Source organism: Sorex araneus, chromosome 3 (assembly GCF_027595985.1).
Source record: "Sorex araneus isolate mSorAra2 chromosome 3, mSorAra2.pri, whole genome shotgun sequence".
Classification (NCBI taxonomy): domain Eukaryota; kingdom Metazoa; phylum Chordata; class Mammalia; order Eulipotyphla; family Soricidae; genus Sorex; species Sorex araneus.
In genome coordinates, this window is record NC_073304.1 from 230,819,528 (window position 1) to 230,963,706 (window position 144,179).

Below are 144,179 nucleotides of genomic sequence, written 5' to 3' on the forward strand. Positions count from 1 at the left end.
GAGACAGTTAAAGCCAGTCTGAATTGAAACTTAAAAGGTAGAAAAGTTAACCATTTTTATAAAGTTGATCATCTGGATAAGGAATTTGTTGAGCTTATACTAAAAGTTAATATTTTATTATAGAATTCAATCTAAGTGTTCAAGTGCTATTTCTTATCATTTATATGATCTCGAGGAGGACAGGTCAATACATTTTATTTTGCAGATTTATGTGGGTCCCCATGCAGAGTTATAGACACAGTCTGGATTGCAGACAAAATCTCTAGGTCTCTCTCTGAAATATCAATTCCCATAGTTAAGAGGGCACAGTCAATCAATTTTGAGTCAATAACAATGGAACATGGATTGATTTCTTAGCCCTTTAGTTTAAAGGGTGAGACCATATGATTAGAGGGGAAGAATGACAGAGGTTTGGGTACAGTTAGCTATTGAAGAGTCCAGCTTTGAAAATGAGGGCAGTAGATATCTTAAGATAGGATAATTCATAAACCATTATCTTTTTTTAAGGTAAATGCATGAACCATTATCATCATAAAGGACTAGACTTTGAAATAATTGTTAAGGGAAGTATGCAAAACAATTTCAATATTTTCTTTATCCATTTAACTACTATCATTGCTCACTTCCCACATATCAAAATATGGAATATGGAGTAGAGGTACGATAATCTGTACCTTAATGGTGTGTATTATAGTGGGAGGAGGTAAATTTTATGCAAAATCAAATCATTGAAATCATATTTCAACTAAAGACTAGGGTTCTGGACTACAATTGAAAAGTTGAATAAGAGGTAAAGCTTGATGGTTTGGAAATTTGAAGCAAGTATTTCAGGAAAAATCTCAATGAGAAGGATTCACTGAACAAAGATTTGTAGGTGAGGGAAAGAACCTAGCAAAACCTAGAAAAGCAATCCAGGGTAGAAAGAACAGCAATATAAGGTCTCTGAAGCAAGAATATGCCTGGCGCATTCAAGGGGCAGCAAAGAGGCCAACATTGCTTCAATATACAAGAATAAGAGAGAACAGGAAACCTATTCCTAGGGTTCACAGGGACTCCGTTTTTTTAATTCAGTGACACAGGAAGACAATAGAAGTTTTGTGGAGAGGTAACATGCTCGCACAAAATTTTCAAGATTGCCATATTTAGAAAAGACCATAAAAGGAATAGAGAGGTCATAATGATGGGCACTTTGAAATAAAAAAAAAAGAGGAGCATAATGATGGAAGGTCAAAGCAAGTACCCTGGATATTTTAGGGAGCAATATTAGTTGGTGTGCATTTTGTGGTTTTATGATCACTTAATCATTATTGGAAGATATGATACACATAAGGAAGAGAGGGATCAAGGGTTGTTCCAAGTATTAGGCAAAGAAATCAGCGAGGAAAGTGTTATCATTCATTGGGGTGGAGAGAGCTTTTAGAAAAGATTAGAAGTTCAGAAGTTCAAAAGCAGTCATTCTTAGCTTAAGATTTCTATTATATGTTCCAGAGGAGGCTCTGGAGAGCACCAGGAAGAATATATTAGTATTTACAGAAAGAAGTAGCGATTGGAATATAAAGGTATGCATCATCAATATTTCTGAGGAAGTTATTGTAGAGGGCAGGAAAAAGTTGTCCCCGCAATGAAATCCTTAGAGATGTCTGTGTCTATAGGTTAAAGAGTGTGGAGGAACGAGCTATAACATGGAAAAAGAAATCCCAGAAAAAAGCAAAGTTAGGTTAATATAATGTTCTTGAATTCCAGAGAAGACAATGTTCCACTGTGTGCAATGAATAAGTGACACAGGCTAATAAAAAAATGGAAGTCATTGATAACTATGGTAAAAGTGATTTTGGTAACATAGCAAAAGGCAACAACACTGATTGAAGCAGTTCCAAAGCAGAAAGAGAAAAGAGGACCGCAAGGCAGGGAGCATCCAGACAGCATTTTGAAACCAATCTTCAACCCGGGTGTAAATGCCACAGAGTCATTTTCTGAGCTGATCTTTCTCATTGACTTATGATAATTTGCTAGCAAACGGAAACAGGTTTGGCCTGAAAAGGTCTTCCAAAGTTCTCTCTAAAATGCCCTTTTGCTTTAACCTCAAGAGTTGCCAGATTCTCTTCTCTTTAATCTAACACATATGTCACACTCTGAAAGAAAAGAACACTCTGAAAGAGACTGGCTGAGTTGAACACTGAAACTCAGGGTATCAAACTAGAACAAGAAAATCATCTACTTATCCACAGGAAGAGTTGCATAAATAACACCTAAATGTTTTTCAGTGACAGCCATTCTTGATTGCCCAACACGTCTATTATTTCTATCAATTGATGCCATCCCTCCTCTGACTTTGATTTATGTGGTCACAAATTTGCTTTAAGAGACTCAAGTTGTCCAACGGTAGTTCTCATCTTTCTAGGTTCCAGAGCTTGAGTTCCATACCGTACTCACCTATAATTTGCTATTCATAAGCTCTAGAATTAAAGCAGTCCCCTGCATCCTGCTTCCTTGCTCAATGTGGATACTCAGGGAGATGATTAATAGAGACAGATTGGAAGATTTTCCTGGGAATCTCAGACACCCAGTTTGAGGTGAAGTGAAGGAGCATCCATCTGAGGAATGCATTTCAGACTTGGTAACATTTGCCTCCAAATGAAATAAAACGTGGCTTTGTCTCCAAAGTAAATACTGGTCAGTTCCTATCCCATTAAGTGTTCCCGAAGACAAAGACTCTGGCCTATCAATCATAATAATGCTACCATTAACTCTTCAGCAACTTGTTTGAATAGGAAGCTGCCTCTCCCTATCTCTTTCTTTTTCACGTTCTAAAATTTGGTCTGCTGATGAACTGGAGACAGTGAGAGCTCCAGGCTTATCTGCAAAATATTTACTCAGCTTCTTTCAACCATCATTTCAGAGCTTTGTCATTAAAGCTCGTATTTCTCTAGAACAAAGAAGGTCGGAGATGGGAAACACGGAGGCCCTCTGTCTGGCTCATGTTTTTTTGGTGGAAGGTGACAGAAGAGATTAGAAAACCAACGTGAAGACGTGTTTTTGATGGTCTAGGCCATTCAGTGAAACAAAATTTGCTTAGATCTCTATCTCGTTTTATCTCCTCTTCTCTTCAAGGGGGAAAACCATACTGTATTTTAGGTTTCTTCGTTTTCTTCTTACTTTTGTTTTGTGTTTTACTCGTGCTTGCCTTTGGAACTTTAAATGGACCATGTGTTTTACAAACATACAGATAAGGAACAACAAAAGCAAAAGTGTTAAAGTTATTTTTGATCTTTGCAATGGGATGTAACAAAGGAAGTGATGGTTTTTGATACAGGTGATTCTGAAGGACAGTTATAGGATTTATACTGGCAGGAAGATTATACTGGTCTTCATAAAAAAATATCACCTTTTATGAGTAAACTGCATTTTAATACATTATAGAAAGAATTCCCTTACATTATTTACATAATAAATTGAATATATATTATGTATTAAGACATTATTTGTCTGGGATGTACTATGAAGGGTCTAGATACTCAAGTCCAAGTGATCATCAGGGCAAACATTTATCTTGCTAATACTATCATTCTTGTCATTTAAGTAGATATTGAGCACTGAGAGCTCACCAAAAAATTGTTTTTATTGGGGGGGCACACCTTGTAGTGCTCAGAACTTGCCCCTGGCTCTTTGCCCAGGTATCCTCCCATAGGGCTCAAAGGACCATATGCAATGCTGGGCATAGAACCTGGGCTGGCCACGTGCAGGGGAAATGCCCTATCCACTGTGCTATCAGCCTGGCCCAGCAGATTTTTATAGACAACTTGTAACCTTTCACTGAATGTCAGGCATTTTATGTGCTGCTCTAGAGCATTCAAAAGTGACGTGAGCACCACTGGATAGGACTTCCAGACTGAACACTGTCCTTATGGTTTTTGTTATGGTTAGTCAATGACACAGAACCACAGTTTTCCTCAGCCTTGGACATGATTTTCTTGATAATGTGAAGTCATATACTTTACTACCTAAAGACAGTCAGTGGCATATCTTGCACCTGTTTTATGGTATAACATGAACATCAACTATTTATGCATGTAAGCTAATATTCCTAAAAATGTGTAGTAATTTTAATTTACATCCCAATATGATTTTAATGGGGCTGGAGCTATAGCGCAGCAGGTAGGGCTTTCGCCTTGCATGCAGCCAACCCGGTTTCATTCCTCCGCCTTTGTCAGAGAACCTGGAAAGCTACCCGTGGCATATTTGATATGCCAAAAACAGTAACAACAAGTCTCATGATGGAGATGTTACTGGTGCCCGCTTGAGCAAATAGATGAGCAACGGGATGACAGTGATACAGTGATGATTTTAATCTGCTTTTAACATACTATTCTATAAGTGACCTATATATAATTGAATTTTATTTCAACATCAGTGGCTTATTCAAGACTACTTGAAACTGTGACATTATTATCTCAGCTAAAACACAGATAATGTATCTCAGGTTATCAGTAACAATTCCTTGAAAAAAAAAAAGACTAATATTCCCATTTGCACATGGATCTGTTAAAAACACAGAGTTCATTAGTGAGGGTGACAATAATAAAACTCAAGTTTCCTGAGTCCACACCATTTTCTTGGTACAGCTATGACATTTCAAACCAAAGTAAATCAAGTAAAATAACTATAAAAACATATGTTTGTAAAACAGCACTCTCAGCCAATACATCATGTAACTCAAGTGCTTAGAATCTTTAACCAAAAAAAAAGATTATTTTTTTTCTTTTTGTATAAAAATATTTGCGAATTCAATATTTGGAAGAAAGAAGCTATGGGAGGGGGCAGAACAACAGTACCATGCGTAGGCATTTGCCTTACAGACAACCAACCTGGTTTATTCCCCAGCAACCTATATGGGTCCCCAAGTAGCACCAGGAGTAATTCCTGAGTACAGAACCAAGAGTAACCCTTGAGCATCATCAGATATGGTCCAAAAGACAACCATGACACAACAACAACAAAAAGAAGCTATGGGAAAGATTTTGAAAGAACATAACAGTAAGGAACTGGTCAATCATTTCAAGTATTACTTTTGTTGCTTGTCCAAAAATAATAATCTAGAACACTAGGCAAATCATTGGTAGAGACAGCTTATCTTATAGGTACACATTTCACAGTTTGACAATGGTCACAGATAACAAGAAGTACATATATTTGTATATATATACACACATACGTATACATATATATGAGTTATGAGTTTTGGGGCCGTGCTCAGCAGTGCTCAGGGCTTACTCCTGGCTCTGCACTCAGAGATCACTCCTGGTCGTGTCGGAACCATAAGGGCTGCCAAGGATTAAACCCCCATCAGCTGCATACACAGCAAGCCCCATCCCCACTGTACTATCACTCTGGCACACCCTTCTTCTTTTTAAGTTTTTTTTTTAAATTGAATAACCATGAGATACAGTTACAAAGCACTCATGTTTGAGTTTCAGTCATACAATGATCAAACACCCATCCCTCCACCAGTGCACACTTTCCATACCACCAATGTCCCCAGTATTTCCCCCACCCATCCCAACCCTCCCCTTGCCTCTGTGGCAGACAATTTCTCCCATTCTCTCTTCTTTGGGGCATTATAGTTTGCAGTATAGATACTGAGAGGCTATCATGTTTGGTCCTTTATCTATTTTCGACATGCATCTCTGACCCTGAGTGATCCCTCCAACCATCATTGACTTAGTGATTCCTTCTTTATTCCAACTGCCTTCTCCCCCATCTCATGATACAGGCTTCAAACTATGGAGCAATCTTCCTGAGGCACCTCCTTCTTTTTTTAAAAAAAATTATTCTTTTATTGAATCACCGTATGGAAAGTTACAAAGCTTTCAGGTTTAAGTCCCAGTTATACAATGCTCGAACACCCATCCCTTCACCAGTGCACATATTCCACCACCAAGAATCACAGTAAACCTCCTCCTCACCCCCCACCTCCCCAGCCCCCCACCCCACCTGTGTAACTGATCAATTTCACTTTTATTTCACTTTACTTTGATTACATTCAATATTTCAACAAAAAAACTCACTATTATTTGAAGTTTCTCCCCGCTAAAGTAGGACCTGCTGAAAAAGAAGCATTTGATAATTTGTTTTCCATTGCTGAGAATGAAGAGATATGAGGTCAAGAGGCCACACTAGCAACTGCATGGTTTTGGATTTCTGTATTTTAGTATTTTAGTAACTAAGTCCAGAGAAATATCTGCCAGAAATTGCATCATTGCAAGCTTGTACCTCTCAGCTACTTTATATTCCACATATGGGTGCAGTCTTTCTATGTCTGTCTCTTTCTTTCTGACTCATTTCACTCAACATGACACTCTGCATGTTGATCCACTTATATGCAAATTTCATGACTTCATGTTTTCTGACAGCTACATAGTATTCCATTGTGTAGATGTACCAGAGTTTCTTTAACCAGTCATGTTTTTGGGCACTCTTATTTTTTCCAGATTGTGGCTATTGTAAACAGTGCTGCAATGAACATAGAAATGCAGATGTCATTTCTACTATACCTTTTTGCCTCTTCGGGATATATTCCCAGGAGTAGTATTGCTGGGTCAAATGGAAGCTCAATTTCAAATTTTTTGAGAATCGTCTATATTGTTTTCCAAAAGGGCTGAACCAGTTGGCATTCCCACCAGCAGTGTAGAAGAGTCTCTTTCTCCCCACATCCATGCCAACACCGGTTGCTTTTGTTTTTTGGGATGTGGGCCAGTCTCTGTGGTGTGAGATGATATCTCATTGTTGTTTTGATCTGCATCTCCCTGATGATTAGTGATGTTGAACATTTTCTCATGTGAGGCACCCCCTGCTTAAGAGCTACTTTATTTCAGAAAATGAATGAGAAATATTTCACACAAGTGTTCAGCGTGTTGCCGAGATGATATTGTCAAACCATATTGCTCAGTAGGTAGCTGCTTTTTTTCTGATACAATTGGAATGGATTCAAAGAACTGGAATAACCAGGATAAAAGATGAATCAATTGATTTATGGATAGAGATTAAATGACAAAATGGAGGAAACTGATTAAATACGCTTTGTCTAACTTATATGTAAAACAAGAGTGTGACGGGAATAGAAGCAGACCTCACAGAAAAATTTAAACATTAATGAAAATGATACTATGGTACAATAAAGAAAATGTTCTACAAATATTATGAAGAACAAGGGGGAATTGCAAGAACAATGCTAAATTCATCAAGTAGCTTTCCTGTGTTCAAAAGTGATTATAAAATTAGATCTCTAGGGTAATAACGAAAACTCCTTATTTAGAGCTAGACTAATCTCAGACTAAGATGAAGTGATCTATCACTCAGTCAGAATGAAAAACAATGTTGCTTTTTTCTCATTAGAAGAGAAGATTACTGTCGATTAACCCCCATAAAATTAAAATTTTAATTAATTACTACCAGGAGGACTGGAGCGATAGCATAGTGGGTAGGCCGTTTGCCTTGCACACGGCTGACCCGGTTCGATTCCTCCATCCCTCTAGGAGAGCCAGACAAACTACCGAGAGTATCCCGCCCTCATGGTAGAGCCTGGCAAGCTCCCCGTGGCCTATTCAATATGCCAAACACAGTAACAACAAGTCTCACAATAGAGATGCTACTGGTGCCCGCTCGAGCAAATGGATGAACAGGATGACAGTGCAACAGTGCTACTACCAGAAAGGGGGGCTTTGTAAAATCATTGATTCAGTGGGTACAAGGGGGTGAAAAGAAAATAATGAGCTAATTATTGCTATGTAACAAATCACCTCAAATCTTGAATGTTAATAAGCTAGTTCTGGTGGGTGTGGAATTTAAGGGCTTCGGGTTGGGGGTCTGGGGGCATGACGCTGACCTAGGGTCTCTCTGGCTTTGGGTCACTGTCAGGATGTTACGACATCTGTGGGCTTGTTTGAGGCTAAGGTATCCACTGTGGGGATGGTTCACCCACGAGGTTGGCAGGTTTGGACTGGCTCTTGGCAGGATACTTCACTTCCTTGCCACAGAGATTTCTTCACAGGGCTGTTTGTGTATCCTCATGACATGGCAGCTGACATTCCCCAGAATAAGTGATCCAAGAAAAGTCAAGGTAGAAGACATGATGTTTTTTATGACCTAGATTTTTTTTTTGTCTACCTATCATTCCTGCAATGTCCCATTGATTTCACAAGCCAGTCCTAGTCACCCTGGGCAAGGCCTGAAAAAAATGCATGAGTGCTAGCAAGTGAGAACTCCAGGATAACACCTTGGAAGCGGACATCAAATGTTTGGTTTTATTTTCTTTGGGGCCCACACCCTAAGGTATTTAGGACTCACACATGGTTCTGTGCTCAGGAGTCACTCCTGGTTGGCTTAGAGCACCCTACGGGGTGCTGGGGATCAGATCAAGGTGAGGCAAATGCAAGGCGAGTGCTGTACCTGTTGTACTCTCTTTTCGGCCCTGGGCATTAATTTTTTTTTGAAATGATAAAACCCCTGTTTGGATTTTAATTTAAATATCTTATTCTATTATTTCTATTTTCCAATATTGTTCTTTCCTACTACCTAAATAACAATAAGTGGGAATTTAACATCTTCTACATTTTGATTATAGTTTAAATTAGATGGTGAGAACAGTATCAAAGTTTAAGGTATTGGTGTACAATATTTTATTTAATAAATATTTATTTCAATGCAAAACTTTATTTAACCTCTATTCTGGTTAACATTTGCAATCTTCCTTTCTTCTATTCTTGATAATTAGTTTCTTTAAACTAAGTCCAATGGTTTGTTCTTGTTTGATATCATCTATTCTCTTGTTTCGTTTCTTTATGTGGCTCAGATGAGTAAGATCACCAAGTATTTTCCCATTTACTGACATGATCCTTTTTAGTTCCATCTCTATTGCAGTGAACTGCATGACTTTATCTTTCCTTTGAAATATATAGCATCATTTTTATCCATTCATCTATCATAAGGCATTTGGGTTGCTCCCATATCTTATTTGTACTAAGTGGCTATGAACAAAAGTGTGTAAATACCTTTTAAAATTACTGTTATTGTGGCTGGGGTTAGGTGCAGGAAGTATAAAAATGATGTTTTAATAAAGGTGTATCATTAATGACTCGTCTTTCTATAGAATATTTAACCAAGAATTTTATGGTTATTAATCATCACGTATTGAATGCTGTGGTTTTCCATTTAAGAGAACTTGACTGATGAGGAGCGTGAAGTTGGCAAGGTCATTTCCATTGCCCAGGCTTACACCACTAGAGACAGTTTGAAACCAGATGGAAAGAGCAGAACCTACATTATCAGTTCAAGATCCAAACAAGGAGCAAGAGGCACAGCAAAAATGGGAAAATGTGAGTGAGTTTCATAAAGGGATCTTTATCAAAGAATAGGCAGTGTGAGAACTTTCAATAAGAGATGCATTCTTGTCCGGGTCTCTTGCAGAGGTTATTTCCTTCGGGATGTGCAGAAACAGAAGCAACTCAATCATAGGAAACAAGCTATACCAAGTTTACCTGTAATGGTACCTTGAATTTTGTTAAGACGAACTCAGTGTGATATTTGGAGGTATCTGTTGTCTAATATACCTTGTCTTCCTGTAACAGTATAAATTTCACCAGAAGTCTGAGACAAGGGTTCCCTATTGAGGCGGTGCTCAACTGAGACAACAAAAACTGCTTCCAAAAAGATTCAGAAATACTTAACCCATCTATGGTTCTTGATCACGTGCTTTGTTTTTCTGTTAGCTAGATAGCTTCCTTGTCTTGGATACAACGAAGAAACAGAAGATCAGAAAAGATAAGTATTATGCTAAAATTATAAATCTAGAAAGGGATCAAGTCAATGCCCAGAGGTAAGCATCTATTTCGAAGCACTTTAAACATCTTGAGTTTATAGCAGAATATGTCTCAAGAAAAGTTGGGTTCCTGAAGAGTGAGTAAAATTTAGAATAATTAACGTCTCAGATTTCACTAATATTTCTTATTGCCATATGTTGTTGCCATAGCTGACATATATTTCTGCCGTCCCTGCCAACAACTTCAGATCCAAATCAGCAGTCGCGGGAGAAAAAAAATGTATCAGTGCATTCAGTATTAATAGCCGGTGTTAATTACAGTTGTTAAATTGAGGTTTATTCTAGGGATGATCCAAGGTTAGTCATGGTGGCTGGCCATTTGTAGCATGTTCTTCTCTGTTCCACTCATGGGTCTGGAAAGCTCTGCATGAGGTTTTTATTTCTCCTTTAATTTGTTTACTTAGCATTATATAATTTCAGCTACTTAGCACATTATTAGGTACATGCTAAAGGGGTCTGGTGAATGATTAAAAAGCTGAGTGAACAAACACAGAAGCTTTTTCTGGCCCACATGTTTCGAAGTCAGTCTTTAGCTAAACTTTAAAGCCAAATCTAACCCCTATCTGCATCATACCATCATCATCATCATCATTAATTTTTAAAGCGCAAACTAGTCCTGGACATATGTCAACTATTTATAGTATGATTCCCTTTATTTCAATCACTTTATATAACTCTCTCATCTTAGAGAGGAAGGAACAGTGAAGCTAAATAAGTTGTGCACGATCATATAACTTGTAGGGTGCAGAGGAAGAATTGGAATCCAGTCGGATGGCTTCTAGAGTAACTATTACTCTCTGGTAACTTTATCCAACGTGCTCAGCTCTGGAATTCAGACATGAACACACAATTTCCTTAGACTGAATTATTGTTTGTTCTATGGAAAAAGGTCATTTGCAGCTTCTCCTGTCTCTTAGTATTTCTCCTTAGCTGAGAGGCAGTAACTTCTACATTTCTACCCTGTTTTGTTACCAAAGGCGGCTGGAATCTTTTTGGGTAAAACAAGTCTTTTGAGGAGAACAAAAGCAGTATTTTAGGAATGCCAAGCATTAATCTCTAGAGTCATTTCTACCTTTACAAATCGTTCGGCTTAGCCATTTAAGTTCAGTCAGTATGCTCTTCTGTTGTCTTTGGATTCCAGAGAATCCAGAGACTCTACATCCAAAATTGCCCAATTGACATTCAGTTCAGGGGAGGTAGAGGGACCTTTGCTACTGAAATATTATCTTATTTAATGTTTCTTAGAACAATTCATAGAATTACTGCATCTAAAGTACAGAGAGAGGAATGTATTATTTACTGAGCCTATTCATTGTCATGAAACAGAAATAAAGCACCAATAAGCAATTTGACACTCTGTTACAGACCTAGACATATTTGCAAATGCTCACAGCTGACACACCTGTAATTGAGTTTAGTAATCTGACATTAAATCTGCTCACCACCTTGGTTTTGAATCTTTTCCTAGGAGAGAGAGGGGGAAAAAAAATCAGTCTCCATGACACCACCTTTTTTTTTTCTTTTTATAGATTCAAACCCAATTTCCAACCCTCATGATGATTCAGGCTGTGTCTATACTACGCCAACACAACTGGTTAAAAAGGGAAAAAAATCAGTATAATAATGGTAGAGTTTAGTTAACAAAATTCTAAATAAAGTAAAATTCCATCTACTAAGGAGTCTTTTGCAACCGAGACCTTTCTGATTTTTTTTTAATTGTTAGTATTAAGCTTTACAAATATGTAACTATCCTGTTTAGAAAGCCTTCTAGAGGTTTAAAAGATTTAGCAATAGCACATATCCTTAATGTATCATTATAAATTTCTCGTTGCATGGCATCTAGGAGTGCTAAATAAAATAGGAGATATCCCGAGAAGTCAAGAAAAGGAAGACAAGACAACTGGAAATAGAGTAAGCTGCCACAAACTTTGTCTTGAGAGTTTGCGTATAATGAACAAAAAGGGGAAAAAGAGAAGGTGCTGGAACCATAATGTATAAGTTACATTGTCACATATAATTGGAATTCTGGAAGGATTACACCTCAAATCTTCCATTAGGAGAGACAGGAGGAAAACTATGCCTCTCTGAAAAAAATTGTGAACCAGTATCTTGGGTTTCTTGCTCGGATTTTGAGTTAGAGAAGAAAGAAGAAAAATACCCTTTCCTCTGATAATTCCTTAAAACAATCAAGCCCTAGCATACATAGATTTGACATTCACATTTATACCCCTTGAATGTTTCTGGAAATTGCAAGAAAAAAAAATCACCCCACACATACCTATATGTGATGGTTCCAGATTAATGCTGCTAGCAAAAGATAAAATAATTTTCAGAGGGATTTTAAATCCAGATGATAGAAAATTCCTCCACATTAATACCCTTCATGCATGAGTCAAGAGAGAACAGGGGAGTACTCCAGTACTTACTACTCATACTTGGACCAACAGTTTCAGAATCACCAGGAAGTTTGTTAGAAATAAAAACTCTCAGGCCTTATCACAATCCATAAAGTGATTGCGCCTAAATAGAAGTCTTTTCCGGATGGTGATTTGAGGGGGCAGTGTTGCAGAGATCAAAAATAGGACTTCACATATGTAAGGCATACACACTACTAGTGAGAAACATCCATGGCCTTCCGAAATGTTCAGACGCTTCTCAGAAAAACTGTTCTAGGAAACCACACCAATAGAGTTGTTATTAAACAATATGCTATTTGATATTTGAAAAACATTAAGTTTTAAATAAAGATTTAATTAAATCATTAAAATAAAATTTTAATCAAATTATTATATCAAATAATTTTATACAAATATATAACATATATTTCAAAATATTCAAAAATATTCTATAGGAAGCATAATTTGTGCTCATGGCATTGAATTATTGTAAATGTTTACCAGAAGATAAGTAAACAGAAGAGGAAATTTGTGAACTGGAGGGTCAACCTCAATAAATCATTCAGCATGCAATATTCCATGATGGGCTGTTTTCACTCGGGGCACCGCACAGGGGGTGGGTGAGAACCCTCCCTGCCCCTAGGAACCCAGCCCTGGCAGCCGACCTCCACTACCCAACCGCTACCACTGTTCAGGCCACTTTCCGGACTGCGCTACACACTATAAAGACACTTCCTACCAATTTTCCATAATTATTACACCATATTTAATGGAGTTCAGACAGTAGGCAACAAATCAGAAAGTAAAAAATATATATATATATAATGTGTGGATTATATATCTCTCTCGGAGAGCCTGGGTAGCTACCAAGAGTATCCCGCCTGCATGGGCAGAGCCTGGCAAGCTGCCCATGGGGTGTTTGATATGCTCAAAGCAGTAATGACAGGTCTCATTCCCCTGACCCTGAAAGAGCCTCCAATCGTTGGGAAAGACGAGTAAGGAGAGGCTGCTAAAATCTCAGGGCTAGGAGGAATAGAGACGTTATTGGTGCCCACTCAAGTAACTCGACAAACAACGGGATGACAGTGATATGGTGATACAATGATGCAATACTGAGACATAATGGCCTAACCTGTACATTTAAAGAAACCAAAAAGAGGTGTGTAGAGTTAAGAGCCATGGAGAAGATTCATGAAATGTTTAAAACACGTCGTTTTAAATGTAAATGTGGATTATAGGAGGTAGGCAAATTCACAGGGGAAATAAGTACAACATTTTGCAGTTTTTTTTAAGTCTCAAACCACTGAATTTTAGAATTATAAAGAGTTAAAGCAATATGAAAAATGTCACAATTAAACAATTTTGGAGAGGGGGTGAACAACACACAGCAATGCTCAAGGTCTATTCCTGACTTTTTGCTCAGGTGGTGTTTGGGGGAATTACTGCAGGATCAGTGATTGAACCAGGGTTGGCTGCATGCAAGGCAGGTGTCTTAACCCCAGTATTATCCTCTTGCTCCTTAAATAATGATTTATAAAATTATAGAATCTCAAAGAGCAGGCAAACAATTTTAAACATTAAGTGGATGGGGAAAGATTTTTTTTTTTTTGCTTTTTGGTCACACCCGGTGATGCACAGGGATTACTCCTGGCTCATGCACTCAGGAATTAACTCCTGGCGGTGCTCAGGGGACTATATGGGATTCTGGGAATCGAACCTGGGTTGTCCACATTCCAGGCAAATGCCCTACCCGCTGTGTATCGCTCCAGCCCAAGATCTTTTAAAAAAATTACAATGACAAAATAGAAATTGATAAGCAGAGCTCTTCTAAACATAAAATTCAAACAGAATGAAAGATAGGACAAATTTCAACTTCAAATTTTTAAAGCACATTAGACAAAAGTTTCATGGGAATTATAAAATAAGTATATAAATATGTTCTTACACAACAAATAAATAAATATTCATATAGGAACAGCATATATGTTCTTATGCAATCAATGAAATTATTTGTTAAAGACAGATGATGTTAAATAAGTCTTAAGCCCTATTAAAATCTTTGTTTCATGGACCAGATTCAACATACGAGGTTTTACCCGGAAGGAAGTATAAATATAATCTCTCGGGTCACATGTAGAATTTCTCTAGCTGGGATGTACCTAGATGTCATCAAGGACTCTGAGGAATACGCATATTAAGATGCATTAAGCATTGGTCTTGGAGTCTACTGTTTTACTCTGTTCCTAGCAGATGTCCAAGACATGAATTCTAAACTATAAGAGAACTCAGGAAGAAGATTCTATCACCTAGAAAATAATTAATTATCAAGAAGGTAGCACTGTAGTCCCATTGTTCATCAGTTTGCTCCAACAGGCACCAGTAATGTTTCCATTGTGAGACTTGTTGTTACTGTTTTTAGCATACCGAATACGCCACGGGTAGCTTGCCAGGCTCTGCCATTGGGGAAGGATACTCTCGGTAGCTTACCGGGCTCTCTGAGAGGGATAGAGGAATTGAATCCAGGTCGGCCGCATCCAAGGCAAATACCCTACCTGCTGTGCTCTTGCTCCAGTCCATCAAGAAGATATTAATACAAAAATAAATGTGTAAGCCTAGGGAATGGCTTAGTGATAGAGCACATATCTGCCAAGTCTACCATGTGGAGAACCTGAATTCTCTTTGCTTTAGTTTGGGGGTCATATGACTTGCAAGAGATTGAACCCTGGTCATCTGCATGCAAGGCAAGCACTGTATCTGCTATCAATTTGGCCCCAGTTTCTGATGCCTATTACTGTAGAAGCAATTATATATATGTATATATATAAAGTTTGATAATTATTATGTATATGTTATGTTGCTAAATGTTGATAAATCTCAATAAATTCACATTCAACAATAATAACAGCTAATTTAATGATAGCAATGTTGAATAAAATTAAGAAAAATAAGAATGCCAAGAAATATGATATTAATAGGCAAATATTTTGAGGTCTTCACAATAGAAAGGAGGTATTGATTTTTTACTTTGATAAGGAAAAAATCAAACTGATTTCACAGCTTCCTAATCAGGACAAGGGAAACATTGAATCTATTTTGCTTACATTTTATCAGCGACCATGACTTTATCTCAGACCACAATGTTTTTAGAATAAATAGTTTTCCCATCAGACTACTGCTTCCATGTAAATCTCTGTTCTCTTGCTTTTTCTTTATCTTCGGGACTCAAGAAAGTGCAGTCTGAAAGGAATGCCTCTGTGCCCTAAATACCATTCTTAACCCCAAGCCATCTGGCTTCCTCCTTTACCAGCTTAAAAAAAAAAAAAATTCTTCTAAAAAGTCACCACTCATTTTCCAGTTCTATTTATCATATCTCTGTGTTATTGAGGAGGCAGGAGAGTGGCAGGGTGAGGTGACTGTGACTGTGACTGTGGGGTGATGGTGAAGAGATCTTGAAACACTGGTGGAGGGAAGAGTGTAGCAACACTGCAACTCAGAAAACCACGTCAGTCCAACTGCAAACTTTAACACTGCGATTACATTTTTGATAAAAAAGAGCCATAATACATAATTATATTATTTTTTCTTGTGCCTCTATCGTACAAATTGTGCTCAGCTACTCCAAAGGATCAATTCCATCATAAAGTTCGTGGAGATGCTTTGTGACATAATATTATTTTGCACATGGCTGGGTTCTGTTTGTGACCATTGTTACTTCAGAATTTTGGGTGTGTTCATGAGAAAGAAGTTTGTAATTATCTTATAAATTTCTATAAAGTTTACACACTTTATTCTGGATTTAAAAAATAAATTTTATGAACAGAAATAAGGCATTCTCTTTTGAATGCCTTATCTTTCCAAATAATAAAATCATAGCATTTCTTTAAAAAGGAGAATGCACATTTATAGTTATCAAATGCATGCAAAAATTTTTAATATCATTATGATTATGGGCTGGATATCATAGCGGATAGGGCATTTGCCTTGCATGTGGCCAAGAGGGTTTGATTCCTCCATCCCTCTCAGAGAGCCTGGCAAGCTACCGAGAGTATCCTGCCCGCACATCAGAGCCTGGCAAGCTCCCCGTGGTGTATTCGATATAAAACAGTAACAAGTCTCACAATGGAGACGTTACTGGTGCCCACTCGAGCAAATCGATGAACAATGGGATGACAGTGATACAGTGATGAACAGAAACACAGCACACAGATTAAAAACAAAAACAAAAATAAATTGTAAGTCACCACTCATATCTTTTTTTTTAATTAATTTATTTATTTTTAATTCGTGAATCACCATGAGGGCACATTTACAGATTTATACACTTTTGTGCTTATGCTTCCCTCATACAAAGTTCGGGAACCCATCCCTTCACCAGTGCCCATTCTCCACCACCAGTAAACCCAGCATCCCTCCCACCCTCCCCGATCCCATCTCCCCCCACCCCGCCCTGCCACTGTGGCACGGCATTCCCTTCTGTTCTCTCTCTCTAATTAGCTGTTGTGGTTTGCAATAAAGGTGTTGAGTGGCCACTGTGCTCAGTCTCTAGCCCTCATTCAGCCCGCAACTCCCTTCCCCCACATGGCCTTCGACTACATTATAGTTGGTGATCCCTTCTCTGAGTTGCCCTTTCCCCAGAATGTGAGGCCAGCCTCCAAGCCATGGAGTCAACCTCCTAGTACTTATTTCTACAATTCTTGGGTGTTAGTCTCCCACTCTGTTATTCTATGTACCCTAGATGACCACTCATATCTTAGCAAATTCCTGGCTTGATTTTGTTTAGTTCTATCCATTCAACTAATGCCTTTCTATTCAAAATGGAGTCTGAGATCTCCATTATCTCCTGAGAGATGGGATAAATGTTGACTCCCTGATTTTATTTCATCTTTACTGAATTAGGTTAAACTGTAGTTTTACAGGATTTCCAAATGAAGCAATTCAATCAAATTTGGGGCAATATGGATTACCCATCAATGAATGCTTGAACATTGCTTTTCCCTTGTCTTCTACTAATTGCTTTTCTTAGTTTCTAAAATATCATCTTGCTTATTTTTCTCCATTCTTTGATCACATTAGTGTCGCTATCTTTCAAGTTCTTTATCTTTATCACTTAAGTAGGGTTCTGAATATTAGTGTGCATAGGTAAGACCTCTTAAAATAAAAGGCAGATTTCTTTCCTCTGGTCCCTTCTCTCTTTATTCACCTATCTCCTGAGGCCAGTCATCTATACTATCTCTGGTTCCTTCATTTTGTCAAATCTTTATTCTACAGAAGAGGTTTGGCATTGTATCTCATGACATAGGGAAAAAAAAAGGAACAATCTGATCCGTGTCTTGGGTTTTAAGCTCTTGTGGACAGAATTTAACCCCCTGTTTCCTTTCTTTCGACAACACTCTTGATAATCTACTCCCGTTGATGATTTCATTATGTCCCTACATAGTTGTTTTGTTAATTTCAGAAAAATCACTAGACTGTTCAAGTAAAATTTTCATTGCCCTCATTGGAACTTCAAAATCAGCAGGTCTAGTTTAGGGCAGGAAATAAATTTGAAAAAAATCTCCCCAGGTAAGTCAGAAGCAGCCAGCTTATCCCACCTCTGACCCCTCTTTTTTTTTTTTTTTTTTGCTTTTTGGGTCACACCCGGCAATGCACAGGGGTTATTCCTGGCTCATGCACTCAGGAATTACTCCTGGCGGTGCTCAGGGGACCATATGGGATGCTGGGATTCGAACCCGGGTCGGCCGCATGCAAGGCAAACGCCCTACCTGCTGTGCTATCACTCCAGCCCCTGCCCCCTCTTTTTTTTTATTTGAAAAAAAGAAGGAACATATGCAATTGATTAAAAAAAGGTTATTGAGGTCTCTGATCTTGACAATTTCATTAGTCACTGTAGACCAGTTAGAAATGTCTCTAAATATCGTTTGCTCAAAGCAACAAAAGCTTGTTTATTTGCACCTATCAGTGAAGCACTAAAGAAATTTCTCTGCCTGAATGTGTTTCAGATTTATGAGATAAAAAAAGAAGTTTCTTTCTACTCCCCTTTCTACTCCCCTTGCAGCTAAGCTGACTTATACAAAAGCGGTTATTTAAACCATGAACAAGGCTTACTTGCAATCAAATCAATAGAAGAATTGGCAGCTTAGAGCAATACCACACGCAGGGCCTCTAATTCTTGTCCTACGTAACTTTTAGAGGACCAACCTTCAGTTCTGCTGCAAAGGAAAGCAGTGGTAGATGGAAGGTGTGTAGGCCCAATCGAATGTGGCATCATGCCGGCATAAACCAGGTGCTCAATATCGCTTCAATAGGGTTCTGAATATTAGTGTAAGACCTCTTAAAAGGCAGATTTCTTTCCTCTGGTCCCTTCTCTCTTTATTCACCCATTTCCTGAGGCCAGTCATCTATACTATCTCTAGTTACTTCGTGTTGTCAAATTCTTTATTCTACATAAGTCAACTTCATATGTAAAGGAATAGAACTAATTCTGTGGATATCCGATCATTCTTCATTTACCAGAGGTCAGCGATAAGTGCATATCCAAAGATTGTATTTAAGACGAATTCTTTATGAACTGATTTATCCCTTATTATCCAATGAGCTGCTTTGTTAAAAGTGAAAGAAAAGATGGATTTGAAAGAAGCCTGTGCTGGGCAAAAAGGGTTTGGCAATGTATCTCATGACAGAGGAAAAATAAAAGGCACAATCTGATCTCTGTTCTGGGTTTTAAGCTCTTGTGGACAGAAGTTGAAGACATTCTTCCAATTAGGTGCCCTCCTTACCTGCAACCAAGAGATGTGGCACTTTGCTCTGGCAGTGCACATGTTTGCTGGACTACGCAGGTCTAGAGCTAGAATAAGAAAACTTGGTGGTGTGGGGTCGGAGCGATAGCATAGCGGGTAGGGCATTTGCCTTGCATGCAGCCAACCTGGGTTCGATCCCCGGCATCCCATATGGTCCCCCAAACACCGCTAGGAGTAATTCCTGAGTGCAAAGCCAGGAATAACCCCTGAGCATCGCTGGTTGTGATCCAAAAAGCAAAAAAAAAAAAAAAAAAAGAAAACTTGGTGAAGGGACTACATCATCTATAAAGACAGGTCTACTTATGTCAATTAGAACATGACACAGAAGCATAGTCATCCCAGCAGCATAGTATTTACAACCAAAATCCAAGTCTGGATATTCTTCAGTCTTTTTCACACAACACTGTAGCACTGTAGCACTGCCGTCCCGTTGTTCATCAATTTGCTTGAGGGGGCACCAGTAACATCTCCATTGTGAGATTTGTTGTTACTGTTTTTGGCATATCGAATACACCACAGGGAGCTTGCCAAGCTCTGCCGTGCGGGAGGGATACTCTCGGTAGCTTGCCTGGCTCTCTGAGAGGGACCGAGGAATCGAACCCGGGTCAGCCATGTGCAAGGCAAATGTCCTTCCCGCTGTGTTATCGCTCCAGTCACACTACACTGCATATAACTATTTTCTTTATTTTATAGGTTTTTGTTTGTTTGTTTGTTGGGCTTTTGGGTTACATCTGGCGATGCTCAGGGGTTACTCCTGGCTCTGCACTCAGGAACTCCTGGCAGTGCTCAGGGGACCATACAGGATGCCAGGGATCAAACCAGGGTAGACTGTGTGCCAGGCAAATGCCCTACCTGCTGTACTATCGCTCGAGCCCAATGCAACTATTTTCTAAGTCCTATTACATCTACCTTCAAAACAATTCTTCTCATCCGCCACTCTATCACAGTCTCAGTGGCATTGTTTGATTCTGGTCCATGCTCTCTGTTTCTTAAAGTTGTCCTCTATCCCACAAGGCAAAAACATTTGAGCCACCAGTTCTCTTTTATTTTCTGTTCCTTATTTGGATCTGTCTTTCTCATTGGCTAGTCGGCCCCTTCCTAATCTCCTCTGCATGGTATAAATACTACCTAACAATTACAGAGCGCTCAGTATGTGTCAAATGCTGGGCGAGGGTAAGTATTTTACACAGAGCCAGTGTTATTATCTTCCCTTTTCTTCATGAATAGATAAAGAAGGCTTAGCAGTAAAGTGATTTTAACTGGCTGCAAAGTGAAGAGTAGGTCTTAAACCATGTAATTTGTAGGATTTCCTAAATGTTAAAAGTCCTTGTTTCATTATAAACAAACCACTTCATAATATCTCTTTCTTTGCTCTCCGCACCATTCTCTTTTCGAACCTAATTGATGTTTGTGTTTCTCTGGGAGACTCCCCTTATTTAGGAGTTCCATTTGGTGCTCAGTTGTTTGGTTACACAGCAGGTGATACCGCCGTGGCCTAAAGTGCGGGTCGTATCTTTGTCTTCTTCCTTGCCTCACAACTTTTAGCCTATTTAAAATATTCTTGCAAACAAGGAAAAAAAAAACCTCTTTTCTTTTATTGCTCTGATTAATTATTTCTACTTATCTTAATCCCTCTTTATATTAATATTTGAAAATTTCCTCACTGAAGAATCCTTCACTTTCCCCCACTAGAGATTTAGAGTTGAGGAATAGTTCCATCCAGGATGTTCAGAATAGATCTCGTCAGGACATGTACTTTGTGAATGATTTTAAACTGAGGTCAGGGGCCAGGGAGAACACAGCTGCTAGGGCATCTGTGTCGTATGCGGTGACCCCATGTTCAGTACTCATTACCTCATATCGTTCCTCCCAAATCCTAATAGTGATCCCTGAGCACAGAACCCTGAGGTCAGCTAGTGGACTCTCAAGTTCAAAATATATAAATAAATAAACAAGTCAGTAACCATGCTGTAGGTTTACTAAAACATAAATTATCTTAATGGCGAGACAAATATCTAGTTCTAGAGTTTTTCACCTTTGAAAAAGGTGAGTTAGGCTCTTCATTATTTATCCCTTTAAAGCCCCTAATCCCATTCCTTAAGTTTGGAGATATAGAGACCCTTGTTTTCCTACGTTAGCTCAAAATTTATACTTAGGTAGATATTTTTCCCAAACATATTAAGTTAAAATTATTCAGTTTTTTCCATGGATCTGTCCAATATTAATCTGATTGCTTTACCATGCCCCGTTTGGTCAGGGGAAGGGGTATTTTCTCTTTGACTCTATAGAACTGTTTCACAATTTTGACCAGAGTGTGTATATATATGTATGTATACATATATATATACGTATATATAGATCTTATCACATATCTCACCTCTATATTTCTTTAAATCTATAAGTTACTTTACCTTTACTCTTGATTTTTTCTTGCACCTAGAATCAACATCTGGATTTGTCACATTCAGGCCCTAATCTCTATCAGTGAATATCAACTCTTCAACTTTGCCTTCTCTGTATATCTGATCTTAAAATCAGTGTGTCTTTTGGTCTCGTGAATGCCTACACATTCTTTCTGTTTATCAATGCAAAGAAGCAATGCTTGTTTTTCTCTTCTATTTGAATGGTATTGGGTTGTTTAATAAGAAAACAAACCCATCAAACTGACTGTTACAATTTTTCAGCATCACTAATATCTTTCATGATTCCTTTTTGTTATACACCACCACTCCTACTTCCTTAAATTTCAATGTTTTAAGTTCACCCAAGGCTTGTACCCTATTATATTGCTCTAAATGTCTACAGCTCCATTTCTCTCTCCTTTATCTCTTTAAATCTTCACGATCACAAGGTCAGAGACAAAGTTTAGCAGGTAAAGCATTTGTTTTGGATGTTGCAGACCTGAGTTTGATTTCTGGTACTAAATGTGTTCTCCCTGAGTGCAGAGCCAGGAGTAAGCCCTGAGCACCAATGTGTGTGGCCCCCAAACTGTAGCACTGTAGCACTGTATCACTGTCATCCCATTGTTCATCGATTTGCTCCAGTGGGCACCAGTAATGTCTCCATTGTGAGACTTGTTGTTACTGTTTTTGGCATACTGAATACGCCACAGATAACTTACCAGGCTCTGCCATGTGGGTGGGCTACTCTTGGTAGCTTGCCGGGCTCTCCGAGAAGAGTGGAGGAATCCACCCCGGGTAGGCCGAGTGCAAGGCAAATGCCCTACCCACTATGCTATTGCTCCAGCCTTGCTCCTCAAACAATACAAAATAAAACAAAGCAAAGAATCAAACATCTTCACTTACTCTATGAAGGTAATTAATAAATGGCACTCAGTTTTTCAAGAAATACATTTATTCTTTCACTTTAAGAATAATCTTCAAGCTGTATTGTTATTTCCTATAGCCTCTTTCTTCATTCGCTTATTTCCTGGTGCCAGTAATCCGTACTATCTCTAGTTCCTTAACGATATCATAAATCCTTTATTCTACAGAAAACTAAAAGTCAGCTTCATAGATAAAGAACTGAGCAACTGAGCTTGTTCCGTAGACGTCCGATCATTATTTATCAGAGGTCAAAGATAAGTGCACGTCAAAGATTGTATTTAACATTAACTGTTTAGGAACTAATTTATCCACTATTAACTAATATGTCTTACATTTGGGAATAATATATGAGCAACTTAAGCTCAGAAAAACATGCACATCACCATACATACTAAATAATTTATACTGGCCAAATAACTTACAGCTGTTTGGAAAATATCACAAGGCCTCTTTATCGCTGGACTTAGAGAAAGTTTCTCTCCTTTATTTTCTGTTTTGGGGCTAGAAAACCAAGCTGAAGAAGGCTTCCACCAATTTTTACTCTCAGTACTTATGGAATTCAGTGAATTTCTCTCCTTGAAGTCCCAAAGTTCTTGTAAAATCTCTGACCTCTCAGGAAAAGATTTCTTTACCACCTAGGACCCAGTCTCAGCCTCATGTTCTTGAGAGAATTTCTTTAGCATTGACTTAACATTTAAAGTCAATACTGGAAAAAAAATAAAGTCAATACTGTGTTGGTTAGAGCGGATTAAATGAGAATCCTTCTCAAATAGGACTCTTCTGTCTCTTCTGTGTGATTTCAGTTCCACAATTCATTTGCCTAGTTGTGTCCTGATACAAAGGAAAATATATTATTATTATTGTTATTATTATTATTATTATTATTATGGGCATAGTCAATGGGGCTCATAGCTGGATCACCCTGGGTGGTACATAGGGGAACACATGTAGTACTGGTGATTAGACTGGAACTTTCCACCTGCAAGGCTAGCATCTTAACTTTTGTATTATCTCTATGGCCCAGAAAATAGATTTTTATGAAGCTCAGTTAAAGTATTTTTTTCAAAATTTGTTTCTAAATTTTACTACACACTGAGAAGTAACATTTCTTAAAAATTTTTCCACAGTCATTTACAATTGTATAACCTACCAAGTTACCCTTGAGCGACCAATAAGGAAAATCTCTATATGAACATTAAAAAAGCCAGGATGGGACGAGTGAGATAGTACAGCTGGAAAGGCATTTACTTTGCATGGACTTGACCCCGTTTTGATCCTCAGTACCCTCTATGGTCCCCCCACTCCCAACCCAGACCAGGAGTGATCCCTGAGAGCAATAAACCCTGAGCACTGCTGGGTATGGCTCAAAAATGATCCTTACAAATTTATACTAAGATTATTCTGTTTAAACAAGTATAATTGCATGTGATTTTTTGATCTTGTGATTTACAAGAAAAATGTATGTTTGCCATTTTAATGACACACATATTACTATTATTATTAGATTTTTGTTCATATTAATTTGATCTTTGTCAGTGATTTGTCTCTTTGCTCCAAAAATTTCTAAGTGAAGAGATCAATGAAAGTCAATTTTTGTTGTGTTAATGAGTTAACTAGGAACCATACCTAAGGAGGTAGAGCTGGTTGCCTAGAGACTCAACTTTATGATTAAGCAGCAGAAATTTTTTTTTTTTTGGCTTTTTGGGTGACACCTGGCGATGCTCAGGGCTGACTCATTGACTCATGGCTCTGCACTCAAGAATCACTCCTAGCGGTGCTCAGAGGACCATATGGAATGCTGGGACTCAAACCTGGGTCGCCCGCTTGCAAGGCAAATGCCCTACCCGCTGTACTATTGCTCCAGCCCCATTAAGCAGTAGAATTTTCAGTCCCAACCTTTGACCTCTGCAGAGACTAAATAAATAGCCCATGGCCAATGTTAGCCAATCATGCCTATATAACGAGGCTGTCATAAAAAAAAAACAAACCTCTGGATTGTTGAGCGTTAAGACTTGGGACAGTGATTTGGCACTGAAGAGAGTAGGAGGATTTGGAAGGAGCCTTGAAGCAATGCTTCTTCCGGTATAACTCGCCCTACACATGCCTTCTTGTGCCTCTTCCTGAGTTATGTTTTTTTTACAGGAAGCTGGTCACTTAGTAAAATGTTCCTCTGAGTCGTGTGAAGAGTTCTAGGAATGAATGGCACTTGAGAAAAGATTGATGGGAGACTTTGATTTGTAGCCAGTGAGCTTTGGGCTGGTGTCTAAGTGGACCACTTGAGCCCTTATCTGTAGAATCTGATTCTCTTTGGGCAGCAAGAGTCAAAACTGAGTTGAATGTTTAGATACCCTGCTGGAGTTTGGGAATCGTTTTGGCTCTGAGGAAGCTTCCACATGCATTTGCCTTAGACTAAACCAAGGACTTCATTGATCATGGTATGGCTTTTCTTATAAACAGCTCAATGTATTCTTTATAATATATTCTTATCTCTTTATACTATATCTAGAGTCTCTTGTCCCCGCTCCTGGCTGCCTTCACCCTCGGAGCAGGGCAGGTTGGGTTTCCCTCCGCACCCCGAGCAGAGCCCGGCAGCCACAGCCATGCTCCAAGCCCACACGTTCTGACGAGCCCCATGCATGAAGGAACCGGCAGAGGAACCCAGGTGTGCGGGACCTAGGGCTGAGATCTCCAAGCCTGCTCGGATCAGAACTTGGTCTCCTCCACCCAGCGCCCCCATTTTCCAGTAGCTTGGCAGCCACACTCGGAAACTGCCCCCGGTGCTGTGTAATCCTATCAACGGCCAAGATCCAGAGACTATAAAACAAAGCTCCTGGAAGCACATGGCCGCATTTGCAGCTGCATAACCTCTTATTGCCTAGTTCTCCTACTCAGAGAACCTGGCAAGGTACTGAGAGGATCCTGCCCCCATGGCAGAACCTGGCAAGCTCCCTGTTGTGTATTTGATATGCCAAATACAGTAACAATGATGGGCCTCATTTCCCTGACCCTAAAAGAGCCTCCAATACAGCACCACTGGGAAGAACGAGTAAAGAGATGCTGCTAAAATCTCAGTGCTAGGACGGATGGAGATGTTATTGGCACCTGGTCCAGAAAATCAATGACCAACAGGATGACAGTGATACAGTAATATCCATGTCTATAAGATGTAGCCACAGTAGGTAACCTTTTTTAGACCTATGTGCACTCCTGAACTAAAGAGTCCTGAAAATCTAGCTCTGTCCACCAAAGCTGTCTGAATACTATCTAAGCAATGTTAGGGCAGAAACTGGCACCAAGTAACTATTTTTGGGTCTACCCAAGTTCAGATAATCTTTCCATGGATCTCTGAGTCACTGTTAAATACATGAATTTCTGTAGCTTTTAGTATATAGCCTTCACAAGTGTTATGGGTAAGCAGAGCTACTTGATAGGGAAAAATGAAAGATTGCAGTTAAATTGAAACCCAAAGTGAAAGTGTGTTGTGGTGGTGGGGGTAGCACTGTAGCATTGTCTTCCTATTGTTCATCGATTTGCTTGAGTGGGCACCAGTAACGTCTCCATTGTGAAACTTGTTGTTACTGTTTTTGACATATCAAATATGCCACAGGGAGCTTGCCAGGCTCTGTCGATCGGGTGGGATAATCTTGGTAGCTTGCCAGGCTCTCTGGGAGGGATGGAGTAATCAAACCCGGGTTGGCCACGTGCAAGGCAAATGTACTACCCATTGTGCTATTGCTCCAGTCCATTGATATCACATAATATTTATAAATTAAAAATTGTTTAAAAAATACAAAAAACAAAAACAAGAATGAAAAGCAGGGCACAATCAGGTACAGGTACACCTATGATTCACATCAGCCAAGAGACAGAAACAAGGGGCCAAAGAGGTGGTGGTGGGGTGCAGGGAGCAATAGAACAGAGGGTAGGGCTTTTGCCTTGCCCATGGTGGAACTGGGTTTGATTCTCAGCATCTCACATGAGTAATTCCTGAGTACAGAACCAAGAGTAACGCCTGACCATCTCTGGGTGTGGACCTATAAAAATGAAAATAAAATAAAATAAAATAAAATAAAATAAAATAAAATAAGAGTGAGAGTGAAATTCTATTGGTGTCTGCTGCAAATTATTTCATGGGGAATAGCTGTTATTCTCCTTTAGGATGAAAATACGTTATCAGTTTTAAAAATACAAAGAAATCTCTTAAGGTTTTCCATTAAGTGTGCCTTCTATGAAAAGAAAAGATAATAATCACATTGATTTATGTTGACTTACTCTAGGAAAGGCTGAACTTCCTCTCTGATCTGAGACTTCTTTCTATGAAGCTTTTATTATGGTGTTGAGCTCATTCAGAAGTCAGGAACATAACAAGCAGTCTTAATTGTGTTTGCAAGATCAAAGAACAAATAGCTCTGCTTTTCCAGGTTTTCTACGACATCTTAAAGAGAGTGTTAGGTGTAAGCCACGTCCCGATTTTATTATCTAATTTTAGGGTCTGAATTTGAAAGATAAAATTAAATGGAGTCTTGTCACTTGTTTGCAACAAACTCTCGGTTGTAAAGGAAACGATAATTAGTTACCTAATCAAAATAAATTGTTTAAAATTAACACATCAAGGAATATCAAGGGGAAGAACTTTAATGTATTCACAAATAAAATTGTTTGAAAAAAAATCAAAGACACAATGAGTACAAAACAGACCATTTTTATGGAGAGGTATGAAATTTCTACTATTTCAGAAGATCACAGAGACAATTAAAAAACTTATTAAGAGTTTAAATGAATAATTAATAATTTTTAACTAAGACTGATTTTTTAAAGTATAATGTTTGTCAGCAAAGGATTAACAAGCATTTTTCCTCCTTTAAGCCAATTAAATAGTCCATCTTGACAAACTGTCAAAGTATACTTTTAGATTTCTCAGCCCATATAAGCATTATAAACAAGTAGTAATTCCTTACTTGCGTACTTTTACAACTTCCCAAATTTTTCCATAGTTTTTGATTACCCATTCTGGAATAACCAGGGACTTAAAGAACATATTGCTCTCTTTCATGGTGATAAACTAAGAAACACTCAATTACTTTGCTTATCTTTTATTACTAATGTCAAGCTTTGTAACAAACTGTGACTTTGAACCAAGTGACTTTTCCTTCACAGAGGAAACAGAAATGAAAAGTATTTGTAGTTTATGGTAGTGTATAATAGTATGTGATGGTGAGACATTTTCAGCTATAGGGATACTACAAATAATGTGCTCAAGATACAACCAAGTTTGATGTTTCCAGGATATGGCAAAAAAAAAAAATGCTACATGGGATATGTAGGAGAGGTATTGGAAGAAGACATACAATTTAGGGGGTGGGTCGCTAATGCTGGGGAGTTCATTTGCCAATCAGATAGGGATCTTTGTGACCAAGAGAAGGAAATATTCCACTTCTAAGTAAAAATCTGTAATTGAAGATCAAAATAAATACCTGAATATCTGTATGCAGTAGACTGTGGGCTGCTACTACAACTTTTTCTTTTGTTAATAAAAAAGTGAAATGATTCATTATGTTATGGGTACATAATATAACAAAACTCAGCAAGTTGTTTTAGAATGGACAGGAAGAAGAACCAGATATGTTAGCAATGTGAAAAGAGCATTAAACAAGAAATAAAAGGATCTATTTTTAAAGCTCAACCACACACTTTATTGAAGGTGTGATCTTGGAAAAATATTTAAGACTTTTTGTAATATGGGATACAATCCATTCATTCAATTGGTTAGTTTTAAGCGTTTAAAAATGGAAAGAATAATATAGAACAGTGTCTGTATATGGCAAGGATAATTACTGTCTTCTAAAATTTGCTTTTAGATCTAGAGCGATAGCACAGAAAGGAATACCTCTCTTCCAATACCTCTCCTACATATCCCATGTAGCATTTTTTTTTTTGTCTTGCATACGGCTGACCAGGGTTTGATCCCCAGTGTCCCATATGGTCCCCTGGGCACCATCAGGAGTAATTCCTGAGTACAGAGCCAGGAGTAATCCCTGAGCTGTGACCCAAAACAAGCCAAAAAATTTTTGGTTTTAGTTATACTGCACAACATATAGGTATATATTTGTTTGCTAGGTTACAGAGCAAAGTGCATTTTTCCCTGGTTTGAAATTTAAAATATAACTTCTTTACTTTTTTTATCTTTCATTTTTATTAGTGAAATTAGAAAAGACCAATATCTACTAAGATGATTGCATAATATGGTATAATGAGGATGTAAGTAAAACTTATATACATGATGGCATTATAAAAACTATATAGCACTATACAAATGGATAGATAAATGGGTATAACTTAATTTCTTGTTTTCTTATGTCATCTCTAAATCCATTCCAGGGTTCTCTCATTTTGGGCTTCATAAAAGTAAAGATGATTCTTATATTAGAAGCACATGAATTATTTAAGAAGAAAATGTATTAAGGAAAATGACACTTTTAAATTAGTCCTTGTTATCTTAAATTATAATAATCTGATTACACATCGACATGGCCCACAACCCTTTGAAGGTCTCACTCACTCACTCACTCATCTTTGAACCTGACATTGAAGGGGCAGTCAATGAATTGTAATTCACTTAAAAATAAAGAGCAAGGAATCATTGTGGCCCATACAGCAGCAAAAGTGAGCTTTACAATAGCAGATCACACAAATACAGGTCTTTAACTATTGAAAATCTCAGAATTGGAGTACAATACAGCTTTAGGGAACCCTTGTTCAATCCCAGTCCTCATGTGGCTTTGGCAGCACTGCCGTGTGCAGCCCTGGAGACCTCGGACTCCCACAAGGTGGTCTTTGTAATCTTAGCATGGCACAGTCCAAGGAAAACCACATCCTTGGGCCCAACCAAGGGGCCTATTGAATCAACTGCCAGCTTGGTCAAGTAACTCTGAGAATGGCCCCGTGGCTCCCTGAGAACCAATTTGAGACCCCTCAGCAATATTTCAAATGTTTCCCAATGGAAATTGGAATAAAATTTTGAATGACAAGGTTGTACCTCACTTAGCTCCTGTCCCCATCTCTGATTCCACTTTAAGGGATTCTGACTCGACTGTGACCAGTCATGTGGGTCTTTCTTCCTCCCACACTTGTATACCCTCTCTCCTCTGGGCCTTAGTGCTGCTTCCACTCTCCCTGATGGGACCTCATCCTAACTCCTACAAGTATATTCATTCTTCTGGAACTCTCAGTTTACCTCCTGTCAAAAATTATATTTCTGTGCTCTGTCCTAGCCGACTTAATAAATGTCATCACTTTGGTGAATTTTTTCATTATTCAATTATTAGAATAAAATAAAAATAAAAATGATCTATAGACAGATTCTCTTGACTGAAGCTGGATCAATATATACTGTCACATGTTGTAAAGGATCTTTCTCCATAATCTCCTTAAATAAACCAAAGGTTATCTTCATAAGATTATATTAAAAACCTTGACATGTTTGATATCCTTTCATTCTCTCTTGCCTTCTTCTGATTTACACAGTCTTTTAAAAAATAAATGTACTTTTATCAATAATATACTTACCTAGTTCTTCTTGTTACTTTTGTTAAAATGATTTCTTTTTAGGGTTTAGATCAACTTACAAAATAAGAGTTTTGAGGAGATTAGTGATGTTGGGGGTGAAGCGATACCACAGTGGGTAGGGCTTTTGTCTTGCACGTGGCTGACCCGGGTTCGACTCCTCCATCCCTCTCGGAGAGCCTGGCAAGCGACCAAGAGTATCCCACCCACAAGGCAGAGCCTGGCAAGCTACCATGTGGCGTATTCAATATGCCAAAAACAGTAACATGTCTCACAATGGATACGTTACTGATGCCCGCTGGAGCAAATCGATGAGCAATGGGATGACAGTGACAGTGACAGTGGGTCCCCCGGCTCTGCTCAGTGTTTAGTCCTGACTCTGTGCTTAGGGAAATGGTAAGAATTTCCCCATTTTTCTGAGAATGTACCTAATAACTATTCCTAATGTATCAAAGACAGTATCACTAAATATTAACTTCAGTTGATATAAATACTCTCTTTTAAAAGTCTATTTAGATTAATGATGGTTTGTATGCCCTGAGTCAAGAATTTTCCTGAGCTGAAGTAGTGACTAAAGGAAGTTGATTTGGAAATTATTTTTTTGGAAACCTGAAAGGACAGAGATAGGAATCATATGGAAACCAATAAAAACAATGAAACAAGCATCTTGCAGACTGTTAACAGAATGAGCACCTGGAGTTCAGTCTTGCTGTACAATTCTACCAGATTGGTTTTAGAACATCTCAGAGACAGTTCTTTCAGAAAAGAGTTGTTCTACCTGATTCACTGACTGAAGGCTGGTTCAGGGCCATTCTGGGAGACTCAATCTGCCTTTGATTCAAGTCTAATTTAAACTCAGGGAGAGAATCTCATGTGCTTGTCATAACTGTTGGAAAATTATGTAGTTTGCCACGGGCCTGGGTCTTCTGCATGTTGCCTTCCTGTCATCATCACCAAAATTTATGAGATGAGTATGAATTAAGCCTCTTTGTGGACTTGACACAAGGTTAGTGGCAAATACAAAAGAGCTAAAAAGCCAGTTAAATCTCAGCTCAGTTCCTTCTTTCAGGTCAGGTGAAGTCAGAGTATTGGAGCTATACATCCTGAACTAATTGTACGGGACAACTGTCTGGAATGATATGTTCCCACAAGCAGGTACCTTGAAAGAGGTGGGGAAAGAATTCAATGTAGAACTGAATCTACAGAAAGTTTACAATTCTTTTCTTTCAACTTTCTATCCTGAATAACTGCAATACTAGATTAAAATCCAGAGTAGACATTGGAACCCAGAGAGCAAGAGATCTCTCCAGACCAGGTTCTAGAAAACAGGCGGAAAGCTATGAAAAAGAACAGAAATTACATTTTTTGTTTTAGTTTGTTTTTTCTTTTCATAGTTTAGTCTCAATACAATCTAAGCTGATGGTGGAGGATGACAAGAACCCAAATTCTGGGGTTGGGACTGTTTTCTGAATAGTAAACTGCTGATCCTAGAGAGAAGGGGAATTTCTCTTTCATCTTTTTTTCTCTCTCCAAGTCTTCCTTTCAGTCCCAGATGGGGAGTGAATTGTGGAAAGTGTATCAAAGATCGGAAGTTGATATGTAAACACACCCTTGCCTTATAACTCAAGAATTTTATTCCTAAGTATATATTGTAGACAAATACATATCCATATTTACAAACTTATGCACACACAGAATATGCAGAACAATTTACAATTTTATCAGAATTTTTAAATTTATAAGAAAACTTTAAAAGTCTTTCACTCAGGAGAATAATTTAAAACTTGTTATATGTAATGGGATTATAGTAATAAAAGTGAATCACCAATTATTACAAATAACACTTTGGATTAAGCTTAATAGATTCATGGCTGAATGAAAGATACTAGTCTCAGAAGATTATGTGTATCATACTTTCATTTGTTTACATTCTTGAACTGCTGTGACTATGAATAATTAAAGGGTTCTAGAGGTGCAGGATTCAAAATATGACTATAGAATAATAGCATTTTTATTGAATATTGAACTGAGCTCATATATATATATACTTACACATTAATCATGGAAGCTAATATTTTTATCTTAAAAGTCAAAGCACTCACATGTATGTATGCAAAGTCAAAATTTCTAGGCAATCACTTGGAATTGAAACTAATAAGGAAAATAAATTTTTAAGAACAAAGGAATTCTATATTTTTCACAAATCATGAAATCCCGTTAATCACCGATTTCTCGGGTGGGCTCAGTAACATCTCATTTCGTCCTTTCCCTGAGATCTTAGAAGTCTATCTTGACTCAGCCCTCCTAACGATGTTGCACTGGGGGCTCTTCAGGGTCAGGGGAATGAGATCCAGCTTGTTACTGGATTTTGCATATGAATACACCTGGGAAACTTGCAAGGCTGTCCCACGTGGGCAGGAAACTCTCAGAAGATTGCCAGTTTCTCCCAGAGGGAGAAGTAGGCCAAAGATATCTTCTTCTGAAAGCTTGCTTTTAAGTCTCTCTCTGGATGTTGGCCGTTGATGGGATTACATACACCTGGGTTCCTCTGCTGGTACCTTCATGCATGTGGCCTGTCCGAATGTGTGGAGAGGGGCCTCAAGCCTGGCTGTAGCTAGGTTCCAGTGGTCTCCGGCTGCCGGGAGCTCTGCTCGGGGTGGGGAGGGAAGCTGGAGCCCATCCCCTGTGAGGGGCACCGGGGAAGACAGCCAGGCGTGCGGGCAAGAGACTATATTTTTAATAAAGCAAAAATGCTTAGCATGTCTTCTCTCTCTTTCTCAGCTCACATATATAACAAAATGGTTTAAATTTCTCTCTCTCTCTTTCTTTCTTTCTCTCTCTCTCTCTCTCTCTCTCTCTCTCTCTTTATTTCTCTTTATCCCCCCTCTCAGACTATGCTAGTCTCAAGCAACAATGAAATCTCTCACCTTTTCATTTTGGGGATGTCTTGCCTTTTTAATGATCTCCCCAAATATTCCTTAGTAATTTGCCCTAAATTGTTGTCTTTGAGCATTACCAACTCTCCTACTTTCAAATTCTTTGCACTATATTCTCAGTGGTATAGTTGCCGACCATCTATCTTCACTCCCATTCCTTCCCATTCCCGTCCAGTTATCATTGGGCTACACTAGCATACGACAGGGACAAATGGACAGGGACATTACTGGCACCCCCGCAAGCAAATTGAAGATCAATGGGAAGACAAGTGATACAAGTGATTTTCTCAGTATTCAAAAGGACCAATGCAGAATGAATTTTGCTTAATGAAAGGGAATGGTGGGGATACCAGTAAGAAATTGAATTGAATGCTAAAATTGTTTTTAAAAAACTGCTTTAGGATCAAGGGACAAAGTGAGATTGGAGACAGAACCTCAGTTTAGGCCTTGACATGTCTTTCCACTCTCCAATGCATACCAATGCACATATAATATCAGATTCATCTCCATCAAAATTTAAATAAGATTTCTATTGCCTTGCCTGATACACTCACTGACACAATGCCACAAGATACCTTTATTCAGAAAACAAAGTCAGCTTTGTTTTAGAAGACATTAATTGATTTTCTACTAACACTGCGAGAATTTGCATTTCAAATCCATCTGGACTGATCCAAATCTCCATCCATCTTTTTTATTTGTGGAGGGAAAAATATCTTTACTTAGAAGGTTCTGATAGAATTTAGATTTGAATATGAGAACGTTGTTGGTTTCTTATGAGCTACCGGTGGTCCAACAGTCCCAACCTAATAAAATAGTGAGTGGTAATCATTAGCTCCTTCTGGGTGACTGGTTGATAACTATTATTTTTTCCCCCTGACAATTTCCCAACAACTTCTCATCACAACTTAGAAGCCTGATCACAGTCTTGGGGATTAATAATGAAGTACAGAGCATGGATCTGAAGCGTTCCTTCATCACAGGACAAGCTACATGCTATTACCCTTCCTATTTGCAGCACATTATAACATCAGCCAAAGAGTTATGGGATGTTTGGCGATTCAAAGCTCAATACTAACTAAAGCAAACAGCCCAAATCAATACTGTTTGTGAAGGCTGTGGCAAGATCAATAGCGTAATGTCTCAATTTGGAAATTAATTTCGGGTGCAGTCATTAAAAGTACATTTTGCAGGTCATAACTATTAAGAGCGTTTTTGTCTGATTGACTCTTTTGTTTAGGAACTGGGGTGAAAGCGAGAGGTTCTGGTTTGGATTAATTTGCAGACAGAGCAGGGAACGAGAAGAGTGAGGATGTGAAGCAAAGGAATATTCTATACTGTGTTTCTTTAGATAGTGGTTAGCTGTTGAAAGAGCAATGCAAACCGGGAAGTGAAGTCCATGAGGCAGCAGGCGCAGAGTTCAGGGCCAGGGTTATACCCAGTATCATTCTGCAGCCAGCACGATGTTGCTGAAAGAGAACTTCAGCTTTGAGAGCACCTAAGGATAGAAGTCCTAGCTTGAACTTTGCCATTCTTCTAGAGAATCCGATTACACATGCACTCCATGCGTCAGGGTTCTTCTGATTTACACTTACCACAGATGTGGACATTAGAATCATTCTTCATTTCTGAGAACTTTTCAGCAATGATGTCTTTAACTATTCCTATGGTTGGAAACTTGCCACAACTCTGGGTGGGGCAAAGGGCAGTTGGGATAGAGAAGGGACCACTATGACTATAAAAGTTGGAAATGATCATTTTGGACAAGACTGAGTGTTGAAGGTAGGTAAAAGGATATGCCTGATAACCTTTAAGTTTCTGTATTGCAAACCATTATGCCAAAAAGGGAATCTATACAAGTCTCACAATGGAGACATTGCTGGTGCCCACTTGAGCAAATCGATGAGTAACAGGATGACAGTGATACAGTATATATATACATATATATGAGAGATAGAAGGAAAGAAAGGAAGAAAGGAAGAAAGAAAGAAAGAAAGAAAGAAAGAAAGAAAGAAAGAAAGAAAGAAAGAAAGAAAGAAAGAAAGAAAGAAAGAAAGAAAGAAAGAAAGAAAGAAAGAAAGAAAGAAAGAAAGAAAGTGCCTCCTGCCGTAGAGAGGGCGGTGGGGGGTGGGGAGGGAAATTGGGGACATTGGTGATAAGGAAATGTGAACTGGTGAAGGGACAGGTGTTGAAACGTTATATGAACTGAAATCTAATTATGTACCATTTTGTAACTGTGTATTGCATGTAATGTGATTCAGAGACGACCTCTGGACTAGAGCTGTTGCCGACTGGATTCCATGGGACGTCAAAAGACCGCGTGGCTGCCCACCTAGGAGATGGTCAGACTTCTTCATCAAAACCCTGAATAAATGGTTTGAGGCTCTTCCTGTTCCTGGAGTGAGCAGATATCATTGGGCTACAACAGCACGGGACAGGGACCAATGGGGACATTACTGGCACCCGCTTGAGCAAATCAACTATCAATGGGATGACAAGTGATACAAGTGATACATGTATCACACTGTGATTCAATAAAAAAATGATAAACAACAGCAACAAAAGATGGCTCTTCATTTGTGTGGAAACTTGCCTTTCTCATCTTGGTAATACAATCTCCTGTGGTTCAGAAGAAAGGTATATATACAGTATAGTTAGCTTTATTCAAGCCACATAAACTTTTAGCAGATGTATGAGGCTGTCCCTAGGAGAATCAAGATCATGTGATAAGAATAGGCAAATACTGACTGACCTTTGTGTGAAAAAAATCTTCCATATCTATCATATAACTCCACTGTCAGCAACTAATTGTGTGACTTTGGTCAATTTGCTTCAAGTTTTCCTCAGGGGAAAAATGTGTGTATCAGCAGAATCTTCTCTGGATAGAAAGTTCAAATATGACTCCCATATGATATATGATACTGCATATCATATATGATATATGACTCCCATACGATATATTGATGCTGCATATCATATATGGTATATGATAAGCAGCATCAATGATCTCTTCACTCATTACTAAAGGAACCAGTGTAATATATATGTATACATACACACATACATATATATAGTGAGAATAGGAGAGATTCTGAGTTATAGTTAATGGAGGTAAAAGGGTTGAAGTATAAGTATGCGATAGCCTACAAAGCTGGTTAATATTCTACAGGGCAAGAAGCCTATAACATTTAGGACCATCTTTTCTATAGAAAGAAAATCAGTCTTCTATAAGTTAGCACTTGACATTGCAAAAATCTAACAGTGAAGAGTAGGTTCATATATATATATACATATATATATATATCACTGGGTAATCCTATGGCAGGTTGTTAGATGATGCTATTGTATAAGATAGGATATATATGATGATATTGTATAAGATGTGATATATATGATATATATGGCTGTGCTCAGGGTTTACTCCTGATTCTGTGCTCAGGGAGAACTGGAAATCTGGGTTTTCATAGTGGTGCGAAAGATTGAATCTGGGTTGGTCATGTGCAAGGCAAGTACTCTATCCTTAGTACTTTGGCCCTTATATAAAAATAATTTTTCATAACAACGTTGGGTCACTTCTGTACTTTATAATCAGTAAAATGTTGCTCTAATTATACTTATATAATTATACAAAATTATTCAACTCTTCACAATCAATCCTTTTTATCATTTCATTCCATGCATAGTTCTCACTGCTCTACATCCAGATTTCTCAAATACTATTTTTGCTATTGAGTTTTCTGTTGCCTGTCAGAGAACTACATGCATAATTTGTTCTCAACATACATCCTATAAATGAAAAAACAATATTTTCAATATATTTTTTACTACAAAGTGCCTATATAGTACTTTCTAATTTTTCTACCTCAAAGATTTTTTTTTGGGGGGGGTAGAATTCTAGGCCATAATAGGTTCAATACCTCTCATACTTTTATATCACAGTTTATCAAACTATGCAGATAAATAGGAATTATGTAAAGATTAACAGTATAACAAAAGCTATTCATGTTCCATGATAGTCATTAACAAAGCAGACACTCATTTTAATTTTTATCACTGTAAAATTGTTCCTGGCAATTGCTGAGTGAATGTTTTTATTGCGGTGATGTAGGTTTACAAAAGTGTGTATCTTAGGCCTGTAATTTTACACCTCTTCAAAATGGACTAAACTTACCACCCAAATACCAACATTGCTCCACTTCTGTCTACTGAACTCTCCGTCCCTTGCAGTGTTCCTCCCTGCCCTTGCTCGGGGACCATTTTGCTAAGGATCCAACTATAAGCAAGGCAAGCACCTTAATCCCTGAACTATCACTCTGGCCTCTCATTTACATCTCTTAAACTCTTTGGGGTTTTGTCTAAAAAGTAGCAATTAAAACTGTAGGCCCGGAGCTGGAGTGATAGCACAGCCGGTAGGACGTCTGCCTTGCACGCGGCCGACCCGGGTTCGATTCCCAGCATCCCATATGGTCCCCTGAGCACGGCCAGGGGTAATTCCTGAGTGCAGAGCCAGGAGTGACCCCTGAGCATCGCTAGGTGTGACCCAAAAAGAAAAAAAAATGAAAAAGAAAAAATAAATAAAACTGTAGGCCCATAGACCCTACTTACCTCCCAAAGTTCTTCTAAAGATTGTACTGCATTTATTTATAGTTGATTTTCTCTAAAGGAGTAATATTTGCTGTCCACTTCCAGTACATTACTTTTAAAAAATTATATCAACATAGTAATTTCATTCTCTTCATTTAAGAGAACCAACTCTGGGACTTAACCTAATCTGCATCTGTTCTAAAACAATGTACATTCCTTTTAACCCTGGGAGTATTGGGAGCTTCCTCTCCAATCTCCCCGCCTCCCCAAGAAAAAGATGATCTCTTCAAAGATGACCAGTTGCTTGATCTTTTGTGTACACTTTCTTATATCCATGGAGAAGTCACTTGTGCATCATAATACCAGGACGAAGGATAGAGAGCAAAGGGAAATCATATAGGTTGACATATGAGTCACTTGCAAAACAGCAATGACAAAACACACACTCTAGGAAAATGAGGCCACATTCCACATCCTTGCGAGGTCTTGCTGAATTTCAGCCACACAGACTAAGTTCACTAGAAGTCTTACTGCCTGTGTTGATTTGCTAGAAGTATCATAACGCTTTAATGCAGGCTGGGCCGCTTATGGAAACACGTTTTCTCACCATCCAGAGGCAGAAAGTCTGAGATCAAGGTATCAGTAGCACAAGGGTCTTCTGAGCCTGGCAGATGTCCCCCTGGGTTCCAGTCTGACATGGACATCACAGTCTGGGTTTTGTGGATGCTACTCTCTTCTTACACAAGCACCAATCTGTGGATTAGAACCTTCCCGGATGCTCTTATTTAAATAGCCTAGATCCAAATGGAGCTGCGTTCAGAGGTGCTGAGGGTTGGGATCACCATAGAGAATTGTGGGGTGGGAGGCACTAAATGGAGCCCCGAACGCTCTTTTATAAAACCTTTGCCTCTGTCATAGGCACTTTCATCTTCTTCCTCACCCACACGAGGAAGTTCCTGCTTTATTTCCATCCGTGCAGCTGGACCCGAGCTCCACACAGGATGACGAGCCCAATTCAGGCGTGTCCTGGTCCGGAAGCTGGTGTCTCTGCACAGTGACACGGCAGGCATACCTGGAATGCGTGAGAGATGCGTTTTTCAGAACGCGCCCATTGGACCCCAAGGGCAAAGGACGTTTGATGCAAATTGGCACTAATTTCTTCTGGGCTCCCAGAAGCCCCTTCTTGGCGGCGCCCAGAAAGGGAATCTGTCCTGGGGATTTGATTCAGCAAGCATTCATGCAAATTTTCTATCACAGGATGGAAATCACATCGGATGTATGTCTGCATAATATGAGGCATAGAAAACAGCTCAGGAGCAGTGTCCCTGGTCACGGTGATGTCCCTGTGAAAGCAGGCGGTCTTGGGACTAAAGCAAGTAGAGTGTCTAGGCTGTTTGCCTGCCTGTGGTCATCCCAGGTTCCATCCTCAGCATCCGGTATGGTCCCCCAAGCCTGCCAGGAGTCATCCCTGAGTGCAGAGCTGGGAGTAAGTTCTGAACATCGCCAGGTGTACCTCCTCCCCTACCCCCAACAAAACAAACGAACATAAAATCAGCACACCTGACCACAACTACCTTGGTTATTTAATGTTATCAAAAAAGAAACAGACTTATTTTCATAATTGTCTTGCTAGGTTCTCTTTCCTGTCTTACCAATAATGAATTGGGACAGAATCGAGGAATCAACCTTCCAGGACTTTTCTCAGACTACACAAAGGAACAATTTCTACCATATTGCAGTTTCCAGCCGGATACTGAATCCCTATTTTGCACCCAGAGGAATAGACTAGTCCTAGAGTCTCATTTAGATTTTGGCTTAAGATTTCAAAGAAGAAAATGGAAGCAAAGAGGAGAATCAGGATTTAGGTGATGCAAGCTTTATTCAGCACATGATATAAAGAAGCCAGAATCTAATGAGCCTGATTTTTTTTTGAAAGTGACAACTAAACAAATTTGCAAACTGATGGTCACACCCCTGAATTTGGTTAGAAATTGCATAATACATCAGGTAAGCCAAAAACGCACCAATAAATCAATCTTTACTAAACATAAAATGAGACTTGGCAAAGCTGAAGAAGAGAAGGAAGAAACCAAAATGTGTGCATGAAATTTCCACATTAAAAACCCATCGGTCTTGCCTGGACCCTGATGTAATTTGAAAGGAAACAGACAATTCTATAATTTTAGCAAAAATATTTATGGTACAGAATACAAGTTCGTCAAAACATTCTCCCCCAAGTTCTTTAAAAATCAGCATTCCTTACCCCTGCTAAGGGGTTGCTAAAGTAAATTTATTTTTAGTGCTTTTCAGAACATTCTGGATTCTAACTATAACAAAAAAAATTGTGTGTGCTTCTACCCTGCTCCTTCCCCACTTCCATCAAAAAAATCTTTGACCAGATGCCATGTAATAGTTCCCTCTTCTTTAAAAGAGAACATGTGGTTTGATATATATGCCCCTTTGAGGCAAGTCCAATGGGTCAATATTTCAAAGGCAAGGTAAAAAATTACATTGCAGGTCTAGAAGAAAAAAACAAAACATTTAAATGACTATGATGGCTTTAAATTATAACCCAGAGAAATCTCTTATGAGATTCTGAATGTAGGAATTCACAACATTGAAATAAGTATCTTGATTTAATGAATAATATACAAAGTTATTTTATGAATGGATTAGTCTTGCATCATGTTAGGTTGTTCTAAGTACCGGCTCAAAATGGAAATGTTCTGTGAATTGATTAAATCACCATCCACCTATTTACACATTCAGCAACCATTTACTGAGATCTATTTTGTGCTGGGCAGTGTTGTGATAATCAAATTGAATTTTGAAGAAAGCGAGTGACCCCTGTGTGACAGCTGGTGCTTATAAATCAACACGAGAACTAAAACCCAACATACATGCCGGAGTGGTGAGAGATTGAAGGATAACCAATTCGAATTAGGAGGCAAATTTTCACACCCTAAGAAAAGTATTTTATTGCTCAGCATCACTTATTATTAGACGAGTGAAAATCAAAAGCACATGATCTCACACCACTGAGAGTAGCTGATATTCAAAAGATTGAAAACTTATTAATGGCACTGTAAACCACAGAATCTCAACACAGTTTTTTTTTAAAAATCATATTAAAAAAAAGATTGAAACCAAGAACTGAAGAGGAAGGAGAGAATAAGAGACTAAGAATAATGCTGGTGTATTCTCTGTGAGAATGTAAATTGGTGCTGCCTCTGAGAAAAAAAGCATGGAAATCCCTCAAAAGAAGAAAGAAACATATCATCCAGCAATGCCATTTTTAGGCATTCACTGAAAGATATAAAATGCTAATGCAAAAGGATATCTATATTCATAATGTTGAATCACAATTTCCAAACATAAAATCAACTAAGTCCCATCGATAGATAACGGGATAATGGGATCATGATCTATATACTCAATGGAATACGGTTTTGCCTCTGTCATCTGCATGTATGTATGTCACCATGTCCCTGGCCAAAATATCAGTGCCAGCCAACTAAAAGTTGTCTTCATTCATTTCCTAGCACAATCACCTCAAGTTCAAAGCATCCCCTCCCCCAAAAAACACACACACACACACAATTTAAGAGCCAAGGAGTCAAATTGTGGAATTTAAGTAGAATTCCACTGGCTGTGTTATTGCAGAGATTCTTTGTTCTGTTATCTGTTGATGAGAATTTAAATGGATCCCATGTTCTGTGACACAAAAGATTTCTAAGACAAATTTCAGCTTTTCTCCAGAGACACTCGAGATTCCTGCAGTTGAAGCAAACGTCTTCAATTTTCATGAAATTGATTCTTTGCTAGTTTATTTCGAGAGCTTAAAAAAACATAGATGTTAAGTAAAGGTCAAAGTGTGTATGTATATGGTTGTCAAACCAGTAAAATGCAAGATGGTAAACGTTACAGGCTCTCTGGACAATATGGCTTCTTTAGCAATCCCTTAGCTCTGTTTTTATAGCAGAAATTTAGTCCTGGATCATCAATAAGAAAATAACTGAATATAACAGTGTTCTGATCAATTCTTGTATGTTGGAATTTGACTTTAGTATAATTTCCAGATGTTAAGAAATAGTATTTCCCCCCATGCTTTTTATTTTAAAGGTCATTGTAACAAGTAAAAAACATTCTTTACCCCAGCTCTCCCACCCCTGCCCCACAAACATACACAACAAGAATACCAGATTTGACCCAAGTTCTGCAGTTTTCTGTTCAAAACCATTTGTTCTCAGAGTACGTGACAATCACAGTGACTTCTAATAAACTTTACATTTTCAAAATTCACTTACATGTTTATATACAAATATATAAAAATATGTATATATACATATATATAGCTTGTATTTTTTTAATTAACATTGGAGTAAAAGGGGTGCCGGGAGATTCAAGAAAGAGGTCAGGAAACCAAGATAGGGAGAGATGGATCAATAGGTAGCATAACTATCAAATAACGTCTACAAAAACACTGCCCTTTACCCCCCCAAAAAAAGAAAAAGAAATAGACTTACCTTAGGTTTCATATAGAATGTCTGAGAGTCTATGTTGCAATTATTAAGTTCTCAGCGTAAGGCCCCACTGAGTTCCGTTTTGTATTATTTAGTCTCTGAGGTACAGACAATTCTCCGCTTCCCTTTAAGGACCAAAGTGGGGTTTGAGAAGGAAGGAATTAGTACCTCTGAACAGATCACAGCCCTGCAGTCCTCCTTGTACCCCAGCGTGTGGGTTTCCAGCCAGACTTTTCTCTGCATCCTGCTGGACTGAATGGCACCCAACTACAGGTTGGCTGGAGTGAGGACAGCATGAACAATCAGTGCCAGTCAAATACTTGAGAGCTTGGCTACTGCCTTGGAGAACAGTAAAACATGTTCTAATACGCATGAAAAGACCTGCGGAGCTTAGAAAAACATCTCTAACTACCGAGTAAACATTGCCCTTGGAACGCACATGCTTTCATATTTCTTTCTGTGTCTCCTATCAGCCCCATCACTCTGGGCTTTGTCTTATATAATAAAGAAGAAAAAAAAAGTGGACGGGGGCAGGGCATCCCAGAATGAGGTAGCTCTGAATAAATTAGCTTCGTAAATAATAATAATAATCCTCCTAATCTTAAATTTCCTTCCAGTTGTAGGAACAGAGCGGCTTTCCTTTTCCTTTAATATTTATTTATTTATTTATTTATTTTCGTGTGGGGCCACACCTGGCGATGCTCAGGTGTGTTTATCACCCCAAGGGTTCTGTTCCCCTTTCTGAATGTGCCTCAAGCTTGGGAATGCCCCTTGTTTCTGGTAGGAATTTTTGGTACAGTCATCTCCACTGGGTCCTCAGACCTCAGATGCAAGGCCAGAATCTTGAATTCCCCTAGCAAAGAGTAAAATAGTTGAAACATCATCAAACTCGGATCACAATGTTTCAAGGACTTGTCCCAGATCTACACTGTCCTCTTTTTTAGAGCAATCATGATTTAGTGAAACTGTAGTGATGCTCTGTTTTTTTTCTTGTTAGCAAAAACGTTTTCTTCTAGAAAAAGAAAAAAGTAGGAAGCAGTACTAGAAAAAAAATGCTCAACAGATGTGGAACAAATCTCATCTAATGATATGAAAATCGACTCTTTATTGGTGCCTCTGTGTAGACTTGTGTTCCAGCTAATCTTTACCAGAGAGTAGACAAGTCTCAAAGAACCCTGTCGCTCAGCCAGAGACCAAGAGAATGAGAGAGCCATTCCTAAGGTTTATCTTCAGTGCTGTCCAGTGGGATCCCTGACCATCACTGACCGTGGACGTAGAGTGAGGCATTAACAAATGACAGCTTCAAGTGGAAAGGACCCTGATACCTTCTGAAACGAGGGCTTCTTGTGACTCTGTTCTGAGGAAAGTACTTTTGTCTTCATCTATGAGCTAAAGTCCTAGCTGAGGAGCAGCATACCGGGTTAAAATTACAGATTCTTAAATAGACTTGGAAGAAATTTAAGAGCTCAACTAGAGGATCGCTAATCTTGGAAACAACCCTCTAGAATGCCTGAGGCATTGGATGCAGTTTTCCTTTGGTAGTTAGTGCCTGGACTTATTGGAACAGAAACTATCCACTTTCCTTTCTCAGATCTCAAAATGGGGATCAATTAGGTTTCCTTAATCTTATGCCAACGCAATGAGTCTCTTTTTTTGGGGGGGGGTCACACCCGGTGATGCTCATGGGTTACTCCTTGGCTTTGTACTCAGGAATCACTCCTGACAGTGCTCGGGGGACCATATGGGATGCTGGGAATCAAACCTGGGTCGGCCGCGTGCAAGGCAAACGCCCTACTCACTGTGCTATCACTCCAGCCCAAAATGAGTCTTTATACAAAGAAAACTTTTCACAAACCAAATAAAGAGTTAATGTTGCCTCCCTTTTCCATTCACCCCAGAATGAAGTAAGACTCGGCTATGGAAAAAGTGGGGTTTCATTTCTCCTCTCTTTAAGGCAGATGGTCTATACTGTAAGTGGGGAAGCTGGCTATATTTTTAGGTAATGCCACTGATTCCTTATAAGTTGGGTCTTTGTCTTAGCAACAGAGACATGGTAAACCCCAGGGCAGTTCTTATAAGGTCCAACATCAATGGGAGAAATGTGTCTGTTCTGTCATCTTTGGCTGATGCAAGGATAAAGGGCAGGAAGGTGATGTTTGATTCCTGTAGTCCTGGCTCGTCTAAGAGAGGCAGGAAAGCAGACTTGTTGGTGAGATCCAGTTAGCACTGCAGCACTGTCATCCCCTTGTTCATCAATTTGCTCGAGTGGGCACCAGTAACGTCTCCATGGTGAGACTTGTTGTTACTGTTTTTGGCATATTGAATATGCCATGGGTAGCTTGCCAGGCTCTGCCGTGCGGGCAGGATACTCTCGGTTGCTTTCTGGGCTCTCCGAAAGGGATGGAGGAATCGAACCTGGGTCGGCCTCATGCAAGGCAGATGCCCTACCCGCTGTGCTATCGCTCCACCCAGGTCCAGGTAAACCTCCTAAAACTGAAAAAAAAAAAAATACAATCACATTCCCTTTCGGGGCTGGAGTGATAGCACAGTGGGTAGGGCGTTTGCCTTGCACGCGGCCGACCCGGGTTCAAATCCCAGCATCCCATATGGTCCCCTGAGCACTGCCAGGAGTAATTTCTGAGTGCAGAGCCAGGAGTAACCCCTGTGCATCGCCAGGTGTGACCCAAAAAGCAAAAAAAAAAAAAATCACATTCCCTTTCAAACTCAGCGTATTTTCCCCATGTTTCATTATAATGTATTCACAGGTACCTCTGTCACGTTACATTACACTTATGTTATACTTGTGTTCTATAGACAATCACAAATTTTAAAATCATTTTGTTGAATGAAAGAAGTTCAGCAAAGGCATATGGAAAGGCAAACGACATCAAGTTTTTAAATCCCTAGCTCTTTCGAGCGGAGAGCTTAAAGGCTCCCAAGCAGTGCTCAAGGGACCGGAAATACTTGACTCGCTAGCTGAGTGGTTTGGTGCTAGGACTCTAGGAAGCAGAGCTGCTAGGACCCTGGAGGTTCATGAACCATTGCAGATTGCTTTTGCAGGCCTAGAGGACCGTACCCCACAGTGATACAGTCTTCCGGGATTATACCCAGGAGTGCTTGAGAGATGATGTGGTTCCGGGAATTGAACCATCTTGGGTATCTTGGCAGTTTGCTAATTCCTATATTATCTCATCCCCCTGCAAAAAAAAAAAATCTCTAACTTTGAATTCATGAAGGCAGCCTCTGATGCTGTGACTCCGGTAAGCATTGATGTCAGAACTCTGATAGTCAAAGGCAGTCTGGCTGATGGCAGCGAGGAGCATTTTATCTTCTATTTGATCTTGATTCATTCTGACTTATTGCACAGGAATTGAGCAGCTTACAAAATGACACGTATCAAAATTACTGTATCACTGTCATCCTGATGTTCATTGATTTGCTCAAGCGGGCACCAGTAATGTCTCCATTGTGAGACTTGTTGTTACTATTTTTGACATATCAAATATGCCACGGGTATCTTGCCAGGTTCTGCCGTGTGGGTGGGATACTCTCCGTAGTTTGCTGGGCTCTCCGAGAGGGATGGAGGAATCAATCCTGGGTCGGCCTCTTGCAAGGCAAACGCCCTACCCGCTGTGCTATCACTTTGACGCACATCAGAACTTATTAACCCCAGGATCACACATATAAAAAAAAAAAAGCTTAAGAACGAGGAAAAGCTACCCTCTGTTTACCTGCTCCTACTCCCCCCACCCCCAATCAGTATAAAGATAATAAGCCCAAGGATGAAAGTTATTCATAGGGAAATTGGCTACAAATCAGTTTTTATATTAACACTGGATAGGGATTATAGAATGGGTTCTAAGTGTTCCAGTAGTTTTTGGAGAAGTAACTTACAATGACTTGAGTAGGAATGTGTATGTGTGTGTGTGTGTGTGTGTGTGTGTATTCCTACTTGTGTGTGACTATGTATTTGAATACATGTGAGCATGCCTCTCGAGGAGAATGCATATGTGTAAGTACATGTAAGTATGTCTGTGTATGTATTCAAAATAAATATTTTATTATGCTATTGACAATTAAACTTAGGATAACTGTGATCTCTGCATACATGCAGGAAATATTTGAGACGCTTTTATTCATCTACAGATTTTTAGTGAGAAGAAAACCTTCTTGCGCTTCACAAAATAATTAAGAATTTGAAGACTTATGCTAAAAATAATTTTAAATTCATATTTAAAATCTTGATTTCTCTAATTGAGATATGGCTTGTTCTAGAAAAACTTGAAATGATTTTTTATTTATTTTTTAGTTCATACTGCCAGAATGGAGTGACTTTTAGTTGTGACCCAGATGTTTCACTGAGTGCCAAGGTTTTTCTATAAGAATGTAGCATATCAAACCATAATGCCCAAAAGGAGAGGGGGAGAGAGAGAGAAAGAAAGAGAGGTATAGAGAAAGACAGAGACAGAGAGACAAATACAGAGACAGAGACAGAGAGACAGAGAGCGAGTGTGTGTGTGTGTGTGTGTGTGAGAGAGAGACAGAGACAGAGACAGAGACAGAGACAGAGACAGAGAGTGAGAGAGAAGTGCCTGACATAGACACAGGCTGGGAAGGGGTGGCAGGAAGAAAACTGGGGACATTGGTGGTGGGAGATATATACTGGTGGGCGGATGAGGGTTGGAACTTTGTATGACTGAAACCCAATCATGAACAGCTTTATAACTGTGAATCTCATGGTGATTCAATAATAGTTTTTAAAGAGTATTATAAATTTTAAAAAGAATGTAGCATATCTTTTATGATGGTGAGAACTAAGTGCACCATTATGGTATGTGATAGTTGAATGACTACAGGAGTCCAGATCAGTTTTTGTTTCTGTCTATAATCTCAATTTTCTCGCCTCAGAAATCAAAGTGGCATTTCTACCTACGTTTCTGCTAGCTGTGACCATAGTGCTATGTTTATTTCATTTTAATAAACAAGTGTGATTTATGTAACTTGACATCTATAATCTGCATCCTTTTTGTTTCTCAGGAAAAAATTAAGTGATGAATGAAATAGCGCTCTTTGTTGTTTTGGTTGTGGTCGTCATTTACTGAACTTTAGGAACTAACAGTCGTGAGACCCTATTCCTAAACTAATTCTATTTGATTCTCATATTAACTCTGTAAAATAGTTATATCAGGTTATCACAAATGAATAGGTGAATTTTCTTGTCATGGTTACTCAATTTGTGCATATTTTATTTTTGTTTCTTTTGTTTGTTTGATCATGGGTCAGCAGTGCTCAGGGCTTAATCCTGGTTCTTAGCTCTGGGATGACTCCTGGCATGACTTGGAGTCATAGATAGCTTATGTTGGGGTGGAAACCGGGTCGGCTACATGCATGCTAGTACTTGCTGTACTCTTTAGGACCAATATGTGTATACTTTGGATTCAAGGTTAAAATCAAGAACTATAATAACAGGAAGTTTGTGAACCACATATTTATTTGAAACAATTCAACACCATGTCCTTGTCGTAAGTGGTTAGACTGTGACAAGGAATCCAATAGATCTGTATGGTGAGTGTAATAGAGAAATATGGATTACTCTTTTCATGTTAGAGTAAGAACAAATTGACAACTCAGTAAAGCAGAAATCACTTCAACACAGTAAATCCTATCATACTGGGCAAGGATCTAGAGAACCAAGCATTAAAACTGTGCAGTTCCACACTGGAAAAGAGAGGGGTAGCTATAGATTGTCCTGAAGAGAGGAAAGAAGTCACCCACATTTTGCAGTGCCATACACATCAGTCTTCCCTTCACTGTGATGAAGAAATGATTTCCTTCTACTTGCAAAAGGAATGGAAGGGGACCAGAGCTAGGATAGTGTCAGGGCACAGCCTAGCATGCAATGGATGGGAGTTCAATTCTGGGAACCACGTCATCTTGGCAGTAGTGGCTGTGGCCCTTTCACCCTGTTCTGTGAGCACAGTCAGGTGTGTCCTTGGAGCCCCCCAGGCCTGAGCAGCACAATATCCTTCAGTCCTTGCGCTGAACAGAGACCCTGTTGGCCAAGAATCACCAGAGTGGGACCTCTGTATTTCCTGAGCATCCCTTTAGGAAGCAATCACCCCCCCCCACCTCCCCGAGAAGGGATAAGTAGACATAGAATCCAATGAATAAGAGGAAACACTAAATTATCTATGTTGAATAGTGCTATAACATTCAATTACCAAATATAAATGTATCTATAAATTCTAAGCAAACTAGAATTCATAGCTAAAATGTGCTGTAGATGAATAGTCATGTGAATATAGGAATACACTTGAAATTTGTGAGTTTTTTTATGATAAAGTCAGCAGAAAGGGACCTAACATGTATTTCATAGGCACTTCTTTGTACTGATATTTTCCAATTGCAACAAGCATCTATGTATATGGAGTGTGCCATATACTTTGTGTGTTTGTAAGAACACACAAAGACAGCTATAGACTTTCTTGATTTCTCCAGATGTCCTAACTGCAAGGTTAAAATACTTGCTCTATTGCACCAACTTGGCTTTCTCCTCCTCAATCTCTTTGGGAATATTTATCTTCTACGAGTTACAAAAAAGATTCATGGCCTTAGAGGAAAGACAGATGAACAAATTAACCCCTGTGGGATTATACTGGCTGTTTCTGGTCATGTTGCCTACTTAGACTAATCTTTTCTTTTCTTTCTCATATCCTTTTATATGGGATGTGGTCTAATGAGGAAAACCATCATTAGGAGAACATTTATTGAAAAACCCAGAGGTCAATGCTACTCTTTCCGGTTCCTGTATTGTTTGATTAAAAGAAATAAAGATTAGGTGACCTCATTATGTGGCATTTGGAACTTACTGTGTTTTAAGATGATTATGATTTCTGACACGGTTTCTATTGATTGTGTATATCAAGTTGAATATTTATGATAACATTTTAAAATTGGAAATATTACAATTTTATTCAAGATTTAAATCAGAATGTCTTCTTTGTGCTTTCCTAGATCATTGATTCTACTATAAATTTAGTTTAGGATTTCCAAGATTAGGATCGGTATTCCAACGCTTCTATACTCATGTCAATAAAAAATGCAAAGGAGAACAAAACAATGAGGCAAAAGCCATTTTAGTTTTAAAGAAACAAATTCTCAGGGGCTGGAGCGATAGCAGAGTGGGTAGGGCATTTGCCTTACACATGGCCAACCCGGGTTCGATTCCCAGCATCCTATATGGTCTCCTGAGCACCGCCAGGAGTAATTCCTAAGTGCAAAGCAGGAGTAACCCCTGAGCATCACCAGGTGTGACCCAAAAAGAAAAAAAAAGAAGAAAGAAACAAGTTCACTGACTTGAATTAAGCTTCTGGTGGACATTCAGACATCTATCCTGCTTTTTTATGGAAATAGGCAGGATCTCAAGAGAGAATATAATCCACTTTATGTCTTAGCTTTTAAAGTCAGAAGATTATGCATAGGAATGGCATTTAAAATGATAACCATTGCAGTATATGTAACAGTTCCTCAGGATGGAAGTGTGCCAATCTGGTGAAGGATTCTAGAAGAACCATTTCCAATGCTACCATTTGTTGCTGGGAAGTAAAGAAGGGACTAATAGGTAAAACAGGGTAAAGGAAGCTGGAATAGGGCAAATTAGCTTGAGGATTCAGGATAATAGTTATGCAGTAAGCAATTTTAATTTATGTCAATATTTAACAAGGACCATGGGTCTCCTGCCGCAAAGCATACAGATATTGTCCTAGTTGCATATACTTTCTTCCGATGGAAAGTTTTTAGAATATTTTCCTTACATGAAGAACTCCAGTAAGATATTCATCCGAACTCTGTCTAAATTAACTACTCATTCTGTGAAACTCTTATATAAACTCTTCGTTTATTTCAAAAGAATGGTTGTTTCCATGTGTCTTCTTTCTAACCCTTCATGGTGATAAGAAGTACTTCAAATTTTGAGGAGGATAGATATGAGTTTCAATTGAAGTTACTGAATTAGCACATTAATAACTTAAATCATCTGCATTCTTAGTATGAAAATGACTGCATAAATTAAATGGGCTGACTCTTTGAATAGTGTTAGACACAAAGTAGGTGTCTCAAAAGTGTTTGATATTGTTCATTCATTTCATTATCTTCTCCCTATATTATGGTGTTTTTATTCTCCCCATCCGAGAGTTTTTATTCTTGGGTCATATCACTACTATTTCATCACTATATCACTGCCATCCCATTGCTCACTGATTTGCTGGAGTGGGCACCAGTAATGTCTCAGTTGTGAGACTTGTTACTGTTTTTGGCATATCGAATACACCACAGAGGAGCTTGCCAGACTCTGCTGTGCGGGTGGGATACTTGGTAGCTTGCCGGGCTCTCCGAGAGGGACAGAGGAATCGAACTTGGGTCAGCCTCGAGCAAGGCAAAAAGGCAAATGTAGTACTCGCTGTGCTATAAAGATAGCTGTGAGATTAATTAAGAAAATTTAAGATTGTGCTGTGTGTAGAAGAATACAAATATAAATTTTCGTGCAGAACTAGATTACTCACACTCTGTAATAATCACCTTAGTTTATACTGATTTATCAATTAGATTTTTTAATTGGCAGCACCAATCTTTATTTTTCAAACATGTTTATATCATTAAAATGTAAAGTAACTATCACTCAACACTTACAAGCTGAACAATTATTAAAAGTTATATTAGTACGCATACGTCATTTACTCACAATTTAAAAAAAGAACACGATTAAAAGTTCAGTACTGTTTTCCCTTGCCTAAAATGCAGTAAGAAAAGCATAGACATGCGTCACTTACTGATGCTAAAAAGTTTTGTGTGTGCAGGCATGTGTTCGTGTGTTTATATAAATATATAAATCACCGTGAAGTCTTATGCACAAGTGAGAAACCAAACACGCAGGACAAATATAGAAAGGAATAAAACACAGCATCGTTCAAAAAAAGAAAAAAGCTTCATAAAATCCCGAGAAAAACATTGCGATTACTAGCATCGTTAATTCACACCCTGTTCAAAGCAACAAGGAAAATGACAACATGAACAATCAAGAGAGTTTTGTGTTGTTTTTTTTTATATATAATTTCCCAAGGCTCCGGGCCCTCCCGACCCCAATTACTACGGTGGGTCACATACCGGTACACGGACCGCACAGCGCCCTGGAGTTTTGGTCCCACACCCGCCAGATCACTCAGAGCCCCGAGTCTCAAAAACACGGACCCTGGGATTTCTCGGATCCTGGGCTGGCGGGGTGCGGGGGAAGTCCTGCCAGTAGCTACAGGCTGCGACCCCCCGCAACAGCTCGGGGGTCTCACCGCTCGTCTCCAAGCGGAGCGTGAGCAGCAGAGTCCGGGGCGCTGCACCCTTGCTCCCCGCGTGTCCACCTCCGTCACGAGCACGTGGAAGTGAGGCGTCCGGGGCTCCGGGTTGTCACTGCTCAACCGGGCCCACGACAGCAGGGGGGACTTGGCGAGGGAAGCTGCCACCCAGCAAGCATTTATCTTCATTTCTATCTTCATCACTCTCTTTATATGTGGGCCATATATGCAAGAAAGGTCAATCAATAGCCAAGACAGTTCTGATTTCTATAGCCTTTCTGTATACCCTGGCTTACGTCCCTTTAACTGCTTTTCTTTTCTCTTGGATGCTTATCAGATTCACAATATTTTTTTTTCTTTTTTGGTCACACCTGGCGATGCTCAGGGATTACTCCTGGTGGTGCTCAGGGCACCATATGGGATGCTGGGAACCGAACCCCGGGTTGGCCGCATGCAAGGAAACGCCCTACCCGCTGTGCTATTGCTCCAGACCCAGATTCACAATATTCTTAATATTTATTATATTGGTAAAGAAACTCCAGGAGCACATGCATAAAGAATAAATACTGTCATGAAGTCATCTAAATATTTTATTTATTTTTATTATTTTATTTTATTATTATTATTTTTGGTTTTGGGGTCACACCCAGTGATGCACAAGGGTTCCTCCTTGCTCTGCACTCAGGAATTACCCTTGGCGGTGCTCAGGGGACCATATGGGATGCTGGGAATTGAACTCGGGTTGGTCACGTGCAAGGCAAACGCCCTAGCCGCTGTGCTATTGCTCCAACCCCTAAATATTTTAAAGAGTCTGATTTCCTTAGCTACTCTCTATGAATCTTCTTCATCTGGATAGGCTGATCCTTTAGCTCACTTTCTGATTCACACTTCCTATGCTTTCAAATAATACCATATGGGTCCCATACAACTTCTATTTCTCCAAAACTAGTAGGCACTGGAGTTACCCAGGAACTTTTGACTTTGCTAACTCCATGTGCAGTCATTCTGAGAAGCATAGAAATATAGAGAGGTTCAAATCTACATTCCTTCATTACCCAGTTTTATGACTTTTAGGAAATGCATTCTTGACTCAATTATGCACTAAATATAACAAGGCTAACAGTGTTAACTATATCATAAGGGGATTTAAAATATCAATTAGCTAATGCATGCAAAGATGAAAATTTAAGCAGCACCTAATAAATAATACTCTACATATGTTTGCTGAAATCATTACACATAGTCATTCTTCCATTCAGTTTAAATTAGCAATGCTTTAACTCATAGTCAAATTTAAATAGTTTATCTTTGGAGTTTGAATACAAAGAAACATCCACAAGGATATCCCTAGGATATTTATTGGAGAATTGTTAATACTGTTGTAAAAATTAGATGCAGCTTAAATGTGTACTAATTATCAGTGAAGTAGCAAAATAGAGTATACCTAACTGCAACCCATTAGACAACCATTCAAAATAAATATTTTACAGGGCAATAATAAAGGTATATATATCTTTATATTAAAAAATGCATCTTTATCTTTATTTCAATGTATAAGAATACATGTTTGAAATAACTTAAGATATTATTCACTTGAAAATAAGTTGCAGAATAATATTCTATGTCAAATATTCACATTGCAAACTATGCATGGTATTTTTAGCAAAAATATAGCAAGCTGTTTGAAAAAAATCTACACTAAAATAAAAACAGGAGAATTTATTAGAAATATATATTTTATGCTTTATTTTCATTATAATTTAAAAAATTATTTCCCGCACAATAAAAAGTCAAGATAAGAATGATGAACTTAAAATCAGTATGCTAATTTAAATAGATGGATCCACTGGCATTGGAAGTGATTGGCTTTTTTCTTCAATGCTGAATTCAGTTCCTCTTCATGACTAAAAGAAACATCAAGTAAGGAAGTGAGTGTATTGATCAATGAATCAACAGGGTTAATTAATGATTACTGGCTTGAATTAATGATCTCCTTTCTTTAGTTTGCACATGTAAACCAGTCAATTACACTTTTTCGGATCGATATTAGGAATAAGCATATAATGCTGTATTTCTTCGAGAGCATTTACAACCAAGCACCTGCACGATATGGCATGAAAGAATCCAGAATTGAGTGACTCTAAAGAAATGATCCCTAAAGTTCCTCTTTGTCTAATCCTCTGCGTGGTCAGTGGATGTTACTGTATTTAGAATCCATTTTTCCTTCATATCGAAGGCCTTATTTCTCAATGGGAAACCTTTCCAATTCCAGACAGAAATATCACCATGTTCTTGAGTTCAAGAAATTATTACATTGCTATTTTACTGCCTTTTTTTTTAATTCAATTTTATTTTTGGAAGGAGCTGTATAAACACACGCCACTGTCCCTCACCCACGCTTGAAGGCCAACAAAGTGTTTATGAACAAGGCCTGAGTTTGTGCTGCTCCAGATGTATTGTCCTTCTCACACTGATAGATTGTAATCTATTTTGCGGACAGGAACTCTGGCCTTTGTTGTATTGAAAATTCTCATAAACTCAGATGAGGAAATGCGAGCCACAGCAATATGCAAGCAACCTCCTATGAAAACACCGAGTTTCCTGGGATCTAGATGAGGTCGGAGTGAAGCCTTCAGCCACTACCTGAAGACATGAGGAAGACTATTATTCATACATCAGAATCCCTTTGAAAAATACCTGTCCTTGAGGCAGTGCTGTACTTTTCCATAACAGGGAGTCAGGTACGCGCATGTGGTACATACATGTGTTTGGCCACTGGTGGACCTGACAGCCATCACTTCCTCCTCGGGAGAAGGTGTTGATGTATACACACAGAGTCTTAAATTAAAACAACAAAGCAACAAATTGGGGGCTGGGGGGTAATCAAAGTTTTCCAACTTAAGCTATTAGGATGCTGTACAACAACAGAAACACTACACAACTAAGAAGGGGTACAATTGGCATCACCATCTCAGAAATTAATTTCACCATACATAAAGTTGAAATCTTGAACACCTCTTTTTAGTACATACCACATATTTTAAACACATGGAAATGTATTTGTTAATTTCTACACATCAATCCCCTACATATGTGAACATGAATACTAGATTACTTGTGCAGAATAAGAGACCTGATGCTAAAGTAAAAATAAATATCTGTGGCTTTAAGTTCTAACTTTATTATTTACCACATGTATAATTTTGAACTAGTCATAGATCTTTCTGAATCTTTGTTGTCCCATTTGTAAAACAAATGAGAAAAACTTCCTTATGGTTATCATAAGATGTTGTTTTTCAATGCCTCTTCAAAGAAAGACCTAAATTATAGATTTACTGTGCTTTATTTTACTTTTTAAAATCTCTACGGTAAGTAAAAGGGTGGTGAATTGAAGGAAGTGTGGTCAAAATGATAGAGTTTTAGTAAGGTAATGGTGCTATGTATATGAAATACACTTTGAGGATATTTAATATGGGCATTGTTATATCATCTACCCCATTAAAACCTAAGCAAGTTGCTCTCACTGGAACATTGCTTGCAACTTCTTTGCAGTCATTGCTTTTTTGCAAACATTAACATTGCTACATTAATATCTATTTCAGAAGTCTCTGGGAATCTTTAATCTACTTTCTAGGCCAAATATTGAATAATTACTGCATACCAATCATATTGCTACATACTGATGAGTTAGGGAGAATGATGCTGTACTATTTGATATCTGGCAGTATCTGGTAGCATAAAAGCAGGAAATAGAGCAAAAACTATTCAAAAAAATGGGATAGAATATATGCATTAGTAGCTCCATGAAGAGCGAGTTTTGAGAGTTGGGGAGAGAGTATAGTGGGTACAGCACTTGTGTGGCACACAGCTGACCAGGTGCCACATATGATGCCAGGACTAACGCCCAAATAGAGCCTGGAATGAGCCTTAAGAACTGCCGGATGTCGCCCCAAAATGGAAACAAAAATAAAATAAAGCAAACAAGGAAGTTTTGGAAAAAGAGTTAAAATCAAATAATTTATCATATAATTCCCTTATCTGACCAGATTTAAATCTGAAAAAAAAATGGTGGAAGGTGGAGGGTTGGAATGTTGCATGCATAAAACCCTAACATTAACAGTATTATAAATCATGGTGGCTAAAATGAAAACATAAATTAACTCAGGGCTTCCTCCTTACTCCTGGCTTTGTGTTCAGGGGTCATTCCTGGTAAGTTCAGGAACTCAATGTTGGTTGACCACAGTGCAAGCTAATCTCCCTACCTTCTCTACCATCTCCCCAGCCCTAAAATAATTTTTAAAAATAAATACAAATAAAATAAAATCCTTGGCTTAGAATACTGAATTCTTTTCTTGAATCTTGAATTCTCTTCTTGATCACATTTCTCTTTTCTTGCCAATAAACATTCTTCATTCTTTGGTCTCTACCAAATATGTTAAAGACACCTGGTCACATAATTATGGTAAGAAAGAAGGGCCCAAGAGATAGTATAGGAGCTAAGGCACTTGCCCTGCATATGGCTGACCCCGTTAGATACTGGCACTGATGAATACTTCTAGAAGTGACTCTGGTAGATGCTGGCACCGCTGAACACTTTCTAGAAGTGATCCTTGAGCACAGAGCCAGGACTAAGCTCTGAGTACCACAAGGTGTGGCACCACAACCGCCCCTGCCCAATCAAAGTATCAACAACAATAATAAATATGGCCAAGCCAGTGAATTATTTAACAAATTAACTTACTCTTGCATGAATTCAAAACTTACTCATCTTCCTAACAATCTCTTTCCTACACTCATCTTAACGTTCTATGATATCCAATGGCATGTAGGTCAAAACAACTTAGCCTATTTATTTTTTTAACTTGTAGAAACTGAAGTAAAATCACATTAAAAAATTTATAGGCTTTAGGTATACAACACTGAAAATCAAAATATGTATGAACTACATTAAATACATTAATAAGATTCCAATTCTACTTTTTTCTATATATTTCTATACACCCTTTAGTAACTTAGTACTTCTTTATAATTCCCCAAACATTCTTTTTTCTTTTCTTCTTTCTTTCTGGGTCATACCCAGCAATGCTCAGGGGTTACTCCTCTCCTGGCTCTGCACTCAGGAATTACTCCTAGCGGTCCTCAGGGGACCATATGGGATGCTGGGAATCGAACCCAGGTCGGCCACATGCAAGGCAAACACCCTACCCGCTGTGCTATCGCTCCAGCCTCTCTCTCTTTCTTCTTAATTGAATAATTTCCACTTTACACTTGTTGTGACTTTTACTGTAAGTTGCCTGTAGTTCGCTTTCTAAAATGCTTTTTCTTCAACATATAAAAACAGAGTAGCTTTCTTCACCCACCAAACCTTCCCCCGAATCCCACTTTTCAGGGTAGATTAAACATTGGAAAGTATGTGCTTAAATTTATTTTTCTCATTGCCATAGCTTGCTGAAAAAGACCAACTGAAATGCCTTTCTTATTTTTCTTCCTTAACAAGATGTAGAAGCAGGGAACATTTCTGTTAATACTGATATTTAAAATGGGCATTAACTTTTTATCTTTTTTATGGATTTAATTTATCTTGAGTAGGGCTGGAGCACAGTGGGTAGGACTTGGGTAGGACATTTGCCTCGCATGCAGCCCACCCGGGTTCGATTCCCAGCAGCACATATAGTCCCCCGAGCACAATTCCTGAGTGCATGAGCCAGGAGTAACCCCTGTGCATCGCCGGGTGTGACCCAAAGAACAAAATAATAATAATAATAATAATAATAATAATAATAATAATAATAATAATAATAATAATTTATCTTGAGTAGTAATACTTTGAATTGAAAAAGAAAAAGAAAAAATCTACAGTGATTATTCCAGATGAATTGCAATAATGTATACAATAGATTTAGAAAGGTTTCTTAGTGTCCTGCTTATTAATTTACTTTATCTATTTCAACAAATGTGTTGAAGTACTCTGGTCTTACTGCTTACTTGTGTGGGGAAAAATTTAACTGTACTGTGCATGAATCAGCTACTAAAATAAGTGGCAGGTTAACTGTATTATGTCATTTGACCTTCTAATTAATTTTCTTTTGTTCCCTTTTTCTCCCTTTTCCTTTTGTATTTTGCATTTGCTAGACAAACAGAAAACAGAACAATAAAAGTGACCCTGACAAATCCATCCTACTTGGATTTCTAGTATCATTAGTGAAAAGCATGATCATTTATTCATCTTTGTTGTCACTTAATCATCTTTGTTGTCACTTAAATGTGATTTTGCAACATCAACACACTTCCTATTTTTTCTTCTCCATTTTAGACTGTCAGTGTCTGTCACAGTTACAATCAGAATGTGGCTTTGATTTTAATTAACATGAAGCTTAGAAAGCAATATAATTTACTTAGACTTTTTGCAGTGAAATCAAATACGTATTTAATTACATAGGTTTCTTAAACCAGCTCTGGCAGGCAATACTTGTTTTGAGATATTAGTGTGGTCTTTATTGTAAGCCATATGGAATCCTTGCGGGAACAGGGAGTGCAAAAATACTCATAATCCTTTTCTCAAGACCTGCCAGGGCAGAGATGCTACTTAAGTAGAAACTGGCTTTAAAATCTGCTCACCGCTATTTGAAAGATTTGCTCATGTGGCTTTATAAGCTTTCTGTGCTATAATTTAATAATGAAACTTGGGAGCAAGGAGACCAATCTGAATGCAGGCTTTGGGATTTGCTAGTGCTGCTGTATCATTTAGAGGGAACTACAGCAGATGGAGCTTAGAATGACAGATATTACAGGATGCAATAATGAATGGGGAGTCATCCAAAACCAAAACCAGGAGCTACCCGTAGATCCAACGATTCTCAATTTGCAGGTTTAGCTTCCATCCTGCTAATGCTGCAGGAATAGACAGAGGGCAAAATAAAATGAAAGGGAGGAAAGGAAGAATCTCAGAAGGAAGTTAAAAAAAAAGAAGAAAAAGAAGAAATAGAGGCCTGTTGGAACTTTATTCCTAGAATTTTGGTACCCATTTGACAGCTAGGACACGTGGATATTTGTAGTTGAAGTTCTTCCTAATAGGATTGATCAAAAGACAAAGTACAGGGCCTGGAGAGATAGTACAATGGGTTAGGGTATCTGCCTTGCATACAGTCAACCTGGGCTCAATCCCTGGCATCGCATACAGTCCCCTGAGTGCCTCCAAGAGTGATCCCTGAGGGACTGAGCTGGGAGCAATTCCTGAGAGCAGCTGAGTGTGGCCCCAAAACAAAGAAAACAAAACAGAAAGACCGACATTTGCCAGGGAAAGGAACTTAACTGGAAACAGGAACTATTCGTTATGATTCATCTTTTATTTGCTATTGTAAACAAAGAGTTGGTAGAGGCTCTCATATAGAAGTAGAAAAACTGAGCGCATCTGAGAAAGCAGAATGGAGATGTGATGTTGGCTTTATCCTGCAAAGAGGATGCGGACGAAAACAAATCCCTGCAAAGTTAGCCCATTGATGTTACCAGGGCTCTCCTCTGGAAGCCGTCGTCATTTTTCAAATTACTATATAACCATCATATTTTTGGCCAGCATTGTCAGTTTGTCAAAGAATTGGTCAGGGGCTGTAATCCAGGATATGTTTTCTTTTCAATTGCCCATTAACAAATTAAACCACAGCTGCAACCCAGATCAACCTGATCTGTTCAGAGAGGCATGAGAAAAGTCAATTAGTTTTTCCACTCTCTGGGGCCAAATGGACAAGTAGAGTAAGAGGCATGAAAGAGGGGAAAGGGCCTGTGATTATTATGTGGTCAAAGTAGGACTAAAAACTGAAACATCAACTTCATCTGGATCAACCCAGCTGAAGTCTGTCCCTTGCCAAAAGCACCTTTTATTTCTAGGCAACTATCAAATTCTCGAGGGTGACAGTGACATGCGATCATCTTCTCTTCACCACGGTCTTATAAATCATGTTTTATTTAGAAAGCTCTCTAATATTTGTGGAAGGGATGTCTGAATCATTGATCAAAACAAAAAGCTCCATGTAAACAAGTATTCGGATAATCATCCCCGTTTATCACTTGCTCCTGAGATCCTCTCCCAGTTCTTTCTCATTTATAGTTGTCAGATCACCCTGTCCTATATTTGGAATAATAGAGAGCTGTCAGTGTAGCAGATGTCTGGGTTAGCAATCCGGTTGCCTTCTCCCTTTGTGAAGGCTGCCATCAAACAGTGGGTGAGTTCAAAATTAGATGAATCATCACCTCTTTTGTCATTTCGTTTGCCCACCTGCTGACAGGGAGAGATTCTCTATTAATGAGAATTATCCTTAGCTGGGATAATGCATCTCTATGTTAGTAGAAGCAATGGAGGGTGGACCCGGGGGCAAATTTTGTGGAATTAACTATTTCAATATTCTTTGCTGCAAAGGTAGGGCTTCATAAGGGTAGGAGGACAAGGACATCGAGCTGTGTCTTTGCAAACATTTCTATGAGTAAGTAACATAAAAGGAACAAATATCCTATGGCTTTTGTTTATGAGAAACCATTTCTTTAATATTTCCCAAAATTTTAGAATAAATGCTAAGCACAGGCTAATGTCCTAACTCAGTGTGCTCTCCAGAACGCTAAGTACAATTCATTGGCCTTATCTCAATAAAATTTCTATTTTAGTTACAATGGGGCACATCATGTTTCTTGCCTATGGCCTCTACTACTCACTACTAACGGTCTTCTTTCCCCCTGAGTCTGCTGCTTCTACTCATACTGAATAATTAGCTCTGATTGCCTAATTTGTATACATCGACCAGTTCTCTTCAACCATTTCTAAACTTTCCATCTCCTGAATGAAAAGACATTATGTAATTATTTTACTAATGCCTAAGTAATCATTCACTCTGTTACCGTCATTATAATGATTTATTTTGAGGTAACATATTTTACAGTCATTTTAATTTTTTGTGCTTTTGGTGTATAATGTTACTGCACCACACCCATCACCTGTGTTTGTATTCTTCCGCCACTGTCCCCGGGTCCCTTCTATTTTCTTATCTAACCCCTCTCAGCTCAACTCTGTTATCAGAGTCTAAGAGTTTGTTTCTACTGACCATTGTCTATTCCCTGGCCTTGATTCTTTATATACCACTTCTGAGATAGATCATCCCATATTTCTTTTGCCTCATGATAACTTTTGCTTTTTCTTTTAAATAAGAAGTAAGATGAAATCTTGATTTTATCTTTTCTTATAACTGAATAGTATTTCATTGTGTATATAGCCTCAAACTTTTTTATTCATCTATCTGCCTTTAGGCATTGGGGTTGTTTCCAGATCTTGACTATTGGCAAAGGCTACTGCAATGTGCATGCAAGGATGTGGAAAAGAAGGAGCCCTCATTCACTGTTGGTGGGATGGAAATTGGGGTTCAGCCTCTCTAGAAAATAGTCTGGAGACTTCTCCAAAAATTGAAAATCAGGGTAAGTGTGAAGAACCCAAGGAAGAGAGTGTGTTTACCTCCTGTTATTTTGCTAACCCTGTTACTTTTATCTTCCTCAGACCGAATTCTGAACTTCCTGAGAGCAGAGATCATGCAATTTTGCTTTTTCTCTCATCAGCGTTTTGAACTTCCCCTTTACAGAGCATGCATGCAAGGACTATTGGTTGAATTGAACTGTACTGAACTTTCCTTACAGGGTTTTAAAATCTGACTGAGCATAAAGACAACTGTTCATTAATTGCACAGTCATGCATTCAAAACCAAACCAAAGAGTAATGTGACCGGAAACTAATCATGGGGAATTTATAGAAAATCATAGGATTTTTTTCAACCAAATAGAGTTCATGAGGAGAGGTTTGAAAAAGTAGATTTGACTCTAGAAGTTTAATGCTTACTTTTGTTTCTTAATTCTAGTGACTAATATTTCAAAGACATTTTTTAAAAAATGTCAAAAACTTTTGGATAATAAAGGGAGAGAGGTGATTCCATTTACAGTTTACAGAAACACAAATTGGCATCCACATTCTGAAAGTTACCTTGTTATTATTAGGGAACTTGATCAAAGTCTGTAATTTTACTCAAAACATTTCACTTCGAGCAATCTACATGAAAGCAGATTAAAAATCTATTCTCTGTCTTTCCATTCTCCTCCTTCACTCTCTGATTTTACCCTGCATCTGAGTCTTTGTTTTATCCTTCTGTTTGAAGCACTTCTTTCAGTCTTTTGACTCCCAGAGAATGCCTCTATGTCCTTCACCTCTCACTGTGCTTACATATCACTTCTCCAGAGCTGTGCTTCTTTCACTCCCATTGAACAGAATTTTGGTACTATCCTCCCAAGTCTCCATCCACCTTCCCCAACAATCTGCCCAAAGAATTCCCCCAATCCCCTGACTTTCTACACACTCTTCTAGTTTGCACTGAGAACCTCTTCTCCTTGTTCTTCGTGGTCCTTGAGAAATGGTTCCATGACTGTCTGACTTATTGTCATACCTCAGGGCCAAACACATTCTTTGGGGAAGAACAGGCGGGTTCAGTTAATTAGACACAAAATGTCAATAATAAAACTAATCACGATAACAGATTAAAGTTAATCTGCACTGTAGTGCTGTCGTCCTGATGTTCAGCAATTTGCTTGAGCGGGCACCAGTAACATCTTCATTGTGAGACTTGTTGTTACTGTGTCTGGCATATCTAATACACCACAGGTAGCTTGCTAGGCTCTGCCTGGTGGGTCTAATACTCTCGGTAGCTTGCTGGGCTTTCCAAGAGGGACGGAGGAATTGAACCCAGGTTGGCCGCATGCAAGGCAAACTCCCTACCTGCTGTGCTAGCACTCCAGTCCAAAGTTAATCTAAGCAGCTAAAAAAGTGGGCACTATCGATCAATGATGAGACATTACAAGATGGTAGCTAATAGCTAGTTAGAAGATATCCACATTTCGGGCTGGAGCGATAGCACAGCGGATAGGGTGTTTGCCTTGCACGTGGCCAACCCGGGTTCAAATCCCAGCATCCATATGGTCCCCAGAGCACCACCAAGGGTAATTCCTGAGTGCAGAGCCAGGAGTAACCCCTGTGCATCGCTGGGTGTGACCCAAAAAGCAAAAACAAAAATAAAAAAAGAAGATATCCATATTTGATCGTCTCATGGAAAACTGCTAACACTTATCATTTCCTCCCTTCCTGAAAACCAAAATAAAGCCCTGTAAAATCCAAAAGCATAATGATCCTATGTCTATAAACAATGTATAGATTAAGGCTCTGCCAAAATGTTGGCACTGATTATTGGAGCCTGGAGGAGAATGGGTTCATGTACTCCAAACGCTGGCAGAATACAGTATGGCTCATGTATTCAAAATTAGTCTCTGGGAGTCAGCAATAAACCAGACAAACAAGTGCTTTGATGTCAAGGATTTACATGTTCAGTGTAGAGACAGATGATTAAGAAGTGAACAGCTAAACACACCGAGGGAAAATGAATCCAAGCTCTTATTGCTTCAGGGTGAAGTCACAGAGGATATATTTGCCAGGGGTCCCTTTGGCATGGGGCTGGCAAGAAAGGCTCTTCTGAGGATTCCTTATCAACCAGAGACCCTGTGGGCTGAGAATGAGATGGACTAGGAAACAATAAGTCCCCAATGAAGAGGTTGTGGTGGCGGGGGGAGGGGGGAGTGTCCGTCACTATGATTTAAATGTTCTTCTTGAACTTTTCTGTAATTTTTTTTTTTACTATAAGAATGGGAATGGGATAGCATCATAGTTTTTTAAAAAGGGGCTCAGTGAAACATTTACAATAATGATATTTTCACATTACAGCATGAGTCCCATAATAAATGCCCAATTAATGCTAGTTATTGCAGAAAAGCAGGAGGGGGGAAGAAGAAGTAGAAGGAAGGAGGGAAAGAAGGAAGGAGAGAATTAAGAAAGAGAGAAAGGGAAGAAGGAAAGAAGAAAGGAGGGGCTGCTGAAGGTAAGAGAGACAGAAGGAAGGAGAAAATGTAGTCGGGGTGAAAGGGAAGGAAGAAAGGAAAAAAGGTAAGAGGATTGAAAGTGAAGAAATAAGGTGGGGGAAGAAAAGAATGAAGGTTGATTCCCAATTTTCTTTTAATACTATTACTGATCGCACAGCAGGTAGGGTGTTTGCCTTGCACATGGCCAACCCGGGTTTGATTCCTCCATCTCTCTTGGAGAGCCTGGCAAGCTACCGAGAGTATCCCACCCACACAGCAGAGCCTGGCAAGCGACCCGAGTCTTATTGGTTATGCCAAAAACAGTCACAAGTTTCACAATGGAGATGTTACTGGTGCCCGCTCGAGCAAATCGATGAACAACTGAGTACAGTGCAGTGATTTTCAGTTGGACTGGAGTGATAGCACAACAGGTAGGGTGTTTGCCTTGCATGCAGCTGTCTTCTTTTTATTTATTCATTTTCTATAGGGGCCTCCCCAGAGGTGTTCGGCCCGGTCACACAGACCCTGTTTCTCTCTGGGCCTCTCTGGACAATGCTCAGGAGTTCCCTGATCTACTCCTGGAGGTGTTTGTGAGGGACATGCAGTTCCTGAGACAGAACTGAAGTCTTTATGCATAGAAAGCTTATGCTCCACTCCCTTGAACTACTGCCCAGTCCTCAGACCACTATTTTGACTTGGGACGGGGGGATAGGGAGGATTCTTAAGCTGTGTTTCATGAGTTACTCTCAGAGACACTCTTGGTCAACCAGGTTCGGCTTGAGGCAGTGATGTTGCTTAGACTTTGTAGTGCCAGAACCATCAGAACCAACTTCGTGGTATGGGAGGCCACAGTAATATACTCAGTGATGCTCTGCAGACTACATGATATCAGGGTTCTAACTTTCTAACACAGATGCTTCTAACCACACAGAGTATGGGATTTGGACCATACCTGAAAGTGCTCTGAGCTTACTCCAGACTCTGAGCTCAGGGATCACTCCTGATTGGGCGCAAGGGACAATTTGTGATTCTGGGTATCAAACCCAGGACCAGCTTCGTGGGAGGCATCCACCTTAGTTCTGGTGTTATTCTCCTGGCCTTCAGCAGAGATCCGGTTAGAAAGTGTGAGCACGTTAACGTCTTTGACATGTTTTGCATTTTACTGTTCAATGCCTATTGTAATTCCAAATAGCAAAAGTAGGTTGCAACATCTAAGAGATGAAAACGGCACCCATTTGATAGTTTGTCTTGATTGCATTTATAGTTAGGATTTGTATGCCACTTTCCGGTTGTCAGGCCTTTTCTAAGTATCAGTTCATTTTTTTCTCCACTTTAACATCAGTATAATGCTTTATACACAAACATTGATTTAAAAAAATATTTATTTTTAATTGAATCACAGTGAGACACAAAGTTACAAAGTTGCTCATGATTAGGTTTCAAACATCCAGTGTTCCAAAACTTGTCCATTCACCAGTGTACATTTCCCACCATCGATGGCCCCAGTTTCTCCCCCTCCCCACCCAAAGACCCCTGCCCCAGTCTCTAGGGCAGGTATTTTTCTTCTTTTCTCTCTCTTCCTCTCTTTCTCCTTCTCTCTCTGTTTCTTTCTCTGTCCCTGTCTCTCTGTCTCTGTCTCTGTCTCTCTCTCTTTCTTGGGGCATTATGGCTTGTAATACAGATATTGAAATATATAAGTTATATCCTTTACCTACATTCCAAAACTCAGTTCCTGTCCAAAGTGATCATTTCTAACTATTATTTTCATACTGGTCCCTTCTCTATCCTAATGACCCTCTGACCCCACACACACTTGTGACAGTCTCCCAACCATGAACCAGTCCTTCTGCCTGCCCCCCTCTTTCCCTGGCCTTGGATATTATTCTCATACTATTTTTTTCATTCCTTTCTCATTCTATTGTGTCAAACCATTTCCCCTTTCTGTTGTTTACCTTTGCACATTTTGTTATGCTTTGTCACACATAAAATTTAAATTTTCTGTAGCCATCTATGGCATATATATTTTGTTGTGAATTCATATACTCTTTAAAGATTTATTTTTGCTTTCAAGTCTTTGATAAATATTCACTTATACTTTCATGTAGTTTATCATACAAGCTATATTTTTATACATATCTAAATTTACTTTAGTTTGTGGAAATATTTGACAGGCTAAACATTTTTGTTTTTTAGTCTTCTAGCCATTTGTTCTAAGATGTACCTGGTTATGATCTCTTCATGACACTTTTTAAATAATAACAATTTTATAAATATAATTTGAAAATGTTTGGTTCACACACATGCAAAGTTTTGAAAATAAATAGCATTTATCTGTCCCCAAAAGTTGAAGGTTTTTGTGTGACAATCCTGTATTTTAATTTTTCCATCTCGTTTCATTGGCTTTCACGTATTAAAGATTACTAATCGATGAAGAGGAGATCTCCATTTTATAATATTTTGTTAATTTATTGTTAAGTACTAAGCAAAAAGTTTATATTGTTCTTTATAGGGAGAAGAAATATTAATGACAGATGAGACAATGTGTTTTTCTTCATTTTAATTGGATAAAAGACATAGGGATTTTTTTTATGGCATTTTGGCTTTGGAGGATCACACCTGATGGTGCTCAGGGACCATTAGGGATGCCAGAAATTCATCCCTGGTCGGCCTCATTCAAGGCTGGTGCCCTACCCACTGTACAATCGCTCAGCTTCAAGAGATTTCTTTTGGAAGCTGGTGCAATGGCACAGCAGGTAGGGTGTTTGCCTTGCACTTGGGCAGCCCAGATTCGATTCCCAGCATCCCATATGGTCCCCCAAGCACCACCAGGAGTAATTCCTGAGTGCATGAGCCAGGAGTAACCCCTGTGCATCGCTGGGTCTAACCCAAAGAGCAAAAAATTTTTTAAAAAAGAGATTTTTTTATGAACTTGAAACAGGGGACTGTGACATTGTAAAGCTTTTGCTAAGAAGTTATAATGGACGCGAGAGACAGTTGTTTCAACTAGCTATCACATGTAAAATATAGATTATAGCAGTGAAGATTCATATGATGACACAGAGACCCACTATATATGTTTCCCTTTTATTTCTCACAACGGTTTATGTTTATAAAAGAGGAAGTTGTGGTATGATACCACTCTACTATGTCCACGATAAGACTGACCACCAACGATAAACAAGCGAACTTATCAAAAAGTATGAAGTGAAGACTGTAAAACGCAATGACATCCCAATTCCCAGTGAAATTCTCATTTGTGTGATAAGTGGAAGACATTAAACACACACACACACACACACACGCACACACACGTCCTCATTTATGATAGTCATTTAAGTTTGGTTTTGTTCTGTGTAGAAAGTCCTTTCTCAACCCAACATTCAGTCCCCAAAATACCTAACGTGCCAACACAATAAACTGATTCCTACAGTCACGGTCTTTTAGGGATTCCATATTGTAATGTTATTTGCCACTCTCATATTGTGACAGACAGAAGTAAAATAATTAATCACAATGAAATGTCATGCTCATTCTTGTCTTTTCTTGCCAAGTCTGCTCAATGCAATTAGACAATTTCTTGGGAGCTATTTTGCTGGGAGGGACTCAGATTCTGGCTGGATTTCATATGGTGTGATCGCATTCTGCATGATTATTGTCATTTTCTCCGTTAGTGCCAATCCCTGAGGGAATGCCTTATGCCAGGCGTAGCCCCATACATTTTCAACGATGCTGATGATGTCCTGGAATGCATCATTACGATTTTTCTTCCCTACCCAATATTATTCACTGTTAGATCCCACCTATGATTCATAGTCATAGTTACAGTCTCATGTTAGAATGCAGAGCATGGAATCAATGCAGGAGGAATCAAACCTAAATTCATATTTTGACTCTTCGGCAAGTGAGAAAACTAATTTTAGATCAGTGACTGTCCCCTCCTTATTCAAAGTTTATTGTCTATAAATGAGACCAAGTTTCTCCTAAAAAGTTTCTCCTAAAAAGTATCCTAAAAAGTCAAAAGGAAGGTTTAGGATATGTATATTTAGGTCACATGATCTGTTCTTAATAACAAATTTCCCTCTTCCCCAAAGACAGTTTTTCCTTTCCCCAGAAATTAGCATCCCCCTCCTCTTCAAGATCTTGCTTTGTTATTCTATTATGATTGTGTTTCAATAGAAGCATGTATTTGATCATAATTCTTCTTTAGATATAATCAGATATTCTTGATGAGACCCTGCTGGCTTTGCAAAAATTAACAGTTAGTACTACTAACTCAAACCTGCTTTTGATTCTAAACAGGATGACTTTTCGTCTCTTCCTTTTCATGTTGCTTATCTTTTTATATTTTATATGCACTGAGACACTTCTGAAGGTCTTGGGTGTATATGGGTGAGGGCCTAGTTGGTCTTTAGTCTATGTTTTCACACATATCCCCTTACACACAGAGCAGAGTCAGAGACTCTGGCAGATTGATTTTTACAATGGCGAAGTTTGAGGGAAATGACTCTGGGTTCATCATTTAGAGACGCCATCTGTGCCAGAGTAACTGTCTTTAGAGGGAAAAAATAAATCATTTTCAAAAACCCCATTGCTCCAAAATCTGCTCCAACACCGTGTCGGGAGTGCCAAGTATTTCATCTGGCAAACCCAAGCCATGGAAAAGCACAAAGGCAATTTACCCAATTGGCCTGGGCAGAAAGTTTATTCTTCAATTATTTTTTTCGTGAGTCTTCCTTCAGAGTGTGGTTCCGACAATTCTACACTAGAATGGATGACTGGGCAAGGGTCAGCTAGGCAAAAACCCAGGTCGGGGTGAGTAGCAGTAGGATTTGGAACAGTTCATTCTTGCTCCTTTTTTTTTTTTTTATAGCTGCAGCTTAAAATTCTTCCTTCCTGACAGGTTACCCCTATTAAAAGACTGGTTTTCAAAAAGGAAATTCCTGATGCAATCACAAAACAAGACACAGAGTGAGCTGATGATCAAACTCACCACTACCAAAAATAGGTACCTTTGGACATTGTTAATCTAGCAGCCTCAACTTCTAAAAGGGCTGTTGTGTGGTGAACGCAATTAATTGGCAACTTCCTTGTCTCTATTATTTTCTATTTTTAGGCAAAGCTTTATTTTAAAAAAATTGCCCCGTCTGCTTGGAAACCAAAACCTAGCCCATGTTTTGCTGTGTTGCCGAGTTTATTTCTTGGGTGAGAGCCACTGAGAGGATTCATATTATAAGATCCTAGAGAAGAACTTTTTTTTTCAACAGAAAATCAATTGCATTACTTTTCAGCGAGTTTTCTAGAAATCATCTTTAAAAAAAGCTGAGAAAATATAATGTCATTTTAGGATTGGTACACTCAGCTCTGATAGATTCAAACCAGCATACTTTCTGAGCACTCACCAGCTGGTAATTTCCACGATGTGAAATGCATGTTCTGTACTTTAGAGATATGAATCACTTATTTAATTAAAAATAGTATTTCTCTAGCAATTATTTGATCAAGAATGGGTCTAAGTCGTGGGTGAGTTTGTGACTGTTTGCATTTTTATCTTGGTATCATGCCTGTAGTTTTATGACAGTATATATATATACACATCAGTCGACTTTGCTCAAATATCAGCCTTTAAATTAATAAGTAAAGATTCTTCTAGGATTATTTAGTATTGTAGACTTTTGCATTGTGGGAGCTAAATATATGCTTCTTCCTATGGTAGAATTTAAGAGAAAAATCAGATGCAAAGGAAAAAGCATGTTCATAACTTACAAGAAATCTTTAACAAATTGCAACTGGCTCATGTTTTGTTTACTTGAAGCAAATGAACATAATTACTCCATAGGATTTTAATGTGGAAATGATCTGATTCATTACAACCTCCAAATTTTGCAATTCAGCTTGAGGAGTCATTTTATTTGAATTATCAGATTCACCCATCTCATCAATTCTTAATAAGTGTCTTTTTTAAGAAGTCTTAATTAGACATCTCCAATATGCCAGTTATTCTAAAGATGCTAGGGATATAAATCTGTTATACAAAGCCTTAAGCTGTTCACTGTTGTTTAAGATAGAGGAATTATCATCAATATGTACAAGAGAAAACACATAAATAAGTGAAGAAAGAAGAAGGATAGAGCAGTTAATTTATCTTTACTGATTTTTATTTCTGCCTCAAGAGCTGCAGCAAGAGAAAAATAGAAGATGTGGGTAATTCTAGATAAAATAGTAATAAGCAAAAGACTGTGGGAGCTAGCAATATGTGAGAAATACATAAAGAATTCAACATACTTAAGCATGGGGATAAATAGATCCAAAGGAGGTCAACAGGGATCTTTTATGATTAAAAGCATTTTGGCTGAATTTCTCAGGTTATAGATATTTTATAGGAAGCACTGTAAATGAATCATGCCAGATCTTGAATGCATTATTTAGAAGGATGAAGTATAGTATAGCTGGGAGGACATTTGCCTTGCACATGGCCAACAAGGGTTCGATCCCCACATCCCATATGTTCCTCAGTCCTCCAATCACTGCCAAGAGTAATTCCTAAGTGTAGAGCTAGAAGGGTCCTCTGAGCATTTCTAGGTATTGCCCAAAGACAAGAAAAAAAAAAAAGAAAACCATATTCTTCAAAGAAGACATAAGAAGCAGATCCTCAAACTAGACAGAAGTCTCCATAATGAAGGATTACTATCAACATTAAAGTTTAGGAAGATGAAGCTACAAGAAGCAAATGTGTTAACTTAACTGTATCAGGAAGGAATGGAGTCAAAGATATTTTTACCTTTATTAGAAGAGAGAATGTGTGAAAATACTGGTATGTGATTTGCGGAGGATAGAAACAATAAGACAAGAGAGAATTGTTGTTTTTAAAATCTATACTTTGTACTTTGGCTTTCTTTAACAACTCAATTGTTTACTTATTCATATTTCTTATTTTACGTAGATGGAATTGTTCTAGAATGAAATTGGGAGGGAGGAGGAAAAATGAAAAAGCACAGTGTGGGTCGGGAGGACTGTACTGTCATTTTGGATCACTGTAGTATTTCCTGGATTTCTGTTTGGGAAATTTGACTTAAATTTATTTCTACCATCCTGTATCTGTTCAGTTACTATTTTTGAGTCAAAATGTGAGACTTCATATTTGTTCTCCTAAATGTCACTGCTTCAATCTGGTGAGATTATTTAGCATGGTGTTTTTGTTGTGTCTTATGTTGGCAGGATCTTCAAACTTTTTATCACTCAGAATTGTAGGGAAATATTTGCATGGGTATGATTTTATCTAAGTCATAGACATAATTTTTATAGAATAATGTTAGGGACACTGTGTTATTTCCCAAAACTACTTTATTTCAGCAAGAGAAAAAGAAACCAATCACTTATTTCAGTGAAGTTATTCACAAGTTGTTAATTTACTGCAAAGTGCTGTGATTGAGACAGAAAGGTGAGTCTATATTGAGTGCTCATTGCTTATAATTCCACATGCCAGATACATCTAAGTCAAAGGCTGAGCTACAAAAGCACTTCCACATAAATACCTCGCTTATACGTGCTTTCAATATTCATCTGGAACATTAGACTAACATTAGGAGACATTGGGTTTATTGGATTTTTTTAAATGATTAGGAATTAACAGAAACTTCTAAGCCTGTTCCCACTCTCATTTAGCAAAGTTATATTTTATCAGTTTAAAATTAACTCTGATCCTCATCATCACCAGTGTGTGCTTACTACATGTCAATCATTAATGATCTAAATCAGTGATTTTAGTTAATTCTCAACCACTATAGAATGATTTTATGACTAGAAGTAGTACTATCAGATAACTGATAAAGCTCATGCTCATAATGGTAGGGTAGTTTACCAAGAATTTTAGATATTTCAAATTGCATATGAACCTCAAATCACATGTCTTCAGAGTCTTAACATCTCACCAACAAATATAATAGTAAAAAAGTAAGCTATATTAAGAATGAAGACTTTTTTCTTAGTTTCCAAATATAAGGAATTTGGAAACATTCACAAAAGACAAATCATAAACATAAGATTAATTCAACAATAGCAACACAATCATGAAACTTAACCTCCAATTGTTTATTTCAGCCACCATTGGGCAAAGGATGTGGGGAAATTAAAAACCACTGTGTTCTAATTGAAAGAATGGATCAGATTTTCTGTAGGTATTTCTTTCTACTAGCATATTTATAGCAAATATGCTTTTATTAAGTTGACAACACCGGAAGTGGTGTGTCAAATCATACTCTTTTTTTTTTGCTTTTTTTTGGGGGGGGGTCACACCTGGCGATGCACAGGGGTTATTCCTGGCTCTGCACTCAGGAATTACTTCTGGCGGTGCTCAGGGGACCATATGGGATGCTGGGATTTGAACCCAGGTTGGCCGCGTGCAAGGCAAACACCCTACCCACTGTGCTATCGCTCCGGTCCCTCAAATCTACTCTTAAGAGCTTGCTCTTCAGGTGGTCTAAATTTAGATGAAGTATCAAACTCGGCAGGGATTGAAAATGCTAATACTTAGTTGATGACTGCTCCTGCTTCTAATCTTTAATTGCAGACTAAGATGTCAATCGATGTACTAGGGATCCTGAGGGCTATTTGGGTCCCTAGATAAGAGTGCACTCAGTGGTGCTAGCCCTGTGGTTTAGATGACTGGACTGGGAGGTTCTGGGTTATATATGATGCACCTCTACTATGGTCCCATCAAGCTGTTTCAAGGATCATGTGCTGCTGTGGATTGAAGTTGAGGTCTTAAGTATGCAAGGTTTATGCTTTAGGCCTTTGAACTATCTCTATAGCCATCAGTGGGTTCTTTTTTCCTTAGTTAGACTTTTTACATCCTATAATAGAGGGCATTGATGTGGATGACCAGATAGTTTTACAGCTACCTCTGTTTAGATTGTTCAGAAGTTGTCATGAATATTTGATTTGTAGCTATATACTCAAAGCTGTGGAATGTATACACAGTTAAGTATAAAAACAATTTTAAAGCCAAAAATTCTATGAATATTATGCTACCCATTTTCAATAACTCACTCATTTTTCATCTTTCCATTCCAACAAATAAATGAGAAATAATAGGCATACTTTATTTCAGCTGGTGTCTGTGAAATTAGAGCATGTATAAAGAAGACAACAAATCAATACTTCCTTTCCCGGGAGGAAATGTTCTTTCTTTCATTAAAAAAGTCACAGGATATTTGACTATTTACAGTTTTTCTTGTAAGGGGAGAATTTAAAAGAAACTGTTCTCTGTTGCTGTGAACCAAAGAGGAAATCATGTTGAGAAATTGCAGACTCGTGAGGTGTTAGGCAATGACCTCTCCAAAAAATAAATAGTGTCACAAGGAAAGGGATCGTTGGCCATTGAAATGTCTTAGATACTACAGAAAATGGGATAAATGAAGAAAGATCAACTTTGTAGTTTATTACGATGTTGAGAGAAAGTCCTGTGTGTCTCTTGCTTGTTATGAATAAAAAACAATGCAGTCACAGAGCTTGGTAAAAAAAAAAAATGAAAATAGAAAAAAAAAACAAACTACCCCAGACCCTAGTCTCATTTATTTTCTGTTCAATAGTAGCACTGTAGCACTGTCGTCCCATTGTTCATCAGTTTGCTCGAGTGGGCACCAGTAATGTCTCCACTGTGAGACTTGTTGTGACTGTTTTTGGCATATCGAATACTCCACAGGGAGCTTGCCAGGCTCTGCCATGTGGGCGGGATATCTTCGGTAGCTTGCTGGGCTCTCCAAGAGGGATGGAGGAATCGAACTTGGGTCAGCCGCATGGAAGGCAAATGCCTTGTTCAGTAGTAGCTACCATTTCTTAACAGAGCCACTCGAATGTCGGGCAAAGAATACCCATGCTCCTTTGGCTGAACCTGACACAGTGCTGTGACATATTGGGGAAGATTCAGCTTGTTCTCAGCTTTCCTGTACAACTTTGAAGGCGCACGTCTAACATGTAGGATAGACTTTCTCCAATAAGCTCTTGCTCACAGATTCAAATGTTTTCTCTCTTTTTTTTTTAATTTTGTGTCACATCTGGCAATGCATATGGGGTTATTCTTGGCTCTGCACTCAGGAATTACTTCTGGGGGTGCTCAGGTGACCATATGGTATGCTAGGAATCGAACCCAGGTTGGAAGCATGCAAGACAAATGCCCTACCCTCTGTGCTATCACTCCAGCCCCTGTTTTACTTTTACTTTTATTTTTATAGAGTTGTTCACACTAATTGATTACATTCAATATTTCAACACAAATCCCACCACCACTACATCTTCCCACCACCATTATTTCAAATTTTCCCACCACCACCCAAGCCTGCCAACAAAGGTAGATGCTAAATTATATATTTTGTATTACTTGTTATGCATACTTGACCAAAAATGATCCCAAAAGATTTCCTTAGAGGAAAGTGTGTGAAAATTGTTGTACCTCATCTTGGAGCCGTTAAGTCCCTGTGTTAGAGATCACAAACAGGTTGGATGGTGATTTCAGGATCCGGAGGCATCTCTGCAGCGTGTTTGCTCTTCCGAGATTCATTTGTGCGTCTCTGGATTATGGCCATTAATGCATTTATACGAAACCCAGTCGCAGTTCATGGGTGTGACCGCCGGGAAACCAGAAGCACAGGGAGATGGGAGGAGGAGCCCGTTCCCATCTCTGGACAAGCCCGGAGACTTCAGTCAAAAGTTCCACATATCTATGACATATAGAATAACAGAGTGGGAGACTAACACCCAAGAATTGTAGAAACAACTACCAGGAGGTTGACTCCATGGCTAGGAGGCTGACCTCACATTCTGGGGAAAGGGCAACTCAGAGAAGGGATCACCAACTATAATGTAGTCGAAGGCCATGTGGGAGAAGGGAGTTGCGGGCTGAATGAGGGCCTGAGACTGAGCACAGTGGCCACTCAACACCTTTATTGCAAACCACAATAGCTAATTAGAGGGAGAGAACAGAAGGGAATGCCCTGCCACAGTGACAGGGTGGGGTGGGGGGAGATGGGATTGGGGAGGATGGGAGGGATGCTGGGTTTACTGGTGGTGGAGAATGGGCACTGGTGAAGGGATGGGTTCCCGAACTTTGTATGGGGGAAGCATAAGCACAGATGTGTATAAATCCGTAACTGTACCCTCATGGTGATTCATTAATTAAAAATAAATAAATTTATTTAAAAAAAAAAGTTCCACATATCTGAGTTTTTCAGCAGATTTAATCTCATGCCTGCGGGGCTTGAGGTGAGCCTGTAAAGGCTGGCTCTGAGCATGGCTGCAATTGGGTTTTAGAGGTTTGGGACTGCCGCAGTTCTTCTGGGGCAGGTAGAGGGACACACCTGTCCCCCTCCAAGGTGTCTGGATGAAATCAGCCTGGCACAGGGTGGGGAAACATCTCTGCAGCCTGTTGCTGTCTTCCAAGATTCATTTGTGAGTCTCCTTCTTTTTTCTTTTGAAATGGGGACAGATCTTGGCAGTTCTTCATTTCTTGTTTTTTCAACACGTTCAGAAATTGTCTTGTCGGATTGGAATGGTAGCAGAGTGGGCACTTGCCTTGCACATGGCCACCCAGCTTCAATCCCCAGCACCCCATGTGGTCTTCAAGCATGGGCTGGCTAGGAGTGATCCCTGAGTGCAGAGCCTTGCAAGAATAAGCCCTGAGCAACACTGGGTGTGACCCCCCAAACAGAAACAAAACAAACAAACAAACAAACAAATTCACTTTGCTAAAAGTAACCTGGAAAGAACATCAACATCTATTGAAGGAAACCCAGATAATATTCCCCTAGGTAAGTATCAGGTCTCTAAGGATCTCAAAAATTAGGACGATGCAAGTATTCACAAAAAAAAAGAGGCCAGTTTGCAATTCAGAGACAGTAGAGAATAAATCACTCTCTGGCCAGGAGTCAGAAAGTTCAGAGTTTTATTCACAGAATTGTCTCAAAATGGGTGACCTGGATCAAACTACCTTCCCTTCCTTGCTTTAAGCGATTCACTCATAGGACAACGCATCAGTGCTTTGCCGTCCCAGTTTTCCCATCAGACTCAGATGCAGTCAGAGATGCAAACATTACGTAGCGACATGAAGATATACAGATAATGTTCTTTTTCTAAAATTTCAAACTTAATTGGACTGGAGGTGAGATCCAGACGTCAGATAAAGCAGTGTTTGGTGAAGCCAGGAGACAGTACAGCAGCAGGTAGGTTCCTGGGAGGGGCCTGACCTTGCTTGACTCCCAAAGTACGTGCTTCCTGACTACCGCTGGGGAATGATCCGGAGGGTCCAGAGTATTTCTGAGTGTGGGCCTGGCCGTAGCACTGCTGATATGACCCAGGTTCTCTCGAACTGCAGGGCCCTTGCGCTGAGCCAACCATCTCTTTTGGCTGAGAATTGTCAGTGAGCAACTCTGGAATCCTAAACATCACGTGGAGGCCTCTCCCCTACCAAAATTCAGTGTTCGTGGCAAGTTCTGACTAATGCTAAAATACAATCGTGGTGAAAGCCACTGCTTCAAACAATATCAAAATAACCTCCGTCTACCCGTGATAGTCTATTTAAAATTATTTTAGGGAGTTTTGTGTACAGGACAACATAGCGGTAAGATGAAATGGACAGAGGAGGATATGGGAGAAAAAAATAAAGAAATGAAAAAGAAGGGGATGGGAAAAGGAGAGCAGCAGGGGAGATATCAAGCATGAACCTGACCATTGCAGTCCTGTCATCTGATCTGAAACACGAAGCAACAGCCTGGACCACAAATGCACAGGAGAGACAGAACTCAAAATAGCTATGAACAAATCCCCCGAACAAGGTCAAGTAAGTTACTGCAAATATTTATGGGAAGTGAAGAAAAAGCAGTATGTTTTTGAGTAAGGATGTCTTGGGACCCCTGCAGAAGAGTCTGAGAAGGCAGGTAAATGAGGTGAGCCCTTTCTTGGGTAGGTACACGAGGACAGCCGTTCCTCTCAGTCTTGCACGTGCCACTTTTTCTCACATCATTTTTCATCATCTGCCTTCAGCTGCCATCTTTCTCTCTCTGTCTGTCTCTGTATCTCTGTCTGTCTCTGTCTCTCTCTCTGTCTCTGTCTCTGTCTCTCTCTCTCTCTCTCTCTCTCTCTCTGTCTATCTCTCTCTTTCTCTCTCTCTCTCCATCTGCCAATACTCAGGGATTACTCCTGACTCTGTGTTCAAAATCACTCTCGAAGGGCCTCAGGGAGCCATATGGGAAACCGAGGATTGATTCCAGGTCAGCCACCTGCAAGACAAGTGCTGGTGTATAATTGTTTCATCGCCAACTTGCCATCTCTTTTGTGTATCTTATATTACCTGCTGAAGGGGTTACTGGGACTCGCTTCTATTGCTAAAGGACTTATTCACATTATTTTTATGTCATCTGCTATATTCCATCACAATGTTTTGGTTTCCCTCTTTAAAACTTTTTAAGAGCTCTAAATTTCTCTTATGCAGCAAGGAATAAGATTGTGCCAACAAAATGCTGTTGAATATGTACAAAGTAGCAACAGGATAGGAAGAAGATATAAATAAGATTTGCATTTGGGAGAATTAGGAAATAAGTATCTTATAAGGAAATGAGACTTACCATGTGAGGCTAAAATAGGAAGTGTTTGTGTTTTGAGTGATGTCATGTTTGAGATGCAAAGCATAGGATAAGTAAACCAAAGCTATCGCAATTGGAAATCTCTTAACAAACAAACAAGTTGTAGGCTTGATTTAAAAGGAAAAATTAGAAAAAATAAAGGAGGACCAATAGGTCCTGCTGACTAATTTATTTCTTTATTTTTGAACTGGTGGGGATTATGGCCTTTTTAACCAAGATGTGTGTGTGGGGGGGGAAGAGAATAAGAGTAATATATATTGTTGTTTGGAGATACAGTACAGTAGATAAGGTGCTTGCCTTGAATGTGGTGGACCCAGATTAAATTCCTGGCACCCCAGATGGTCCCCCCAACCCTCCCAGGAATGATCCCTGAGTACAGAACCAGGAATAAGCTCTTAGCAAAGCCAGGTGTGGACTCCAAATCAATGAACAAAAAGAAAAGAGTAGTATATTTTGAGAGATAAATTCCAAGTGTGTAAGTTAAGATAAAAACTGGTAATCTTTGAAACACATACTCGGAACAATTAGAGAAGACTAAATTTCCATACAAAGATGTTTTATTGACAATTGAGGGGGGCAGTAATTTTGACTAAATCTGTCAAACACATTGTAGCTGGAGTCAAAAATTTGAGGGTCACTCTGGACTTAGTTACTAAAATACTAAAATACAGAAATCCAAAACTGTGCGGCTGCTAGTGCGGCCTCCTGACCTCATATCTCTTCATTCTCAGCAATGGAAAACAAATTATCAAATGCTTTCTTTTCAGCAGGTTGACTTTAGGGGGGAGAAACTCCAAATCAATAATAGTGAGTTTTTTGTTGAAATATTGAATATAATAAAAGTAAAGTGAAAGTAAAGTGAAATTTATCAGTTACACATGCGTGGTGGGGGGCTGGGGATGTGGGGGGTAGGGGGGAGGTTTACTGTGATTCTTGGTGATGGAATATGTGCACTGGTGAAGGGATGGGTGTTCGAGCATTGTATAATTGAGACTTAAACCTGAAAGCTTTGTAACTTTCCACATGGTGATTCAATAAAAGAATAAATTAATAATAAAAAAAATTGAGGGTCAGCACTAGGGTAATAGCTACCGATACAGAAATCTAATCATAATAATTCATAATAAAAAGGCCAGTAGAGGGCAAAGGATCTTGAGAAAGGACCAAAGTTGGGTGGGGCTTGAGAAGAGTTACAAATGAGATGAAAACAAAATTAAAAATTGAAGAGAAACAAAATATGTGGAGTCAGAGGTTGAAAAGAAGAGTTTCAAAATGGAATGGTGGAAAATTCTGTTTCCCCAGAGAAGTCAGGGAAAACAAATTTAAAGAAATGTCATGATTTGGGTTTTAAAAATTAAAAAAAAAGACTTCAAAAATAAACCTGAAAAAAATCAAGTTTCTGTGGCAGGGGAGAAATGCAACTCACCAGGAAGAAGGCAGACACGTGAATACACTGAGTAAAGGATTAAAAAAAAGAGTTGTGATAAATAGTCAAACCAGAGCAAATTATTTTTTATGGAAATGAATGTAAAATTTATCTAAAAAGAACTAACAGAATGGAGCAATAGCACAGCAGGTAGGGTGTTTGCTTGCCTTCCATGCGGTCGACCCAGGTTTGATTTCTCTATCCCTCTTGGAGAGCCCAACAAGCTACCGAGAGTATCCCGCCCACATGGCAGAACCTGGCAAGCTACCCATGGCATATTTGATATGCCAAAAACAGTAACAACAAGTCTCACAATGAAGATGTTACTGGTGCCTGCTCGAGCAAATCAACAAACAATGGGATGACAGTGACAGTGATACAGTGATTACTTGGTAGTACCAAAAATTATGGAAGTTTATGGTCAATCTTGAAATAAGTTCACAGTGTCTGTGTTGCAAGCTATAATGCCCAAAAGTAGAGAGAGAGTATGGGGAATATTGTCTGCCATGGAGGCAGGTGGATGGTAGGAAAGGGGAAGTATTCCGGGGATATTGGTGGTGGGGAATGTGCACTGGTGGAGGGATGGGTGCTTGATCATTGTGTGATTGTAACCCAAACATGAACTCTTGTAACTATCTCACAGTGATTCAAGAATTTTTTTTAAAAAAGAAATAGGTCCTTCAGCTTGGTTTTAACTTTTTCTCCAAAATGCCTTTGATTTGTTATTTTTGTTGTTGTTGTTGTTGTTGTTATTCCTGACATCATTTCACACCAGTGAGAATGATACATCACAAAGAAAAAAACAACCATCATTTGCATGGATGCAAGGGGGAAAGGAACTCCTTTCATTAGGTGGAAATATCAACTGTCGCAGACTTTTTTGAAAAGAGCATGAAGACGTCACAAAATACTAGGATTTGAGATTCCATATAATGTAGCAATTCCACTTCTTGGCAAGGGCTCAAAAACTCTACCTAGAAAAGACACCTGCACTCCTCGGTTCATTGCAGCACTACTCACAATAGCCGAGATCTGGAAACAAACCCGATTATCTGTGAACAGATGACTGGATAAGGGAACTATGATAGAGATGCACAGTGGAATACGACTCAGTTTCAAGAGAAGGTGAAACCATGCAAATGCTGCTATGTAGCTAGATCTGGAGAGTATCATGGTGAGTATGAAGTTTGTTAGAAGGAGAGAGACAGACACAATAATCTTTCTCATCTGCAGAGCATAAAAAATGGCCAAAGGCAACAGAAACGGAGAACTGGCCGTCCCTGTTTACCAAAGAGGTTAAAGGGCTGAGGGCAGGAGTGGGGAGTGGAGGGTTGGGACTTTTGTTGCACTGGAACCTTAATGAAGGGAAGCAGATACATTCTGGTGGAGGGTGCAATGCTAGAATGTTTTTATGTATGAAATCCTAACATTAGCAGTGCTATAAATCACATTGTGCCTAAAACTGGAAAAAATAAAGTCAAGGCATAAAATAATCTTGATTTTGCTAGGTCTTTAGTAACTCCATATCAATTTTTAAATTTTCTCATCAATTTCACCCAAAAAATCCTTAAAAGTTTACATTGGTACTGTTTATTGCATACATTGATTTGGAGAGAAATGATGCATTCATAATGCCGAGTCTTCCATCTGATTAATGATTGAATTTTCCCACTTATATAATTTATTTTTGACACCTAATATCTTATATAATTTTGCAGTTCTAACACACAAATCTTGCACATCTTTTGTCAAAATTAATTCTAAGTATTTGCATATGTTGTTCCATTGGAATGTTTGATGCTATTTTAATTTTTTTAATTATTCATTGCTATATGTAAAAATGCTATATTTTAACATTCATATTTGCTCAACTATTTTGATAATTTGGAGGTAAATATGTTGAGATTTCTACATAAAGAATTATGTATTCTGTGCATAAAGTATTTTTATACTTTATTTTCCAACCCATATAGGCTTGAAAAATACAATGTGTTTTTTTTGTTTATTTTTGCTTTTTGGGTCACACCCAGTGATGCACAGGGGTCACTCCTGGCTCTGCACTCAGGAACCACCCCTGGTGGTGCTCAGGGGATTATATGGGATGCTGGGAATCGAACCCAGGTCAGGTCAGCAGCGTGCAAAGCAAATGCCCTACCTGCTGTGCTATTGCTCCAGCCTGAAAAATACAATGTTTGTTTCTCAACAAAGATTTAAAGATTTGTTGAAGGTGAAGGAAGTTGAATGAACTCTAAAAATGGAAGAAGGTTGGAAATAATAGTAAAATGAGAATTTTCCAGAGAAATTCAATAGGAGTTAAAGAGACCAGTCTGCATTAGAAAAGATCCATGGAAGGTGGACAATAACCATTTTTAATGACATATAAAAGTTTGAGGGTGTAGTTATATTCAAATAGCTGTTAATAAGAATATATTTTAGAGCATGTTAAAGAAAAGCACCTTGAACCTTGCCTTCAATGAAAAGAAAGTGACATTGCTGATGTCATGTTTTCTATTTTTATATACTCTGTGTCATCAGGGTATCTGGATGCTGAATGCTACTGAGGAATATTTTCCAACAATTTAGGGAGAAATAATGTATATGAACCAATAACACAATCTATATACCACTTACAGTGCAATGTCAAAGAATTTTTCTAAATAGTATGACTATTAAGAGAATTTACCAAAACTCCATGATTAAGAGACAGGATAGAGCTGGGAAACAATTAAAAATTATTTAATAATATTAATGATTATTTAATAATAGATTATTAAATACTGGCTTCAGACTGCTATGGAACGTTTGAAAGTTTTGCATAAATTTTTTTAAAAAATTTTGAGATTCTGTCATTTATAGAGATATGAATAATGGTTTCTCAGGCACACAATTCCAACACCACTCTCATCACCCTTGTATTCTTTCTCTCTCCCAAGCTGGGTCTGGGCGAAGGATGACGGGCACGTGGAGAAACCCCCTCTGGGAGCAGCTGATGGCTCTTCACTGTATTGCCAAATACACACATATTTTATAGAGAGCCTCGGCTTACAGAAAGGTCCAATCACAGGAAGCCTCCAACTCTGCTTTTTCCCGGGTCCAATCCCAGTCGAGGCTAGATGCTGCAGCTAGGACGACCTGCTGAGCGTACGTGACAGTTTCTGTGTCTTGGGCTCATGTGACTAGGAGGTGGAGTGAGGCTCAAGGCCGGACACCTGGTGCTGGCTGACGCCCTGTTCTTGCCAACTTGGCCCAGATACACCCTCCTGCGAGGCTTTGCTTCTGGGCCGCTTTGCAAGGTCGGGTTTTACCTGCTCCAGTGCCCGTCACCCTGCTCCACAATCCTATATAATACAGCTCAGTTCGTTAAAGATGAGAAAAGGCTTTGTTTAAGTGATGTAGTGTCAGACTTTACCTTTTACGAACTCGATCCTTAAAATCACTGGGTCATAACAATTGAAGTCTTGACGTCAGAAGTGGGGGAGAGAATAGGGATGCTTCTTTAAGACTCCTTACCCCTATCCTTACCTGGCTGTCACCATGTCAGCCACAGTGAAATGACAACCTAACAAAGCTCTCTTTTACTTATTCGGGCACCAGAGTCGGAAATATGAAACCAGAACTTCCCACCTCAACCACAGTTACTACTTTCTAAACTCGAAGCACCTTTGCATCTATAAGAAAGCTTTGCTTGAGATTCTCCTTTGACAGTTAACATTGTCTCTCTGTTTCTCCACCTCATCCGAAATTAGGTCTCAGAGATCTTGTAAACATCCTGAAACTATTTACACATGTATGCTTAGGTTCATGCGCATTTTTCTAGGAAGATGACCAATAACTGAACACAGCCTGGTTCTGTGAGAATAACTCAGGCCTGTGGGTCCAGATTACAGCCTTGGGCCCCAGTTCCCACTTAGGCTAATTAAAATGCTGGCCTTTCCTACATCCCAAAGAGCTAATGAGAACGTCGCCAGCTCCTCCAAAACTCTGGACACAGGTATTAGCAGGTTTCCAGAGAAACTCCCCATCCATAGATGTCAGATTTTTGCCTTACAACAACTTTTGCCTTACAACAACCCTGTTCACTTGCACTCAGTCTATTCCTTTTCTTTCTTTCTTTCTTTCTTTCTTTCTTTCTTTCTTTCTTTCTTTCTTTCTTTCTTTCTTTCTTTCTTTCTTTCTTTCTTTCTTTCATTCTTTCTTTCTTTCATTCTTTCTTTCTTTCATTCTTTCTTTCTTTCTTTCTTTCTTTCTTTCTTTCTTTCTTTCTTTCTTTCTTTCTTTCTTTCTTTCTTTCTTTTTTTCTTCTTTTTGGGTCACACCCAGCGATGCACAGGGGTCACTCCTGGCTCTGCACTCAGGAATTACTCTTGGCGGTGCTCAGGGGGCCATATGAGGTGCTGGGAATCGAACCCTGGTCAGCCGAGTGCTATCACTCCAGCCTCTATTCCTTTTATTTCTTTTGAAAATAAGAACTACTTTGAATTGTATATGTTCTACTCTAGTTTTTAAAAATATTTATTTTTTTAAATTGAATTACAGTGAGATACAGTTCCAAGGATGTTCATGATTGGGGTTCAGTCATATAACACTCCAACACCCATCCCTTCACCAGTGTGCACATGACACCAACAATGGTTTCAGTTTCCCTCCCGCACCCACACCCGCACCCACACCCTGCCTCGATGGCAGGAACTTTTCTTCTTTCTTTCTCTGTCCCTGTCTTGCACACTCTCTCTCTTACCTTCTGGGCATTATGGTTTGCAGTACATAATACAGATACTGATACATGATTATACTGGGGTGTCTGTATGGCAAATCTATTATTTATTTATCAATTGCTTTGGGGGGTCACATCCAGTGATGCTCAGGGGTTACTACTTGATCTGCACTCAGGAATTACTTCTGATGCTTGGTGACCGTATGGGATGCCATAGATTAAACCCAGGTCGGCTGTGTGGAAGGCAAACGCCCTACCCCCTATACTATCACTCCGGCTCCCAAATCTATTATTTTTATTTTTTTATTTTATTTTATTTATTGAATCACCATGTGGGAAGTTACAAAGCTTTCAGGCTTAAGCCTCAGTTATACAATGCTCTAACACCCATCCCTTCACCAGTGCACATATTCCACCACCAAGAACCACAGTAAACCTCCCCCCGCCCCCCCAGCCCCCCACTCCACCTGTGTAGCTGATAAATTTCACTTTATTTTCTCTTTACTTTGATTAAATTTAATATTTCAACATGCAATACGTCTATTAGTTTTATTTATTTATTTTATTTCAACATTCAATATTTCTATTATTTTTAAACCCACCAATTACTCATATAGAGCATCAGGCCTGGTGTGAGCCATGGAGAAGTGCCTGAAATGCGGAATAGAAACGGAACCACACAGAAGGATGACAAGGCCAAGATGAGGGTTGGAGAATGTTCCTCTCTTTCTCCCTGACAGCTCTACTGTTAAATTAGGCATAAGTCCTCCTAGAAAATTTCCAGAGGCCGCTGTCAGACCTCTGGTGGCTGAACTTTGGCACCACCTTCACCCACAGACCAGCTGAAATTTTCTGGAGTCTGAGTGAGAGAGATGCTTGTCTTCTATGTATCGTTCTGATCTCTCAAAGCAGTCCTGGAAAAATGGGGAAGAATGATGGGCGGTGGGAAGAGACGGGGAGCCTCTCGGGACAGTGCTCTGAGGAGAACAGTGAAGGCATCACTCAGGAATTATGTCACATTTCCTGGCCTGTGATTGGATCCTGTTCATTTATTCCACCTAAAACGACATGACAGGAACAAAGACTTGTCATGGAAAAATTTTCTACCTGGGTCGTTTTGATGATTTCAGCAAAGATATAAACATCCTCATTTGGGGGCGAGTGTGGGGAAGGAGAATTGAAAAAAAAAACGCATTCATTTGTAAAAAACTAAGGCACGCCGACGACGGGCGTGAGCACTCGCAGGCTCTCCAGGCGGCTCTGTCTCATCACCCATGTTCGGTGCTCTGGAACCACTGTGTGTGGCTGTTGGCCAAGGGCAAGCAACGACGGAAGGAAGAAGGCCAAACTGGTTGCTCGATCAGTTTATTTCATTCTCTCTCTCTGCTTCTCTCCCGGTTCTGGATCTCTCTCTCTGGATCTCTGGATCTGGCCCCGCAACCCACTCTCACAGCCTAGTTAAATCCCCCCAGCATGAGGGGGTTGGGGCGTACACATAGGTGTGGTCACAATCAATAGGGGTAAGGTCCCTTTCCCTTAGGGGATGCTTCTCCTAGGACTGATTCTCTTTCAGCAGGAGGATCCACCCAAGGGTGGAGTCCCATGAGTGTGTTTCTCCTCTCCTCATCCAGCAAACATATAAGCATTCATAATATTAATCATTTAGTATGGACACAATAAGAAATGCATTAAAGCTTATAGAATTGCTCTCCTGGGGCCATCTCGATCTCAGACTACAGTGCTCAGGCCAGATCAGTCTTTCCTATCCCTAGCAGGGTCCTAGTCTCGTCATTACTTTTGGATCATGACAGCATTTGTCTATGATCAAGCTCTTAACTTATAGTTAAGCATTAGGCACTTTGGCCAGGCCCATCTCGATGCCAGGGTAGCACATAACTCACCGCTTGCCCTGGATCCATCCCGTTCCTCGTAGAGACCCTGCTTTTGGGGTGCTAGGAACTGAGGGCAACTGAGGCTAAAGTGGAGAAAGCAGATGCCCAGGAATGAATAATATTCGAAGCCAATTAAGTCCCAAGTTACAAAAGCATAATATTGTCTTCTTGTGTCTATACAAAAAGGACATTGCTTTAAAGTAAATTATTCAAAAAGCATAGGGAGAGGAGAAAGGCAATATTATATTATTCAGTGTCCTAGGAAGTTCTGAACTTACAAATTAGCAGAGTCAGATTAGGGGAAATCTGATTAACTCTTTTGGGGAAGAGAGCATAGAGAAGTGATTACAGCTAAACAAAGGGATGGGAGCACTGTGAGTTTATTGGAGTAACCCAATAAACCTAAACTACCTGAGGCTATGTTATCCTACGTTCATTCAGAGTTTGTTGCCTTTTAAGCTGAGGGACCTGGTGGGAGACTGATGGCTTTGGTGTCTCCACCTTTTGAAACTCAAGGCAGCTACTCAGAGGGCCTCTCTTTAACATGTTCTGCAAAGCAGGGCCGAAAGGAGAGAAAATTCAAATAGTGCCCACTGGGGCAGGAAGACAGATAAGTTCTGCTCTTTCAGCCAGATTGAGTATCTCGAGAAAGGCAGGCAGGGAAGCCAGAGAGAAAATGGAGAAGCATAAAGCCTGGGAGAGAAAGAAACTTTAGGGGTGAGCCTCATGGATTTGACTTTTCAGAAATCCGTGAAACCTAGACAAGAAAAGCAGTGCCACGAAAGGCAAATTTCCGATGAGACACTTCCATAATCAACTTCATCCAGTGATACCAATGGACACACTTGGACCAGACCTTGCCTTGATCAGGGCTTCCTCCTGGCTCTGTGCTCAGAAAGGATCCCAGGCAATGCTCAAGAGGCCATCTAAGGTCCTGGGGCTTGCCATAGGCACGGCAAACGCCTGCCCTCTCGAATGGTCTCTCTGGCCCACAAGATGTTCGCTTTCTACTTCTCAGAGGTCAGACAGCTTCTTGTGGACTGAGATCTATCCCATTGTCCCGCTTTGCCAGCCAGAGGATGTGAATCAGAAAGCAGAACTTGGTCCCTCATGCTCCTCTAAGAAAATAGCAACTCCATGGGGCCCAAGAGTTCACACGCATGCAGGGAGCTTGTCAGTCTTTTACCATCTGTGGGCTCCGATGACCACACACACAATTTCCTTCAAGTCAGGAACTACCACAGAGCAAAAATGATTTTCCCTCCAAGCTAGCACTTGGAGGTGCTAAGCACCACCGCTAAGCCTTCAAGGTCAGGTGGTAGCAGTGGCCAAGGGTTTTGTGTCATGAGTCAATAAACTTCACAGCCAGTCTTGACCTTCCAACCCCCTACACCAACCTCTCCCTCCCAACTCCCCCAAACTCCCCCACACACACTCCACCACCACCACACATGAAATGCTTCTGTCTCTGTGTCCGTTCCTTTTCTGCGACACTTAGTTCCATAAAGGATAGTGCCGAGTGAGTCCACATATTATTCTGGAACTTGGGATTCTACCTAAACTTCGAGAAAGAACTTGGAACTATTTGATCTAACTCCATCAAAGGAATTCCAGCTCGAAGAATGGCAAGGAGTCAGGGTTTGAGAGTTCTTCATACATTCAGTTCTCTTCTTTAACATGAATTTTGAGCACACATCCAATTCCTTTCCTCACCCCAAGCTACTTCCTTCTGGAGGGAGAGAAGCTGCTCTTCAGAAATGTAGACAAAATAGGGTACTGCACTGACAACAATCTCTCTATGGCAGCCCTACTCCTTCTCCAGGGCTAATCTTTCTTTTCCTCGCTTTAGACATCTGCCTTCTCAGAGAGTGAATTTAGAATACAAGACATGCCTTAAATACTTTCTATGTGAATAATGAACCTGAGGGGAAAAAAAGGGTAATTTCTATAGAGAGGATGGGTCAGGTGTCTGTTCTTTGGCAGTGGTCTCTATTACATGAACTGTTTTCTTTAACCTTCAGTTGGGTTCAACAGAATAGTTACTACTTCATCACCCCAAGTTTGTTTTACTTTATTTTATTATGGACTGGAGCGATAGCATAGGGGGTAGGGCCTTTGCCTTGCATGCGACTGACCTAGGTTCGATTCCTCCATCTGTCTAAGAGAGCCTGGCAAGCTATTGAATGTATCCCGCCTACATGGCAGAGCCTGGCAAGCTACCCATGGCGTATTTGATATGCCAAAAACAGTAACAACATGTCTCACAATGCAGACGTTACTGGTACCCGCTCGAGCAAATCGATGAACAACAGGACGATGGTGTGACAGTGCTGTTTTATTATTTCATATTAAATGTAGTTTAGGAAAAAAATGGTTAAAACTGTCCATTTTTATGGCTTTAGTGTGTAAGAATCCTACACTTTTATCACCACCAAAGCGTCCACGTCTTCCATCACTGCTCTTATCTCCTTTTCATCTGCCACTTCCTTTCCCCTTCTCTGTCCCCTCACTACTTGTTTGTCTCAATTTAGGAATCAAAAACGCAGCCACTGTCATCATCCAAGACTGTCTCCCCTCAATTTGTTTCTCTATAGACCAAAGGTGAGACCACCTGGAATTGTTTTTTCTTTTTTTGACTTATTTCACTTAACATCAATCCCATTTTATTGATTTATTTTTGAGGGCACACCCAGTGGTGCTCAGGGCTGACTCCTGGCTCTGTATTGAAGGATCACACCTGGCAGAGCTGAAAGGGACGGCACGGGGAGCCTGGGTCCACAGCTTGCAGAGCAAGCATCTTACCTGCTCTTTTATCTCTCCAGACCCAATATCATTCCCGTTTTATTTATTTATTTATTTATTTATTTTCATTTTTGGGTCACACCCAGCAAAGTACAAGGGTTACTCCTGGCTCTGCGCTCAGGAATTACTCCTGGCAGTGCTCAGGGGGACCATATAGGGATGCTGGGAATCGAATCCAGGTCAGCTGCGTGCAAAGCAAATGCCCTACCCCCCTGTGCTATCTCTCCAACCCCCTCATTCCCATTTTAAAGCATGGAAAAACAAGACCAGCAGATAGAAACCATTCAAATTACAGATTAACTTTTTCTCCTTGCGAGATGCCAGGGGCGGCGGGGATGGGTGGACTTCTAAGCAGTGCTCAGGGATGCTGGGAGGTACACTCCCATAGATACTCCCCAATAATACCTAGTGGTTCAATATGAGGTCCCAGTGGTAGTGAGAGTTAAACTGAGGTTATACCAGGCAGTGCTGGAGATTGAATGTGGGTCGTCACAGTTAAAAAGCTGATCAACTTCCTTACCCTTAACGCTTAACTCTACATACAAGGCTCAGAATCTTCCTGGCCATTCGAGCTTACCTCGGAATGACTGCAGCATACCGAACAAAACAAATACGTATACAATTGGCTGGAACTTATTTTTCAAGGAATGGCTTTCTTTCTTTCCTCCCTTTTGTATCATTGCATTTTGATTTTGGTTTAGTTTGGTTTGGGGGCCACATCCAGCGATGTTCGAGACCTATTCCTCCTAGGACTGAGGGGATGTAGGGTGTCAGGGATCCAACCCGGGTCAGCCTCCATGGGCAAGGAAAGAGCCTTGCCTGCTGGACTCTCAATTGTCCCATTATCACACAATTTGAAGATGCAAGCGAGACAAAGTAAAGCAGAGGGCTGCCCCTAACAAACAGTAGGGCTGCGCCTGTATTACGCCGAGCTTTAGAAACGTTTCTGTAGAAAGACAGACCACATGGTTCAATCTGGCCCGGCATGTTTCTTCTCTTTCAAAGGAAAGTCCTGAGTCACTCACTCAGACTTCAACCACGTCCGAAATGTGGGGATGGCACTTCTGCGAGCGTAAATCTTTGCACTGGCATGCGCCCCTCAAACGTCCTGTAACTCCGGAATCCTGTTTGCATTCTAAACAGAGCCTGGGTTTCACGGAGTGTGAAAACGCCAACAGAAACAACGTGCTTAATTTTTATCAGCCTCCTTTTTCCAAAGGTGGTGACAGACTAGAGAAGCAGAACGAACAATCCTGGCAATCCTGCCTTCTGTGAGATTCTTCTTCTTCTTCTTCTTTTTTTCTCCATTAATTGGTATCTGAGGAAATAAACTCTGCCTGAGTTTTGCATTTGTGTTTTGTACCAATGCCCAGAGGTCTTAGGAGCAAAAGCATATTTGACACCTATTTATCTTGGTCAGAGAGTTGTCATGGGAGCTAAGGTGATATTGACTTTAGTGAGGTCCTTTGAGGAGAGGTGGTGGGGAACTGGATGTATGTGCCAGGTTCTATTTTCATATCTATCAACTGTTTGCCAAAAGGTTAAGTTTCTCCCGTTTCTGTTAGTACAACCCAACCTTTCTCTCCTGCAGTGCATTTGGTAATCCCCCAGGAGTTGAGGCTTGAGACGGGTGAGGGGAACGGCAGCAGAACCTGGCAGAGGTGATGGCTTTGGAAGCAGTTGCTAAAGTTCAGAGTATTTCTATTTTGGGACCTCTAAAAATGACTGGCGCTCCAGAGAGTGGATTAGGGCGCTGGCCTTGCAGGTAACCAACACGAGTTCGATCCCCATCACCCCGTAGCAACGGGACAGGATTTTGTCAAATTCTGACAGAGGAGTGAGCTCTAAGCTGAGAGCCAGGAGCAGGCCCTGAGCATCAATGCTGATTGAGGTCCAAGAGGAAAACACGCTAAGAAAATAAATAAATAAATAGATAGATAAATAAATAAATAAATAAATAATGTACGTTAGTTGATGACGATTTAGAAGAAGCAGGCTAGAGTACAGGGCATAAGGTGATTTCCTTGCATGCATGCAGCTGACCCCAGTTTTGATTCTTAGCGCTGCACATGGTTCTCTGAATACTGCCGAGAATAACCCCTGAGAAGCACTCCCCATTCCACCTCCAAAAAACTAGATGGAGAAGATTGGGTCCATAAAAAATATATTCTTGGTGCATGTTCTCATATATAGTAGCATTTGCCCAAAAGGCGTATGTTAGCAGAAGATTAATTTGTTCTATTAAAGAAATTATTTTAAGAAAAATACTCACAATAAATTCATTTACAGTTCAATATATATACATATATATACATATATATGTATATATATATATATATTCTTTGGCTGGCGCGATAGCACAGCCAGTATGGTGTTTGCCTTGCACACAGTCAACCCATGTTCAATTCCCAGCATCCTATGTGGTCCCCAAGCACCACCAGGAATAATTCCCGAGTGCATGAGCCAGGAGTAACTCCTGTGCATCGCCAGATGTGACCCCCCCCAAAAAAAGCAAATATATATATGCATATATATGTGTATATATAAAAACAAATATATAAAATATATAATATATATTTGCTTTTGTTTTGGGGGGGGGTTACACCCAGTGATGCACAGGGGTTACTCCTAGTTCATGACTCAGGAATTATTCCTGGGAGTGCTCGGGGACCATATGGACTGGAGTGATAGCACAGTAGGTAGGGAGTTTGCCTTGTACTCAGCTGACCTGGGTTCGATTCCTCCACCTTTCTCGGCGAGCCTGGCAAGCTACCAAGAGTATCCCGCCCGCATGGCAGAGCCTGGTAAGCTACCCCTGCCATGTTAGATATGCCAAAAACAGTAACAACAAGTCTCACAATGGAAACGTTACTGGTGCCTGCTCAACAAATCTATGAACAATGGTATAATAGAATAGGATAAAGAGAAATAATTGTTATCAAAGCAGTATGAAGGTCAAAGAGGCAAATTAATGCTAATTTTAAAAAAGTATCATAGTGGAAACCTAGAGTTTAGTTTCCCTCCCCACCCCGAGTAGAGCCCTGGCAGTTGAAGACCTCTGGAACCCAGCCACAGCCATGCTAAAGGCCACTCTCCACACATTCTAATGAGCCTCATGCATGAAGGAAGTGTGTGGGACCCGGGTCCGAGATCTCCAAGGCTGCTCGGATCAGGACTGAACCTATTCCACCCAGATTCCCCATTTTCCAGTAGCTAGGCAGTCACACCCAGAAACTGTCCCCAGTGCCGTGTAATCCCATCAATGGCCAATATTCAGAGACTATAGAGCCAAGCTCCCAAAAGGGCATGGCTGCATGTGACCACACGACATTTGATAGCCTAGTTCTCCCTCTTAGAGAACCTGGCAAGCCACCGAGAATTTACTGCCCACACGGGAGAGCCTGGCAAGTTCCCCATGGCATATTCCTATGCCAAGTACAGTAACAATGATGAGTCTCATTCCCCTAACCCTGAAGAGCCTCTAATGCAGCACTATTGGGAAGGACGAGTAAAGAGAGGCTGCTAAAATCTCAGGGTTAGGATGAATGGAGATGTTACTGAGACTACTCCAGCAAATCATTGATCAACAGGATGACTGTATATACATACCTCTCAGAGAGCCAGGCAAGCTACCAAGAGTATCCCGCCTGCACTGGCAGAGCCTGGCAAGCTCCCCGTGGCATATTCAAAATGCCAAAAAGAGTAACTATAGGTCTCATTTCCCAGACCCTGAAAAAGCCTCCAATCATTGGGAAAGACAAGTAAGGAGAGTCTGCTAAAATCTCAGGGCTAAGAGGAATAGAGACATTACTGGTGTCGATTCGAGTAAATCGACGAACAACTGGATGACAATGATACAGTGATACAGTGGAAACCTAGGAGAAAACCAGTAGGAGAAAAAGCTAGATCTATAAAAAACCAAGAATTTATTTGGCTTTTCTCCTATTAAGTGATCCTATTGTCTGTTCAACATGTTTCTCTCTCTCTCACTTCTCTATTTTGCCCTCTTTCCTCTTACATTTCTCTAAATAAAACGATTTCTCTTCACTAAAACAAAAACAAATTTATTCAAGTGTTACTTCTTTGAAATTTTATGACTCAGATATGGAATTTTATGACTCAGATGTGGCTGTATTTCTTATATCAATATATTGTCGCAGGGAAAAAGTGAGAAATATATTTGAATCGTTTTAAATCCCAAATTCCAAATTTTTAATCTTTCCAATACTACTTTTTCTAAACTGAAAAATCAGTTACTTGATTTTCTGAAAGAAAATGCCTAAGGTACTTATTAAGACAAAGATCTTTTTCAAAGTATTTAAAGTGCACATACACATAGATACACTTAATTGCAATAGCTTTTTTCTCACTCGCCTATCACTCTTTATTCCCACTTCTGCTGCTGGATATGAGCCAAGCACCGTATTAACCATGTTAGATCTTAATCATGTTACCTTTCACAGCACATTTTATATGTGAAGTAAACAAAGTTTAAGGAACTAAGAGGGGCTGGAGTGATAGTACAGCAGGTAGGGAGTTTTGCCTTGCAACATCTCATTTGGTCCCCTGAGCACTGCTAGGAGTAATTCCTAAGTGCAAAAACAGGAGTAACCCCTGTGCATTGCTGGGTGTGACCCAAAAAGCAAAAAATAAAAAATAAAATAAAATAAAGTGGTAAGAAATCATTGAAGACTTTTTTGTAAGCCTATACCTGAGCTCCCAAACAAATATCCTACCCATAGGTAATGTGCCAAACAATAAAACACTGTTTTTGTATTTATTTTCATTAAAAGTGATTTATTTGTTTTGGAGGGCCATATCTGTTGTTACTCAGCGATGTCTCCTGACTCAGCACTTAGGAATTACTCCTGGTTGGTTCTGGATGGAACCTACCAATTGTTCTGGCCATATTTAAGGCAATTTTAAAGAAATGTTTTTACTTGTTTTTTGTTTGTTCGTTTGCCTATAGGAAGATACATATTTATCTACCTCTCAGTACTGGTGTTTTAATAATCAAATTCCTCTTGTATAGGTTTAGGAATATAAACATATAGATTTTTTGATATTTATAAATATAGCTACCCAAAGTTATACAAAATTTTAAACAAATTTACCTCAAAGAGAAAAATAAATAACATGGATGGGTGTGAGACTAATCTGCTGAAATTTCTTTTATGTACTTATGGCACCTAATCAAAGATAATTTAAAAATAAAATTCAAGAAATAAACATGTATTCTCTTAGAAGAACATTGCTTTCAAGTGAGTAAGCAATTAATCAAGGCTTTTGTGTACCAGAAATAAAGCAATATTAATCATATTCCAATGCCTGTGAATTAGCTGCAATTAAAATAAATTCACTCCCACTGATGAGTTCATTATATTTATACTCTTCATATTTTATTATATTTATACAGTATCATATTTTGGTTTTAAATAAAAAGGACGGGTTTTGTTTAGTTGAATTGACATTTGTGCATTTGTGGTGATACAAGCTAATACGTCAAATCTCACTCAAAATTTCAATCTTTTGTCAACCTTTTAAAATTGGATCATATAATTTCAGGAGGAAGGCTTCACATGTCAGTAGATGTCTAGACGTCATTACTGTCACCAGCAACGTTCAGTTTTCTACCACCACCACTGGGATAAACTTGCAAACTCTAGCAAAGTCAGCAAAGCCTTACCTATTGGCATACTTATAGTTGGACAGAGATAAAACCTTTCTTTTATTTGTTTTTTTTGATTTTCATAGTAAACATTTATTTTAGGAACTCTACTTATGTTCTGCACACTTTGAGTATTTCTTTTATTGAATCACTGTAAGATCCAGTTACAAAGCTTTCATTGTTTGAGTTTCAGTCATACAATGATCAAACACCCATCCCTCCACCAGTGCACATTCTCCACCACCAATATCCCCAGTATCTCCCCCCACCCCCCGATTTCCAACCCTCCCACTGCCTCTATGGCAGACAGTTTCCCCCATACTCTCTCTCTACTTTTGGGCATTATTGTTTGCAATACAGATACTGAGAGGTTATCACATTTATCTACTTTCAGCACACATCTCCCATCCCGGACGATCCTGCCAACCATCACTGACTTAGTGATCCCTTTTCTGTCCCAGCTGCCCTCTCCCCAATCTCAGGAGACAGGCTTACAACTATGGAGCAATATTCCTGGCCCTGTCTCTATTGTCCTTGGGGAGACAATACCTTTCTGTGAGTACTTTAGTCAACATCAAGAGTCGAGGCAAATAACATCTCATTCTTAGAATCAGTGTTCACAATCCCTTGTTTTTAATGTATTCTTTCAGTTGCACACAGTATTAATTAGTCTTTTTTAGATGCCCATTTCCCTTTTGTTCTGACAATATATGGAGAATTCTAGGAACAAGGGATGATGACCTTTCGGCCAAAGAACACAAAAGTAATTCTACTGATCTATTAAATCCCAAAGGGTCCCAACTCTGCTTGTAACAGATAAAACTGAATGTGACAGGTGTTTGGGCTGCATAAATGCCAGACATTCTTTTAGACTCAAAAGCAACTTGGTTTAGGTTTATATTTGATCACTAGATTACTATTTTTGAAGGCAGCTAAGAGTTCTTGGTGACAAAATGGGAGGCCTGTTTGGCTGAATCATGATGTGGTCATTATAGCGTTATAGATATCTCAGCAGACTGAATTGATATCTCAGTCTGGCTTGGGTTTTAGTTTTAAAGTAGTTGATTATGGGCTAAAGCTATAGTACAGTGAGAGAAGGCATCTGCCCTCATGCGGTTGACTGGGGTTCTATCCCTGGCATCCCATATGGTCCCCTGGGCATTGCCAGGTGGGATTCCTGAGTGCAGAGCCAGAAGTCATCCCTGAGTATTGCTGGGTGTGACCTATCCCCCTCCCAAAAAGAAAAACCAAAGGAAAACAAAGCAAAAAATAAATAAAATAGTTGGTTACATATCAGTCAGTATGAATAATTTCTGTCGTGCCTATAGACGCCTCAATAAAGTATACATTAATCATACCCTGCCCAGATCGTAAGAATAAAGTACATGTGGAACGGTCACAGAAAGTCTTCAAATGGCTAAGACTCTGGACTCCACAATTTCACTATCAGAATTTGCATGCCAGGATTTGACCCCAGTTAGCACTGTGTCATAATGCAAGCTAATTAAATCTTTCTAAAGCCTCAATTTGCTCATTCAGAAAGAGGATTTGTTGTAGGGATTAATGTGCATAATATGAATAAGGCTTTAAGTACAGTGTGAGGCATTTGGTAAGCACTCTATGAATGTTAATTTTTATTTTTATGGTCAGTGCTCTGGGATTTGTTCAAGAAATCCATGGAAGGGTGACAGGATATGGTGATATCAGCATTAACTGGCATAATAGAGGAGGCACTCTGTAAGGGTGGGGTTGAAAGAATTTCCTCTGATAGCTCAAATTTCTCATCATGCTTGCAAAGGCATAAAGAACACATTTCTACTTCAGACTTGATTCCACCCCTCCACCCTCAGCTAGTCTTCTGATTTTGTCAGAATCGCTATTCATACTGATTTCTGTGAATTCCCTTGGGAGGATGTTTAGTTCCTCTTAAAACCACTCAAATTCTTTAGTCCTTCCATTTTAACTCAACTTGCTTGCCAATGAAGTTCCTAAATATTGTCTCTTTCTCTCCCTTTTCACAAATGCCAATGGTAGAATTCTTTTCTGCCAATTTTGACTGTGCATTAGTATTCTGGGCTGCCGTGGCAAATGCTCATCCATGTGTCAGATTTAAACAACATAAACAACATAGATTTATTATCATTCCATCTTGTAGGAGTCTGAAACAGGTCTCAACCTGCTAAGATCAAGGTGTCAATTGAGTTTTGCTCTTCTTTAGCAGAAAAAAATTTCCTTTACTGACTCATCCGGGTTGTCAAAAACTATTTCCATGAAGTTGTACAATTCAATAGGCAAGTCACTCATTAACATTGGTCAGAAGTCACCTTAGTTCCTGGAAGTAAGTCATGTCAGGCCTTCACTCATGGCCTATCCTTCTCATGCTGCCATATTTAAAGGCACCATTCTGTGTCCCAACTGTATAAACAAATGGGATTGGGTTGACCTCACCAACCCCTGGGCATAATCTGATCTCAATACCTATCAACACCTTGGTCACATTTGAGAAGTCGCTATCAATGGTAGGGGGACAGTTAACATTTTTATAGACCTACTTCTCTGCCTATACAGGTGCTTTGTTGAAATCCATTTAGGATTTTCAGTTACACAGGACAATTTCTTAATTACAGGTATTTTGTCATTCTTATCAATGTTTTGCTTCCCTGTCAATGTTTGGAAGGTGTGCCAAAGAAATGCATTACCCTGTGTTTTACTGCATCATCACTGCAGATCCAATGCCAAATTTGGGGGTTATTTTGCCAAAATGCAGAGTGAGTGAAGCTATTATATAAGCCTTTTTTATTTATTTGGTTTGGGGCCGTACCTGAAGATGCACAGGGGTTCCTCCTGTCTCTGCATTCATGAATCTCTCCTGGCGATGCCTGAAATCCAACCCAGGTCAGCCAAGTGCAAGGCAAGTGCCTTATTCATTGTACTATCTCTTTGGCCGCTATGTAAGCCTTTTTATAAAGATATGTGGTATCACATAAAAATAGTTTATTACTAAACTGTCTTTTGTGCAACGTTAGGATGCATGGAATAATGTCAATAAATAAATTTTAAATAAATGTTAAAATAGTGATGATTTTGTGGTAAAATATATATAGATCTATAACTCCAAAGTTAAGGTTCTTGAAGAGCTCTTGGTAATTATTAAGAAGATAGTCCTCTTTCAAGAGAGCCTTCAAGAACCTGGTTTCCTATGGTAATCAAATTTTACAAAGGGTTATGTTGACTAGAAGGCTTGAATATGATGTTCTTTCAGATATAAACTCTTCCTTAGGCAAATGCTGTGAACGTGACCCACTTACATTGATTTGAATAACAAGTGTCATGATCTTGAAGCTGAATTTAAAGGTGGAGTTTATTGTATTAAAAGAAATGGTTACTCTAGGAAGCATACTAAAATTATGCATTGTGCATTATTCCCCAGTAAACTATATTTAAAGATTTTGTGGTTTTTAAATTAGTTTGTATAATAGAAACCACAACAAAACCACTTTATCTCACCCTAGGTGATCTATCAAAACATCACAACTTCCTTTCAGGGATTTTTCTTCTGATATTCACTTATAGTTCACCCTACTTCTAGCCTTTGACTCTAACCATGTAAAAAATCAATATTAAACAATATCTATCACTTTATACAACTTGTTTTCCTTTTTTACTTTTCTATAAATCTATTTCTTCTCATATATCACCAAGAAAGTGCCTTAATATCTGTTGAAACCCCGCTTACATTGTTGAATCATAAAGCCCTCTTCTGTCCCTTCCTACCTACATGAAATATGAAACATCTCAGAGTTATTTTGTATCCCTAGGAACTAATACCATATTTGGCGTCATAAGCATAAATTGAGTATCATCGGTTGACTAATAGCTACTATAGAATGAAATTGACAAGATTGTATCTTTGATTTTTCTCTTGCTACATAAAATAATTCTAATCAATCATCGCTTCAACTGCTCATCCCTTATAAGATGGAAATCATTTGGCTTTGTTTGCTCAAATCATTCATCAGGTAGTAATATCTGATTGGCAACTTTTCCAGATTAGAAAAATTTATTTTCAAATGAAGATTTATAAAAGCTTTTTGAAACACTTTCTTTTGTCACAGGTGAATATTGGAACTACTTATTTATCTCAAAATTTGAAAGTTTATCAGAACCTAAATTTTAGTCTGGGTGTCCATAATACCAAATCCCACCTTTTTCCTAATGTAGAAATTACCTAAATAATTACAAACACTATCTATTTACAAACAGGGAAGGTCATGTTTTTCCATATATATGTTTTATATATGTTTTGATTCTAGATTAAATTTAGAAAAGAATAGCTCAAACCTATTCAAATTTCACTTTGCATCTCCCTGATGCAAACCAGATTGGCTATTTGCCTTTTCGATGACAGTTCAGATTCCCTCATTAAGTATTAGTAAACTTTACATAAACACTGAGTGGTAGAATGGAATTAGGAGTTCATATAAAAATATTTAGAAATTCATTTACATAATAGTCTCATAGAACATGATGTCCTGAGGCAAATCCTCAATATAATAAAATCATTTGGGAGAAAGCAACAACAACTAGCTTGCACTTGGCAACTCATCATGGATCTCAATATTGTATTCTCCCGGAAACAACAAAAAAAAAGAAAAATGATCTCAAAAAAGCCTGTTGTTTTGGCATGCAGTAAAATGCAATTGCATTTCTACATTTTGAGTAGCAGTTGGTATTTTATAAATGGTTAATGCTGGTAGAGTTCCAAGAAGCATTAGAAATATTAGAGTCAGTAGTCCATTACAGCTCAGCAATTCTGCACATAGCCAAGAGTTGGGCAGTATCCAGAGAATATTTATTACCTAGCCAGGCACTTGAGAATATGCTTCTGGAAGAAGACTGAAATGATGATGAGGAGGAGGAAAATTATGTAATGAGCAGAGCCAACATAGGTAGAAAGGACAATGATTCATTGGGAAAATTAATGCATTGGGTACAGAAGACAATTCTAGCAATCTGTACACCAAGAGACAGTAGTCCTCATTCAGGGTATTAGCCAAGGATGTATTTATAGATGCCTAGTTAATATCTTGTTAGTATTTCCCTTGAGTCCCTTTCTTTGAAATTTGGTTATATATCCATGTATGTTTATGCACACCTATGTACAAAAACAGAGAGGTACATGCACATAGAAAGTCATGTAATTTCAGATTATTATTTTGGAGTCAACTTTTAAAATGTCCCGCTGAATTACGACTTCTCCACCCCCCTCCACCCCACTCTCCCTTCACCCCACAGGAAATAGAGAGAGAATACTAGTCAGCACAACTTACCCCGATATTTCTCTTCCCAACTTCCAAGCTCAGATGGTCTCATGGCCTCATTGTCTAGAGGAACCTTAGATCACCTACACATTGGCAGCGTGCTCCACTCCACTTCTTCTAGTCTCCCATTTCCACTGTCTGCCACCTCCATTAGAGGTTCCTGCCATCATCTCTGCATCCTGAAAATTTCTACTTTGGTTTTGCCCCATTTAGAGTCTTTCTCCACACACTTCCATGGTATCCATGCTGAAAATCCAAAAATCATACTCCCCCCTCCCCTCCCCGACTCCCCATCTCCACTGGTAGTTGCTCATCTTCCAGAATCCTCTACAGGATCCCAAATTGCTCTTTTATCACTCCAAGCTCTTTCATTACCATCTCCCTAAGTAAATGATTCAGACTCCAATCTGCGCTGCAGCTTGATTATTGTTCTCTTGGCTTCCTTTTTTCCTCTCCATCTTCATCCTAAGCATTACCAGTGAAGAACAGAAAAGCACGGGAGGCACAATTCCATGCTCAAAATCCTCAGTATTTCTTACCTTGTTTTGAAGATAAATCATAACAGTATTGCCTAACTTGTCAAATTTACATCTGCTTCATCCTTGTTTGGTATTTTAGGGAAGAAGAGTCTACAAAATTATTTGGTACTCAGGCTGATATACTTTATCTTGATGTCTTGCTATTGCATCAAAGTCTTACCCTTTTCTATGAAATGAAATCCCAGACTGGTTATATTTGGTGAAGACCCCTCAGTTAATTCTGTTTGTTTCAAGTGGGGAATATTTTTGAGAATCTAAATATCCTTATTCGTCAGGCTCTTCAGGTAGGAAATGTTTTGATGCGGCGGAAGCAAATTGTGGGAGACAGTGGACCGTGTCTGTCTGCATCTTGATGTGAGAGGTAAGTAACTCATGTAGCATTTCAGCAATGGTGGGTGACAGATTTGAGACTCAAGCCTAGAGCTGCCCGTTCCCAATCTACATCTCTCTAATGAAGTGGAAGCACTATGACAGACCCACTCAATGCAGACCCATAGTTATCAGAAAACAGTCCGGAATTCCAACCTGACTCTGCCACATATTGACAATGCAAAGTTAGATATGACACTTACTTCACTGCCTCATTTTCTACCTTGGAAGTGGACACAACAGATTTGTCATGAGGTTATAACAAGGTAAGGCAGATTAAGCCATTTGTATAACACCTCCAGTGAATAAGTCCTTCCTTCTCTTGCAAAAAAACATTACCACCTCGTATGAATAGCACTGGATTATTTGATGACTAAAAAGAATGTTCTCTGCAAACATGAGTAAGAACAGTTCTTTCTCACTCCAAAAAAACAGAGTTCTTTCAAACTCCATGTTTATGCATTTACTAAAACCTAAACTGCTTTCTCCTCTTCATGAGACATGCTAATTATACTCTCTGCAATCAAATATCATTATGCGTACACATCAGTTGTTTTTTTATTTGGTATATATACCATGAACAAAATATAATCTCAGTGGTATTTGGGTGACCAACTGTTTTATTCCTATAACTTAAATTACTTAGACAAATTATTTATCTAAGATGATTCTATGACTTTTACTAGCCCTGGTTAGAGAAGTTAGAACCATAGATCCTACAAACCTTAGTTATTGTTTTTAATATAAGAAATCATTATTTTTCTGTAAAGTTCACAATTTGGTTATTGGCTAAATTACCCTACCCTAATTATATCCTTCAGGACTAGTTATCCAGTTGCCAAACTATAACAACAATGATTTGCAATTTTCTTCTGAAGTACATCTAAGCAGTTCCAAGCAATTAGAAACAGACAATATTTGCAATGGCCAACAATTTAATCTGAGTTGAAGTATTCATAATCATTGGCTGGCCTGGGATCTTAAGCAAGTTACTATACCTTTCTATAATATATAAGTACAGTTGTATAAATAAACCACTCAGCACAGTTTCCATATTATAAGTATATAAATATTGTGTCATGATTTATCCAGATGTGTAATAGCACAGCTTCTGAATTCTGTCCTCTAGAAAAATATGATACTTGTCTTTGTTTTTCTCATGTAGGCTAAAAAGAAGTTGGTCAGCTTCCAAATGGATAAATAGATATCTCTCAGAGAGCAATGAGAGAGGGATGGGTGAGAGGATGTTTGAAGAGCTTATACAAAATGTCCATTACTTAGGATATTAAATGTGAAGTTAAATGACTTTTTAAATATAGGAGTATATATAATCCCAAATTGCAACAGCTGCCAGGGAGAGCATTTGAACAAATAACTTTTGATAAATGACCAGAATGCTCTTTGCGTCTCCATAAAGAAAATCTTGTTAAATGAAGTGAATAACTCTTGGGAGTATAACAAGGCTTGGAAAATCAATGTGCTCCCTTCTGGAGAACATAATCATGCTTTCTAGACATAGATCAGAGACATACCCAATCACGAGGACTCTTGTCATCTCTGGGATAGTGCTTCAGAAGTCACTGGGTTTTCCCGTTTGAATTTGATGAGGGGATATTTTTTTTTTTAGAGAAGTTTTATTGGGTCACCGTGAGATACAGTTACAAACTCACATGATTGTGTTTTAGTCAAACTGTGTTCGAGCACCCAACCCTCCACCAGTGCACATTTTCCACCATTATTGTTCCCAGTGTCCCACCCGCCACCTTCCCTGCCTCTGCGGCAGATACAATCCGTCTTACTCTCTCTCTGATTTGGGGCATTATGATTTGCAATACAGAGACTAAGAGGTCAACGTGTTTGGCCCTTGGTCTATTTCCAGTACACATCTCCCATCCCAGGCGATCCCTCCAGTCATCATTTACTTAGTGGTTCCTTCTCCATCCCAACTGCCTTTTCCCCCAGAACGTGGGGCCGACTGCCAAACCATGGCATGATCCTCCTGGCCCTTATCTCTACTGCCCTTAGGTGTTAGTCGATGAGGGGGATATTTAAAATCAAACTTTGAATTATTTTCATCTCTTCCCTAGCCTAGCCATTGCCTTGTTTCTGCAGTACATAGTGAAATCGTTTGTAGTAGAATGTTTTAATATATTACATTTTATAAATAATATATAAAATTACACAATAATTTGTTATATAATAGCACTGTAGCCCTGCGATCCCATTGTTCATCAATGTGCTCGAGCGGGCACCAGTAATGTCTCCATTGTTAGACTTGTTGCTACTGCTTTTGGCATATCGACTACACCATGGGTAGCTTGTCAGGCTCTGCCATGAGGGCGGGACACTCTTGGTCGCTTGCCGGACTCTCTGAGAGGAACGAAGGAATTGAACCCGGGTCGGCCACATGCTACCACTCCAGTCCGATTAAGCAAGTATAATAATAATTAATAAATGACATATTAAATTAAGTATAAATATATTAAGTTTTCTAATATATTAAATTTCACTGAACTTACTTGTCTCTCAAATAAAAATACATTTTTATTGATATGTTTTATCTAAAAGAATGCATTCTTTGTTGAGAAGGTGACAGTATAAGGAATGAACATTACTTCATGTAAATATATTTAGTGACAGTATAAGGAGTGAACATTACTTCATGTAAACATATTTGGTAGTCCACGAAACCTTTACAGAAATGAGTTCACTTGATCCTTATACTTACCTTTGACATTTGCCAAGAGACAGCAGCTGATGAATTGCAAACTGGGACCTGAATATCCAGCACCTCTCACTTTAAATTCACTGTGCTGGACCGAGAAGATTACAGGGATGAAGGTGCAGAGTTTACATGTGACTGACTTGCCCTCCATCCCTGGCACTGCAAGCTTCTCTGCTAGGTGTGGGGGAAAAAATCTCTGAACAAAATGATAAAACCACTCTGTGTCCTCAGACTGCAGGGGTGGTACAGAGGCAAAGTGCTTGCCTGCACGTGACTGACCTGGGTTCAATCACCAATACCACATATGGATCCCCAAGCACAAAGTCGGGAATAAGCCCTGAGTACAGCTGGGTGAGGCCCAACCCCAATCTTCCCCCTCCAAATCACTATGCTTCCTAATATTTTCTTTTCTAAAATTAAGGTTTTTATGAACTGGAGTGACAGCACAGCGGCAGGGCATTTGCCTTGCACACGGCCGACCCGGGTTTGATTCCTCCGTCCCTCTCAGAAAGCCCAGCAAGCTACTGAGAGTATCCCACCCGCACAACAAAACCTGGCAAGTGACCCGTGGCATATTCGATATGCCCAAAACAGTAACATCAAATCTCACAATGGAGACATTACTGGTGCCCGCTCTAGCAAATCCATGAACAACGGGATGACAGTGCTGCAGTGCAAGGCTTATATAGTATGTTTCAAAATAGGATCTCAGTGCCAGAATGATACTGCAGATGGCCGGGTGTTTGCCTTGCATGTAGCTGACTTAGTTCGATCCCCAGCATCCCATATGGTCCCCCAAGCATCACCAGGAGTCATTCCTGAGTACAGAGTCAGGAGTAACCCCTGAGCATCACTGGGCATGATCCAAAAATCCAAAAATCAAGACATTAAAAAAATAAGGACCCCAACCATACAATTGGATATTAATTTACTATGCAATCATTTTGAACATGAATGTGTGTTTCAATTTCCTTTTTTCAAATATTCCATATTTTTCTGCTACCTGCCAAGCTTATGTCTACCTTTCACTTTCCACTCATCTTTCAGCAGGTTAGCTGTCCTGAATAGAGTACAGGAGTGGCCTATAGGATGCTGCAGAAAATGTCAGGATTTATCCTTAGAGTATTGTTATGCAGACAACGTAGTAGTAGCTTATCCTGAGGAACCTGATTTTCACCTCCAGTTCCAGTCTCTCGCATACTGGATTCAAGCCTCTGAGAGCTTTTCTAACCCAGCCTCTCCCACACCAAACAACCTTCTTGACAATCTGCTTCTGACCTTCAATGTTATACACTTTTGCACTCCTCCTTCTCACTCCCACATCCCTGCTTTGGTTTTCTATTTTGTTTAGTTGTTTTGGTGCCATCTCTATTTCAATATTGCAAACAAAACACTCTTCAAGAGAGAAAAATCCAAACCCCATTGCAATTAAAACTACCAGATCAAGTGCCATGGCTTATTAATTATATCATTCATATTGGTTTTCAGAGCACTTTCCCCGAGGAGTTGAATTCTTTTTTTTTCCCTTGAGTCGTCACCAATTCCATCTTAGAGTAACAATATTGTAATGCCCTTTTCACCTCCTTTCAGAAGGCTCATGGAATTTGAAGACTTTAATGGGCTTCCTGCCCTCTTCAGTGATGCATAAAATGCCTAGTCTTACTTGACACTTGGACATCCTTCAGTGCTGGTTACGAAGTAGCAGAGCCTGGCAAGCTACCCATGGCATATTCCATATGCCAAAACCAGTAACAACAAGTCTCACAATGGAGACGTTACTGGTGCCCACTCAAGCATATCAAACAACGGGACGACAGTGCTACAGTGCTACAGTGCTTGGATATTTAGTTGTATGACTGGTGTTAGATCTCCTTCTTAGCCTAACTCTGGATTGAGGGCTTGGCATGGTTGACTCCAAGAAGTATATAGAGGAATGGATTAAATTTTTTTGATATGATGATGAACCATGGCTGAGAGATGCAAAGGATAGTAGGTGCATTTATGGTCCAGATATGTAGGTAAATGGAATGGCAGAGAAAGTTAGAGGAGAGTCTAGTGCAATGTACGAGTGGCAAAATGAACAGAAAAATAAATGAATGTTTCAAACAGAGTGTGAACTGGTAGGTTAAAATAATGAATTTCAAAGGTGGAACATAAAAACTCCAGGAAGCTACAGATCAGAAGACGCAAAACTTTTATAGAGTGTTTATGACTTTTGGGCTGGAGCGATAGTACAGTGGATAGGGCACTTGCCTTGCTTCTAGTCCATCTAGGTTCGATCTTTAGCATCCCATATGCTTCCCTGAACACCATCAGGAGTAATTCATGAGTGCAGGGCCAGGTGTGGCCCCAAACTAAACAAACAAAAAGAAAGAAAGAAAAAGAGGAATATTCATGACTTTAGTCTATGATCCAAGAAGCAAAATACAAACATATCTGTCTTGAAGGACATTGGATTATTCCCAAAGAAGCATCAAATCATTCTAGAGCATTTTCATTCCTTCCCAATTAAGCTCATTTCTTCAAAACGAATTTAGAGACCAGGCCACAAGAAAGATATCGCTTAGGCAGAAAGTTATTGTTTTGCATGATTGGGGATATTCCTGGGTCAATGCTCAGGAGAGACACCTGGTGGTGCTCTGGGAACCAGATGTGGTGCCAGGAATCCCACTGATTCTGTGACATGCAAGACAGGCACCTTACCTCTTGTATTATCTCTCTGGTATCCAAAATTCTCTCCATATGTCCCCCCAATTTTCTCCTTAGCCTTGGGTAATGGTGGCAGCCATTATGTGAAGCACAGGTGTGTGGAGAGAAAAATATCTTCTGGAGCTGGAGCGATAGCACAGTGGGTAGGGCATTTGCCTTGCATGTGGCCGACCCAGGTTCGATTCCCAGCATCCCATAGGGTCCCCTGAGCACCACCCAGGATTAATTCCTGAGTGCAGAGCCAGGAGTAACTACTGTGCATTGCCAGGTGTGACTCAAAAAGAAAAATAAAATATAAAAAACCTTCCATGCTTATCTACAGAAACTAAAAACAACATAGAATCTGGCAGCTGGGGAAATAGTAGACTGGAAAAGACTCTTGCTTTGAATATGATGGACCTGGGGATCAATCACCGGCACCATATACCATTCCCTAAGGTCTGCCAGGAGTGATACCTGAGCAGAGAACCAGGAGTAAGCCTCAATATAGATGCCCCTCCAAGAAAAAAAAATAGTATAGAATATATAATCTATGTTTTGGTCCAAGACAAAATGTTTCCCTATAAACTTGGGTCATCATAATAGTTCTTTGAAAGAAACGTGCATCCTTTCACATTTTCTGTTTGTTTAAGCCCTTACTTACCAGCAAGTATGACCTACAGGAAGTCCTCCATGCACATTTACGATTCATAAATGGCATTCCTGAGCTGCTGAAAGTCACTTGACTTGGTTGGGTCTCCGAGAGACAACACTTCACCGTGCAGGGGGTGGGGAAAGGGTGTTGAGCAAGGTCTGTGTCTGAGTAGACCTAGCAGAATCAGTTGCCAAAGTGCCTTGACGTACACCAGTCAGATGATGGTATTTTTTTTCCCAAATAGATAAAACCAAAAATAAATTTGTAATCCCCAAATTGACTGATTGCTTGATTGCTTTGAATTTAGGTGCAGTATTCCCTAGCACTCTTGGAACTTGGGGGCGGGGGAGATGATTCCCAATGATACTTGGCTCAGTATGTGTGTCTGAAGGTTCAGTGTTCAGAAACAGCCTCTGGTAGTGCTTGCTTGGTGCCTGACAGTGCTCAGTCAACCAGGGCTATATTGGCAGTATACCCATTTCCCATTTCCCATTTCCCATTTCTGGTCAGGACAGAACTCCTGACTTCCATAAGCCAAGCCTGAGTTTCAGTCCTTCAATCCATCTCTCCAGCCCTACCAGAAAAGTAGACTTTTACATTTATGAGGACCTCTCCTTTAGCCATGTAGAGAATAGTGAAGAGTCAAAGAGTCATTAAATTGTGGGGGCAAGAAGAGATAGATGGAAAGCAACAGGTAACAGTAGTCAAAGGTGGCGAAAAGGAATCATATTGCTAAATATCCAAACCACAAGGTCAATAGCACTGACAACAGGAGATCCGAAGGTCAGCAACCAAAATTAAAAATGTACCTTCCAAGGTGAGAATGGGGTGGGTTGTGGAATAGAAGGAACCTGGGAACCCTCATGGAAGGAAGAAGACATTGATGGTGGGATTAGTGCCGAAACAGAGTATGTCTAACACCCAAATAGGAAGAGCCTTGTAAATCATGCTGCTTTAAAAAAAAAATAAAAAGAGCTATTAAAGGACTCATCAGAGAAACCATTGTAATAACTGCTGAAATGGTAAATATATCGTGATTAAATTAGATTTTTTTTTAAAAAAGTGAACCATGGCAGTTAGTAGAGATAGTATTTGCTCTTTGATAGTGTTAATTTCCTTTCCCTGAATCATATCTACGATTTGATATGATTCACAGAAGTATTGGGCTCAGGTTAATTAATCTATTAGGTAAGTATTTTACTGGTTCTCTCTCTGCCCAGCTTAATGTGAATGGGCAGCAAATTTGAAACCTATGTAGAGTTGTGTAAGAGCATCAGAAAACAAGTGTATATAAGTGATTGTGGGTATGTGTAAGTACATACACCAGTGTGTTAAATTCTCACTTTCCATTTTAATATTTATTAGAGTGCTGCTACAACTCTATATGGATATAGTACAAATAAATCAAATTTTGGACTGGAGCAATAGCACAGCCAGGTTGGTCATTTGTCTTGTACTTGGCCGACCCGGGTTCAATTCCTCCGTCCCTCTCGAAGAGCCCAGCAAGTTACCGAGAATATCCCACCTGCACAGCAGAGCCTGGCAAGCTACCCGTGTGGCGTATTCGATATGCCAAAAACAATAACAAGTCTCACAATGGAGATGTTACTGGTGTCCGCTCTAGCAAATAGATGAACAATGGGATGACAGTGACACTGCTACAGTGCTAAATCAAATTTTAACTAGTATTTATAGAAAACCGGTGACCATCCCTAATGGATTTAAATTTGATCATTTCTATTCAATACATTTAACCTGTTTAAATTAAAACCTCTTCAATTTATAATAAAATATATCAGGCTGATTAAATACAGATGTCATTCATTGCTATTATGGAAATTAGCCATTTCAAAATGAATCCTATAAAATTGAGTAGGCACAAAAATATGAACACTCTAATTAACAATCAGATGAAAAATATAATTAAATATTTGCTGAATATCAGATATTAAAGGGTGGAATCAGAATCATCCTTTAACACAGAGATACTCTAATAAAAAATATATTCATTTATTTCATTCGTGTGACCCCATATACACACACACACATTGTGAACAAGTAACTGGTTTCCAAATTCAACCCACCTAAATCTTATCAAAAAGTTCTGCTGACAGTCATCCTGCTTGCTGTTCTTGTGGTTCAACAGTAGTTCTCATTATTCTGAGAGAACAACCAGACTCCTGTGTCATCAACTGTCATATCTGTGCATGCACCAGGGAGCCACCAAGAAATAATGTGGCAGACGCTGAATCTTTCATCTCCTGGGAAATAATGCTGTCTGCAGTCAGAATCCAGATTGGAGTAAAGTGTAGGCCAATACCAAACACAGCAGTCCTTAAAAAGGATTCCCATACGGTCATCTATAGTGTTCACCTAAAAAAGGAGATTAGCAAGAAGTCTCTTTAATAACAGCCACCCTTGTGATGCAGTGAAAGGTGGAAAATGGGAACTGCTTTTTGTGGCTTTGTAGTTGCCTTTAATCCAAGTCTTTGACATGAGACTGTGTCACCTCCTCATGGCTGGAAACTTTAGAGAATGAAAATAAATCCTATAGGGGAAGGAAAATTAAAATCTCATGGTAGCTAGTTGGTGGAGTGAGTGTTTTGAGGTTCAATGATTAGAGTACAGCAGGATTAACTCCGTGTAATTGTTGAACATTTCTGGATAGCAGGAGTGACATTAGATGAACAAAATATGTTTTGGTTTCTTTTTTAAATGCAGTTTGATACAACGTTGCTGGAACTCGAGGAATCATTTTAGGTGAAATAAGACAGAAGGACAAATACTGATGATCTCACTTATGAAACACAAAGAGATGAAACCACAGGATTGACCGTATCCAATAATGACAAACCCTTGGTCTTAGATCACAAAACATATTAACAAACAGTGGGAGAAGTGGAGTTGGATTGAAGATGGAACCAGAGGTGATAGAGAGACAGTGGCAGAGTCATGGGCACTTTGGTGACAATATGTGAACGCTTTGGACATCAATACTGTAAACTTTTGCCCTATCATAAGTGTAACACCTATAGTATACACACATGTATACTTAATATCCTTATTTCCAAGATCAACCCCTATTATGCTCTTTCAGGCTCACGTTTCATATTGTAATTGTAGACGGGCCAGTGACTGCCAAGGTCGTTATTTCAGATTATGACGGTCCTCTATACTTTGAACTGATTCCAGGAAAACCTTTAGTGGATGTGAAAACATACAACATCGTAGTCTGATAGAACCTGGATGACCCCACACACTGCAATACTGTGAGGAGGGCAACTCAAAAATATCAAACTCAGAAATGTGAGCTACATTCCTCGGAGTGCACCAAAAGGTCACGCTCGGGAGGAAATCTGGGTCTTCCTTCTGGGAAGTGAATGTTCTCACCATTAACTGTGAAAGGGTTTACAGAGAAAAAGAAAGGGGTGGGAGGACTCTTGTTTTGAAAGACTTCCCTTTTTGGCTTCTGCCCGTTTTCAATTCATAAACTGGGTCACTCTCTGTTTTTTTGTTTTCCCGAAACATTGGCGCTGTTTGGGGCGATTTCTTTTTTGAAGTTCTTTCTCTTTAAATTTTTTTTTGGATTAAAAAAAATGGTGGTGATTTATTAAGTTATTCATAGTTGAGTTTCAGGCATCCTGTGTTCTAGTACCTGTCCCACCAATCGTGTCAACTTCCTTTCACCAGTATTCCCAGGTTTCCTACTACCCACCTCCCCAACCCCCTCAAGTGATGCTTTGACAGGTGCGTTTGTTTTTTTTTTTTTTTTTTTTTTTGCTTTTTGGGTCACACCTGGCGATGCACAGGGGTTACTCCTGGCTCTGTTACTCAGGAATTACCCCGGCCGTGCTCAGGGACCATATGGGATGCTGGGATTTGAACCCGGGTCGGCCGCGTGCAAGGCAAACGCCCTACCCGCTGTGCTATCTCTCCAGCCCCGACAGGTGCGTTTTTAAGTGGCTCTGCTTTGGATCTCTTGCTCTCCATATTGTTGACTATGGTTTGAATATATCATTGGACCACTCCTCGACGCCACCCATGTTTCCGAGGTACTTGGTACCTACTAACCGTTATTTCCTGTATATTTTGAAGGTATTTATAAAAGCTTCTGGCTGAAAGAGAGTCAAGTTCTTCATCCCCATAACTTCCTGGGAACTAAATCCTGCCAAACGCCGCTGAGTAAAGTTTGTTTTGTTTGTGTGGCCATCACCTGAGCAGTGCTCAGGGGACCCATTGGCGTTGCTGGGACTCAAACCTACAACTCGCACCTAAAAAGTCTATACTCCAGATGTTGGAGCCATTTCCTTGGGTTTCTGTTCATTGAAGCTGGACAAAGATCTTGTTCCAGGTAAATCAGGAGTGACGATAGTCCCTTTTACAGAAGCTCTAGTTAGGCATCGCCCTATGATTGACCATCAGAAACTATGAAGTAACAAATAGGTATTATTATTCTTTTTGTAAATCTGGTTTCCTTATTATTTATTTTTTTAAACACTTTACTTCTTGGTTTGCAATAGATTAGCAACAGTTTTTCATGGATGTAATTCCAACAACAACCTTGAGTTTCTTGGACTGATTTTGGGGGGAGCAGCGGATGGATAGTACATCTCTGTTTCTATCAACTGATATTTGAGATCATGTGCCAGAGTCTGAGTTTGATCCATGTCCCCATCTAAAAAAAAAAAAGAACATAAAACTGTATTTCTTACATATGTACAATACATATAACCATTTATACTTTAAAAAATATTTATATTTTTTCAGTCTATTTTTTAAAAATTAGTTTCATTGTAGGACCAGAGAAGTAGGTACATAGGGCACTCACCTAGTACATGGGGGGCCCAGATTCAATCCACAGCATTCCATGTGGTTCCTGGGGCACTGTCAGGAGTGATTCCTGAATGTAGACCCAGGAGTAACCTCTAAGCATTGTTGATGTGCCCCAAAGCAACAACAACAAATAAGCAAATACAAGAATTTAAAGTTAAATTTATAATTATTGTCAGGATCAAATCCAGATTCTCCTACAGTAAGGCAAGCACTGTACCACTGAGTTATTCACTTGGTCCCAGGTTCATTCTGAGTGGGTTCCTGAGATAGGTCCAGAGACCTTGACTTCTCTCCAGTGGTACTGAAACAAGTACCAACATATTTTATTACCTAACCCTGAGGAATTCAGAACTTGCTTGTGGCACTTCCTATTTCTGACTGCTGGGAGTGTAAAGGGCATGGAAGTTCATCATCGAGGTCAGGTGATAATGTGAGTCTCCAACTGCCGTGAAAGGAAGTAGCATCAAAACACCCATATTACACTAACCCTGTATCAGGTTCCTGCTCAAGCAGAATAAGATCAGACACGAGATTCCCTGAAATAATAATAATAATAAGGGAACTTTGCCTCAGTCTTCAGCTCTGCCTGACCTGTGACAAAAGAGGGAGAGTTACCCTCAATTATGGTCATTCTCCAATTTCCAGAAAGAGAAAAAGACCTCTGCAGTGGAAACTTTAAGGATTTAAACCTGTCAGTAATATGGTGAAAACAGTCCTTGTGGTAATCTCTAAGAATCTTTGGCTTCAGTTTCTAGTTAAATCAAACCGATTTTATCTGAAAATTTTTTTTCTGCTAATCTTCTTTACTTGACTTTTCTGATGTATCCCTTTCTTTTCTTCTTTCCCGTTTTCAGTTCTCTCAAAGCACAGAACATCAAAGCGATCCCAAAAGCAGAGCACAAAACAAGAGTTGCTGCAGAGGTAATTTTTCTTGAAATAGCACAGCCCTATGCATTATAACAAACAAAAAAAAATCAAACTCCCTAGTTGAGACTCTGATCATTTTTGGTGCTTCAAGTTAGTAACACTAAACTGTAAAGTCGCTTCATTTTTTAAAAAATAACAATTCAATAGCTTCCTAAGATTTCTAATGGAGGAAGATGACCAGAAGTAATTCCACTGGAGTTTTCAAATGGCAGAAAAAAGCAAGGGTGTTTGCCTGCTCTCCAAGTGAGCTGCAAAGATGCTTATTAGAGACTGATGTTACTTCATTTAAAAAAAAAAATTAATGTGGGGCTGGAGCGATAGCACAGCGGGTAGGGTGTTTGCCTGGCACATGGCCGACTAGGGTTCTATTCCCAGCATCCCATATGGTCCCCTGAGCACTGCCAGGAGTAATTCCTGAGTGCAGAGCCAGGAGTAACCCCTGTGCATCGCCGGGTGTGACCCAATAAAAAAGAAAAATAATTAATGAATTACCATGAGATACAGTTACAGATTTACAAATGTTCATGATTACATTTCAGTCATACAATGATCGAGTACCCCTCCCTCCCCATCCCTCCACCAGTGCCTATTCTCCACCACCAATGTTCCCGGTATCCCTCCTGCCACCCCCCCATTCCCCTGCCCTACCTCGGTGGCAGGCACATTCCCTGTTACTCTCTCTCCTTTGAGTGTTATGGTTCACAATACAGGTACTACGTGGCCATCCTGTTCAGTCCATAGTCTACTTTAAGTACACATCTCCCATTCTGGGCATGCCCTCCAAGCATCATTAATTTGGTAGTCCCTTCTCTATCCCAGCGGCCTTTTCCCCCAGCATGTGAGGCCGGCTTCCAAACTATGGAGTGATCCTCCTGGCCCTTATCTCTACTATCTTTGGGTGTCAGTCTCCCATTATGTCACTTTATATTCCACAAATGAGTGCAGTGATTCTATGTCTGAGACAGATGTTACTTCAGACTTCAACCTAAATGCTGGCAAATTGCTTGTTTATTTCCGTATTGTTTACTAAATCACCGTGAACCCCGTTATTCATGATTGTGCTTCCGGTTGCAATGTTTGGCACCAATCACTTCACCAGTGTCCCCTCTCGACCACTGTGCCTCACGCCTGAGTTCCTTTTTCTGTTTTCTTTTTTCCTTTTAGGTACTGTGCTTTGCAATCTTGTGATTGAAAAGGTATCATGTACATCACTTGACCTCCTGTCAGCACACAGTCCTGGTCTAGAGTGACTACTTCCCCCTACCATTGAAAAAGGGGTCCTTTCCTGTCCTAACTTCCCAATGGCCCTCAGTGGCAGGCTTCTTATTAAGGACCAATTCTTCATTTTTTTTTTTTAATGTTAAAATGTCTGCTTTATTTATTTATTTATTTATTTATTTATTTATTTTGAATCACCATGTGGAAAATTACAATGCTTTCAGGCTTAAGTCTCAGTTATACAATGCCGAAACAACCATCCCTTCACCAATGCCCATATTCCACCATGAAAAAGAAAGAAAACCCAATATACCTCCCATCCCTCCCCCCCGCCCCCACCTGGGTAACTGATAAATTTCACTTTACTTTCTCTTTACTTTGGTTACATTCAATATTTCAACAAAAAACTCACTATTATTATTGGGAGTTCCCTACTAGAGTCAGACCTGCTGTGAAGAGATGTGAGGTTGAGAAATCAGTTTTGGGTTTCTGTATTTTAGCAACTAAGTCCAGGAAAATTTCTTCTAGAAATTGGATCATTGCAAGCTTGTATCTCTCATTAGTGGTCCTCATAATATGGCGGTTGCCACACCCTTCCCCCCGCCCCCCCCCCCCCGGCAAGGAAAAAGGGAGAGAAAAACCTTTCCCCTCCTGGGCAGACATGGGGCCGCAACTTATTCTCAGTTTGGAGACATTCTGCAAGGAGCTGCCAAGCTGCCGGTACCAAAAGTAGCTTAGTTGGCCTCTGGAACCATGCTCGTGCAGCTGCGGTGAGGCTGCATACGTGCGGCCCCCCCCCCCCCCCCCCCGGGATCACATCTCGGAAGAGAGCCTCTCCTTGCTTTTGTTTCTATTGCCTTGGAACATTATTCTCTTACTAGGTTTCTTTATGTCTCCCGAATGCCTGTGATCATTCTGGAGGTGAGAAAGATAGTATAGTGGGGAGATTCCTTGTGTTGCACATGACTGATCTGTGGTTCCATTCCCAGTAAATCATACGGTCCCACCAGGAGTGATCCCTGAGCAGAGAGCCAGAAGGAAGCCCTGAGCACAGTTGGTAGTAGCCAAATAGCACTGCAGCACTGTTGGCCTGTTGTTCATCGATTTGCTCGAGTGGGCACCAGTAGCGTCTCCATTGTGAGACTTTGTCGGTACTGTTTTTGTCATATCGAATACACCACAGGTACCTTTCCAGGCTCTGCCTTGCATGCAGGATACTCGCGGTAGCTTGCCGGGCTCTCCAAGAAGGACAGGGGAATCGAACTCGGTTCGGCCAAATGCAAGATAAACACCCTATTCGCTGTGCTATAAAGAAAAAACTCAAGCTGAAGTATGACCCAGCATTTCCACTTCTTTTTATTATTTTTGTTTATTTTTAGTGTTTTGGTTTTGTTTTTAGGCCACACCTAGTGATGCTCAGGGCTTACTCCTGACTCTGTACTCAGGAGTTACTTCTGGCAGTTCACCGGAGAACACAAGGGATGCCTAGGATTGAACCTGCCTTTGTACAAGCCAACACCCTATCTGCAGTACCATTTCCCTCTGACCCCATTAGTTTTATTTTTGCTTTTTTTTTGTAGTACCAGCAGTTTTCAGTGCTTTCTCCTGAATCTGTATAGATTGGTTGCCGTGTGCTCAACCCATTGAGCTATCTCTCTGGCCCTCTTTTAGTATCTCTAGCAGGTTATTATAAAAAATGTGAAGCAATCACTCATTGTGCTTTTAATTTTTATTCTCTAATGTCAGTGATGATGGGATTTCCCGATGACTATCACCTATTGGTATACCTTCTCTGGAGAACTCTCTATTCAGAGCTTTACATTTTTCCTTTGGTTCTTTGTTTAGTTGTTGTTGAACTGCATGAGTTCTTGTACATTTTGGATAATAACTCTTTGTTAGTCATAAGATGTACTAATGTCTTTTTCCATTGCGTAGAATTTCTTTTATATACTATCCCCATTTACTAGACTTCTCTGAGTGTTTCTTGTGCTGTGCAGAAGCTTTTTACTTTGACATATTCCAATATGGTTATTTGTGCTTTTGTGACAATATTTAAAACTTAAAACAGAACACATATTTGAAAAATATAAGTGCCACTTCCAAGTAAAAGAGGTTGACTAGAAAATTTAATTTTGATGTTGAAATTTGGGCATTTTCATGGTTTATGAAAAAAAAAAAACACTCAAGGTGTCTACACCCAAAAGTCTACATCCTAAAGTATTATATATTCTTGGGTAAACATGTTAAAGAGTATGTCCTATAAAAATATTAATGTTTATCATTGTAGCATGAGGCTTCAGAATCTGTGTTGGCAAACTATGCTGCTCTAACTTAGTCTGACCCACTGTCTCTGTTTGCAAATAAAGTTTTGTTGGGGGAAAAGAAGCAGGAGTTATTTGTTTAAATACTGTCAGTGAATAATTTTGTATCACAATGACAAAGTTGTGAAGAATTCCAAGGCTTACAGAGTTTAAAATATTTATTATATGGCACATAATAGATTAAGTTGCCCAACAGAGTGTAACATTTCATTTATTCTTTTTCCTTTGGGAGATGACTTTGGCATGAATGCGTGTGTGTGTGTGTGTGTGTGTGTGTGTGTGTGTGTCTGTGTGTGTGTATGAGGCACACAGATAACTTGGTTATGATAAGCTACTTATAAGTGAGTTGGTTTCAAAGATACAACTAGTTCATTGGTGCTGATCTGATTTCTTTCTGAAACTTAAAATCCATGTATCCATGCCTCTGTCCACAGGGAGTTCACAGCTGAGAACACAATTAGTTAGACCATAGAGAAGGTATGACTCAAATCTCATAGTTTATTTAAACTGAGCTAAGGTCTACTGTTCTTATACCAGTAGTACATTGGTATTATATGTAACAAAAAATCAGAACATCCTGAGTAACCCCATCATGATCATCATCATCATCATCATCACAATCATCATCATCATCATCATCATCATCATCATCATCATCATCATCATCATCATCGTCATCATCCCATTGGTCGTTGATTTTCTCGAGCGGTCTCAGAAATGTCTCCATTTGTCCTAGCCCTGAGATTTTAGAAGTGTTTCTTTATTTGTCCTTCCCAACAGTGCCACATTGAAGGCTCTTTCAAGGTCAGGGGAATGAGACCCATCATTGTTACTGGTTTTGGCATAGAATACACCACGGGGAGTTTGCCAGACTCTCCTATGTGGGCAGGAAACTCTCGGTAGCTTGCCAGGTTCTCTGAGAGAGAGGACTAGACTATAAGATGTCTAGATGCTTCCAGGAGCTTGGTTTTATAGTCTCTGGATGTTGGCTATTAATGGGATTACAGGGCGCTGGAGGCAGTTTCTGGGTATGATCGTCTAGCTACTGGAAAATGGAGGATCTGGGCGTAAGAGGTCCAGTCCCGATCCGAGCAGGCTTGGAGATCTCAGCCCCGGGTCCCACATACCTGGGTTCCTCTGCCAGTTCCTTCATGCGTGAGGCTCATCCAAACGTGTGGAGAGGGGCCTTGAGCATGGCTGTGGCTGGGTTCTGGAGATCTTCGGCTTCAGGGGCTCTTCTTGGGGCAGGGAGGGAAATTCAACCCACCCCCTCCGAGGGGCCCCGGTGAAGACAGCCAGGCATAGGGGCAAGAGACTCTGCTGAGTAACCTCAGTCAAGGCGAATAATCAAATTCTGGTCCAAACCAAAGGTCATATACTTCTGACGTTAGGATCTCTATCCACTGCTTTTAAGAAAAAGCCAAGCATCCATGCCAAGACAACAACGCAAGGTAACGGTTGACTCTATTTTAGATTTCTAGAGATACCCAGGGGATCTGTCTTTCTGCACTATTTTATCATGGTGACTATTATTGAAACTGCCAAGCCTTATTATACACATACAATTAAGCAATTACTGATTCCACCTGCTCCAATCCAAGTCTGAGAATGGTTGTTTAAACAGAGTATGAAGCTGTCATTAAAGCTAAACTAACAGTAAACACAGAAAGAGAGGAAGGCAATTTCAGGCGCCTCTCGAGGTGAGCAATTTTTTTTTTGCAATTGCTGAGCTTCGTTTAATGTTTTAAAATAATTTAAATATGGGGCTGGAGCGATCGTACAGCAGGTAGGGCGTTTGCCTTCCTGACCTGGGCTCGATTCCCAGCATCCCATATGGTCCCCTGAGCACCACCAGGAGTAATTCCTGAGTGCAGAGCCAGGAGTAACCCCTGTGCATAAACAGGTGTGACCAAAAAAACCAAATAAATAAATAAATAAATAATAATTTAAATATTTCATATAGTCATTCTGATACTCCTTCTCACAATTCAGTAAGGCAAAAGAGGGCGGAGATAGCCATGCATAGGGTGAACACATGGGAATTAGTTTACACACCAACACTTTATTTTTTATATTTTTTTAAGTCTCAGTCATATAATGATTGAACCCCCATCCCTTCACCAGTGCACATGTTCCACCACCAAGAACCCCAAAATAACCCCCTCCCACCCAGCCCCAACCTAAGTAGCTAATGATCTTCACTTTTTTCTCTCTATACTTTGAATAAATTCAATATTTCGATAGAGAACTCACTATTATTGTTTGGAATTTTCCCCCAACAATCAGGCCTGCTGAAAAGGCATCATTTAATAATTTCTTTTCATTGCTGAGAATGAATGTCGCGGCTGCGTGGTTTTGGATTTCTGATATTTTAGCTCAGTTCACAGTCTAGATGCATTTCTGTAAGAAGCCGCTCTGGGTGCCAAAATGGGTTAGAAGACCTCTGGGATCATACTCTTTAGGAGCAGAGGGCCCGTTTCGCATTCAACAGCTCCGGATCTTATCTGGGTACACACCAACACTTTTTTTTTTCTTTTATTGAATCACCGTGTGGAAAGTTACAAAGGTTTCAGGTTTAAGTCCCAGTTATACAATGCTCGAACACCCATCCCTTCACCAGTGCACATATCCCACCACCAAGAATCACAGTATAGCTCCACCCCACCCACCTCCCACATCCCCAGCCCCCTATCCCGCCTGTGTAACTGATAAATTTCACTCTACTTTCTCTTTAACACACCAACACTTTAGAGTGAACTGAGAGTCATACTCCAGGGAGAAAGCTCCCTCCGAGTAATAATTCAAGATTTTTCTGTGCAATGTGCAGCATTGCCTGGGAAAGCAGTGGCTCAGAATCCCCTCACGAGTACCTGGCTCAGCTCCAGTTAAGATTGCCAACTATGAGACTTCAGAGTGGGTGCAATTGATTTCGATTCTGTATCAGAACAACCAGAAGGCATTTGGAAATGCCTGGATATTCACGTCTTACACACAGTCCATTTTATTGCATTTCTACTCAGGACGGGGCACTCTAGGGAGGACCCTGAAGATGGAACAACTAGCCAGGCTCATCCATTTTAGGTATTTGTCATCACCAAGACTCCCCTGACTCATCGGAAGCCAGGGGAGTGCTCCAGAACATTTAGCAGCAGGCCAAGGGCTCTTTCAGAGTCAACACATGCTCAGATGTGTATTTAAGAATGAGTAGTTCTGTAGGTTGGAAGGTGAGGGACGCATGAAGCAGAAAGAGTGACACTAGAGATCAGTGAGATGACTAAGCTTGACTTAAGAAGTAACAGAAAACACCCGGGCCAGTTCTCAGAATTCCAACTCAGCCCTCCACAATACTAGGGACATAAATTCTTTCTACTACTCTATCTCCTTATTTATTTCCTTCCTCTTTCCCCACTTCCTTTTCTTGTTTGTTTGTTTAAAAGCAGATTTTTTCTTCCTCTGTTCATTTCTTACGATGCAGGTCCCTGAATTCCTCACTTGGACCTATTTGTTCCGACCATAATCTTTAGATTGTAGCATCCACTATGTGTATTTAATTACCATATATAAATGTATATATGCTAATAGAAGTCAATTTTCTCTTTCTAGCCATAAATCTACTTTGAGACCCCGTATATGTACTGGTTATTTAGAAGCCTAAATAATCTGTCTCCTGCAAAGGCTTACAGGGATCTTAACTTCTACCTCTTCGCCAACAAAATCATTATAATTCCTCCTCATTGTTCTCGAACATTTTTCTAACCAAATATATGAGCATAATTCTTTTGAATGTTGTTTTAGTGTCTTTTTCCCCCTTTAATGCACTTCTGGTAATTCTGCTTCCCACATTTCTCTCAAATGTGACACTTCTTTGGACCTTACTCAGTAATTCAGTGTAACCACAGAGCTAACTATAATACCCCAAGCCAATTCACTGCCCAAGCTCTAGAGGTGGAATAAGGTATCAAGAATACAAGTGTGGTCCAGAGCTATAGCACAGCCGGTAGGGCGTTTGTCTTGCACATGGTAGACCCAGATTCAGTTCCTGACAGCCCATATGGTCTTCACAAAGGAGTGATCCCTGAGCGCAGAGCCGGGACTAAACACTGAGCACTGTCAAGTATGGCCCTAAAACAAAATAAAACAAAAGAATTCAAGTTGCTTAACAAAGTTACTCCTAACTGACTTTTTGCTTTTTACTTTTTTTTTTTTTGCAAATGCAGCTTACATCAAATGCTTATAAATTTGGACAATACAAGGTGGACTCTTTCTCTGATACTTAATTTTCTGAACTGTCTTAAATTTAAATGCAATTCTATATAACATCCTATTCAACTTTTCCTCACCCCCCTGCTAAAAATCCACTCACATAAAAGACTCATGTTAATTAGTGTTTTTATTCTTATGTAGAGTTTATATTATCCACAATTATAAGCTCCATTTACTGTTTAATCACTGGCTACATTCCTCCCACTTCTGTAAAAAGTTGCCAAAAATGTTGATGGTTGGAAACAATTTGACATTGTATAGTACTAGAGACTGGAAACCTGAAGCTAACTCTCTCTATAGCAAAACACTCCCAACAAGATTGAATGTTTTCTATCTGCAGACACTGAGATAGAACTGGTATCTTGCTTTTTTTCAAGCTTGATGCTGCCTTCATTCATTGGCTCATGTTCCCCAGCCACCTTTAAAGTTCCATTTTTGAATCATCAACACCTTATCATACTTGATCCCTTAGCATGACTGTTCTGCCTTCTTTCTCCACATTTAAGAACACGGATCATTCTATAAGGCATATCTCAATAGTCCATAATACAATCCTCCTTTCATATAATCATTTTACTAGTCACTCTAGTTCTGGTTAAAACCATAGTTCTCTTTTGCTCCATTAGGAGAGATGCGTGGTGCATTAACAGAGTCCAATAATAAGGTGTAAGGCATCTTTGGGGAAACATTAGTCTTCCAATCACCATCACTATGTGCCAGGTGCTGTACTAAGCAGTACTTTACTTGCATACGTCTAGTTAATGCTCCCATGTGTGTGGTAAGGTATTACCAAGCCACTATTTTGGAGAAATAAAAGGAAGCTTGCAAAGACTTACTTTCTCTCTGGGCCTGATTAGTCATTAGTAGAATAGCATTCTGAAATCCTGGTACTGGATTCTTTTCAATCCTGAATTCTTTTCACAAAACCCTTAAGTCTCCTGTAGGGAACCCTTCTGTTTCTGTTCTCTTCCGTCAAAACCAACACTGACCTGAGGACTTCATCCATTTCAGTGTGAGATGAAAGTACTTATGAGATCACTCGGTGTTTCATGTGAGATACTTTCCATATAGAAAGATTCAGTGTTCCAAGAACATGCATGGAGTGATTTGAATATATACTTACTTACTTTAAAAAGAAAGGCTCCCACTCCTTTTGATTCTTAATGTCAACACACTATTGGGAGATTTCTCTTCTTTGGTGCTCTGAATTCTGCTGCAAATGTCATTTTGCATGTCTTTCAATGTGTTTGAGTCATTGATGGAGGCATTTGAAGCCTGCATTTCATGAATCAGATGTTATTGTGTTAATAAGATCTATGCCAATGAAACCCTTGGTCTGGAAAATTTTAACTCAGAAAAAAATATATTCAAAACACTTTTACTAAGTGGCATGGTACAAGCAATCCAAATTCTGTCCAATCACCCACCCCATGCTGTTAAAGGCAAAGAAATGTGAAATCATGCGCCTATACCTACAAGGTAGTTTGTCATAGTAAATGAAGTTTGCAAAGTTCACAGTGACCCTGGGAGGTAACCAGGGAGAACTAAAACTTCCCTTCTCCCACCAGATCCATTAAGATTTCTGTTCTAATTCCTTTATCAAATGTTTCCTTTCCCAGGGTGCAGATACGGTGCTAAAAGCTTTGAAGATAGTCTTTGTTTTAGTCTGTACTTCCTGTTACCCTTGAGATTTAAGGTCGTATTAAGGTAACAAGAGACAGACTCAATTATTGTAATGCACTTTAAACACAGGTTCTAGTAAATCCAGTGATTCCAAGCTATCCAAGTAGTAGAATGGTATAAATATTCTTTGCTGTTTTTTTTTTCTTGAGGAACGAGAAGTAATGTCTCATTGCATTGGAAAATATACATGCCCTCTTGGGATAACAAACATAATTTGTTCTCACTCAGGCAACCAGTGAGGTCACTTCCTGGTTGCTGAGTTTACAGATTATGGAAACCACTGGGGTTTTGTTAAGAAATATCTATCTAAGAAATCACCCCTTCGTCGTGTGAGATAATGGTGGTGACAAAGTTCTTAGGAGTTTCTTTCTTTGAGGGCAACTTAAAAATAAACCTAATAATGCCTATGTCATGGAGTGTTGAATGAACTCGGAAAAACTACTGTGGTGGTGACTGTGGAGGAAGAAGGAACGGTTCCAGGGGTCTGAGAGTGGGTGACAGGAGCTAAGTGAAGACAATGTATAATTTCTTTTGAGCATATCTAAACATTCTTTGAATGCTGGGCAGTTCTGAACTAAACACATCTCTCTAGAATTTGTCTGGAAAAAAAAATAAGCCTCTATCTACTTGCTCTTCCAAGAGAGTCAATTGTCCTTATTTCATACTTTAAACATATTCTAAAATTTGTGTAAGAAGTTTATTAAAATACCCTGTGGGAGTATTATGACATTTTCTTATTTACAGGCAGGTGGTAAAACTCAAACTGGGTATCTTAATCAAAACCACTAGATTCCCTCTTTGGAAATAACAGATCTGGTACCATTCTGGGCATAAGGTTCTGGCTGTGAAGTCAGTTTCCTGAATCCACTTCCAATAACACTTCCTTCTTCTACATTTGGGTCTTCTAGATGAGGTCCGCCTCCTTCGTTTTCCCCATCTAAACATCTCCTTGACTTTAAACATTGTTATTAGAATCCTAATAACAATTAGGATTGTTATTAAGACTACCAACTACTTCACCGTCTCCATTGACAGTGAATGTAAATTGACATCCATCTACCTGTTTAATATTAATTGAATAACTAATAATTACAGCAGAAAGTAAGTTGAATGGAGCTCTGTCTCTGAACCATTTCTGCCCAGTGGGAAGAAGTTATAGTGTATCCAGAATACCAAGCAGAAAGCGTTTTTAATCCAGTGTTTGGTGCAAATATAGTCCTTCTATGTGGGCCGATATTGGAGATATACAACTGGTGTACATCTTATCAGTTCAGTTTATGATAATGCAATTTACTTATTTGGTTTGGGGGCAACACACAGCCGTGCTCGGGGCTAATTCCTGGCTGTGCTGGGGACGCTGGCAGGACAAGGGGAACCAGTTGGGGTGCTGAGGATGAAACACAGGTCAGCCTCTGTTAAGGCAAACTCTCTACCAGCCATTCAATCACTTTGGGCCCATTGATAATGCATTTTTGAGTTAAAATGAAAGCACAGAAAACTTAAATCAGAATCAGTTGGCTAGTAGCCAACATTGGTAAAAGTCGAATTCTCATTTGATTCCAGGTTAATGTGATTTTGATGGTTCACTGCATATGTTAATTTTACTAAGTTTAAAGATGTCTAGATTCCTCCCCAAACAGTATTTCTGAGTGTATCTATGAGAGTGCTTTCTTTGGGAGTTGGAATTTGGACCAGTAGACTGAGTACAAGAAGTACTCCAAACTAGTGGGACAACATCCAATTCATTATGAGCCAAAATAAAACAAAGATAGTAGGCCAGATTCTTTGACTCTCTCTCTCTCTCTCCTTTCCTCCCTTCCTCCCTTCCTCCCTCCCTCCCTCCCTCCCTCCCTCCCTTCCTTCCTTCCTTCCTTCCTTCCTTCCTTCCTTCCTTCCTTCCTTCCTTCCTTCCTTCCTTCCTTCCTTCCTTCCTCCCTCCCTATCTTTCTTCTTTCTTTCTTTCTTTCTTTCTTTCTTTCTTTCTTTCTTTCTTTCTTTCTTTCTTTCTTTCTTTCTTTCTTTCTTTCTTTCTTTCTTTCTTTCTTTCTTTCTTTCTTTCTTTCTTTCTTTCTTTCTTTCTTTCTCTCTCTCTCTCTCTCTCTCTCTCTCTTTCTTTCTTTCTTTCTTTCTTTCTTTCTTTCTTTCTTTCTTTCTTTCTTTCTTTCTTTCTTTCTTTCTTTCTTTCTTTCTTTCTTTCTTTCTCTCTTGCTTGCTTGCTTACTTGCTTTCTTTCTTGCTTGCTTGCTTTCCTTCTTTCTTTCCTTCTTTCCTTGTGGGGAGGGAGACTGGGAAGTTAGTATGATTTATTTTTGTTTGATCTAATTTTTTTTGTGATACTAGGGATCAACCCACAGTCATACAGTGTATTTGCTCTACTACTGATATAAGTCCTCAGTCAGCCCCATCGTTCTTTCCTTCTTGAGATGAAATATCCACTTCTTTCATATATCAAATGTCCTGATTCTTAGGCCTTAAGAACTTAGGACTTCACTGGCCACCTCCTTCTCCTGTGTTCTCGGACTGTTACAATATTGTCTCTCCTTTATAACTCAAAATAAAATCATGAAATCCCGTTAATCACTGATTTCTTGGGCGGGCTCAGTAGCATCTCATTTCGTCCTTCCCTGAGATCTTAGAAGTCCATCTCGACTCGGCCCTCCTAACGATATTGCACTGGAGGCTCTTCAGGGTCAGGGGAATGAGATCCAGCTTGTTACTGGATTTTGCATATGAATACACCATGGGAAGCTTGTAAGGCTGTCCCATGTGGGCAGGAAACTCTCAGAAGATTGTCAGTTTCTCCCAGAGGGAGAAGTAGGCTACAAGATACGCTTCTGAGAGCTTGCTTTTAAGTCTCTCTCTGGATGTTCGTCGTTGATGGGATTACACACACCTGGGTTCCTCTGCCAGTACCTTCATAGATGAGGCCTGTCCGAACGTGTGGAGAGGGGCCTCCAGCATGGCTGTAGCTAGGTTCCTGGTGGTCTTTGGCCGTCAGGAGCTCTGCTCGGGATGGGGAGGGAAGCTGGAGCCCATCCCCTCCGAGGGGCCCCTGTCTTCCCCAGAGCCCAATAATAAAATAAATAAAATAATAATAAATATAATAAACAAAATAATAAATAATAAACAAAACAAGATAAATAATAAATAAATTTTAAAATAATAAAAATAAAATAATAATCTCCTCAATAATTCAAATTCAGATTGAATTATACCCCAATCTTCCTGCCTTCAGATAGAAAATTGTGGGATTTCACAGCCTCATAACCATGCCAGTCAATTCTTATAGTCCTTCTTCTTTCTCGCTTCATATGTATATGTGAATGATATGTTTTATTTATGTATCTATATTTCTTATTGCTTATGTTTCTCTCAAGAGACCTGACTAATAAGCCAATCAAAACATCAAAGCTTGGGGCTGGAGCAATAGCATGGCAGGTAGGGCATTTGCCTTGCATGTGGCCGACCCAGGTTCGATTCCCAGCATCCCATATTGTGCCCTGAGCACCACCAGGGGTAATTCTTGAGTACAGAGCCAGGACTAACCCCTGAGCATCTCTGGTGTGACCCAAAAAGAAAATAAAACACACATCAAAGCTCTGCTCCAACTAAATAGTATTGCAGTTGTCTGTATCAATGCAGTTAAATGACTTTAGAACAGTCATAAAGTGAGACAGCATTTACTTCCCTTGAACTCTTAAGATTAGATAAGGCTTGCTTTAGATTTGGTTTGGCCAATTAAATAAGTGACACAGTTGGTTCTGGGTACAAGCTTCAACAGAGACACAGGTCCAGGTGATGCCTCTGTGAATCCATGATCTCCCACCTTAGGAATCCCTGCACCAAACACCTCTCCTTAAGGAGAAATAAAACATAGTCTAATATGTGTTCAGGCCAACTATAATGTGAGCAATAACTAGACTTGTGTTGTTCTTTTAATACATGCAGATCTGGTGGGTGTTTGTAACCACAGCATACGCCCAGTGTCTCCTGAGACAATAATGCTGTTGCCAAATATAAAGAAAACTGTCAGTGGGGTGCTGCTAAGCCATCTCGCAGAGGGTGGTGGAGGAGGAGGGCCCAGCATCCCACACTAAAAACACCTCTTGCCTGTGATGTTGGGTGCTTTCTGAGGTGCAAATATCCCCTCAAAGACTGATTTCAACTTCTTATCTGAGGGCCCTGAATGTAGATGTGGGAGTAATTTGACCAAAATCACTCTGGTAAGCTAATTGGAAGCCAGTGCTATTAGAACACTGGTCTGATATATTAGAGTGATTGGAATGAGCATCACTCATGATTTCCAAGGACCTTTCAGTCTAAGAAGCAAGGTTAAATGGCATAATAGAGGAAGATGTATAGTATCCCATTACAAATAAAATACAACAACAGAAATAAGGATTCCTTGGGGGAGGTGACTCCCAAACAATGTCCATGGAACCTGGAGACCCTTCCAGAAGATTCTCTAGCAATTGGGACTACGTTCTGATGCTGAGAGTATAAGAACGAGGTGTTGTTTGAGCTCTGCAGTGAGAAGGATTATTGTGTGTGGTTTTAGGAATGAAACTGGGGTCAATTATATATAACAGATGCATCTTAACCCCTTTACCAAATCTCCAGCAACAGGAAAAGGGATTTCTTAAATACAAATACTTCCTAACCTGGTAGCTACCAGGTATTAAGATAGATTTTTTTAAATTTTATTGATTTAGTTTTTGGCATTTTTGGTCACATGTAGCAGTATTCGATAGCACAGTGGATAGGGCGTTTGCCTTGCATGCTGCCGACCCTAGGAAAAGTGTGTTTGTCCAGCTGCTAAATGACACCTCAACTCTACTGAGTTATTGTTGTACCTACAACTATTCCACTACTAGTTGTAGAAGCTAATGTTAATTATCTTGATATTTCCTCTTAGAATTATATGTTTTCTTGGAACAAAAAAAAGTTATCTTATAATTTTGGAAATTTGTATTTATGGTGGAAACTGGACTTCAGAACAGTTCCATTAAAAAATTGGGTACAATTTAAAAAGATTGGGGCCTGGAGCAATAGCACAGCAGATAGGGCATTTGCCTTGCACTCGGCCAACCCCAGTTTGATTCCTCCACCTCTCTCAGAGAGCCCACCAAGCTACCAAAAGTATCTTGCCCACATGGCAGAGCCTGGCAAGCTGCCTGTGGCATATTCAATATGCCAAAAACAGTACCAACAAGCTTCACAATGGAGATGCTACTAGCGCCCACTCAAGCAAATTGATGAGAAATGGGGTGACAGTGATACAGTGAATCTAAAATGAGACTATTTAGATTACTTCACAGAGGTGATAGAAAAAGGGGTAAGACTATAATCTGGTTGGTAGAGGACAGGAGAAGGGGTTGTTTGAGGTGGCGGAGGAGGGGGACAAGAGAATGTGGTGCTAAAACAATTGTACATGAGAAACCCCATAATTAACAGCATTGCAAAGTACGGTAAAGCCTAATATTTAAAAACTAAGAATATAACCTGATTGCATTCAGAGCATTAAAGATTAGCAAAGATGAAAAAGAATCATTGTTTCATGCATCTTCCGAAGAGAGTAATCCAAATACTTCCTCTCATAATTCTTCACTTTTCAAGATAGATGTGAAACTTCTGAATATGAAGTTATTTTTAGAAATCTCTTTTTAACAATGGTGAGGAGAACATTATGGCCTATTGTTGAAGCCAGCAAATTTGATTTAGATTGATCAAAATGTTCCAATTCCTGGTGATTTATTTTTTCAGTTCTTTGTATGCTTACATAAAAGTGTTTGGGGACCGGAGCAATAGCATGGCAGGGAGGGCGTTTGCCTTGCATGCGGCCGACCTGGTTCCATTCCCAGCATCCCATAGGGTCCCCTGAACACCACCAGGGGTAATTCCTGAGTGCAGAGCCAGGAGTAACCCCTGTGCATAAACAGATGTCACCCAAAAAGCAAAAAAAAAAGTGTTTGCTAAAACTTTAGACTGAAAAATGATGCTTTGAATAAAATAATTAGCAAGCGTAGTAGACTTGGTTTGTAGACACCCACCAACCTCTTAAAGGGAGGACCTGTTATCCAGATGAAGATCATAGAATCAACAAAGACCTTCAGTTGTCAGATTTTTCAGGAACTGCCTCCGTGATGGCCTGGCACCACGAGACTGCCCAAGATTTGATCCAATCACCCGTTCTGACTGGGGTAAACAGTGATCATTCACTTTTGAGCACCCTTATGGACTGAGTGTGGTTTTGTCTGGTCGGCCTCTGTGCAGAATTCTCTCTGCCCATACTTGCCACCTATTTTCAAAAGAGTTGACTCGAACATTCCCCACAAAATCAATGCAGATATCACCTTTTGGAGATTCTAACCTGTGACAGAAGATCAAGGAGCTTGATACTAATGAGAAAATTTCAGAGTAAATACAATTATAGACTAAAACTCCTCTGGAGGTTAAGGCTGGAGGTTCTTAGCCTTCAAAATTTGTTTTCAAGAATTAAAGTCTAGGGGGCTGGAGTGATAGCACAGCGGGGAGGGTGTTTGCCTTGCACGCGGCCAACCCGGGTTCCATTCCTAGCATCCCATATGGTTCCCTGAGCACAGCCAGGGGTGATTCCTGAGTGCAGAGCCAGGAGTGTCCTCTGTGCATCGCCAGGTGTGACCCAAAAAGCAAAAAAAAAAAAATTAAAGTCTCAAAATATACTAAAGATATTGTCCACTAAAGGCAACTATTTTCTCTTCTTTAAAAGGAGGAAAGAAAATTTAGTTGATTAAATCAGTGCATCTCATAGCTATTTAGCAATAATCAAGGCCATAATAATATATGGTTATTTGTATCAGATGATATTAATTTTTATAAAAGCACAGAGATCATCGGTGATAAGAAGAATTATTTTTCCTAACATGTATGCTTCAGATTTATGCACTAACTCCTTATAATGGAGATCATATGTAAAAATAAATTTTGAGACAAAATAATTAGTATATTTTTCAATATTTTCAATATTGCAAAGTTACCGCTGAATTATCTGCCATAGAGACTGGTATTTACTGATTATTTATATCAGTATAATTATTTATTTTTTAGCCGTTATTATTTGTTCATTATATATATTGTTCAGTGACACTTTTAGCTTATTCATATTTTTATATTAGTGGATGATCACTTGCTATTACAAACACTTCACATGACAATTTTAATTATGAAAAATGTGAGGCCAAGAAACATCTAATAATGTGTTCAAAAACACAGAGCTAGTAAAGATAAGACAAAAATTTATACCTGCAGCATCTTATTCACCAGTTTGCATAAATATTAAGGTAATGGTTTCCAAAACCCCTGAATAAAAATTAAATGCAATAGAGATTTAATGAAATATAAATGATGTTTGAATTATTAGCTGTGCATAAATATTAAGGATTTATTAAGTACTATACTTATGTTATTTACTTATGCTAAACCATTATACTAAATGCTTGCATTAAATACTTTTCTTGAATCATACATAACATTTTTTATTAACTACCTACCATATCTTGGGACATTGGATTATAATAAAAGAGATCAAATTGGGGTAGAGAAGGGAAAAGGAAGGAAATTAGGAAAAAGGAAGATTAGCGGTAAGAGCAATTCAGAAAAATGTGTTTGGATGAGAATCAACTTGAGTGAGTTTCTTGGAGTCAGGGGAGTAAAGTGTAGAGAAAATTAAATTCTTGTGATGTGGTTATGGGCATTAATGGGCAGCAAGAGAAAGCAGCTTTTGGTCAAGAAAATAGTTTCATGCTGACTGGTCATTTCCAGGACAGGATTAATTTGTCTTTATGACTACAAAATCATGTATAAAATATGTATAGAACTCTACATTAGGTTTGATTTACAAAATTAAATTAAGAAACGAGTTTAGATGATGGTAGAACAAGAGCACATGAATGGTTTAATATTTAAATAACTAGAGGCGAACAGTCTGAGTTTTGTTTTTGATTAACATTCAAAATACAAGTTCTATGGATGTTGGGGTGAGGTATCTCCTTCAACATACACTCTTCTGTGAGCCATTTCTGTAATTCTTTGCATTCCTACTCTGGATGAATCACACTTTATGCTAAATGCTCTAATTTTTCAACAAACTGCATATTTGAAAATGATGAAAGATTTTTTCCCCTGATGGTAACAAAGGAAGCAAAAATTAAAGTCTCTTTTAGAATGGGTTCACATAACTCAGAACATCTCTTCTCTAACATATTCTATTTCAGTTTTGTATTCCTCAAAATATTTTTATGATCGAACAGTTCCCTATTTGTTAAGCAGGAAATTTCTTGCCTAGGTCAATTAATAATGTTTGTGGATTATTTCCTGGGAGTTTGACACATCTCTTTCTAGAGACAGAGACTTTTCCTATTATTATTTTACGAAAATTTACTTGACTCTGATCTCTGTAATATAAAAACAAAGTCCCGATACTAAATCCTGACTTGTCATGAGCTTGACAATGTTAAATTACCTTTCAAGAGAGGCGAATGTTTCAGCATGTATTCTTTATAAATCTGTTCTAATTTCCTAACTTCTGAAAAAGAGCAGAACTACATCAAGTATGACTCATGATAACAAATCTGATTCTTTTCTTCCTCCTCCCCCCGTATAGCCTGAACATGCACCCAGTCATTTTCTGATGAATTGCAAGTATTATAAAATTCTTCAGCAGTAGAAAAGTGTTGGCTCAATTCTTCCTGATATATTAGCCAACTACTTCAAGAAGAGGAGGAAGTGTTTATAATTGTGAAATATGATGGTATTAGAATGTATAGGCCAGTCTAAGTCTCCATAGCTTATTATCAACATCGGGTTGTGTCTGCATAGCTTATTAGCACGAACATGGGTTGCTATGAAGAACAAATCAGAATGAGTCATGATTAGTTACCACAGATACTGTTCTAAGCTCGTGTCACCGTGATAGACATGCACACCTGTGACAGTGAGGTCGTTAAACCCACTTGCCTGCCTCCCCTTCCTTTGCAATTCTGTCCAGAAGAATTGACATCTGTTCAGATGCAGACAGCTGCTTTTCTACTTTTTATAATGAAAAATAGTATGATGGCTCGGGAATAAAATTATATGTATACTTTCCACAATTCTGGAAAGAGTGGAAGATCATCCTGATATGGCGCTCTTACCTCTGAAGTAGCTTCACCTGCCTAATGCAAACAAGAATAAATCAATGAATTTTATCTGACCTTTGATCAGAGAGCTGGGTGTAGTGCTTAAATATACATTTTTCATTTATTTGAAAAATGTCAACACAACAACATTTATTTTGATGTTTAATAAGCACAATTAATGGAAACTCTACAGGGTTTTTCTCAGGGAACTGTATGGAGGAAGAAAAGCGTTCAGTTTTTACTGTGTTCAAACGCAGCATTTATCAATGTCTACAATTTTTTTTTGTTGTCACATATCTTTTTATAGTTACTGCTGGAATCTAGTTGGTTAGTCAGAAAACTGGTGAACACCTATAATAGAGGACAAACATAACAAAGAATGACCTTCAACCAAATGCCGGTGGTGTTGTGGTTGAGAAAACCTGCCATAAAGCAAGACCATCTACAATGGGGGTTGGATAGAAAATACCTGGAATTTTTCCTTTTGGAAAAATTGCATTGATCTTTGAGGACAAAAGAGGCAAACTCTGGATATGGATACCCTGGAAACATAACTGAGGTGTCTTCATGTGTAAGAGAATTTCTAAAGATCTCTACCCCTATTTTTATTGACCATCATTACTTTAAAGAAAACATTTCCATCAGCTGATCTTTTTTAAAAAATTTTATTGAATCACTGTGAGATAGTTGCAAGCTTTCATGTTTGCATTACAATCACACAATGATCAAACACCCATCCCTTCACCAGTGCACACTCCCCACCACCAATATCCTTGGTATACCCCCCCTTTCCCACCCTCCCCCTGCCTCCATGGCAGACAATATTCCCCATACTCTCTCTCTACTTTTGGGCATTATGGCTTGCAACACAGACATTGAGAAGTCATCATATTTGGTCCACTATCTACTTTCGGCACACATCTCCCATCCCGACTGATTCCTCCACCCATGATTTTCTTAGTGATCCCTTCTCTATTCCATCTGCCTTCTCCCCTCCGCTCATGAAGCAGGCTTCCAGCTATGGGGCAATCCTCTTAGCCCTTGTCTCTACTATCCTTGGGTGTCAGCCTCGTGTGATGTTATTCTATACTCCACAAATGAGTGCAGTCCCTCTATTTCTGCCTCTCTCTTTCTGATTCATTTCACTTGGCATGATACTCTCCATGTCTATCCATTTATAAGCAAATTTCATGACTTCATCTCTTCTAACAGCTGCGGAGTATTCCATTGTATAGATATACAAAAGTTTCTTTAACCAGTCATTTGTTCTAGGGCACTTGGACTGTTTCCAGATTTTGGCTATTGTGAACAGTCATCAGCTGATCTTTAAGGTAACAATCTAATAATCTCTACAACATTAACCCCCAAAACTAACACATAAAAGCACACGTATGGATAAACTGACTATAATTCTAAACGCATTAACTTAATAACCACATGAGTGGAGAGGATACCATTTTGATTTACCTATAAAGAAGCTGGAGCCCAAAACGATAAATTAGAAGGCCCGGAGTCACTCAACTCTTATTGGAAGAATTTGCTTTGAACCTAAGTGGTTTGGATTTGGTCTTTGTTCTTAACTATCAATAGCCTAACTATGTCTTCTAAAGTCAGTGTTAAAATTTTATTCCATTTTAGTTAAATTCCAGGTGTAATCTTGGAAAATTAATTTTTGTTCTCATTTTTATCACTTGTAAAATGGATCTACTAATTGATTTTGGTTGTGGTAGAATTTTAATGAGCTTATGCATACATGGTGGTAACAGCATAAAAGTATTATGTCGTCAATAAATTTTACCCATAATAATGGTAATGATGACTGTGGCATGTATCTTTTTGGACTTGCTGATAAAGTGAAAATATATAACTTCTGAGGTCAAGTATAACTCTATACTCTCAGTACTAGCTATGTGAATGCAGCCAATATGTTCTATGGCTCTTGTTTTTATTTATTTCCATTTTGCATTAAAAAAGTAAATACTTTTTTTCTGTATAGTATAGCACTGAAATAAAGAGGATCTAAAAGAAGAAATGAAAATTCAAACTGTGAGTTTTTGGAGAATTTTAATATCAAATTAGCCTTTGCATTAGTTACAGGGTTCAAGCTACTTGTGTATCTCATTTTTTGAGATGACCTATAACATGAGAATATTCTCTCTTCCTTGGCTAGCTAGACTGTTGCATGTTGATGGTCAGTTCAATGTATACATATTGTATGTGCTCATACATGCATACATAATTTCATATTAACAGGCATGTGCTTACAGATAACCAGAGAAGGAAGCAAATATTTGGCCTATTTCCTTGAGTCTATAGAAGGACACCCTTGTAACATTAAGTCTAGAAGAGTCATTATATTAGGCTGGGCGGTATAAAGCAGGTTTCAGTGGATTGCCAGAAGGTGCACTTGGTATGGTCAAGAACTGGGAGTTTCTTTATTATCTTTGACTTGACTAACATCTTGTCCATAACTCAGTACTTGTCCTATTTGTCAGTGTTTCCTACAGCTTGTTTTCTTTATATATCTTGACTTTTTGTTCTTTAAAGATATTTACATAGAACAGTTTCTCTGAATGCGTGAATAAGAGCAAGTCCCTTTTATATGAAACCAAAGGATCATTGATTGGGGTGGAAGTGTATGACTTCAAGTCACTTTAGTACCCAACAGAATGACTCTAGGGAAATAATTGACTAACAATACTAGTTGTTACAGGATCCCATTATTTTAGCAGAAAAGAGAAGAGAAACGATATGACATAAACTCATCTATCTCTTGAGTCAGTAAATACTGTGTTGTTCTATTTACTATTTACAAAGAAATTATATGTATTGCTCATACACAGGGAATCAGTTACTAATGTTTGAGTCATAGGATCAGTTTGTTATATTACATTAATATTTATTTATTAGGGAACTTTACTTAAAGGCTGGAGTCCCTGAGTCTAACTTTAAAAGAATCATTTCTTCTGCTTTATAAAGAACAAATAATGTGAATCAATTTTATTCCAATTAATTTTATTTGGATTTTAGAGGAAATTCATGAATTAGCTTTATAACATATTTTTAGAAATATTAGGATAAGGTATCTATATTATTCTATAGTTTCAACCAGCTAAATATTATATCAATTAGCCAAATAGTACAATGCAAATGAGGACACTGAGTTTAGAAGTCTTGGGTTTTCAATCTAAGTGGTTTTTCTTTCTCAAAGCTTGGCTTGAATAGTCTCTGATACAACTTCTGAGCCTCCTCAGGAATTACAGAAGATATCAGACTCGAAAAGGAAACACAGTGATACATTTTCCTTGAAAAATAGGTTCTTGCTTCTCTTAAAATTCTAAATACAGTCCATAAAAATAATACAGAATACAAAAATAACAAGAAAATAATATTTTATCACACGTATCACTTGTCATCCCATTCGTTGCTCATCGATTTGCTCTAGTGGGCGCCAGTAACATCTATATTCGTCCCTGTCACGTGCTAGTGTAGCCCAATGGTGGCATCTGCTCACTCCAGGAACACAAAGAGCCTCAAACCATTCATTCAGGGTCTTGACGAAGAAGTCTGTCTATCTCGTAGGTGGGTGGCCACTCGGTCTTTGGACATCCTGTGGAATCCAGTAGGTAACAGCTCTTGTCCAGCAATCGTCTCCAAATCGCATTAGGTGTCCGGCCCATCTGATTTTTGACGCCTTGGCAAATGAGACAGCGTCCCTGAATCTCCATCATCAATGGAGGTCGCAACTCCGGATTCCTTCTCTCACTTGAGTGAAACGTGGTATTTCAAGCATAGCTCTTATGATTCCTCTTTGGGAGATGCGAATAGCGCTCTCATCCTGCTTTCGTAGGGCCCAGGTCTCTGAGGCATATGTTAGTGCAGGAAGAATGGTGGAGTCGAAAAGATGTGCCCAAAGCCAGATAATATAAAATATTGTAATATTTTATAATAAAATAAATAACTATAATGATAAAATAACACACTTTTCTTGCAAATGACCAACCCCAGTTTGATACCCAGCATCACAAACGGTACCCTGAGCACCAAGAAGTGATCTCTGAGCACAGAGCCATGAGTAAGTCCTGAGCACAGATTGTTGATCCCCCTAATGACAAAAACTCCAAATGCTCTTTGAGGTCTTATTTTCATCTAAGAGTCCATCCAGATGAATGGCAATAGTTCCAATCACCAGTAGACATCCCAGTCCCCCTGATAGCCACTCTCTCTAGATAAATACATGCCTCAATCTGTTTTCTTTTCTCGTCTACTCACTCTGATGTCTGGAAACGGATGTCTCTTCGGTAAAAATCCCGTCTATAACAATCCTCTCAAAAAATAAATCTCTGTGTTTGCTTTGCACAAGTGAAGCTCTGGGATTGAAACAGCAGCTCTGCATTGGGCAGCAGTTAGTAGGTGACTCTGGCTTGAGGATCACCTGGTAGACCCAGGGCTCTAACAGAAACTTTATTTTTCCTCTGCACATTCTAGCCCTTCCCTTCTCCTCTGTTGGTGGCTATTGTTACCAGCTGTTGTGTCTTCTTCACAGCTAACTCAAATACCCTAGAGATTTGTCAGATTATGCCACCTGCTACATGTTTTTGGCGAAACATTTACCAACTTTCCATCAGTTGAGTGTTGAAAGATGTACCAGCGAATCATCTTTCTAAACTCTTCTTGTCTATGTTCTTGTGAACAAGATACTTGTGCGCAAGTATCTTTATCATCTTCATAGATGGTCCATGGCTCCATCATTGATTTGCTGCTCTTGTTTTGGGGCCAGACCTGATAGTTCTCCAGGGTTGCTAATGTCTCTGCACTCAGGGATCACTCAGGGCGGTGCTCAGGGAAGCATATGGGATGTCAGGGATCGAACCCTGGTCATTCCTGTGCAAGGCAGATGCCCTACCCACTGTACTGTTGTTCTGGCCTGACATCAATATATATATATTTATATATATATTTATATATAAATATATATTTTATTTATATATATTTATATATATAAAAATATATATATTTTTTTGTCACCCCATCTACCTCATTTCCTTCATGCAATTTACTGTTCAGATCCAACATCTTCTTCTATTTTTCTCTTTAGGCAAAATTTCACCCTGCAAATCACAGGCAAAATTCAGTCCTGATTATCTGGATTGGACCTCAGGACATCTTACGTGACCAAGAAAATTACATAGCACAGAAAATAGAGCAATGCCACCTATTTTCACTTCAAGTATCACTTGTATCACTTGTCATCCCGTTGCTCATCGATTTGCTGGAGTGGGCGCCAATAATGTCTCCATTTGTCTCTGCCACGTGCCAGTGTAGCCCAATGGCATCTGCTCATTCCAGGAACATGAAGAGCCTGAAACCATTCATTCAGGGTCTTGACGAAGAAGTCTGACCATCTCATAGGTGGGTGGCCAGGCATTCTTTTGATGTCCGGTGGAATCCAGTCGGTAATAGCTCTAGTCCAGTGGTCATCTTCAAATAACACTAGGTGTCCGGCCCATCTGATTTTCAACACCTTGGCCCCCTTCAATGGTCCACCACCTCATCGTGGCAAGGGGGTGGCAATGGTGCCAACTGGTGAAGAGCAAACCGACAGGTGCTACCCAGAGATGCAGGCAGGTGCAGGGCTGGAATCCTTGCATGACTGTGTCAATCTGGCCAGTACTATCTGTACATGAGCAACACGTTCACGCACAAAGTGTGTGGTGTGTTTGTCAGCATGCAGATCGTCACAACATGCCACCCCGCACGGAAGAGCCTGGCAAGCTACCCGTGGTGTATTTGATATGCCAAAAACAGTAACAAAAATGGGCCTCATTCCTCATTCACTTCAAGTATGTGATTAAAACAATGTCTAGCTCAGCAGTACCTGAGATATCCCTTTGCATGTGACGGGCCCTACCGACGCTGCAACGCAAGAACATTTCAAACGCCCTTTTAACAGAGTCATAATCTGATCATCTACACCAGTGATCAGTAACTAGATAGAAGAGAAAAAAAATGCTCCAAGTCTTGCATCAAAGGTAGAACACAGTAATTTGGCTACCGAGTCAAACCTATCTGAATAAAAATCTGTCTGACTTTTACTGATTGAGTAACCTGGAACAAGATATCCAGACTCTGTACTGCTTTGTTTTCTCTTCGGGGAAATGAAGAAGAGAAAAACAAACAAAAAACTGGAGTAGAAGGAAAGATAGTTTATGCTTAAGGTTTTCCTCGGGGAGAAGAGGATTGCATTATGTAAAGCCACTGAAGTATTTAGCATAGTGCCTGGCTACCAGTAAGCACCTGGTAAATGTTAACTTTTATGATCACCCATAATGTTCTTGAACTTAAAATCCAGACTTTCCTTTTTTACCAGGGAAGACACGTCTTTGAGTTGTGTTTGCTTGTTTTTGTGGGGGTCACATTTGGCTAAGCTCAGGGCTGACTCCTGGCTCTGTGTTCAGAGAATCATATATGGTGCTGGGATCAAACCCGGGTCAACTGATTACAGTTTACCCACTGTATTCTCCTGTTGGTGTACAACATCCCATAATCTCGGGTTTAGCTAGGCTTGGATGTAAATGTCGCTTTTCTGTTACTGTTACTTTAACTGACTATACTTCCCGGTGTGTATACTTCCGACTTTGATACTGTTTCTGTTGACTAAGTTAATTTGCATATTCTGCCTTTGTGGCTGAATATCATTGGTTAAAACATCAGCCTAGTTAATAAAAGGGGGCTGAACAGGCTGTGCTCTCCAGCAGGTCACAACACAAAAAACCTCGAAAGACAGTTATGTGATCCTCCAAAAAAATGGATATTTCTTCCATGAGTATGTCTGAAATGCCTCGGACTGTCAAGTAAAACCTCACTGCAACATTGTTGCAACATTCTCCCCGGCACATAATTTCTTTTCTTGTTGTTATTGTTTTGGGGGGGCCACACCTGGCAGTGTGAAGGGCTTTTTCCTGGATGTGTGCTCAGGGATTACTTCTAGTGGGCCTTGTGGGGTCATATAGGTGTTGGGGATTGAATCTGGGCTGGTGACCTGCAAAGCAAGACCCCGACCTGCTATTTTATTTCTCTAGCACCAAGACACATGTTTTTAGATGGTAGCACTGAAGCACTGTCGTAATGTCATCTCATTGTTCATGGATTTGCTCAAGCGGGCACCAGTGACGTTTCCATTGTGAGACTTGTTGTTACTGTTTTTGGCATATCGAATACACCATGGGTAGCTTGCCAGGCTCTGCCATGTGGGCGGATTCTTGCTAATTATTTTTAGTTTTACCTGTATCTGATATCTGCCTGAGAATATGTGATTTTCAACAGAATGGACCACAGTGGAGAGTGCTAGGCGCTCAGTTATTTGGATGTTGAATAGGATGTTAGGAGACAGAGTCAGCTTATTAGCTGAAATAGCTGAAATCCTTTGCTGGAATACATGTTTTCCAAGTACAGCCACACCTTCCCTCCCACCTTTTTACAGTGACATGAAAGCAATAGAGAAGAATCAGCAAGGCACACATTTCTTTATGGGGCAGTAAATTCTGGTTTCCTTAACATCCATTCCTGAAATGCAGTTCCTGCATTAAGGGGAGAGCTGGACCCAGGTGTAAGTCTTTGTTTCCAGAACTCAGTTTATCCAAGACACAATCAGACTCCTTTTTAAGTGAATTAATAAATGACATGGGCTGGAGCGATAGCACAGCGGTAGGGCATTCACCTTTCACTCAGCCAACCCGTGTTCGATTCCTCTGTCCATCTCAGAGAGCCCGGCAAGCTACCGAGAGTATTGCGCCCGCATGGCAGAGCCTGGCAAGCTACCCGTGGCATATTGGATATGCCAAAAACAGTAACTATGAGTCTCACAATGAGAGACGTTACTGGTTCCCACTCAAACAAATCGATGAGCAAAGGGATGACAGTGACAGTGACAATAAATGACATAGGGCATGGGGTGAAGGGAGGGATTTGGGAACAGCAAAGTGTGGGCAGAGGTCCGGTGAAAATATTTTAAAATTTTATTTGGAAATTAGGGCTGGAGTGATAGCACAGCAGGTAGGGCATTTGCCTTGCACACGGCCGACCCGGGTTTGATTCTTCTGCCACTCCCGAAGAGCCTGGCAAGCTACTGAGAGTGTCTCGCCCGCACAGCAGAGCCTGACAAGCTACCCATGGCATATTCAATATGCCAAAATCTCCCAATGGAGACGTTACTGGTGCCCGCTCGAGCAAGTCAATGAGCAACGGGATTGACAGTGATACAGGGATACAGTGATTTGGAAATTAACAAAAGCAAATATAGAAACCATGGAAAAACCACAGGCAAAATTACAAAGGGCCACAGCTAGAAAATTCTCATTAGTGATGGCAAGAGAAAGAGAGGTAATTATCATTAATAATGGTTCTGAACCTTCTCACTGATGTTCTCCCATCTGTCCCCAATGCCATGGAAACATAAATATCTAATTACACCAAGTTTAATGTTGATTAAAAAGCCCTTATTTAGTACTTAGTACTTCAAGAGAGCAAATATTTTATTTGAGCAAAGGTTATTTTAACATTGAGATCACATGGAGAGGTGTATGGTTGGCAGTTTTCTTCATCAGCACTTCGATAAAAATCATAGGCTAGGGGCCGGAGCGATAGCACAGTGGGTAGGGTGTTTGCCTTGCACGCGGCCGACCCGGGTTCGATCCCCGGCATCCCATATGGTCCCCCAAGCACTGCCAGGAGCAATTCCTGAGTGCAGAGCCAGGAGTAACCCCTGAGCATTGCTGGGTGTGACCCAAAAAGCAAAAAAAAAAAAAAAATCATAGGCTAAACATTTTAATCAGATTGAAACATTGGTGCTGTGTTTTCAGATGCTATCCTGTTCCTTCGAAGAAATTCTGGTCAAAGTAGCTTCCAGAATTTTAAGATTAATGGTGACAAATTATCTTGATATTCATTTTTCTGAAATTATATTCCAGTCCTAACAATTTTATTGAAGGGCCATGGTTTACACTATTGTCAATGAGAGTTTATGCATACATCTCTCCACTACCACATCAACCACTGGAGTGCCCAAGTACCTCCACCAACATCCCAGAAATTTCTCTCACCCTTCCTACATCCACCATGGCAAACTCAGTTCTATATACCAACTCTTCAGTTCTGTTGCCTTTGGCCATTTGTCGTCCCTTCCTGTGTTGGAGGGATAGCACAGCAGGTAGGGTGTTTGCCTTGCACTCTGCCCACCTGGATTCAATTCCTCTGCCTCTCTCGGACAGCCAGGCAAGCTACCGAGAGTATCCTGCCCACACGGCAGAGCCTGGCAAGCTACCCGTGGTGTATTCAATATGCCAAAAACAGTAACAGCAAGTCTCATAATGGAGACGTTACTGGTGCCCCACTCAAACAAATCAATGAGCAACGGGATGACAGTGATACAGTGACAGTAATATTGTGTTTCTTTATATCCCGCATCTGAGAGAGATCATTCTGTATATGTCCTTCTCTTTTGACTGCTTCCACTCAGCATTATACCATCTAGTTTCTCCCATATCATTGCAAATAGCATGATTTGATCTTTTCTTATAGTTGAGTAGTGTTCCATTACATATATATTCACTGTATCAGTGTCATTTTGTTGTTCACCGATTTACTCAAGTGGGCACCAGTAACGTCTCCATTCATCCCAGCCCTGAGATTTTAGCAGCCTCTCCTTACTCATCTTTCCCAATGATTGGAGGCTCTTTCAGGGTCAGGGGAATGAGACTTGTTATTGTTACTGTTTTGGGCATATCAAATATGCCATGAGGAGCTTGCCAGGCTCTGCTGTGTGGGCAAGATACTCTCAGTAGCTTGCCAGGATCTCATATATATATATAATATTATTTATATATCATATATATATATATTTCCCTCTATGTTGATGTGTCACGCAGCCACTTAGTAGCTGTGTGGTCCAGAAATATGTTCACTCATGCTCTAGGCTTGACCGGAGCATGTAAAATGTGGCCTGGAGCATGGGGATGGTGGGGTAGTGGAGGTCAGGTGCTGGGTCTGGGTCCCTTGGGTCAGAAAAGACTCTTACCCTCCCCCCTCTGGGGTGCCTTGAGTGGAAACAGGCTAGCGTGGAGTGGAGTCCCGTGACATGGTTATGGGGGCCTCATTTTATGCTCCCTTCTCGATCAAGCAGCTGTGACTTCTGGAGGGTGGCCGATGAGGAGAATATCTGGCACCAGCAGGAGGTAGGTTATGGGTGTGACGCCTGGGTCACCGGAGACTGGGGGAAGCAGGCAGAGGATCTCTGTTCCCAGGTCACATTGAGCCCAGAGTCCAAAATGACAAAGTTCCACATTACCTGGGTTCTGTGGGACTTCTCTCATGCGTGGGGTTCAGCCGGAGCATGTGGAAAGCGGTCTGGAGCGTGGTAGCAGTTGGGTAGAGGAGGGGGAAGTTGGCTCTTTTTAGATATTAAAATCATAAAATAAATCACAATTTTTAATCCAGTCATATCTCTTAGGCATCTGGGTTGTCTTCAGATTTGGGCTGTTGTGAACGGTGCTGCAGTGTATATAGGGGTAGAGATGTCTTTCCAAAGTAGTGTTTTGCAGTCCTTAGGGTAGGTGCTGAAAAGTGGAATTGCTGGGTTGTATGAAAACTCAGTAATGAGCCTTTTGAGAAATATCCATATTGCTTTGAAAATGCTTTTATTTCACCTTTCTGTTTGGGAGTAAGCTCAATATGGAATTCTTGACCATCTTTGAAGGGCAGAGCCTGGCAAGCTCCCCGTGGCGTAGTCAATATGCCAAAAACAGTAACAACAAGTCTCACAATGGAGATGTTACTGGTGCCCACTCGTGCAAATCGATGAACAACGGGACGACAGTGCTACGGTGCCACAGTGATTTTAAAATAAGTTTCATACCTTTTCGGAAATTGTTTATAGTCTGTCCTCGGGATTTTTGGACCTATATGATTGCCATGACCTTTGATGGGGGAACAGTCCCAAGTGGTGTTCAGAGGGTGCTAGGACCACGCTGCTCAGTGATACTCAACTAACATAACTGATGGTTGCCTGGCAGTACTCAGGGGCTCCAGAGTTACAGCCGTGATGCTGGAGAGGCCATGCAATGCCAGGAATCAAACCTGGGTCAGGCACATGCCAAGGGGGTGCCCTTATTCTTCATTATCTCCCGGGTCCCTAATTATCATTATCATAGTTATTCGTATCTGAAAGCTGGAATGATTGGATCACCTCTGAATTAAATGTTTTTTTCTGTGATTTTTTTGATGGCTTTGTTCTGTGACATATGTCTTGATTTTTAATTGATTGTCAGTTATTATATTAGATAAATATTGATGTTTTAAGTAACATTTTATTTCTATGAAAAAGAGTCAGTGTTTTCCCATGTCAGTTTAGGTTTTAGCATTAATAAGAGGTGATGTGTTGGGTGGGTGGGAGAGGGGTGTTGGTTCACATATGGCCAGTCATCAGGGCTTATTTCTGGCTCTGCACTCAGGGATCATTCTTGGGAGAGACTGGGGGGATGACAATGTGTTGCCGAGGGTCAAACAGGGTCAGTCACTCGGGACCATGAGCACCCTACATGCTTTACTACTGTCCAGCAAACAGAAGGTATATTTTTGGGATACCATTCTCTCAATGCTGAGGCTTTTGAGGGTTCTCTATAGGAAGCCTGGTCTAAATCAAAATTATTTTCTCCATAATGCCGCTCAACCACCAAGAGCTGTGCTAAGTACCCCATCCATGTTACTATGTACTTGGTTTCTTAGAGTCTCCTTCTATCTACCTTTGATATAGAAAATGCTTGAAAAAGAATATAAATGAAGAATGCTCGAATCTGTTCCCTTCCTCTGGCATCTTGACGCCTTCAGATCTTCCGGCTTGGTAACCCCTAATTCTAACCACTTAACTGAGCTGCTAAAAGTTCTAAGTCACTCTTGTTTAGCCCCTCACTTATTTCTGGATGAGTCTCAGATCTCAGATGAAACCTTGCAGAGTTTTCAATGCACATCAGACATATTCTTTCCCAGCATCTTGGATCCTCAACATATCTGATGATTTTCTTTCTGAAACATTCAAAGATTTTTTTGGTAATTGGGACTGTTAAATGTGATACAGCTTTTGTAGTGACTCTCGATGGAAAGCTTTTATTGACACATATAATTCCAATGTAACAAATTTTGATCTGTAACAACAATTCAGCTGTATCATAAAATAATACTCTCAGAGAAATGTCCAGAAAACTAAATAGAACAGAGCAGGTGAGTAGTAAGGGAGATGCATAACACTTGCGTCAGGCCAAAGAAAATGCACATATTTAAGGAAACATATAAAAGTTTTAAGTCCTGATTATTTAAAAGAGAGCTATTAGTGTGAGTAATTACTCAAAGAGGGTGTTATACCCAAAGAAAAGTATCTGAAGGGAGTTAATTACATGAAGTGCAATATTAAACATCCTGAGAAATTCAGTGCTGTGACAGCAAATGCTCTGAATATGGCTAAGTGTGGTTCCCTGGTTTTCAATGCCTCTAATGGTGCTAAGTTGAACTCTGCAAGAGTACCAAGAAAAAACAGGTGTGCATGAATGAGGCCCAGAACTATTTTAAATCAATGTCATGATTGAGAAGATAATATATAATTTGGGGAAATGTCAGATGTCAGATAAAAAGGGATTGCTTTACATATCATTCTAGAAGGATTATTATTAAAATCAGAATTATTTAGGTAACAATAATCATTGCAATATTAACTTCCAATCAGTAAATTAAAAAAAGGAGGACTTAATGAAGTGCCTCTTTGTCTGAAGGTATGATGAGATAGCAAAGAACCAAGTAATGTATTTATAAGCATAGTAATAAAGAAGTTCACACATATCTATGAGCAAGTAATAAAAAAGTTCAATGTAGACAAAAATTTTAAGTTACATACAATAATTAAATAAAACATATAAATTAGTTAGTAGAATATTATTATGTTATTGCAATGGTGACTTTAAGACTGCACAGTGCATTAGTAGATACACTATAGTATTGAAAGCACAATATATGTAATTAAGTCATCAATTATAAAATCTGCCGAGAAAATTTAATGAAAATATTTATTTTGGCAGTTATTTTATTTTCATAATAAGGAGTATTTTCAACGTCTTATATTTCTGGATCTTTTCCATATTTATTATATAATGAATATGCATTACTTGAGAAGCTTTTATTAATGTTAACATACCCTTTATCTGCAATACTGGATATTATTTATACTCATCCTTCCATTCTCCAGATTAATGCAGCACTTGAGTTACAAGTGTTCAAGGTGCATATAAGGACTATTCTGTGTTCTTGATGAACATGGCCGGCTGCAGGATTCCTGCACCTCTTTTAATAATTCATTTTGGCCCTCTTGTTTCTCAGAGATCTTCGCTTCCTTCTTAAACACAGCTACAGAGGTGCACAGACATTTTTCCCCTTATCATCTCATGTCAGCAATTTATTTTTCTCCAGGTTTTCCAAGTCCATTCCAGCTGCCCATGTGGCTCTGCTACACCTGTTCTAGATCCCTGACAAGATGTTTATCCCTCACATGGGGGACATCTGGTCTACACACTCCTCTCCTCTCTGTTTATACTCGCCACAAAATTTGCTTTCTGGCTCGTATTTCCCCCTTCCTTACTAACTGCTCAATTAATCTATGTAATCACTGCCTCCCTTGGTGGGACCCACAGTTCTCAGTTGATTCATGCTTACAGTTGGCCGTAACTGTAGGTGGCCTCATTGTTAGGGAAGAGAGAAAGTGGGAACACTGCAAGGACGGAGTGTTATCATTTAAGGCATGAGGCTTTGGAGGTTCTACTTCATTTTATTCATGTGTGCAGAGTTGCTCTCCAGTAATGTGTTGTATTTTCTGATTGGTCCTCTAGCTGTCTCCCTCCCTATTTCCTGAGATACAGCATTCTTGAAATTAAATTCTTTAGTAAACCTACTGGAGTGATAGCACAGCGGGTAGGGCGTTTGCCTTGCACGCGGCCGACCAGGGTTTGATTCCTCCCTCCCTCTCAGAGAGCCCAGCAAGC